General features: G+C 46.2%; 2 protein-coding genes across 2 annotated transcripts; one reads left to right on the forward strand and one right to left on the reverse strand.

The window, feature by feature from the left end:
* Positions 1–9,472: 9,472 nt before the first annotated feature.
* Positions 9,473–21,227, reverse strand: LOC139057877 (amine sulfotransferase-like). Its single transcript, XM_070536642.1, has 4 exons — positions 21,018–21,227; positions 18,888–19,300; positions 12,682–13,000; positions 9,473–9,841 (listed from the first exon to the last, which is right to left on the reverse strand). Exons 2-4 carry the CDS (start codon positions 19,265–19,267, stop codon positions 9,545–9,547), a joined length of 996 nt encoding a protein of 331 aa, XP_070392743.1. The 5' UTR covers positions 19,268–19,300; positions 21,018–21,227; the 3' UTR covers positions 9,473–9,544.
* A 13,921-nt stretch (positions 21,228–35,148) lies between these two features.
* On the forward strand, positions 35,149–81,274 carry LOC139057730 (acid-sensing ion channel 3-like). The gene is made up of 12 exons (XM_070536478.1): positions 35,149–35,262; positions 40,917–41,262; positions 43,095–43,249; positions 56,616–56,734; positions 61,938–62,098; positions 66,641–66,745; positions 68,386–68,497; positions 74,122–74,209; positions 76,364–76,409; positions 76,878–76,912; positions 79,252–79,324; positions 81,089–81,274. The coding sequence occupies exons 1-12, from the start codon at positions 35,258–35,260 to the stop codon at positions 81,272–81,274; spliced, it is 1,431 nt and encodes a 476-aa protein (XP_070392579.1). The 5' UTR covers positions 35,149–35,257.
* Positions 81,275–123,540: the final 42,266 nt, after the last annotated feature.

Here is a 123,540-nt window from a genome sequence, read left to right on the forward strand (position 1 = left end):
GTGTCAGCCTGCAACAAACGCTCAAGTAATCATGGCGCGAGTCTTCGCCGTCTTCTTCAACGTGCCTCGGAAGAGCACGGGAGCGCATCTGCTTCACTAAAACTCTTGCAGACGTTTCGTGAGCTTTGTTCTGGCGCGCGTCGACAGCACACACTTCCGGCGGCTCGTAGCAGTGCAAGGTCGAGGCCCGCACCTATCTGCTCGAGCGAGCTGATTGGAGGCGCAAAGGGAGATGGCGCACCAACGTGGCTGCATTTGCGGCTTCGAAAACGTGACGTCAGAGCCTGATTGTTCGTGCGTGATGGCGAAGCACTTTGGCACTACTCTTGTAGAGCTAAGGCCCTTCAATATTTTGCTTCGCACAGTCCCTACACCTCTTCAGTTATAAACAAATGCAATAATTTTGACTTTTATCGCGAATCACCAGCCCACAAAGTTGTCGCTAGCTTAGCGTGCTTTCGCACTAAGGCCGACAGGCGACTGCTAATGGGACCAACCGCTGCATCCAGCATTCAACTCGCTCCGCGATTAGTGCGCATGTGAGTGACGGGACATGTATCAGTGATAACGAATCTTAGATCACACGAAAAGCGTTGCTTGAATGCATAACATATTTCGTTAAAACGTTCTACAATATTCTTTTTCACGTTATTGGCCACATTGTCGGCAAACCTCGCCAACGGCATGCACCACGCAAATGATCACATACACTAAGTGGCGTGTTAAGGGTGACTCCAGCGAGGCCTGCTATACGCACGTTGTTCATTCGAGTTCTCCTAGGGCGTTCCAATTCTTACCAGCACCGGAGAGAGTTACGCAAGCAGTTGAGGAGGCAGCTTCAAGCACAAATAATGAAACGCGTTTAGAAGGACGGTTGTAAACTGTTCCAAAACGGAAGGTGGTTCCCGTTTCCCTGACGGGAAGGCGCCTCTGCGACGTAATGCGACCTCGCCGCGACAAGAAAAAGCTGAGCAAAGTGCCTAGTATTTCTGTTCGCGCGTGTGAACCTACGAAAAACACAACCTTAGTTGCATTAAGTGAACCAGAATTCGTGGTTGCGTTTTCTTGTGCGCAACTAATATCTTCCTGCCGAGTTTCCAGGATTCCTGCTCAGCCGCCATTTCTTTCGGACAGCGAAATAAGCTTCATTTTTTTTTTAAATTTCGATGCTGCCTTCGCGAACCTGTTTTCCTTGACGTCTTAGTCAGAACTGGAATGAAACTTGAAGTGGCCGCTGTCGGAATTGCCGTCTACTTTGCCGTCTACGACGTGCATTGGAACACAGCCCTAGTGATTGCACGGGCGATTCTAGCAGAGAACAGGAAAACGTTAAGCAATCACTTTGGCTCAAAGATTGTTGCGTCTATTCTGCGTGTTGGGTAGAACGAGGTGCATTCATTCGTGAACGGATGGCACCAGAAGCCGGGGACATGTATGTGCGCCGGTGCTCAATTTGACACATCAACATGTTTATTCTGTCCTGATAAGTGTATACCAAATGAGAAATGCCGTGGTACGGAGGCACAGCTATGCCACTTCTGCAGCCGAGAACGTCTCTTGCACCGACTTGTTTTCCAATGCCTAGACACATTCCATGTCAGTGCAGCTTAAGTCAGGTAGCTCGGTAAACCCGATCCTAAGAGAACACACTATGGGCTTAAGCGACGCAAAACCCAAATAAACAAGCGTCTATATTGAATTCGCACTGAACACCAATGCCGACATACGTCCTAACCGGTAGTGCCGATTAAAAAACTTACGTGCGAGTGCCAGCGACGTGAAGCTTTATGAAGTTCGCGCTTACACAAAATATCAGGCGACCCTAAAGCAACTCGTACAATAAATTTTTATGCGCTCGCGGTCTCTGAGGCGAAGACTCGCTGGCATCGCGAAGTGGCAGCTCTCGATTACCAAGTGCCTGAATATTACAGTAGACAACACTACGGTGTTATCGCTAACACACACACACACACACACACACACACACACACACACACACACACACACACACACACACACACACACACACACACACACACACACACACACACACACACACACACACACACACTCGTACACTCGGGAAAATAATATTGAAATAAATGAAATTTACAAGTACGCGCTTTCGCTGAATTCCTAGCGCGTCTAATGCAGTACTCGATTGGGTATATGCACTGAAAAGCAAACGACTTCGCGGTGAGTCGCATCAGTTGATTGCCTGCTTTGTGACACAAAACGACAAATTGAAGCATTCCTTACTGGTAGCGGCATATTAGCCTACCGGTGAGGTGCTTGTACTTTGATCTTTCCTCTGCGAAGACATTGAGCGTCACTGGCGCCGAACTCGGGGAAAACATCAAGGAAGCGAACGGAAACGTCATGTTGCTCCGTTTGCACGGCCGACATTTGCAGGCGTAGGCGGACGACTTCTATTGCGTGGTCTTTTCTTTCCCTTAGAGTAACAATCACAAAGCGCTTGGCCGACACAAGACGTTCGCCTTCAACAGGACACCGCGAGTTATTATCACAGTCGAACAAATATTTTATATAGCTCAAACTGAACATCGACGGAGACCTGGATCCAGACGCAATAATTGCTCGACAGTGGTCAAGATCGTGAAAATTGCCAATATCTTGAACAATAGACATTGTGAACTTTTTATTTCACCTTTCGTACCCTGCAAATGTCCCCAGATCTATGATGTGGTCCATTGTACATTGGCCTCTATGAAATTCAGACGAATTTTGGGGCAACAAACTGGATGGTTCATTTCACCGCGGCATATATTCATTGATCATTTATTCCACATTTTTGAAATGCAGTTTTTGAGGCTCATTGAGCGGAGTCATTCCATATCATGGGACATTTTCCTGGCGTTGGCTCATGGTCAATTCTTGATATCTTTCGGGAACTTGGTATCATTTCACTTCGTTGTAACGGCTAGCAAACGTTCTGTATATTGAGGACCAAGATTGGCTAAGGCCGCATAGATCACTCCGTCAAGGCTTGGGGCTGTTACTTTCATGCAGCGGAGAAATAATTAGACAACCGTCGGACAATTGGGTGAGAGAATAGGTACCAAGAGAAGGGAATCGGAGTAGAGGACGACAGAAGACTAGGTGGTGCGACGAAATTAGGAAACATGCGGGTGCTAGAATTGGAATCGGTTGGCACAGGACAGGGGTAATTGGAGATCGCAGGGAGAGGCCTTCTTCCTGCAGTGGACATAAAATAGGCTAATGATGATGATGATTATGATGATGAAATAAATAGCATAGCGTGTGTTGATAGTGGAGAAAAATTTATTATCTACCCTGATGATTTCACCACAATGATTTCTGATACTGATGCGTATGTATCAGCAACCTTTATCGCCAGTCCTGAAGAAACTGACTAAACTTAATCCCGCAAAAACAATTAGAATAATAGTATTTCGTGCAAGAAACGGAGTTGTGAAAATAGAACAGGGTATAAAGTGTGCTGATGAAGAAATAGATATAGTCTCCAAAACACACATTACTGGGCGTGCGGTTCTATCAGAAAGGAGACGCACATGTTATTATTCTATGTAAAATTTGGTGCCAACAACTCGTAAGATTTCACGTTGCCACGCACATCTTCTGTTAAAAGGGCCCTGAAACACCCCTCTGGCTTGGTGAACTAACATAATCCGCGGGTATACCATACGCTGCTGGGAACATCTCAGCCAAGTTTTGTTGTCGTGCACGCTGCGTTGAGCTTGCAAGCGGATCTCTTTCTCTCAAACGCTCTCTTTTCAGCCGAGGGCCCTGTCCTCACTCTCTTCTGGACGCTTTATTATGCAAAGCATACTAGCCGCACAACCACGCTCTTCCTTGCTGCGCCGCGCGCGGCCGCGTAGCTACCATATGACGTCATAACAGCTGCAAAAGCACAGGCTCAACTCGTGCGCTCGCTTGCGGCTGCGTAGCTACATAGCCGGATCTCAGCTCGTGCGCTCGCCTGCATGAGTTGTTTCTTCGTCTAGCCAAACCAAATATAGCTAAGCAACAGCAGTTCACCAGGCTAAACAGTGGTTCAACCACTAAAATAAAGGCTAGTGTGCTTCGCATCCTGGGCTTAACCTTAGCTAAGCCACAGCCATTTTTTCGTCATTCCCCTAGACGGCTGCTACTGGCCGGTAGTTGACACAAAGCTGCGGTCGGCTACAAGGCATAGATACCGGGGCCGCCGCGGGGTGCCGCCACATGTCCGCTGTCTAAGCGCAATGCGGCTCGCTGTGGACAGCCGCGTTTCGCTTGCGTTTAGCGCGTCGCAGGCACCAAAGGCGCAAGTCGCGGCGCCTACGCTAACATCCAAAATGAAACTTGAACTGCGCGACACGGTGACAATTAGAAGGCGGAGTGCTGTGGCCACGCCCCACTGCGCCGTAGCCTTCGTAGTGCAAGGCATTGAATAAGGAACGGGAGCACAGCGGAGGCCGGCCGATTTACGCTAGAGCCGCCCATCGCCGCAAGCCGCACCGCACGCGTGCGGTCGCGCGAAAGATTGCACGTATCAAACACTTGTGCACTAATTTCGGTTTACAATGTGTAAGGCATACACTGTGCACATAGTGTAAATGGTGATTTATGCACAAGTGCTGGATACGTGCAATTTTTCACGCGACCGCAAGCGTGCGGTCGAGCGAAAGATTGCACGTCTCAAACACTTGTGCACAAATTTCAGTTTACAATGTGTAAGGTATACACTGTGCACACAACGTGAATGGTAATTTGTGCACAAGTGCTGCATAAGTGCAATCTTTCGCGCTACCGCAAGCGTGCGGTGCGACTTGCGGTTGCGCGAAAAATTGCACGTATCCAGCACTTGTGCATAAATTACCGTGTACATTGTGTACACAATGTATACCTTGCGGCGATGGGCGGCTCGAGCGTAAATCGGCCCTAACGAAGTTTAAGGGGCTTTAGAGGCCGTGTTTGACTGCCAATAACTGCGCTTCTGCTTAACGCATTGAAGTACTTTTTGCGGCAAAGTATTTCTGAAATAGCCTATTTTCACTTCAAATGTCTTTCTCTACTTCGATGAGAAGTGGTTAATTAAGGGCCTCTTCAAAGGTAATGGTGGAAATATATTCTGCATTATTTGACTCTCGAATAAATTATTTTGGTTATTGAGGATTAACAACTTCTAAATCGTATATAGAAAGAAAAAATGCGCAAGATCGCAGAAGAAAGCCATTCGCCAAGTCTCCAAACCATGCTACGCTGCTTTCACCGTAAGTGACTTCAAAACATGTAATATAATTAGTGTTGAAAATATGTGGGATTATCACATTAAATCTGCTTTGGATTATTCTAATGTCTGTTTCAGGCATTTTAAAGACGGAACAGCATTCCTGTACGAATACGGGCCCCTCGTTAATACGCTGAAAATAGTCACGTGGTTTTTACACAGCTCTTCTACTATTTACAAGCTGCAGATGTGGGAATACAGTCTCCACTCAATTTTGGCTAAGTAAAAGTACATGGGCAACTTCACAAAATGTCCGCTACAACATCATTTTGTATATACATGACAGGCTGTGTTTCTTTTCATTCTTTCTCTGTTTTTGTAAAGTTTGACACAATGATATATATATATATATATATATATATATATATATATATATATATATATATATATCATTGCTGTGCCATGTACAGTCACTATACAAAAACTATATGACATAACCTAATGTCCATATATATATATATATATATATATATATATATATATATGTACATTATGTTATGTTATATAGTTTTTGTATAGTGACTGTACATGTCGCCACTCTTCTTCCTCAAGTTTGTTAAATGATTTTTCTCATTTTGAAGAGATGCGAACTGCTTTGCTTGTATTGAGATTTACATTGTTTTTCGGTATCGCCGAGGGGTCATTGGAGACCAGCGCAGACCAAGTGGCGCTCATTAAGTGCTTCAAGTCGACGTCAAAGAGGTTCTTTGAACAGCAGTACCTGCCCAGTCCCGCGTCGATACTGGCCCATGTCGGCGTGTAAAAGGTTCGTTGAAGAGCCGCACGCATGTAGACGTCACACACTCGGTGACCCAAGTTGGTCCGATAGTTGGTTTCAAACCACCCGCCGCGGTTGCTTAGCGGCCATGGGGTTGGGCTGTCAAGTGCGAGGTTGCGGGATCGAATCCCTGCCACGGCGGCCGCATTTCTATGGGGGCGAAATGCGAAACCACCCGTGTACTTAGATTCAGGTGCACGCTAAACAGCCCCAGGTGGTCCAATGTGCCAGAGTCCCCCACCCCTTACGAAAATTTTTGTAGACAGTGTATGGACTTATGGCCTTACAGTGCTTGTAGAATAGTTTATAAAATGTCTGAGTCTATAGACTGTCTATAGATTAATGAAAATTCCCATTTGAAGACAAATGTCTGCAGAATGTCTCTGGACAAAAGTGTATAGGCTTACCCACTTCTACTTTTGTTGACTGAAGTCTATGGAATGTCTATAGGCTGTCTATAAGCTATTCCTATAAACCATTCTATAGAATGTGTATATTTAAATGAAAATTCGTATGCAGACTAATTTGTCCAGAATGTCTATAGGCAAAAGTGTATAGGCTTATACAGTTATACCTTTGTGGACTAAAGTCTACGAAATGTCTAAAGGCAAGTGCCTATCGGCTGTCAATAGAGTATATTTGCAGACCAGTCTAGTCTATGGACTTGTGGCCTTACACTTTTTGTAGATACTGGTCTACAGACTTCCTATAGACAATTCCTTCAGACCAGTCTATAGCTAATCTGTAAAGGGCGTTTCAACTAACTTGAGCCAAGCATAAAAAAAAAAAAAACATAGGCGCTACGCGTGCCGAATTGGCGCAATATTGTTCTGAGCCACATGGAGTCCATCATATTTTTTTCCAATCCGTCCCGCTGGGTAATTAACAAATATTGCTTAATTAACTCTTTAAACAGTAACTCTAGGGAAAATCTTCAATACAGAAGTCGTAGCACTTGGGCAGAAACATCGGAATATTTCGTCTATGCTAAGATAACTGCCCTGTTTAATTTTTTTCCCAGCGTTTCTTTAAAGTGCGTGAAATTCAAAGGATACCGCGGGACTGCTGGCTAACGCGCCGCGCTGTTAGCGCCCTCAAATGTAAGTTAAAGGTATTAGAAAAGGCTGCTTCACGCACAGAGATCGACTGAACAGGCCGTCGGTGACTGCGATGGACGTTAAGTGACAAAAGGGGCGTGCCATTTAAAAAAAAAAAATTCTGCAACGAAAATGCGGCCGCCACGTGCGAATGCGATATGCCACCGGATGCAGCATGGTTTTCAACTCCGTCCTTCATCACCCTACCAGTCTCGCCCCCTTCAACGTGTTTCTCCATTAGTCCGAAAAGAAAAGAATGCCTGCGCTGCTTCAAATGCTGCTTCCGGTCGTATGTAGCATTCGCACGTGGCGGTCTTTATGTCTTTATGTGGATGTGCGTGTAAACAAACAAACACACACACACACACACACACACACACAGAGAGAGAGAGAGAGAGAGAGAGAGAGACGCACGCACGCATGCCCGCGCGCACACATACATACATACACACACACATGCATACATACATACATACATACATACATACATACATACATACATGCATACATACATACATACAAACAAACAAACACATACATACATACATACATACATACATACATACATACATACATACATACATACATACATACATACATACATACATACATACATACATACATACACTGCCTCCGAAAAGTTCGTACCCTAAGAATGCTAATTGCTTTAATGTGTGTGCTTTGGACACTTGTGGCCATGGAGAGTGCACCGAAAGCGTGGTCGCGCTTCCTGTCCAGGCTGCGACATTCAGCACCTTTCGGTAGACTGAAGGAGCAGAGTTACATTTACTGGTGATTGCACCCATTGCTACCTACGTCTATGTACTATGCCTGTGTAACAAATTATTTTCCACTCAGACTTGGGCCACAACTAGGCCTGCAGTATGTCGTAAATGTACTGATGAATAGGTGGAGTAGGCGTACAGCACGTTCAGAATGAGGATAGAACAGGTGACCGGACAGTCTGGACTCAAGAAATCACATTTGTTTTGAAGCCCGTGACCTTTCTTCCACCAGACATAGTACTGGTAGTGCCACTGTTTTTCATACGTCCTGACACTGGACACGCTAAGCAACAGCAATGCAAGCAACGTTAACAATCTATCAGTGCATCATCAGATGAACAGTAAGGGCACCCAGCCTTATCGCACACGTTTGTTACTACTAAAAAATAAAGACTTCCTGCAAAATCAATTTCATGTGACACGAATGCCCCAAGTCCAACATTATCGTGGGATTATATGGGAACATAATATAAAAGAGATGTCTTTATATTAGATAATGAATTGTATGTCAAAGAATTCGAAGTGTAATACATTCTTTGCATCGACGTATAATCTGCACAGGTACTTGGTTTCCGCTCGTTGCGATTTCAGTGCATTCATAAAATATGGGCTCACAGCTAAAATCCTTGCAGGCAATAGCAAGCCAACCTGTAGATATATATTTTGTTATATTCGTGCTGGCGCAGCCTATCGTAGGCAGCGGCCTGCCTTGCAGTGTACGTAAAACCGGTCAACCGATAGAGGTATGGTATAAATTGCACTGTCGACACAGTTTAAATACTTGGTACACGTCTTTTTGTCGCGGTGTTAACTGATACTTGCTTTTTATTAGGAATTTGTAGAGTTCGCCAAGCTTATCAGGGGCCGACAAAATCTCTTTCCCATAGGTACTTTGAACACTGTCTTTACTTGTCAGTTATACTGTGGACGTAGGGAATTACCGCTGTTTTCTTCTTTTCGTAGTTAGTTGCGGGAACTGCATGCTTCAGCCAACAGTGCCGTACAGCTGCAAGAACATCTTAATGGGGGCTGATCTTTGATTTTCATGCTTGAAAGATAGCAAAACGTTGGCGCAAAAAATGAGGAGAGGAGAGTCAGAGCACGCGCCCTGTTTGCCATCTCCTCAATTTCACGCGCCAGTTGTTTTTGCGCTGTTTCAAGCCTACACATCGTACATTGGTGATCGATCTCGATTTGTCTTGACCTGCTTTGTGTGCTTCTCGTGCTGAGAAAGCTGCTGTAGGACACCGTGCGCTAATGGCAGTGGTGATTAAGGTGATGTTGGGAAAAGTAGGAAGAGAAAAAGAGTTAAACTTGGTGTTTTCTGCAGCAGCTCATCACACTCTTGCGACCACCATAGCTAGCGCAATGGTAGTACCACTAAAGGTCCCAGATATTACATGATGTGTTGTCACGTATGTGTCTTTCATCTTTGTAACCCTACCCAGTTTTACATCACCCGACTCACTCTCCATTTGTCTATAGACGGACGCCATACACCTGAGAAAATAATTTATAAATGCATTCAACGTGGCACTGATTTATTCCGAAAACGGCTACTTGACGAATTCTTTGAATTCCTTTTTGCCACACCAGTTAAATCGGCTATCTAAGGCAGATTGGCGTCCTTCCACAAGGCCTCCAGATCGGCTAGAAAGCCGGCCGTCTTCGCTGCCATTTTGGATTTCATGCGTTCAATCTGTGAGGCTGAGAAATGGTTCTCCCAGTCGCCGACAATCGCTTTCCTCACGAGGTTGGCGCCTTTAATTCTCTGCTTGCTGGGCTCGTCAGACAAATTTTGGCCACTTGAAGCTCCTCTCGAGGGTCTGCGTTTGATCGAATCGTCCTGCTGTCTTCCCAAAGAGGCTTCTGCGAAGGCATTTTTCATGGCTTCAGGAGATACGGCCTAAAGAGGGGGAAATAAATAACGGAAGTTGTAAAAAATACTATACTGCTAAACTCTTACGTGAATAGATCGAGGGTAATAAATTAAATATTCAACCAATTATTGTAACGACCATGTACACAAAATTCATAAAACTGATTAATACAGCCATTTCTTTGGCATGAACATTGGCTCGAACAAGCTCCTGGAGGTTGTTTATGCCGGACCAAAAGGTAATGTAAGAGCAAACTTTCAGAAACACAATAAGGTGAGAGAAAAGTATTCTTAAAGCTAGAGAGTGATTCAATATTCAGCGTTGCACTCGACAATTTAGCTTAGCACCCAGGCTGAAAACTAAGCTGAGGCAGCGTTGTTTCTTCTTATCTTCGGGCTCTGTTCACACTTTTTGACCTGAAGACGATGATGACGATTATCGTGACAACACTAAATTCTATACCGTCATCATCAGTGTTTCGTGCCGATTCGGCCCTAAGAATCAGGTTAACGCTGTAGCATTCTACGTGTTGCTTCATATGTTGTGGACATGTAATGTAAATAATAATTAAGATTATGCTTAAGCAGGAATCTCGACGTATTCAAAGTGCACTACTCACGAGATAAAAACAATAGAGACTGTTCTTTAGTCGGTTCCCTCACAGTACAGCGAGAAAACATTACGTGCCTGAAGAAATGCATTTCAACTGCGCTTCTTGTCTTTCTTAAGATGAAATTGAGTACCGAGAGCTCCTCTCGTAATATTTCTGCTGATTCTATGCTCTCTCTAGGTGCGAGGAGAATGCACATAACCATGAATAGATACCGCAGTGAACTCTTCATAGCTGTTGTACGGCACCCAACTGAAATTAGCGTGTTTAGCTTCCCTGGAATTTCTCTGCCTGTTTCTCTCTCTCTCTCTCTCTCTCCGAATTAGAGGATAGTAAATTTGCTGTCCTATCCTACCCTGACGGACTTATGTAGGGACAAAAGAGAAAACACTTTCTAATTATTTGCGTTCTGTTTGACCTAACAAGAGTCAGTGCGCATCAGTCGGGCACGTGTTTGCTAATCGTTTCTTTTACGTACTTGTTCTATAACGCTAACATAATCCTAATCCATAAGAAAGGGGACGCCAAAGACATGAAACATTATAGACCGATCAGCTTACTCTCCGTTGCCTACATACTATTTACTAAGGTAATCGCAAATAGAATCAGGAACACCTTAGACTTCTTTCAAGCAAAGGACCAGGCAGGATTCCGTAAAGGCTTCTCAACAATAGATCATATTCACACTATCAATCAGGTGATGGAGAAATGTGCGGAATATAACCAACCCTTATATATAGCTTTCATTGATTACGAGAAAGCATTTGATTCTGTCGAAACCTCAGCAGTCATGGAGGCATTACGGAATCAGGGTGTAGACGAGCCATATGTAAAAATACTGAAAAATATCTATAGCGGCTCCACAGCCACCGTAGTCCTCCATAAAGAAAGCAACAAAATCCCAATAAAGAAAGGCGTCAGGCAGGGAGATACGATCTCTCCAATGCTATTCACAGCGTGTTTACAGGAGGTATTCAGAGACCTGGATTGGGAAGAAATGGGGATAAAAGTTAATGGCGAATACCTTAGTAACTTGCGATTCGCTGATGATATTGCCTTGCTTAGTAACTCAGGGGACCAACTGCAATGCATACTCACTGACCTGGAGAGGCAAAGCAGAAGAGTGGGTCTAAAAATTAATCTGCAGAAAACTAAAGTAATGTTTAAAGTCTCGGAAGAGAACAGCAGTTTACAATAGGCAGCGAGGCACTGAAATTCGTAAGGGAATACATCTACTTAGGGCAGGTAGCGACTGCGGATCCGGATCATGAGACGGAAATAATCAGGAGGATAAGAATGGGCTGGGGTGCGTTTGGCAGGCATTCTCAGATCATGAACAGCAGGTTACCATTATGCCTCAAGAGAAAAGTATATAATAGCTGTGTCTTACCAGTACTCACCTACGGGGCAGAAACCTGGAAGCTAACGAAAAGAGTTCTACTCAAATTGAGGACGACGCAACGAGCTACGCAAAGAAGAATGATGGGTGTAACGTTAAAGGATAAGAAAAGAGCAGATTGGGTGAGGGAACAAACGCAAGTTAATGACATCTTAGTTGAAATCAAGAAAAAGAAATGGGCATGGGCAGGACATGTAATGAGGAGGGAAGATAACCGATGGTCATTAAGGGTTACGGACTGGATTCCAAGGGAAGGGAAGCGTAGCAGGGGGCGGCAGAAAGTTAGGTGGGCGGATGAGATTAAGAAGTTTGCAGTGACGACATGGCCACAATTAGTACATCACCGGGGTAGTTGGAGTAGTATGGGAGAGGCCTTTGCCCTGCAGTGGGCGTAACCAGGCTGATGATGACCATAATGCGTATCATATGGGTCAGCCTCTGGACATTGGTACAGAGTCGGACCGATGCGAAAGGGCAAAGTGCCCTCGTATGAGTTCTTGTTGTTGCTTTGTTACTGGCCTCCTCCATCTCAGTTAACGTATTTATACGAACTTAGGTCGACACCTATTATGCTGCCTTCTCAATAAGCTACTCCAACTGAATTACTCGTTTTTTTCACCGGCCTTTCCCTACCTAACAAAGGTGACAAATATTAGCATTTGGAGTCGATGGTAAATTAGTTGCTAAGGCTCTTCTACGGCGCGGTGGAGTCGTGACTCCTGAGCAGGAGCGTGTACGGAATAGTGCAGTTCTATGGGACTCTTCCCAACCTCCGCCCTCAGACGCAGCCGAGGCAATAATGAATTTACTGGCCTTTTCCTGAACCTTTGCGTTCAACAGATAAATTTACGGCATACCTGTACAATCGCGTCCAGTGCTGCGGCGTCACTGATTTGCTTCTCCAATTCATTTCCAAGAAAGGCCGCGATCTTCAGCATGCCGGAATGAGGATCTCTCTTCATCTCCTCATACGTGATGCATAGAAAATTAGGCCTTGACCTCTGTGCGAACCAGGATGCTAGGTGATCAAAGTAGTCGTTGGGGTGAACCCATCCATCTATGAACTGCTCGAAGAAGTCATCGAAGCTGATGTCACTATAACCTGGAACTCCCCGTCGCACCTGGTGGTAATACGACACACAGGTGTCATATGGGTTCCGCAGTACGTAGATATACCTGTGAAAATGAGATTGGAACAGGCTGAGAGCATGCACCGCAAATATCACGTGTCTGGTACGCACTCTGACTCAAATGACCTAAACTAATCCCGAGCAATGCATCCTTTGACATATTAATGGTGATAAGATAATGCAAGATAATATAATATGGTTCCTCTCCTTATGAAGTCACGGCACCTTAGAACGCGAGTAGGCACGTTGGTAGAAGAACTACTACAAGAGGAGTGGTAAACTTTGATCGAGCGACAAATAAACGAAATCTTTTGATACAGTGTAAGCTGCCGATGTTGTAACTTATTAATTCCCTGAAACAAACTCTGAAAGCGCTTTTTTCTTAACATGCAATACTTGAAGAGTGGTAGGTATTGCACCATTATAACACTGATGACACCTCTACATGTCCCCCTGTCATATTAAAGCAAGACACTCACTACGCTGAGGGAGCCCATCATAAAAGTATATACACTGTTTGGTCGGAACCCTTCACTGCTATATTTAGGGGACCCCTGTTCATTCCAACGCATGTTATGTGCTCAAAGTTTCGCTAGTCAGTGGATGGGAGGGCCCATCTCGGTGTGGCGCACAGTAACAATGTACTAATGCGTGATTAGTCGTTGGTCTGCGGCCGCTAAAGCAGCACTTACCTATGCCCCCCCTCCCCCCTCCCTCCCTATGGTCTACGCGACGGTTCGGGCCGCTTCGCTTCATTGGGCAGGAGCCCTCTGTGTCAGGCATGGTGGTGAAGCGTGGGACAAGGGAACAAGTACAGTAGATGACAAACGAGAAAAAAATCATGCAGCAATTTAAAAAAAAGGAGGGAATTCTCACAATCAGATTGTTGGAACCCCCGACCCCACAATTACATGCACGATGCCTTTCCGGGGCGTAGTGAAACCTTTACTTTTATTACATGGGAGAAGAATCTTCAGCAAAATAAGAAAAACAGAGTGCCACAGAAATTTAAGGTGACTGAAAACACATTCAAAAGTCAGGCAAGCAGGTGCGAGCGTCCAATAAAGGCATCCAGTCCGGCGCTGTTTCGTGTGCAGCGTACACGCCGCGAACGTAGACAATAGATGCCTGAAAAAACCACCGAGTGCTTCGTGGTGGTTCAGCGTGCCTGTCACACATCCTACTGCGCCAAAGGCTGTGTAGGCCAATTAACATGAACATTCCCGGTCACAGCGGCCGCATTTCGATGGGGGCAAAATGTTAAAACACCTTTGTACTTAGATTTAAGTACACGTTAAAGAACCCCAGGTGGTAGAAATTTCCGGAGTCCTCCACTACAGCGTGCCTCATAATCAGAAAGTGGTTCTGGCACGTAAAAACCTATAATTTAGTTTTAACATGAAGATGTCACATGGTTGGTAACAGGAATCTTTAAAAGGTGGGAAACGAATTGTATATGGTGTGACATCTAAATCATTTTTAAGTGTTCTTTCGAGATTATCCCAGGAGAACATGGCAACCCTAAAATTTACAAAACAGTGATCAATAGCTTCAGCACGTGGACACAAGCGGCAGTTTTTCGACCACGGCACGAAACGACCCGTTTTTCTAGCTAGGTTTTGGCAGGAATGGTTGCCGCATTTAACTTAAAGAAAAAAAAAAACTCAGTGCCCTTCTACTCTGTGAAGAAGGATAACCAGCGAAGCTGTGTATGTGGGCCCCTTAATGGCGAACTGCACCTCCGTCGCGGGTCTGCCCGGCATTTCAATATCTTCGGGATCGTCCCATGTATAGGGAGTTCTTAACGCCTGCTTCAACGCCGCCGCCGGTCGGGTCTGTATTGCACTATCTTCGGGGTGGATCCACGTATAGGGAGTTTTTGCTTACGACACGAAAATTTCCTTGGACAGTAGAGCTATACAGCTTCGCTGTAAAGAGTTTTGATCCAATGATCATTCGACGGATACGCTTAAGTACATCTAGGTAACGACATTCCAAATAAGGCGCATGATAATGGGGAACAGGAAACAATGTGTCTCTGAGTGCAGCAGAAATTTCTTTTCGGGAGGCAGTGAAAATACAATCCATACTAAGGCGAGCTTTAAGAAAGTGATAGCTTTCCACGACCTCTTTCAAGAAGCAACAAGGAGCCCGTGGTGCATCTCTGACAGATGACGACATAACTATTTCTGGAAGGTAACTGAATAATCAAAGTTGTAACATCTCTCTTAGAAATCGACTGTTTACATGACGAAAGAAGGTTAACCGGGAGGCAACTTGCCAAACAAAAACGTGAACTAGGCCAAGACTCCCAGTCTCAAGATGAAAAAAGAGGTTACCAAGTCGCATGGCCTCAACACGTGAACTCCATACATACGTAGCAAGCACAACATGGAAAGCTTGCAACCTAAGCCGCGAGCAGTGTAATACCTGCGGCGCAGTGAAGCCAAGCGCGAGTGCTTGCTATTACAAAGGTTCTGCATCGGCTGCTGTTACCCGTCAATATAGTGCCATGGTTATAGCGAAGGGCCCACTCACTGTAGTCAGTGCTTTAACGCATTTGCCTAATCACCCCACCTTGAGGGTGCTGGCTGCTGCTGTCTTGCCGAGCTTAAAGGGGTGATGAACCACCCCTCAGAGTTGGTGAAACAACACAGTCCGCGGATAGCATACGCTGCTGTGAACATCTCAGCCAAGTATTGCAGTAGTGCGTGGTGCGTGGACCTCGCAAGCGGAGCGCGAAGTCACCTTTCTCTCAAACGCTCTCTTTTCAACAGTAGTCCGCTCCTCACTCTTTTCTCGACGCTTTATTTCGTAATGTAGCAAATTGCCATACGCGGCTGCTATTGCCAAAAGCTGACGTCAATCAAAAACGGTATTTGGATCTGTGCGCTTATTCCTGCTGTTACTGTGTGTGTTTATTGACGACGTATAATAAACAGGCTTAAGTAGGCGAAAATGTGCTTTCGAATTTTGATAATAATTATGTACTTCCGGAAGAAGCCGGCTATCGTCTGCTCACGCTCGGCAGCGGCCGCTCTCGTAGGCATTAAACTTTCGCTACCCTGCTCATCGCTGTCGTAGCCATTGGGTCTCGCTAATTTCGACAAGTTTTGAACGCTCAACTAGCCTGGAACCATGCGGAACTTAAGGTCAGACCACATGCACGCTTGCCAGCTCGCACTGACTCCTGGCCGCCCGTGGTTATACTAAAGCTTTAGGTTAGGCGCCGTGGCAGACTTATTGACAGCGCTTCAAAACGTGCAAGTTAAACGCATGGCTACTATCTGTCGGTAAAGCTGGTGGAGGACAAAGCCGGTCCGTACCGTGTAGCATGGTTAGACTGGACCATATGAGCACGAGCACGCATTCGAGCCCTGTTGTGCACAAGGCAAACTCTGCGCATACGCACTACAGTTGCATATAACTGCGGTCTGCCCCATAGCGTAGATACCGCGGCCGCCGCGCAGAGCCGAGACGCGTCCACTTGCTAAGGGCACTGCGGCTCGCTGAGGACAATCATGTTTGGCTGACGTTTGGCTACGTTTGGCTACGTTTGGGGCGTCGTAGGCGCTAAAATCGAAGGTAATGGCGGGTTTGATTTGCTGAGGAAGGGCGTGTTTGATGTTTGAAGGGCATGTTTGTTTGCGAATAATTCCGCTTCTGCTGAACGCAAACAACTTGCAAGATGGGCTGGGTGGGAATCGAACCAGGGTCTCCGGGGTGTGAGACGGAGACGCTACCACTGAGCCACGAGTTCGATGCTTCAAAGCGGTACAAAAGCGCCTCTAGTGAATGCGGTGTTGCCTTAGAAACGAGCTGTTTCTAAGGCTCAGGCGTGCGTCGCTTGCTCAGGCGCACATTTCGTTGCCGCGCCGAACGCTGCGTTGCTCGACGCTCACCGCGTCCGATGCGGGGCGCGTAGTCGCTGCGCCGTAGCCCATTGTCTTACACCCCTTGGCGGGTCGACGGGAACGCTGTCGTCTTCCACTCTTGAAGGCGAAGCTTAAGCGTCCTCCAATTTTTGTTCCACGCTATGCAACAAAATGACCCCCCCTCCCCCCCCTCGCGTTCGGCTTCGTCGGCTCTGCCGTAGCCAGGACAGCGTTCTGATATCTTCTTCTGTAGCTGCCATTAGCGTTGTGCACGTACACGTGAGCGTTCCTAATCGGAAGTGTGCTTACCCCACCGTGGTGAATATGCACTGGTCTGAGCGAAAAGAACAGCAAACTTTAGGCTAAATCTAGTGCCACCAAATGCCAAAAGGTTTGCCAGTTTTCCGTCGGTCTCATCTCGTGCGCCACAGAGGTGCGACGCCAGTAACAACAGCGTTGGCCCTATTCATGACACTACAGCGTAGTGACACGGCCAGGTATCTGTCAGGAAATATGTTCCAGCATTAGTCTTGTGTGCTGCGTCGAGCCAAGCCGCCTCCGCGTACTGTTGGAACAGCGTGCGGGGAGCTAGGGAAGGCTACACCTCGTTATCTGTGCCGATGCTTCGCCTTCCGGTGAAACAGTCACGTACTTTGTTAGCGTGCATAGCTCTTGCAGTTTTCAGCATAAAATGCTACTTTGTTACCGCTTTACCTCCCCCCCTCTCTCCCCAGCGTAGGGTAGCCAACCTGATCTTTTTCTCTGGTTAACCTCCCTACCTTTCCCCTTTCCCCTCTCTCTCTCTCTCTCACCATAAAATGTATACAAGAGTTCCGTAAACTTGTCTACAATAAAAATGCCTTGCTAGGCATTTTGGATCGAGGTTTTACTGACGTCACGTACTTTGTGGACAAAATTTGTTCACAATGTTTTATTGTCATTCTCTGTAGCTTTATTGTAACGCCTTAGAATACATCGCCGAGCCTTTTACACTTTTATAGGATGTATATACTGAGTTCTTCTAGGCTGCGCTGGCTCTATCTTGAAAGTGATCTGCGGTGGTTACAGAATCTAGACGCACCGAGCGCTGATGGCTTCGGGTGCGCTCTGTTCTCGCCGCTTAGTTCCCGTTGAAGCCAGAGGCGTAACAAAGCACAGTTCGCTCAGTGCTGCTACCGCTCTTCCTCACGCCAGCATTTTGACAGCGATGGTGAGCGCTAATCGAGTCAGACGTGTTCGTGTTTGCCTGCGCGCGCGTGACACCATGCTTGTTAATGCATTTAGTAAGCGAATGTTTATAAGTTGACACGGCCGATAAAACTACTGACCTTACATAGTATAACAGTCCAATATATTTGTTATCGCCATCAGTGATTCGCCTTTCGGGTGAAACTGCTACTTTTTTGTGTTCGTGTCGTTACCAAAAATGCCGAATTTTGTGAGTTTTTCGTGGCGTGCATCGACTCCTATCTCAAGCGCACAATTTTGCATGGAGGCGGCTCCATATCAGCAGGATTGAATCTAGGCTTTTTATCTGCCGCAATATTTTGTTGCAGATCGTATATAACTACGCGCATCCGGGCACAGCTGCAAGTCCGTGACCTGCCAAGTCGACCGGTTGCGCGCTGTTGAAGTATATAGGACACCAGCACATGTTCTATTCTAGGCGCCGTACTCACTCTAATTCTTCGGCCGGCTTTAGTTACCGTGAGTCATGCTTGTCCAACTATAGTAAAACAGCTACAATAGCGGCGTGGCGAGTCGGTTAACTTTGCACTAACTATAATGCTCTGCGTCGGCACTCAGACTGCAAAGAGTCACGTGAAATAGAAACTGCGCGGTGACGGTGTGGTAACCGATGAGAATGCTGGCTAATGCAACATCAGCACTTACACAATTTTCTCGCCCACTTGGGAGCCCTTCGTGTGCGTTCTCTGTTCATTGTGAGCCTGCGCAGCTTCCCTGATTATGCTGGCGTGAGACCTCTTACCACGAGCGGCACTGTTGCGAGCTGAGAACGAAAGCATTCCATCGACATTAAACGAGCTGTTTACATACCTGGCTTGCTCCGAGAAGCGCACATTCTCGAATGGCAAATGGGTCTTGATGACCGCCCGTGGCCTCGGCAGCGATTCAATCTTCTCACCGCCAGCGAATTCCAGGAAGGAAACGTTTGGTCCACATGCCGCGGCGCTTTGTGCCGGCGTTTCACTTGCGTGATTCATGAGGCGCTGCAGTACGAAGTGGAGCCATGTGGTGCCTGTCTTCGGGAAGCCCACTACGAAGACATCGTCGTCCCTGGGCTCATAGCGAAAGGCTGATCGCAGCCGTGACTCGTCGAACAAGTCTCCGATCAGGATGCCTTCGAAGTGACGAAGGTATTTTGGTTTATCGGCGATTGGCTCCAAGCTGACCTCCTTGGTATCGGCCATGGGCATGTCTTGATGATACTCGCACGAGACGCGTGCCAACTGCACAGCAAAATGCGTGTTTGTGTTTATAGAGGTGCCTGCTCGAGGATCGTACACGGGGTTTATGGTGTTGTGAATTGTCAGATGAGCGTAATGCATATCGTAAAGTGACGAACTTTCAAAGTGAGTGATTATACCGCGATTTTACTAGTTGCTTTTAGTGAAGGCACACAGAGTGAAATTGTAGCGAAACTTTGCTGTAGCCTATCCTATATTACTGTACGAGAAAGCCTGCTTGCGTGGATGATTGGTGTTCTAAGGACTCACTACTAAATTTGGGCTACTGGTTCAGGAAGTTTTCGATGCGTTTTCAATCTTAAAGTACTTCACACCCTTTCCTGGATCTATCTATCTATCTATCTATCTATCTATCTATCTATCTATCTATCTATCTATCTATCTATCTATCTATCTATCTATCTATCTATCTATCTATCTATCTATCTATCTATCTATCTATCTATCTATCTATCTATCTATCTATCTATCTATCTATCTATCTATCTATCTATCTATCTATCTATCTATCTATCTATCTATCTATCTATCTATCTATCTATCTATCTATCTATCTATCTATCTATCTATCTATCTATCTATCTATCTATCTATCTATCTATCTATCTATCTATCTATCTATCTATCTATCTATCTATCTATCTATCTATCTATCTATCTATCTATCTATCTATCTATCTATCTATCTATCTATCTATCTATCTATCTATCTATCTATCTATCTATCTATCTATCTATCTATCTATCTATCTATCTATCTATCTATCTATCTATCTATCTATCTATCTATCTATCTATCTATCTATCTATCTATCCGTTTTCCCGCCTACATGGATCACTGGGTAGTCCTACGACGAATGGGTAGCTGTGCTAAGGTAACAGGTTTCCAAACCAACCACTGAGAAAAACTTGGCTCACTGATTATGTGGCAATGTGTACGTACGGGGCGTTCTGCAACGAACGTCTTCAACAAAGGCGTTTCAACGAACGTCGACATGGGTCGCTGTAATGTACGGGACTGGGTGGGTACCATGTTTAGAAAAAAAAAAACACTATTTGGTTACAACTTAGAGCCCCGGGCGTCTGCGACTCGGCCTGAGCTGCTTTTTAATGAACCTCTTTGATGCCAACTTGGATCACTGGGTAATGTCCAGTAGGTACGCGCCCCTGTTCAGTGAACTTCTTTGATGCCAACTTGGGTATAACTAGCTATGTGCCACTGAGTATCTGCCAGTAGGTGTGCGGCAAGCGAGGGAACAATTCTGAGCGTTTGCAGACACCGGCGCGCCACGCTTCTCATCTCGGAGGCCATGCGTGAACTTCTAGGCAGCCTATACGATAGGTTGGCTGTACCTGTAGACGTTTGCTGGTGTGTATACATCACTTTTGACACCCTGTTGGTAACAGCCGAATAAAATCCTGAAGGCGTACGTCAGAATACAGTGATGAAACGGTTAATAACAATACGTTGACTATTGCACTGTATGGACTTTGTGCGCAGACACACAGTTTATACAGTTTATACAGTTTATACAGTTTATATAGACACGACAACCAGTTTTCTTAAGGTCACTTCAACCCTTACACTGTACTAACATGCGACATGTAGAATGCTCTTAAAAAGGGGGAAATATACATTCGCTAATATTTCTGATAAAACATAATGCTGCAGCGTAAGAAGGTGTAATATTGCCCTCACCTGTAGTGTAGGTTCCGCAGGTTACACTTGAACAATGGCTCTGATATGATACGCGTTACTGTAAGTATTCGGTCCTGCAAGCCAGCTACAGGAGGTCTCCCGCTTCTGTATGTGCGCGGGAATTAATGAAGCCACAGAAGAGCGACAAAATGGCAGCCTAAATGTGTTGGTCATGTGTTCCGCGTTCGCACATGTAAGTGCTTAGTAACCGCGGCACCACGTCTGCTCTCCTTTGCACCTGGGAACGAACCTAAATATACTGGGGCACATGTGTTGGCGCTCCCCGGTGCATTCACGGAAAGCAGCTTAGGAAACAGTTGTTACGCCGCCGTGCTTTTAAAACAACTACACCGCAGGCCGCGAAGTCTCACTGGGCTACATGTTATGGCTGAAAGGATTTCGCCGATAAGTTGAAGTACACCATGTTTAAGAATTTACTGAAACGTCAAGGCCTTGTGGACGCTGAGCGTAGTGGGAAGACAGGCGGGAGGCGGCGATAAGAGTGATGCGTTCCTTGCAAACAAAAAATAATGGTCCACGTGTGGCCCCATTCGTAGAGTTCCACGCGATGTCACGGCAAAATGGTGCTGATGGGGGCTTGTTAAAAAAAAAAGAACGCAGAGATATGATGGAGTTACATTATAACCTACATTAGGCAAAATGTTTTGCACCCTTTGGAGTTTTGTTTTGCCCTACGGCTTACCTTTCACACCTGGCTATAAAAGATTATTGTATAACACAGCCAGCTCAAACTACTGCTGCTGTGGGGAAAGCCGTAGTTGAAAATTGTGAATTAATTCTGACCACCTGGTGCACACCGACATGTCTAACTGGAACGTTTGGCAGCCATAGCTGTGGAAGGTAATATCTTGCGGTTTTCGTGTCGTCTGCAGCACCTACCATGTTTTTCCCGAGCCATGAATAGTTGCCAAAAAAAGAAAACGTCATTTGCTCCTACGAAGAGTTCAATCTTACCCATTGTTAGCGGTGGGACAGACCTCGTTGTACAGCCAGGTTAGGTTAGGTTCAGGCGTTTCCTTATCTGCGAAGGAAGTGCGCCAGTTATGGATGGCCTTTCCATGGACCGTTTCTGTGCCCATGTTAGCCAGCGTGCCTATCAAAATCTCGATCACTGCTTTTCGCCACTGGCGCTGGTGGTATGGCATGCTGACGTTGAGATCCGCTTCCGCAATATATGCTCGGCATCCACTAACACTCTTCCACTGCGATTCAGCAGTCGCAATATAAAGCTGCATTTGCGGGTCTTCGCACCAGGCTTCTCGGTGCAGCTCGGCAAGTGCTCAGTGCAAGTAACTCAGTAACTCAGTGCAACTGCAAGTACCAAACCATCATGTTTAGATCAGACTTACGCAAGACATTTCAGCAGGCACAATACCAGAGAACAGCGTTAGTTGGCAAATGTTCAATGTCGATAGCGCAATTATAACAAGTGAGAAGAAAAGCGCAACCTTCGACTTCATTTATCGTTTTTTTCGCTCTACCCGATATTAATATTGAAATGCTGCTTTTACATGACATGACATTGCGTACCTTCCCAGTCACTCAGGTAGCCAGGAAAGTAGTTAAATACAAACAAACTTACATAGATACAGACAGAGATCGATAGGTACATACATAGATACATAGACCCCGAAAAGTACCTGAAAGACCCTAAGAATGCTAACACAATAAAAAAATTACAGAAGGCAGCTTCAGACGACTGTCGACGGCTATGCATTTAGCATTGATTCAATATAGTGACACAACGCATTGCTGCCGTCCAAAAGAGTTGTGTATGAGGCGTGCACTGCAGCGGGACTCCTCGTTCGCGCTTTCCTAAAACCACCGGACGCCGTCCAGTGCTGCCGTTGTGAAGCCCGCTCTTGGCCACAGAAATGCACGGTGCATCGATGCGCCATGCGGCAACCCCGATCCTCCCACGCGCTTCTTTCTGCACAAATTGCGCCATCTAGAGGCGCCGAAGAGAAGTCCGCGCGTAGCCTCAGAGACGAAAAAACGGGGCGCGCCGGTGCCTTCGAAGACTGAGAATTGTTCTGTCTTACTGAGGGGTTAATTGAAGAGCGGCACATAACCCAGTGCATTCGTGGCGCAGCCTGCTAAAGCGTCGGGGGGTTGTCCTTGAAAAACTCCCTCTGACGTAGGCTCGATTTCGCTCAGCATTAGGTAAATTTCAGGTACCTTTTCGTAATTTGAGAGCGGTACATTCCTAATGGCCCATGCCTAGACATCCAAGTTGGTGTCAATGACTTTCATTGAAGAGTGGCATACACCCACCGGCACGTCTGCAGTGACTCAAGTTGGCCCTAAGAGAGGTTTATTGAAGACGAGCACAGACCGAGTGGCACGTACCCAGTGCTCCAAGTCAGCGTCGAAGAGTTTCAATGAACGTACGTACGTAGGCAGTCCTGCATATTCAGCGCCCCATGTCGGCGTGAAAGAGAGCCACATATGTACACATTGCCACATACTGTAAAGAACGGCGGGTTGCACAACAAGACTGCCACCTTGCCACCTGATTACGACAAGGGGTGCAAGACGCGCACCTGCACCTCTCCGTGCTGCAGCTGCGAGGCGTTCAAAGAAGCGACCTTTGCGCTGGAACCCGCCGCCTTCCTCCAGCCCCTTCGACATGGTGACGGGACGAATTCGGTGTGTGGACAATGATTCCAGAGTTCCTCAACGCGGGGCTGATTTGACACGCCTGGAGAAGCTACCGCGGGAAGACTTATTTTTGTGCTTCTCAAGGTTTGGAGTGGCTCGGAACAATGAGCGACGCGCGATCGACAACGTCGATTTTCCGGAACGGCACCACCTTCAACACCGTCGCTTGGGCTTCGGAATGTGTGTGCCTTTGTGTCTGTAAACTGGTCTTCAGAGCAGCTGCGAGTTGGTGATGTGTAAACGAACAGCCGCCGCGTCGTGGACGGGCGGATCGAGTGTATAAAAACTGTGGTTGTGCGATTGTTGGACGCACTTCTCTTGAGCAGTCATGTTAGACTGGTTCACTTCTTTCATGCAGTCCTGTTGGACTAATACTCTTTTTCTCAAGCAGCCATGTTAGACTGAGTTAATTTCTGTAAATAAACCCCTTTTCCCTCGTTCTCGATGAGAAGCAGTTCTTCACTTCATCAACGATCTCAGCGTAAATAAGTTGGACGACGGCATGGGCCAGCTACCTTTGAATTCATGCCGTACTCCAATCTTGGCAAAGGACCACGGACGAAGGGATTGAGCCCCCAATCCTGACAACTGGCTGACAGCGGTAGGATGGACTTTGCGATATGGTGCTGTATCTGTGGTGAGTGCTTGGTTTTTGCTTTGACTCTCTAGGCTTCATTTTGTGGTTGTTCTGTTTAGAACAGTAGGGAAGCTAGATTGTTGTGTGTTAGCTAGGTTGTGTTTTCCTAGCTAGATTTAGAGAGCAGAATCAAGGCAGTAAAGCAGCAGTCATGGAGTTAAGGACATTGCTGAGAGACGAGTTGTTGATTGTTGGTGAGGAACTGGGCCTAAATGTACGCAAGGAAATGCTCAAATCGGAATTATTGGAGCTAATTTCCAATCAGGCCAGTGAGCAAGATATTGAAATGGGATTGGAACTTCTCAAAAAGAGAGAGAAACGGGAAAAAGAAAGAGAAGAACGGGACAGAGAAAAACGAGAGAGAGAGGAACGGGATAGAGAGAGAGAGGAACGCGATAAAGATCGCGAGATAACAAAAATGCAACTTGAACTTGAAAACAGACGTTTGGAGTTGTCTCAAGGAAGTGAAGGAGCTCTGGGTCGATCAAGTGAGGCAGAATCGTACCGCATGGACAGGCTATTAAAGCCATATGAGGTCGGGACCGACATAGGCTTGTTCCTAAGCAATTTTGAAAGGACTTGCGAAAAGATGAACTTCGGTCCGAGTACATGGCCACAGCGGTTGCTGTCTATGTTGCCGTGTGAGGCGGCGGAAGTAATCGCCAGATTGAGTGTGCAGGATGCATATGATTATGCGAAAGTTAAGGCTAGTCTCCTGAAGAAATACCGCCTTTCAGCCGAAGCTTTTCGGCAAAGGTTTAGGAGCACAGGCAAGAAAGATAGCGAGGGCTATCCGGAGTTTGCATATAGCTTAAAGGCCAACCTAGTCGAGTGGCTTAAAAGCGCGGAAGCGTACGACAGCAGAGACATGATCATTGAATGCATGTGTCTAGAGCAGTTTTACAAAACCATTCCCCAAGCTGTGAAACTGTGGGTGCAAGATAGAGGTAATGTAAACACTGTGGAAAGGGCGGCTGAATTAGCCGAAGAGTACGCAACCCGTAGAAAGTTGAACGCCGAGGAGGGAAACTGGGACGGTCGAAATGGACCGCGGAAGCCATTTCCGTTCAAAAAGGGTGCGCAAGCTAGACGATCCGAGCCTGTAGACATGGCGGAAAAGCCCGCAGAAAAGAGCGAGGAGAAAGTTAACGGAGAAACCGCACAAAAAGAACAGAAAAGAAAATTCGAATCTGTCAGACCAATTCGCTGTTACAAATGCCACAAACTGGGACATATAGCTGTAAACTGCGAGAAGCCAAGCGTAGTTTTTTCCTACGTGGAGGAAAAGGATGAGAATATGGAACTTTTAAGTCCATATCTCCACGACCTGCAAGTTAATGGAAAACCATGCCGAGTGCTAAGAGACAGTGCCGCCACGCTGGACATTGTCCATCCGTCTTACGTGATGGTAGAGGACTTCACCGGAGAAGTAGCATGGATAAAACAGGTTGTAGAAGAACACAGCGTGTGTCTGCCCATGGCCAAAGTCAAAATCAGTGTACCATTCGGGGAGCTAGAGACTGAGGCTGCAGTTTCCAAATTTTTGTCACTGCAGTATCCCTACATCTTTTCGAATCGTTCGAATCAGTTACTGCGTGACAGAGGGCTCAAACTGGGAGAGGGCATAGTACAGGCATTGACCCGAGGCCAAGCTCGTAAGATCGCGGCGCTTTCGGCTGAAAATGCTCAAGCTCCTCCAGCTGAAGCAGAAAAGGGGATAGCTTCAATACCCGAATCCGAGCTAGGCCCGAGGGACAAAAGAACAGTTGAGGAGAGCCTGCCAGTCGACCAGCTCAATGAGAGCGTAGCACTAGAGTGTCAGAGTTCTAGCCTGCAGGAAGAGCATGCAGACGCGCTCCCAAGCGAGACAGGGTCGTTGTTATCACCGGCCTCAAAGAACTTTGATCAACTCTTACGCGTGGATAGAGAGTCACTGGCAGCTGAGCAAAAGAATGATGAGAGCTTAGCTAAATTACGTGACACGGCTAAAGAAGGCATTGCTAGGCGCAACGTAACGATACATGAGAGAGGAGGATTGTTGTATCGGCATTACAGAGATCGAAAGGGTAAGATTTTAGATCAGTTAGTCATACCTACTAAGTATAGGGAGGACCTTTTGAGTCTTTGTCATGGAAATGGGTGGTCCGGCCACCTAGGCATAAACAAATCAAAGGAAAGATTGCTTATGGAATACTACTGGCCTGGCTGTTTCAAAGATGTAGAAAACTTTGTAAGATCATGCGACGCCTGCCAGCGTTCTGGTAAACCAGGAGAGACTTGGAAAGCTCCACTGAAGGTAGTGCCCTTAATAACAGAGCCTTTCAGACGACTTGTAATAGACACGGTAGGGCCTCTTCCAAAAACAAAATCAGGCTACAGGTACTTGTTTACCATGCTGTGTCCGGCCACCAAGTTTCCAGAAGCAATCCCTTTGAAAGAGCTCAGCTCCACTGAAGTAGTAGACGCGCTTTTGACAGTGTTTGCACGAGTTGGGTTTCCAGCCGAAATTCAGGCAGATCAAGGGTCAGTATTCACGAGCGCACTGACTTCCACATTCCTGCAAAAGTGCGGGGTGAAGTTAATTCACAGTTCTGTCTATCACCCTCAGTCAAACAGTGTAGAGAGGTGGCATTCGGTGCTTAAGCGAGTTTTGCGTGCGCTCTGTTACGAGCACAAGGAGGACTGGGAGAACTGTCTGCCGGCAACTTTGTTTGCTTTGCGAACGGTTCCACATGAAGCGACAGGGTTCTCACCAGCAGAACTAGTGTATGGGAGGACACTCCGGTCTCCACTGAGAATGTTAAGAGAGATGTGGGAGGAAAGAGGGGAGAGTCCAACCGTGGTTGAATACGTGCTAAATTTACTGGAGCGGCTAAGCGCAACCCAAGAACTAGTCGGAAAGAACATGGCACTAGCTCAAAAGAACGCCAAATTCTATTATGACAAGAATGCGAGGCTTCGTACGTTTAACGCCGGAGACCAGGTAATGATCCTCAAACCTTCAAGAAAGAACAAGCTTGAAGTTCACTGGGACGGGCCCGTTAAAGTGTTGCACAAACTTTCAGAAACTAACTATGCTTTGAGAATGCCCGGTCGCAGGAAGGAAGTGAGGATATATCACTGTAATTTGATGAAGCCGTATGTAGAGCGGAGCGGAGTCGTTAACTATACTGTCAAAGAGCCGGATGACATCGGTACCAAGTTTAAGGAGTATAGGGCAACCTCCAACTCTGAAATCGGCCTAGAAGAAGTAGTAGAACACTCGGTAAGCTCGCATGCTCTAAGACCCGAGCAGCTAGATGAGCTAAAAGGGGTGTTAGGGGAATATCTCGACAGATTCAGCGATCGGCCGGGTAGAACCGAACTGATAACGCATGAAATTGAGCTGACCTCTACCGAACCAGTAAGATCAAAACCTTACAGGGTGTCTCCAAGACAGAGAGAGATTATGGAGGCAGAGATACAGCGCATGCTAGAGTTGGGAGTTATTGAGCCCGCTGAGAGTGACTACACGTCACCGCTAATACTCGTAGAAACCCCTAACAAGGACCCTCGTCCGTGTGTTGACTACAGGAAGTTAAATGCGATCACTAGGGATCAGCTGTACCCGATACCCAACATTGAGGAACGAATTGAAAGAGTTAGCGCTGCTAAATACATTTCAACTATAGATCTCGTGCGGGGGTACTGGCAAGTTCCCCTTTCAGAAAGTGCCAGCCGCTATGCTGCATTCATCTCGCCTGTGGGCACTTTTCGCCCTCTCGCACTCAGCTTCGGGCTGAAGAACGCGCCGTTTAGCTTCTCTAAGTTAATGGATATTGTCCTAAAAGACTTGCAGGAGTTCGCCTTACCTTATCTTGATGATGTAGCCATTTTTTCGGACAGCTGGGAACAACACGTATCGCACCTCAAACAGGTGTTCTCACGGTTGAGGGAAGCCGGCTTAACGATGAAAGCGGAAAAGTGTAGGTTTGGTTGTTCGCAGGTTACTTATCTGGGCCATGTTGTTGGTCAGGGCATGAGACGGCCGGCTGAGCTGAAAATAGCTACGATTAGAGATTTTTCTCAGCCGCGCACGAAAACGGACGTTCGTTCATTTTTGGGACTTGTGGGGTACTATCAACGGTACATTCCGAATTACTCGCAATTGGCAAGTCCATTAACAGACGCCCTCCGAAAGGGAGCACCGAGTACCGTACTCTGGGATAAGGACAAAGAGAACGCTTTCCAAAGTTTGAAAACGCTATTGGTTTCTCGCCCTGTGCTTCGCGCGCCAGACTACACTAAGGAATTCATAGTTCAATGCGACGCAAGCGACAGAGGTATGGGCGTGGTACTTAGTCAAGTCGGCGACGATAACGAGGAGCATCCTATCCTCTACGCCAGCCGTAAACTAAATGTAAGAGAGGAAGCCTACAGCGCTTCAGAGAAGGAATGCGCTTGTTTGGTTTGGGCCGCCCAGAAGTTGTCGTGTTATTTGTACGGAGCGAAGTTCATCTTCGAGACCGACCACTGTCCTCTGACGTGGCTCAATCAAATGTCACACAAAAACGGCCGCTTGCTCCGATGGAGCCTCACTCTCCAAGAGTACAACTTCTCCGTTAGATATAAGAAGGGAAAGTTGCATAGCAATGCGGATGGTTTGAGCAGGCTAATTTGAATTCTGCGTTTGGGGGTCCCGCCTAAATTTTAGGGTTACTAGTGTTAATTTTATTAAGCGAATAAGATCCCCTCTCTTTTAGCAGGATTCCCTCCATGATTGCTGAATTTGTCAGCAGGATTTTGCTTCAGAAATTGGCATAGTGAAATGCAGCATTTTTTTGTTTCTGCACTTATGTTGTTGTTTTTTTTGAAGCCTAGCGAGTCTAAAGTGGGAGCCAATGCACGTCATCTCGGCGCAGAGCCGTGTTGTGGGGTTCATTTTGCAGTTGCCTGTCCTTGTTGGATGTTTTGGGGCGGTGACATCAATGCACAAGTGGTCGCTGCGAGCCAAGACATCAATCCCCCCCTGACCAGCAGCCGTTCTCTTCCTGCCTAGCGGTTGTCAGCGCTAGACAGTCGAGACTTTTGGGGCCATGGAGGCGCTGTAAAGAACGGCGGGTTGCACAACAAGACTGCCACCTTGCCACCTGATTACGACAAGGGGTGCAAGACGCGCACCTGCACCTCTCCGTGCTGCAGCTGCGAGGCGTTCAAAGAAGCGACCTTTGCGCTGGAACCCGCCGCCTTCCTCCAGCCCCTTCGACATGGTGACGGGACGAATTCGGTGTGTGGACAATGATTCCAGAGTTCCTCAACGCGGGGCTGATTTGACACGCCTGGAGAAGCTACCGCGGGAAGACTTATTTTTGTGCTTCTCAAGGTTTGGAGTGGCTCGGAACAATGAGCGACGCGCGATCGACAACGTCGATTTTCCGGAACGGCACCACCTTCAACACCGTCGCTTGGGCTTCGGAATGTGTGTGCCTTTGTGTCTGTAAACTGGTCTTCAGAGCAGCTGCGAGTTGGTGATGTGTAAACGAACAGCCGCCGCGTCGTGGACGGGCGGATCGAGTGTATAAAAACTGTGGTTGTGCGATTGTTGGACGCACTTCTCTTGAGCAGTCATGTTAGACTGGTTCACTTCTTTCATGCAGTCCTGTTGGACTAATACTCTTTTTCTCAAGCAGCCATGTTAGACTGAGTTAATTTCTGTAAATAAACCCCTTTTCCCTCGTTCTCGATGAGAAGCAGTTCTTCACTTCATCAACGATCTCAGCGTAAATAAGTTGGACGACGGCATGGGCCAGCTACCTTTGAATTCATGCCGTACTCCAATCTTGGCAAAGGACCACGGACGAAGGGATTGAGCCCCCAATCCTGACAATACTCAGTCACCATGTTGGTCGGATGGTTGGTTTCGAACCTTGTTCCATGAGAACAGCAGAACGATGCGATACAGGTAAGAGGAAATAAGGTTATATACAAACATTCAAACATAGCTAGACCCTAAAAGTGTGTGGGATACCCTAAGAACGCTAAGGCATTAAAAGAAATTATGCACTTGGAGGCTTATATTTCTTGTATTAAAGCTATTTAGGCACCATTTGTTGTTTCACTGTCTAATTATGCAGAGAATAAGGTCGACCAGCAGAACATGTAGGAGTAGTACAGATGAGGCTATACAGTATACATAAGACGATTCGTTTTATGTGCGTTGTATGGTGTGTAGCCTATTCGGCAAGGCGGTGGCGGAAGCAGGAGCAGCCACTGTTAGCAATGTGTGGGAAGGTTCCCCTAGAAAGTTTGGCTTGAAAGGATTCGGCAAAAACCGTCTTATGACGATCGCGTAGCCTTCGCAATGCACGGTAACTTGTTCCTAGTCGCAATGCACGGTAGCTAGCTTGTTGCACACCCAGCGGCACATACTCCGTGACACAAGTTGCCGAGAGGTTCATTGAAGAGTGGCACGTACGCAGTGAATTTGTGGTGAAAATCTCTAAAATGTCAGCGCGAAATACGTTCGTTGAAGAGAGCACATCCCCAGTGTGTTTGTGGCGCAGCCTGCTCAATCGTAGGGTTGCTATTCTTGAGGAACCCTTGTGAGGTTGGTTTTATTCTGCCCAGCATCACAGAAACGTAAGGCATATCTCACAGCGAAGCTGTTTATGCAGGTCTTGTGCCGTCGTTGGGCTTCGCTAAAAAGGGGCCACATGACCTAACGGGAGAGGAAAAGAAGAGATGTACGAGGGGAAAGGGGCTGGAGTGACCCCTTTCCCCCTGTGAGAATGCTATCTTATACCCGAATCTTATACGGTTGTCACCTTCGGGAGGCCCTTCTGGAGTGGGCTGAGAGGATAGAGGAGGCCTACTTCAAGTAGTTCCCCCCCCCCCATCCTCTATTCCGTTGCCCCTTTTCCTTTAAAGAGGGATAAAGGAAGTTTTTCGTCATCATCATCATCCCACGGTGCATTTTCGGCGATCGAGATAGATCGGCATCGAATTTATGGACGATTAATTCCACCCTGCCGGAAAGAGAAGCTGGTGGTTTGCGGCCAACGAACAGCGCCCAGCAATTGAAGCGCAATACTAGGAGCGCGTGACTGCCGGCCCACATTTCAAGAAAATGGCGACTCGTTGCGACCGTCACCTAATCGGTTAGTGTACAAGTGTACAAGTGTAGTACAAGGTTAGTGTATCTCGCGGTTAGTGTACAACTAACCGCAAGATAAAAATAAACAATAAAGGGTGGTGTCACAACCGGAACTGGCAGCGACGTCAAGATCTTATATTGACTGGCGCAAATGTCTAAATTTCTTTAGTGTCCGGCATTTTGAGCGCTATGCCAGCACTTACCTTTTTTTTTGAGGCTGAGGTGATATTGCAACTCACCTTAGCTGATGCGCCAGCGTGTCATTAAACTAAAGGAGTAGCGTATGTCTTAATGTGAACACAATTGGGCTGTTATTGGCGGCAATCGCTCCAGTAGGTTCCTTAGGAAGGTGAGTTAGTAGAGTGGGAATAAATGATAGTGCCACTGAGCCTTCAAAAGCAACTTCACTTTTATTCGTCTAGAATAAGGCCACCAATATTGAAGAACAAACATAACATGTTTCAATGGATGAAAAGTACTATGGCCACCACACAGTCGTAATGTGTAGTAACATATACGTAACCAAAAGGATAGACAGTTGGGCGAGTTGGTACGGCAACATGATCTTGGCTTCTAGCGCGAAGTAACGTTTTCACAGAATCATTCGCAATTCTGTGCGACAACACGCATGCATATCCAATAACTGTTCGATATATATATATATATATGTATTGTAAATAAAACTTATTGGTTGACTTGTTGATTCTTTAACAACACCACATAAACAATGACGGAATATGCTCTGAGGAACAGGTGGCTACACCTCATTATTCTCACCAGGGTATTCTCCAGGACTCTCACATCAATCAGCAAATATTTATTAGTGACAGGCATAGACAGCTTGGCAGGAAAAGAACAAGCTGATTTCAGTCTGCTTGAAGAAATTGGGTCGCAACAAGACCGCGTCTTATTAAGACACGGTATCGTTACGACCCGATACCCAATTACAGTAAATGTCATCTTAGCAGGAGTCGTGACGAAATCTTTTGCGTGAGCTTGAAATTAAAATATCTGGTTATCGCATACGCTCGCTTATGGCTGCCCTTCTACATCCTAGCTGTCATGTAAAAGACATTGACCACCGCGTCACTTGGTAGATTTCCCTCAATTTGAACATTAGTTGAAAACATTTTTCAAGGGACAGAATTGTCCTACTTGCTTTTCGTTCCTTAATATCGTCGCTGAATATTCCCGATCAATGGAATGTTAGCACCGCTAAGTTTAGGAAGACAGATAAAAGTATGCAAGGCAACACACAAGGTAACAGTCACATAGGGCTGTCCTCCTGATTTAATGTACAAGAATGCACCTCACGCACCCCGAAAGCAGGGGAAACCGGTGTAGGAGACTAAAAGTTGCCGTAAAGAAAAAAGGCGCGGAGGTCCGAAGGAATCGGCTCTCCGCTCATCAGCTTTTTTAAAGGCGAAAGCTTTACTGGCCGCGAACTTGCGATTTCGCCATGGTGGTGCTCCGACGAGGCACATGACGTCACACCGCGTTCCTCGTCGCTGCGTTCGCCTCGGCTCGCTTCGCCAGCTGCGTCGCATGCCTGTTAACATGTCGGAGGATTGAAAAGGAGAGCTCGCGTGCGCCGCAAACACAGTTGAGGCGGCAGTACGGACGGCGACAATTCTGATAAGCAGGAGGAGGCCTGGAATCGACATCGGAACGAGATGAAGAGGAAACGAATCGCCCAAGAAACAGACGAACAGCGCGCCGAACGACTGGCTAGACGCCGCAACATAGCTAGACAACCAGACTAACCTGGACTTACAATCAAGATTAATCAAGGCTAACCATGCTATGCCTTAGCTTTCGCTACGTCTGTCCTGGAATAGCCGAGCCAAGCCACTGCCAATTTTTTTCACTAGAACGATATTTAATGATCGGTTTCGCCGAAATAGTTTCATTGAACAGCTCAGGGGCTTGTCGCATATGTCCAGAGATACACATGTATAAAAACATGCGAAAGATGCGCGATAGACTGTCATGATTTAATGCGAATGGTGGCACGATTCCTGCGCCCCATATAAGTAATACCCTTCTCATCGGCTACGCAATTACATGCTCCATTACCACCAGCCCATATTCTTATATAAACTGAGCTCGCAGCAACGCTTGTCCCTCCGGTATCGGTCTGTATGTATACCTCGTGTTGCGCTGGGTATGCCGTAGTAATAATGTTGAAAAATGAAGAAAGATAAATGCCATCCAAGTTGCATGCTGAAGGTGAAATGTTGAAGGTACAGATTTTTTTTACTTTGATAATCCATTTGCAAAATTTTCGCTGGTGTGAGTTTGACTTTATTATTCATAAACTTTTAGGAACGTGCAGATGGCGTAGCATATATGAAGGCAGAGGTCCCTTGGTGAAAACACTGCAATTGGACGTATTGCTATAGTAATCATAACAGAAGGCTACAGCGGAACATATGAAAAATGCCTCTGTTGTTTTGGGGTATTTTAATTTAGCATGCGAGCGAGGATCCCAACTATTTAAAAGAAAGAAAGAAAGATGAATAAATGGGTAAAAGAGTATGATATATCTATCACTCGAGGAAAAAAGAAAGAAGAGGGACAGGATATTCAAATACATAACGAAGTACCTGCTATTATCAAAACTTAATTACTAGATGACGTGCGTTAGAGGTACGCTTGACGTATAGCTAAAATTGCACAACTTGATAGCCATACATGATGGCCTACAAAGGAACCCATACGGATTCCTTTGTAGCAATCGCTACGAACGGGTCGATCTCTGATTCTCCCTTTAATAATTACTTTTCTCCACCTTGCGAACTATTGCGCCAAATTCTTGCCTTTGCTTCCAGTTATCCACAAATTCGACTTCGCCCTGCCATCGGCTAGCCGCCTGGTTAGCTCAAATGGTACTGCGGCTACCCCGGAAAGGCGGGTGGTCCCGGGTTCGAGTCCCGGACCAGGACGAATTTTTCTGCAACTGCGAAGCGTTTCTTTCGAGGAACCCTTATGGGTTTCCTTTGCAGCAATCGCTACGAAAGGGTGCATGTCTGATTTTCCCTTTATATATTAATATATTTTGTCATTGTATTTTAGTGCTCAACTAAGAAACTTTTTTTAACTACGCGGTACTAACTTTATCGACTAGCAAACCAATAAGTACAGGGCTGAGACGACGTGGTCCAGCCCTTGGGATCGCGCAACCTGTCGCCTTTCCTTCGCCTTTTGAAATGGCTTCACAACGCATCGACGAATGCTCTCGGAGTGAATGGGGAAGAAGGGAAGAAGTGCAGCACAGAAAAAACACCAACATCAAAGAGGTCGAGGTATTCACGCTGGCTGCTTGTAGAAATCCGATCGAAAATACATTAGCAGCAACATTGAAGGACGCCCTAAAGGTTGCATCTCGTGCGATGCATTTTACGCAAAAGTCAGAGCCGGCGTTAATAGAAGTCAGCTCCGTGGCAGCGCGTCTGTCTCCAAATTGAATAGTGGTGGCCTGTTGAAGTGGGTGCCATGGTCGGATGCAGTTGAAAAGTGAAAGCAGCATTTCTATCAGCATCGGTAATCCTCGGGGGGCAAAAATGTTTACGTTTGATGTTCGGAGAGATGACTGTGTAGTAGGCAAGTGGTAGGAATGATTACTTTTGGTGAGCTATGGAGGAATGGTATGTTGGTTTGCGACGAACGAGTTGAAACAAGGGTAATGTAGGTAGGCATGAATTGTCGCCCAAGGAGTGATTGATTAAGCATCATCAAGTACAGCAGTGCTGTCCAGCCAGCGATTGTACTACTTCCACGAGCTATAGGATGATGTAAGTCACATTATTCATACTTACTTCGAGAATATGTGCAGCTGCATGCCCTTATGTTATGCGAACATTTCATAATGAAGTGTAAGCGTGATACTGCGCTTAAGAATAGTTAACTTGCATAATTTATTGACACATGTGTCGCACTTGTGTTTTTGGAAACGCTAAGGCTAATGCGTCATTTAAGCAATCCCTTAATACATCTCAGAACTGAAGAAAACTGCCGGTCGATCAGTAAGGATCCACGTCTCAAAGAGTAAGGATTCGTGTTATGACAGCCCGCGTTCGTGCTGTCCTTTTCGTTTGTCTTGTGTCCGTGTTTTCTGGACCATAATTTTCAAACAATAAACCTAGCCTGCTTCTTCAAAACGGCAAAAAGGCTAAGAGATCGCCTGTCGTGAATTACATTGCCAAATGAAGACAACTATTGCGGCATATGTTAATTTACTTTTAAACTAGGTATGTTCAAGTAGGAGGACGAGTTACTGCACGGAGCTGAGAACACTCCTACGAGCAGCCCAGGTCGCTTAACCTATATTTTAATATCCATGCCGTAGGACATTGCGCGACGTACGTGCATTGCAGGGATCTCAATCCCTCCTTAGCAAATGGCTCCTCGCCAGGCTGAGCAATGCCTGAGCAACTCTGTGCCCCTCACTTACTGCGCAACGAAGCCGGAAGCCTTGGACCAGCTTAGAATAGGTGATGTCAGCACATGACGTCCTTAATGGCTAATGATGCTTTTTCAGGGAGTCTCTTACTTCCAGATGTGCATAGCGTTGCATTTGTGTGCAGATGTGCCATTAGGCGTTTGATGTTTTCACTGTCCCCTAGCGTCAACTCTAGTGAGTTGAATTTATATTGCAGGACGCAGCCTTCTCAGGTGAAATACATATAAGCTCGTAAACGAGGCGTTTTATTATTTTGACGGCAAGCGGTGGCCGGCGCAGTAAGCCAACCTATGGCTTTAGGGTCTCATTGTGCGAACTACCAAGAAAGAACTTTGTGGGTCCCACGCACTGTGGAAATCGAGATAAGCGATGCTTTGTACGCTCATTGCTTTGGTTGACGGTAATTAGCAGTGACGATGACGGCGAATGTGTAACTTATTCAGCGTTTGGTGGAATACGAGAGTGGCGAGTTGATGTTAGACGCTACCTTGCGTGCACCACTACTGGTTGTTTGAGTAGCCCGCAGAGCACACAGGTAGACATGTATGCTTGAGGCGTTCTTTTGCGTCATTGTTCGTAATCTCTGAGAGTTTAGCATTATCGTTACCTCACATGGCGCTTCGCATCACTGCAGAAGTGTTAAACTTTAATTGAATTATCAGTACGTACGTAATTCAACTCACTATGATAAAACTGTATATGTACACGTTTTATACATACATTTGCGGTCTACTCCACGTTTCGCTGCGCACCGAAAACGCTGTTCCGCGCGACGCTTTTTTCGGGCCTGGGTGTCCTCGAAGCTGAGTGCACGGTTTGGAGCCATTTTTATTTATGCGATATTGATGCGATAACAATAATGGGGATAGCCCAGGCACATTTTTGTAGTCGCTGTCACCGGTGGCGTCACCGGGATGTTCCGTATAAAGTCCAAGGACGATAACAGCGCCACCGGGTGCCGTATGCCGTATGTGCGAGTGAATGCACGCGACGGGAGCCGACGACAGCGGCTCAGTCTGCCGCACGCGAGAAAGGAAGGCGAAGAGCAAACGCGCCGTCTTCCGTCGCGCGAAAGGCCGTGGGAGGATGAGAGGTAAGGAGGGGGGTGGTGGTGTTGGGCTCCATAGCAACTGCGTATTTCGCGATTGGGCGCAAGGGCAACTGACGATCGCGACTCAATCTCGCGCGCGAAACGGAGGAGAGCGGGGAAGCAATATGGAAGGGAAGGGGCGGTGGCGACTTCTACTCTGTCATAAACTGCATATATTGCGCGGCGGCACGCGGCATCTTGAAAGCGATCGGCAGGCTGCTCATACCTTTGTGGGCGCTGTTTTCTCGCCTCTGTTTGCGTCGAAGCGACAGACAGTGCGAAGGTCACTTCGCTCGCTGCTGCTGCCGCAGTTTCTCACGCATTTGACAGCGAGTGTGCGCAGTCATTGATTCGGATGCATTCATCTTGACCTGTGCGCGCTGACACCATGCTTGTTCATTCAGTTAGTAAGCGAATGTTTCAGAATTTATACGGCCGATAAAACTACTATTCTTACTTCGTATAACTGTCCACTAATTTGCTATTGCAATCGATGCATCGGATTTCGGGCACATCTACGACTTTTTCCTGTGCGTGTTTACGTGCTCCTTCTGCATACGTGACCAGCACGCTGTTGAGACGCGAGCTCCAAGCGCTGTCTTCAGGCTATGGACGATTGTAATGTTTAGGCTATCACAGCCCAGCACGGGACCTCCACCGCCCAGCACCTGCATTTTCATCGCATAGGCAAGCAAGCTCAGCATGTGTCATACGAGCAAACTACGCATCTCGGACCACTGTGGCACCGACCGGGATGCATGGAGGCGTGCGCCATCTGTTGGCGTTGCAAGAAACCCAGCGGTACGCGCGGCGAGACCATCGTAGCGCCCGGATAGTCGGGAGAAGAGGCAAAGGAAGCTTCGCATTAATAAGCGGAGCCTTGCCTCGAATAGAGTGCTACTAACAGAAAGTGCTTTTTGAGCGTGTGCGCGTTGCAGCCTTATACGTCGTGCTTCCATGAGCACACCGATCCACAGGTGACAGCCTACATTTTCATTGTGTTCACTACATGTGCAATCAATTCGCGTAATTTAAGTAAGCTTAAGTCGATAAGCGCGCTTTGGAACTGATCGATGTCAGTTATCCGCCCCTTTCATGGACAGGCAGTACAAGCGCATCAATCCTAACTGGGAGCTATACAATCGTTCTAGCAGATGTATTGTGCTCGCCACACGGGCTGCCATGCGCGAGGGGCTATATAGTCAGAAAGACAGCATTTTCTTAATCAAGGACGTCGCGACGGATTATTTTGGTGTGCATGCAGAGTGGATGGGGGCCCAAGAAATGCGAAAAAGTTTAAAGGTGCGGATGTTACATCAGGTAATGCGGCGCTTCCTCACTGCGCATGTATCTATCCACCCGCGTGTCACTCGATTGGCACTGCGCCTGTAGGGACATCACAATGCGCGAAGCTGCATTCCTACTGAAAGCACTACCCTTCCATGGTTGTTGAGAATTTTTCTTCTTTCTTTTTTCTTACTTTGAGGCAGTGCATGTGCTACTTAACCAGGCTTCGACATCCGGAATCCATCTGATGGGGGAAAAACTATAAATAAAGTTATAACATAAAACGAGAAGGAGAGCGACAAGCTTATACTGAGCTTTGGCGCAGCCGCCGATCGAATGTCCATTACCGTTCATCACGGTAACCTAAAGGGCACATTTTTTTTTAATGACAGGTGCAACGTAATGCAAGAAAGAGTCCTCACAATTCAGCTTTATTTTGCGATTCCAAAGTGCAACCGAAAAGCATTTCGCTATACTAGAAATAGCGGAAAAGCGCCATTAGCATTGCTTTAACGCAGACTGCAGCTCAAGGTTAAAAACATAGGAAGTTCCCTGCTGCGGTGTCTTTTAGGTTGCACTTTATGGCCGCTTGATTGAGCGGTTTTAGTTCGTAGCTCCAGCTTGCTATTCGATCAAAAAGATCTCCTGTGTGGCAATAATGAAGCCCCGTATGGATATTGCTGTTTTTTATTAAGAGTTCAAAACATTGGAAACAAATGAAATGCGGAAAGCATTACGAGTATCGATGTTGGGGAGAGAATACGTTCGCTACGCCGCTCACTTCGACTTCTGCCAAGAAGGACCTCCTTGGAAGAAGTCGAAGCGAGCGGTGTGGCGATCATTATAATTTCTAAGGAAGAAATGCAGAAGCACAAATGCTGCGAAAAAAATTACACATGCCGTTAGAACGGAGAGGAGAATATTATACGGGGTGTAGATGAGAGTAAACTTCTGCTAGATCCGCGGCACGTCTGCGAGCTGTATTTCGGTGCAGAAGTTGAGAATGTAAGTCACTGCTTGCTCGAACTCACTTTTCCAGACAACGGTCAGCTGCGTTCGTTATATCAACACTCCGCACTTACCATATACATGATCATGGGGAACGCGTTTCGTGTGTGAGGTTCTTAAACTCTTTAAAAAAAATTGCTCATTTCGTCAGGTACAATGAAAACCGTTTATTGTGATCCCGAGTCTACCCATGTACTAGTTTGTAACGTTATTTCATTGGTCATGTTTCCTTTATAAATATTACAGCACGCGGTTATCAGCACACAACGTAGCTGGCTGTTGAACCAGTTGATACACGAGTAGAATGTTGTTGTGTGTGTTCCCTATTTTGTGTGCCTGCGACGTGCCTGCGACGTGCACTAGCACTGTGGGTGTCCTTTCTTTCGCATCACTCTCACCTGGAGTGGCGCGCTGTGGGAGTCGACAGGAAAATCTGCTGAGGAATTAAGAGCCTCCCTCTACGAATATATCGTAGAATACACGCTGGCGAATGGAATGTGACGTCACCCTGGATTGTATATAGTGGACTTGGCAGACATTAGCCGAGCGTCGACGTGCATTTTAAGTGCCACTGTATACGTTAAAAATGACGCAATCCAAAGGCAAATTGAAGCACGTTTATTTGAAACGAACATATCGATACGTGTGGTTCATACCTATATGAAGAAGAAAAAAAAAAGTCCTGGAAACCGTTACGGCTGCCAAAAAAAAAAACATCTGTTTTACTGACCATCTGCAACATAAGACCTAAAGTTTAATATCCATAAAGTGTGTTAGAGGCGAATACTCAAGCAATGTGTGCTAATACGCTTGTAATTTCCCTCTACAATTTCCTCACTCACAATCATCTCTAACACACTGTAATTTCTGTGGGATAGACATCAATTTGCCCAAATCGATTTATTTGCCTCACTTATGCGTGCTATATATGCGGTAAAGGTAATCCGCATACAAAAATTTTCAGGCATTTCTGGGAAAATTCCGAGCGTTTTATTCACATTTGATAGGACATTGTTGATGCATTCCCGAATATTACGGCGCTTTATTTGGCTCTTTCCCTCCACTTTTGGTGCACAGCCGTCTTCTCTTTAGTAAACTGATCCCATCCCGGAGACAGGGTAATCGAGGGGGGGGGAGGGGGTTGTCTTTATGGGCTGGCCCTCATAGAAGTGCACGATATGTCTCCTCGGAAGGGCTTTAATATAGTTTCTAACGGAGGCCGATACATCACGCGTCCAGCGTCTGGCGTCGTCTGGCGTCTAGACGCCAGACGCGCGCTACAGACCGGTCGTGGTGCGCCGCATTCAGCAAGTGTTCGTAGCAGCATATCCCCGAAAGTCTATCGGAAAGCTACCACTACGATTGTGGCAGTCATTCTCCAGTTTCAGGACAGCATTCAATGCATACTTGGTGCATACATGAATTAGGAAAGAACAGCGCCAACTAAGATGATCACGAGAAGGAGAACGACACAGGACAAGCGACAAGCCAGTTTCCATCCAATCTTTCTCGTCTAGTTGGCGACTCCAATGGCAATTTACCGCTGACTTCGTCATCAGGATCGAATTGCCACGTGGAAGCGCGCGTTACCGCGATCGCAGGTACCGCGAGGAGGTGGCCTCGGCGGGAACATCCGGGTGCGACATTCTCCTGGGACTGAGGGGTGGCGTGTTTCGGCGCCTCTGCTGGCTCCTAGTCGTCGGGCTCCTGGTGGGCCTGACGCTGCGCGAGTGGGTTCGGGTGTTCGGCGAGTACGACCAGTACAGGGTCTTCACCAGCGTCCATTACGACACGAAGGCGTCGCTACCGTTTCCCGACGTGACCGTGTGCAACGTGAACCCCCTCCGGAGGTCCGCGCTCTGCAAGGACCGGCGGCTGGCGCGACGCGAGGCTCTGCCCGACAGAGTGTGGAGGCGGGAGTGTGAGGAGCCGGCCACCTACTACGAGGTTAGTCCACGCAGGTTGTCTGCGACACAATAAAGAAACACTCAGTGAGTCTAGATTGTAAAAATATTGTTTCGGTAAGTTTACTTCGAGACATTGATTACAACAATAGAAACTTAAAAGCATCGTTCCGGTTAAAAAAAAAATCTTTGTGCCTAAATGTCAGCCCCGGTACCTCAGTAGGACGTGACGCTTTCCAATGTTTTCTCGTATTTGCGGTGTTGTGGCGCAGTAAAAATTCTCGAAGGTTCCCAAGTTCAGTCTTTTGGCTCCTTCAGAATGCAACGCTGTCAATCTCTGACGATGAACAATTGACTAGGCCCAAGGAAACGCAGCCGAGACCCATGAGGTAACCGCGAGCTGCTGCGAGAACTTGAAAGGCGGTGTCGCCAGTCCTGTTTTGGTCTTGTCTATTTTCGGATTTACGAAGCTGTGTCTCCTGGCAAGGATTTTCTTTTTGTATTTTAGAATATCGGTCATTTACTAATACAGCTCGACTTTTTGACCGCTTTAGTGTCTCTGCAGTAGGAGTGTACTTAAGAAGGGGAAGGGGGTGCACTTTCACTACCTTTAGCGGTGGAATGCGAACACATGCTGGGCTTCTTTAAAGGCTAGGTGATATTAGCTGGGCAGGATTGGTGTTGATGATTAACAGGGAACACTTCTGCAATCTGCAGTCTGCCGATGACACTATTCTATTCAGCAGTGATGAAGGTAACTTTCTACAAACGATCGAGAACCTTAGCCGACAAAGTTCATTCGCACGCCTGAAGATTAGTCTGCAGAAGACTGAGGTAATGTTCAATATCCTAGAAGAGAACGAGAATTCGTGTTTGGCAGTCTGCCTCGGAAGTCGATGACAGAGCGCGTATACTTCGGAAAATTAGTCGTAGGTGGCCCTGATCATGAGAAGGAAATTTAGAGATGAATGAAGATGGGTTTAAACCCATGCACGTGCAGGCATTACCAAGCCATGACCCATCGCTTATCACTAACCTTCAAATGAAAAGTGCAGAACGATCGCATTCTACCGGTTTTGCCATATAGGGCAGAAACTTCGTGTTTGATAAAGAAGCCAGAGAAGGACCGAGCGACGAGCGATGGAACAAAAAAATGTTAGGCGTAAGGAAGAGGTGGGACGACGTACAGCAGCGTAAACTGGAGAGTAAGTGGGCTTAGACGATATTCTAGTTGAAATTGAGAAGACAAATGGGGCCGGGCCGGCCACTTAATGTGTTGGACGGATGTCAGAGTCAGGGATTGGATTCCAAGGCAAGAAAAACACTAAGAGCGGTAAAGAGCTAGGTGGTGTATGGAATTAGGTAATTTGGAGGCGTAAGATGGCATGAGTTGGCGCAAGACTGATGTATTTGGGGATCTCTGAGACGTGCTTGTCCTGCAGGGGACACAAAAGAGGCTGCTGCTGCTGCTGCTGATACTTGTTGGTGCAGAGCGTTGAGAGATAGCTAATCGCGTTAATCTCGGCCATCATCTCACGATGACGTCGACGTTAAAGCGATTATTGCGCAAACAATGCAGCGATACATCATACGGACACCGCTGAACGGCGTCATGTATGAATTGCGTACGGCTTCCGGGCTTCTCTCTAATGGTTCCCTAAGATCTTGCCCTAAGCGTTTATTACAGCACGAGACATCGCCTGCTTGCGACCACCATCGATCGCAGTAAGCCGATAGGACTACGTGAGACTAAGTGTATAATACGAAAGCAAATATGATAGGATAACCACGTGTATTCATTTGATGTGAAGTGTTTATGCCGTTCAATTTGAGTTGCTCTATTTGAGTCGCGGCCGAAACTCTCGGGGCGCGCAGCCCAACCTGGAGGACGCGGCGCTGCAGTCGGAACTGTGGCTGTGGATGGCGCGCAAGAGGCGCCTCAACCGGAGCACGGTGCGAACCATGGGGCATCAGCTGCGCCACATGCTTGTCGGGTGCCGCCTGGGGAACAGCGACTGCATGCAGGCACGGTGAGTGGCCCACCTGGCGTATATATAAACTTCGAAAGCGAGCACCTGTCCACTACCAACAAACTTGCACGCAAGCGCATGTATACACGCGCGACAGTTGCGGCAACGAAGAGTGAACCGGGAGCGTGGTCCCGATTCCTGTCTCCGCTGCGACATTCAGTGCCTTTCACTGCAGGCTGAGTGATGGGCTAGCACATTTTCTCGCGATTGCACGCATTGATATGCGTCTATGTACTGCGTCTACGGACTAAACGATTCTCCACTCCTGTTTGGGCCACACATTGGCCTGCGGTATTTAGTGAATGAATGAACAAACTGCTGCAGTAGGCGCACAGCGCGCTGTTAACGAGGCCAAAAAAAAGCGATAGGACACTTTCTTTTTTTACGTGCTAATTCGCACTTTTCTTCAAAGCTCGTGAGGCTTCTTGTACCAGACAGAGCACTTGTATCACGGGTACCGCTCCCAGCTCTGATTCTTATACCAGTCTTGACACTGCGCAATGCCAAGCAGGAACAGCAACAGAAGCAACTTTAGGAACTTTTCAACGCATTGACAGATTAACAATCAGAGCACCCAACTTCATCCCGCACGAGTGTAACTATGCTGAAATATACGAACAGCCCTTTTAAAAAAATCTCACGTGGCTCATATCTATCATATCTAATGGTCGCATATGATTATGTAAGAACATGACATGAAACTTCTGTGCTCGTGTAAAACTTCGGATTCGTGCAAAAATAAAACAATAAAATCAATGCTGCGCTGGCAAACCTTTCTTTCAAGTACATATAATGCAATACTTTACACCTTATGCGCATAATCTGCCCATTTACCTGTTTTCCTTTTGTTGCAGTTTCCGTGCACTCGTAAAGCATGAGCTCTTAGCCACAATCCTTGCGGTGTATAACCAAGCCAAAGCTCAGTTTTATTTGCCATTTTATACGCATGAACTACGGCGTCGTAGCAGTTAACATACTTTGTGCGGTGCTTGTTATTCTGCTGTTTACGGCGCACTTCGATGTGCATAGTAATTTTGTACAGTTTACCAAGCTTTTCAGTGGCCGACAAAATCACTTTAAGATTGGCGCATTCGTCAATGTTGTCTTTAAATTGTGCGATGCTCTATGGAGGTAGGAGATTACCGCTGTTTTCTTCTTTTCTTAGTTGCTGGAACTTCACCACTGCCAGTATATGCTATCTGAAGAACTTCAGCTACGGAAGTCAGTATATGCTTTCGGAGAGCAAGCCTCTAAACGGTGAACACCCTGTTGGCACTTCTGACGTACTAGATGCAAGCTTCAAGCAACAGTGCTCTATAGCTTCGTCCACGTTGTGGTCTAGCCTAGTTGGCGTATGCTTGATATTTATGCTTGAAAAATAGCTATAAGTTGGCGTAAAAAATGACGAGCCGACAGACAGACTGTTCACTCTCTGCTCATTTGTTCGCGGTAGTTTCTCGCACTGTGTTTAGCGTAAACATTGAATAGTTGCGATTGTTTTCGATTTGTGCTCACACGCCTTGTGTGCCTCTCGCGACTTGCATTTACATATACACTCATTATTAATTAGCTAATTAACTAATTGCAAGGTGCTGTAGCGCCTGAAGGCATTATTGTAGGGGGCGATGACAAATAACCTTTCCTTGTTATGCCAACAAGCTTAACATGATGAGAAAGCGGTTTTAGGACACCTCTGCCCTATTAGCGGTGGTGGTAAAGGTGGTGAAGAGGACAGTAGGATGAGAGAGGAGTTCAGGTTGGTTTTTCCGGAGGCAGCACCTCACACAAAGTTACAAAAAAATGAAGTCCTACGTGCCAAAACGAAGATATTATTATGAGACACGCTGGTAGTGGGGGACTACGGGTTAATTTCACCACCTGGGTCTCTTTAACATGCACCAAATGCACGGTATACGGGCTTAAAAATAGTTTTGACCACCGTAACGAAGGTAATATTACCGTGACTAACTGTCCCAGATATTCCATCGTGTATTGTCACACATCTGTCTTGCATCCTTCTAACGCTTTTCAGTTTTACATCACATCATCCACTCACCATTTGATCGTCCTCTCGAGGGCCTGCATTTGATCTGATCATCCTTCTGTCTTACCAAAGAGGTTTCTGCGAAGGCCTTTTTCATTGCTTCAGGAGATACGCTCTAAAAAGTGGAAAATAAATAACATAAGTTGTAAAAATGCTTGTGGTGAAGCTCATATATGAATAGAACTAAGCTAATCCATCTTCAACGAATCATTGCAAAGACCACATCCACAAAATCCATGAAACGGATTAGACCAGCCAAATATTGCTTGAACAAGCTCACGCAGTTTGTTCCTGCCAGACCAAACGGTAATATTAGAACTAACTTTCATAAACACAATAAATTGCGTGAAAATATTCTTAAGGCTGTGCGCGGTGGTTCGATATTCAGCGTTGCAGTCGACAATTATGCTCAACTGTCAGGCTGAAAACTAACTGCAGACAGTGTTGTTTCTTATTACTTTTAAGCGGTCCTGAAGGACACCCGACTGTTCGTCAAGGCTCTTTTGACATTTCAGTACCTGATAATCATGATCATAATCATCATGACAACAACAAACTCTACACTGTTGTTGATCGGGCACTAAGAATTAGGTTAAGGCTGGAGCCTTCCACCTGTTGCTTCATATGTTGTGGAAATCCAAAGTAAATAATAAATAAGGTTGTGTTACAGCAGGAATCTCGAAGTATTCACATTGCATGGCTTAAGTAAGAAAAAAAAAAACAGACTGCGTTTTATTCACTACACAGGACGGCGACAAAACATTACTTTTCTGAAGTGCATTTCCACTTCTCTCTTAAAATGAAATTGAGTACAGGGAGCTCGGCTCGTAACCTTTCTGCTGCTTATATGGTCTCTCAAGTTACCAGGAGAATGAACATAACCAGGGATTGATATCGCAGCGAATTTATCATAACTGTTACTGGGCAGCCAACAGGAATTAGCCTTGTTTAGCCTCCTTGCACTTCTCTTGTACGACTTTCTCCCTCCCTCTCTCTCTCTCTCTCTCTCTCCTCGAATTAGATGAGAATCGTCTTCCTCTGACCTATTTGCTGAGCATCTTGGGGAGACCTCAGGCAAAGCTTCTCTAATTACTCTCTGAAACTGGTTTACCCCAGTTCTTCCCGCATAGAAAATTGGAGATCTGCGCAATGACAATAGAATAATTAAGCTTACGGCATACCTGCCCAAGTGCATCCAGTGCTGAGGTGTCAATGATTGCCTTCTCTGGCTTGTCGTCAGGAAAGCCGTGATATTCAGGATGCCGGAATGAGGATCTATGGTCATCTCCTCTTTCCTGATGCATAGAAAACTAAGCCTCAAGCTCTGTGCGAACCAGGATGCTAGGGGGTGAAAATAATAATTGGGGTGAACGCATCCACCCGTGAACTGTTCAAAGAAGTTATCGAAGCTGAGGTTGCTACAACCTGGCGTTCCCCGTCACAACTGGCAGTAAAACGATACAAAAGCGTCATATTAATTTCGCAGCACGTAGATTATTTTACATGTAAAAAATGAAACTCCAACAGGCTGAGAGCCTACACGAACAATATCATGGTTGTGGGACGCATCCTGTCTCAACTTTAACGGGCCTGTGGTCGAGAGAGAGAGAGAGAAACAACTTTACTGAGCCGAGCTCGACATCTTCTTAGACGCCGTCGATGGGAGTGGTTCCCTCTTCACGAGACCCATATGCTTCCCTAGCCGCCTGGCCCCTGGAGATCAGGACGAGCTGGTCTTCCATGGCGGTGCTGGTTAGCAAGGTCTCCCAACGCTCGGTAACGGTGGATGAGGGATGGGGTAGGGTAGCGGGGCAGGTAAGAGGTGGGGGATCGTCTGGATGAAATCGCATACTCCAATGACGTGTTGGAGCGTGCCTAATTGAGTTTTGCAGAAGTTACAATCCTCCTCGTACCTTTCCGGATACATCTTGTTTTGAAGGTAAGGGTGCTGGAAGGATCCTGCCTGTATTTGCCGGTAGATCGCTTGCTGTTCTCTGCTATGCGATTTGTGAGGATCGGGGTAGCGGTGCCTCTCCGTCTTATAATGGTTCGTAATGTCTCGAAACTGATGCTGAGCCATGCCTTGTTTGACGTATCCATAGTTTACAGCTCTGTAGGGTAAAGTAATTTTTTAATCATTGCTAGACTACAGACTTTCCGGGGGCTATGTATGTATGTATGTATGTATGTATGTATGTATGTATGTATGTATGTATGTATGTATGTATGTATGTATGTATGTATGTATGTATGTATGTATGTATGTATGTATGTATGTATGTATGTATGTATGTATGTATGTATGTATGTATGTATGTATGTATGTATGTATGTATGTATGTATGTATGTATGTATGTATGTATGTATGTATGTATGTATGTATGCATGCATGCATGCATGCATGCATGCATGTATGTATGTATGTATGTATGTATGTATGTATGTATGTATGTATGTATGTATGTATGTATGTATGTATGTATGTATGTATGTATGTATGTATGTATGTATGTATGTATGTATGTATGTGTGTATGTATGCATGCATGTATGTATGTATGTATGTATGTATGTATGTATGTATGTATGTATGTATGTATGTATGTATGTATGTATGTATGTATGTATGTATGTATGTATGTATGTATGTATGTATGTATGTATGTATGTATGTATGTATGTATGTATGTATGTATGTATGTATGTATGTATGTATGTATGTATGTATGTATGTATGTATGTATGTATGTCTCAAACCATTTTCCCGCCTATTTCGGTCACTGGGCAGTCCATAGTCGAATACGTAGCCCATAGGCGTCTGTGCAGAAGGAACAGGGTTCTAAACGAACCGTCAGACTTGCCTGGGCCACTGAGTACATGGCAACGAATAAAAATGTGCCGCTCTTCAAAGAACCTCTTTGCCGTCAACATGGGTAACTGTAGAGGCAAGATTGGGTAAAAACCGCTGTGCAATGAAACTATTTGACTGTGACTTGGTGATCTGGGTCTGTGCCACTCCGTCTGCAGTGGCGCCATCTGGCGGTGCCACCGCGAAGCCTGCTTACGGCCTCAGAAGTGCATGAGGTCACAGTACGTGCGAACACTCAGAAACCCATCATGCGGCAACAGTGCCCTTCTCTCGTGCTTATTTCTGCACAGGTTGCGTCATATATTGGCGCTGCGGAGAAATTCGCACTCGGCCCTCGAGATGGGAAGCGCGTCAGGCCGGTAACTGCAAACGCTGTGAATTGTTCCCTCACTTGGCGCACACTGAGTGGAACATAGCGCGACCCATGGCGAGAGGTTCATTGAAGAGCAGCCATACCCTGTGCCTTCGTGGCACAGCTGACTAAAGTGTTGGCGTGAAAGGCGTCCAATGAAAGTGAGGCATACCATTTGCACTTGTGGCGAAGCCCGCCGATACGTCGGACTGCTATCCTTGATGAACCCTTGTGAAATGGTATCGATTTCGCTCAGCACAGGAGAAATTTAGGATATATTTTTTGTCATTGTAGACCGACACATTCCGAGTAGCACATAAGTTACCCAAGTTGGCGTGAAAGACGATCACGGAAGCTAGGCCCACACCTAATGGCACATACCCAGTGACTCAAGCTGGCACCAAAGAGGTTTATTGAAAACCAGCACAGACAGAGTAGCCCACACCCTGTGCTCCAAATACCTGATCAATCTCGCATCTACAGTGACCCATGCCGGCACGAATGAGATTTCCTGAAGAGTGGCACGTACGAAGTTCTGGGGGGCAATACAGATGTTTTTTTTAAATAAGAAAGTAAGAAGCGCAGTGAACATGACCTTTGTGCAGATGAGTTCCTAGGCGAGGCGCACATGCTTTGTTTCTAATAACTTAGGCTCAAGAAGAATAACAACAAACCATCTTCTTTTAAGGCGACAGCCTTAAGCGCCTCATGAGTCGAAAAATCGATTGTCCGGCGTTATCGAAAAATTGACTCTCCGGCGTAATGGCACCGAATTTGATGGTGCTATCCACGACCGTTTGTGAGACTCGAACCCAAGACCACTGGTGGAAGTGGAACGCACGAGGTTTGGTGTTAAGACACTCGAACCCACGACCTCTGGCGTTGATGAATTAAGGCACAGTTAATTAAATTATAGTTAAGGTGCTCAAACTCATGACCTGTGGTGTTAGTTAAGATGATTAAGGCAGAATTAATTAAGATAGTTTTATTTAAGACACTTGAACGCACGACCTCTGGTGTTAAGGCAAATTAGGGCATGGGTAAATTAGGGCAGTTAATTAGGAGAGTTATTTAGCCACTCGAACCCACGGCCTTGGTAGGTGTGGAACCCTTCACCTTTAGTGGGACCGAAATTCAATGGCACCAAAATCTATGGCGCCACCAATGATGGTTGAACGCACGATCACTAGTGGGAGTCGAACCTACGCCCTTTGGTGTTAATTAAGGCACAACTTAGACAGAATTTACGAAGGCACACGAACCAACCACCTTCGGTGGGCGAAAACAAGTAAGAGGAAGTAACAACGCATTTGTTATTAATTGAATGAATGCCTGCTGAGCGCGCAAGCTTTCGCCTTTGGCGTATGCCAAAGTGGCTATCAACTCCGTAAAAATGCCTTAGGGGCAGTGTTTAAATGGCGAAATTACAGGCAGTCATATTTTAATGCACCCCCATTCTTTACAAACCTTGAAAGTCGCGCCTGATTCGAGATATTTATTATTGCATTTCAAGGTAACTCCCGACACGATCGAAACAGAGCACCGCATCAGCGCATAAAGGGGGTCCAGCTATCATATCGAACAGAAACGCCCCGTGACGACTAGCGCTAAGAAGTGGGAAACGGAATGTATCGCCTAGTCGGGCGGCAGCCAATGATACGGCATGCTTTGGTCGGCAAGTGTGTGCGGCTGCGTGCTTGTTCAGAATTTGGTACGGAATGCCGCCATTTAAACTTAGTCCCGCACATCTTTACGTGTACGTGACGCTGAAGCGTAGCGGCACGCGCTCAGACGAGATATTTTCAATATATAGGGGTGGATGAAAATGTTACTGCCTTCGAATTAGTCATGCATTCAACTACCCACAAGGCATTACAAAAAATCTAATAAATAATTTTTTGTCATTTAGTCTACCGGACTTGACTTTATTCGCTGCAATGTACGTCTGCCTCGCCTAGGGACACGCCTGCAAGAACGCCGTGTTCGCTGCGCTCATAACATTTTTTAAAAATAAAATACATGTATAGTCTGAAAAACGCCTTGTATATACACGTTGGCCCGTTCTCGGCGAAAAAAAAAAGTTGGTCCAACGGTTGGTTTCGAGCGTCATTTCCTCAGCAGAGCAGCCCGACGGGCTACCCATTCGAGCGTGACCTACACAGTGACCAAGGAAGACGGGAATACGATTTGAGACAAACATGCATAGCTAGATGAACAGTTAGTCTCCGGAAAGTGCGCGCAAGAATGGGAACGCATTGAAACGCCAGCTGTCGTGAGTTTTTCGTGACACGCATTCACTCATACTTGCTAAAGGTGAAATTTTGCTCGGATGCGGCTATATATCTGCAAAACCGGAAACTAGGCTCTCTGTTTGCTGCAAAATTTTGTTACTGTGAATATTTGACGGTGCGCACGTGGGCACAGCTGTTAGTCCGCGACCTCTCGAATAAATCGGATGCGCGCTGTAAATGTAGGACACCGGATGTGCGTGTCCTACGTGCTCAAACTGTGGCGCCGGGCTTGGCTTTTCGCGAGCTATCGTTGTTCAGTCAGGGCCAAACAGCACTGGCGAAATGCCATTGAATGCAAACTTTTCACCTACGTTGTTTTCACGCTCACTTTCGAGCCCGTCATGCGCATTTCATATTCACCGTGGGCCTGAGCAGCTTCCCTGAATAAGCTTGCGTCTAGTCGCTTGCCACGAAAGGCAATGTCGCGAGAAGGAAATTATTAGATCGACATTGAACGAGATGGGATGTTTGAATACCTGATTTCCTCCGAGAAGCGCACTTTCTCGGTAGACAGATGCGTCTTGATGACTGCACTGACCCTCTCAGCGGGTAAATCTTGTCACGGCCAGCATAATATTCCAGAAAGGAAACATTTGCCCCACACGCCGCGGCGCTCTGTGAAGCTGTTTCTCTAACGTGCTCCTTGAGGCGCCGCAGCACGAAATGTAGCCACGTCTTTGGGAAGTCCACAACAAAGACACTGTCATCCTTGGGCTCACCGCGTAAGGCTGATTGCTGCCGTGACTCATCGAAGAAGTAGCCGGACAGGATGCCTTCGAATCGACGGTGGTAGTTAGCTTTAAAGGGGCTCGGATCCAAGCTGTAGTATCGGCCATGGGTACGCCTTGAGACTGGCGCCAGGCGCACGTCAACTGCATAGGAGGAGTACTTGTTTCTCATTGGAGTGATACCTGCACGATGAACATACTCGGGGTTTGTGGCGTTGTGAATTGTTCGATGGGTATAATGATCAGCTTTAAGTTACAAGCAAGTGTGAGATTGTGATACACATCGCTTTTACTCGTCACTCTGAATGAAGACACACAGGGTGATCTTGAAGCTCAACTCTTTTCTGACAACAACCTATATGCCTGTACATGAACGAATACTTGCGTGGACGGTAGCGCTTCTGCTGTGGACGCATTTCAAGATTTTCATATAAAGGTGCGGACAGTTTTTTGGTTGCTGAGTTGTAAGCTGTATTATCGATATCAAATAGAATTGAAGACACGATGCAAAAAGAAACAAAATACGTAGTGCTTTGTGCATGCCGTCTCTTCCTTTGTCGCGGGTTCTTAGGCTGTTTAATCATGCACTGCTACAAAATTCATCAACAAGGTGCACTAGGGCACACGTTGAGATTAGAAAAGAAATAAATCACTTGACGGCCACAGGATTAAAACAAAGCGCTGTGTTGATAACACAAATAATCACTTCACTCCACCACACGAACTACGTAAGCTCCCCAGCATTGCAAATACCAGACTTTCGCAGGCCGTAAAACGGCACTGGTGGGTCTACTTTGTAATTCTTAGCGTCTGTTGCACACGTTTGGTTGTTACATGAGTAAAGGGTTGCATAAGAAAAGAAATTCATTGATAGGTGACAACGAAAGGAGAAGACCGCAGGTGTACTCAACCTACGTACACATACACATAGCGGCGCGAAAGACGAAAGAGCAAACACCGACCGCAGCGGCGGATGAAAAATGCGAGGAGCAAAGAGGAGGAGGAGGATGCAGCGGAACCATGAGGCGGAAAGTGAGGAGAGAGGTATGGTGAAAGCGTGAAAAGAAAAGCGTAGGGTGGCGACGATGGCTGTGAGATGGCGCCAGGTTAGTGCGCGTCGTCTGGTAAGTCTGTCGATGGCGGCTGCTGTGAATCGCGCCCGCGGGTTACCCACGCGCAACGTCCCGCGACCGCTAGATTAACGTGGCAGTCGCTCTGCGTTTCACTTCACTCCGTTTGCAACGTGCCGTACGAGACAGTTTGTCCGAGCCAGCCAAAATATCGCGAAATGAAAACACGAACGAGATACGCTCAAACTTCGCATTAGGGAGTACCGTAATCGTCGTTGAACTTTCTATTCCATAATAACGATTTAGCAAAGAGTGTTTGTTCGAAAATTCGATTTTTTGCGACAATTGCGTAATACGCCATATAGTTTCATGCGACATTGACGGCCCTGTTATTCAACCGGACATTGAAACAAATAAGGTGTGGTGCTCAAGATGGCTAATGCTGCTTAATCTTTCTAGGACTAAATTAACGTTTCTACCAGTAACCGTTCCAGTACACGTCTTTATATATACGTGCTCGATTAAGAAAAAAGATAATAGAGCATGCGCCTTCCCACAAATAGCTTCGTGTTCATTTAACTTAAGATTTAGCATGTAATGCACACATTGAGCACACTCTAGCTTGAGCAAACCGTTCACTCGTCTTGCTGCAGCTGAACATGAAACGCGCTCGTTCACACTTGCGTAGACCAGCATATGTCACCCTAGTAGGCCCAAAAATCAAATATGCGTCAGCCATTCGGAACCCTGAGCATAAGTGACGACATCGAATCCTTGCAAAACCGTGCTGTTCGGTTACCTTATTTTGATTTTTCACGATACTCAAGCGTAACGGTACTAAAAAGGCGTGCTAAACTGGACAATTTTTCACGCCGCTGACAAATCACTCGGCTTTGGCTTGTTCATAAACTTTAGTATCACAACTTGCTTCATGAATGTTTTTATTAAAATGCCTTCTGTAATTTTTACTCTAGGCGATCATGCTTCAAACGCGTCATTTCACCCAGTCTTTCATATCTAGAACAATAATCGATTGGAATAATTAAATATGTCCGCCCAGCCTAGTCATTGTTCGAAAGCTCATATTCCATGAGCTTGTCGACAACACCTGTTACAGTGTGTGAGGCGTTTCTTGCTCTGTTGTTCTTTTTTACAAATTTTACGGCTTTATAATGCATGATCATTGTATATATTTGTATTTCTGTGCCTGCAGCTTGTAAATACACTTCAATCAGACATTTGCTGTCGCTTAACTTGTAATCTCTTGTTCACTTGTTTGTGCAGTATGATGTATTGCATTGCCTGCGTATGTAATTGTGTTTATGTATTACCCAATTTCGTGACCCCCCTTCCCTATGGATTACCCTGGGAAAAAGGAACTTAAGACGACGGTAATTAAGAAATTGTTAATAAAAATCTCCAAGTTGGATTCCAATTGACATCTTGAAGGTCGAGAATCAGACCCACTACCCTTGGTGTTAATTAAGGCGAAGTTAATTAAGACACCGGAAATAAAAAAATACTTAATTGAGGAGTTAGAACTCACGACATTTGGTGGAAGGCCAACTCGCAATTTTTGGTGCGAATTAGGGCAGAGTTAATTAAGGTAGAGTTCATTTGGGCTCTAGAACCCACGACTTTTGGTGGGAGAAATCAATAGGAATTAACAACGCATTCGAATGAAAATGGCAAGTTATGTAATGAATGTATTGTGAACGAGAACACTTTCGCGTCCCTGCTCTTTAGCGCATGCTGAAGTGACTGTCAACTTTATTAACACTAGGGCAGTGAATTATTCTAAGATAGATATGTTAAAACTTTATCAGCCTTCTGCACGAGCTTTAAATTGTTCCAGAAATAATGAACAGCAACGTGAAAAAAAATTCTGCAGACGTAGCACCCATTCTACAATCTATGTAACGCGAACCTTTCATGAAGCGGTTAACTAAACGTTATAATACTGTTCATCCTCTGCAACACGTTTTGGAGCATAGCGATCTAGCGCCTTGTCCGGCAAATCAGCAAGACTCGCAAATCTCCCTCCGCGAGATCCACGTGACCCACACTACTGCAGATTACACTATTTTCGGAATTGGCCCACTTTTCACCTTGAAATTTCTGGGATCGGCCCGGTTTGCCATTGCATGGTCTTCAGGGCCGGCCCACCTTATCCGGCTGTAAGCCGACTGTGCATACGCGCCGGACCCTAGCTAAGAAGGCATAAAAAGCTTGTCTTTACTGAAGGGGTTCCGCACTTGAAGGTTTATATTTGTTGAATGGAGAAGGTTATGGTGCCGTTTGTTGTTCCACTGTGTAATTTCGTAGAGAATGGAGCATACAACAAACACCTCTGTAGGGCTTATGCCGTTTGGTACATACATGCCCGGTAATATATAACGATGCCCGTCCGGCTATTTGTCGAACTTCACCGCGGTTCACCAGTGGGCTGCCGGATTGTGGGCCGCATTGTGAACAAGATAGTCTCGCCGTCCCGGCCCTGCAAAATTGGATGTCCAGCGAAGCTGTTAAAAACCGCCACTACAACTGCTTAAAGGTGTATGTAATTCTGTATTGTGGAATGGTAATGGTAAGTTACAGTAACTGGAGTGGTTGGAGTAGAGGTAAATTTGACAGCACGCCACTGCCCATAGCGGTGCCGCAACAACATTGAAATCAATTGCTCGACTGGTTCTCTCACATACGAGAGACTAGGGAAGTCATTCCCCATGTCGCAAGCTGCTGTCGGCGTGGCAGCTTGTACAACAGTAATTTTCACCGGGAAATGCATGCTGGTAGGAACACGTGCTTCGCATTGTTACCAGGAGCGCCTTATCATCAATTATGGGGTTCGGACGCTTGTTTTATGTTTGTTCTTTATTGAAACGTATGTTGTTCCGCATGTTGTATGCGTGATTTGAGAGAATGTATGCACTGTTCGCTTCACTCTGCCGACTGCTTGAAGCCTCTGCCTTACGGGGGCACGAACCGCTGCTCCTGGCCCTTCACTGCAGCCGGGATCGGCCCACATTTTTGCTGACGGGCGCGGACGCGGAAAGTCAAGTTTAACCAACTAGAGGCTACCGTTTCGTTGTAAAAATTGGCGTTTCAGAAGGTCACTCGAATTTCAACAACTTTCAGGTAGCAGCGTCAAGAGCGTACGCCCTTTTAATGACGTGCGTGTTTACGGTACTTAATTCTAACATGTTTGCTGCATTACAACATATTTTTGGTCAGCATTGAAACATTCCTATAATGCACCATGAAATTTACAAATAAGCGCCCTAAATACACATGTTATTAGAAGGGCGTTCCCTCTCGACATCACTAACTAAAGGTTCCTGAAATTTGAGCGCCTTTTCTGAACAACATTTTTAAAACAGCTGCCCTGAGTTTCTCACGCTGCATTGCAGTGCAGTTTGGCAGGCCAAAATTCCGGAGTATGAAGTTCTGTGTGATGTGTAACCTGTTAGGCAAGGGAGAAAGCAACCTGCATAAGCAGCAATAATATAGTTGTCACGAACACGCGCGGACAGACACTTGACTTGAAAGCGCTGCAACTCTGGGATTTTTGGTGTCATCATGTAGAGCATACCCCACATGATATATGAGACAGACCTCTTTATCATAAATGGGAACATGCAGGTATTTGTATTAAAATATCCTATGCTCATATATGTGGTTATGGGGCGCATGAGATTTCTTGACAGGATATCCCATGTAATAATATGAGAGCATACGAGTTTTTACATGGTGTACCCATATGTGGATACGATATTTCTAAGTACGGGACATATGCTTTTTTATTGTCCTGCATAAAATATTACTACCATGCTGTGGATAATATTATTTCTGGCAAAACTACATACATCATTCGCGGTTTTGCATGAAGTAGTATCGCGTACTCTTTACACAAAGCACATTTCTCCACTTGGCCGTCTTGAATCATTTAACTTTACTTCAACGTGATGCAGAAATAACTGTATGGACATTCTCATTGTCGCTGGGCGTCTAGGTTGTTCCGAAGGCGCCTGGACTCCCGGTACGGCAACTGCTTCTGCCTCAACTGTCATGGGCAGGAGCAACACAATGCCTCCATCTTCAACTACCACACCGTCTCGGCGCCGAATGCTGGTGAGGGCAGTTATTCAGTAAGTTGCGCAGCGTATCGAAAGGCAGCCATACTCCCATCTTGATCAAATCAATTTGGAAGTTTCATCGATTTGTCCAAGGCTGCCCAAAATTTCTGCTCGGTTCAGAAGAACCAAGAAGTACTCAAGGGCTCAGCTGAGGCTTTCGTTGCTGTTATGTCGCCATGCTGAGAGAAATTCCATTACATTCTATTTCGAAAATGAGCATGCACCTGTACGTTCACTGTTGTAATGCGATCCGCCTGTCTATTCAGTGCGCCTATGGCTTGTACGTTGCTGCTTTTATGCACCGGAATGCATGCGTGATATAAGACACGAGGACGTCGAACTAAATTGCGTTTATCTACACACACACAAAAAAAGAACTAGAAAATACGAACTTTTTTTGACTTCCCAGAACGCTTCCAGACATACCCATACCCAAAAGCACACTACGCTGACACATCCTATGGTGAGCAAAAATAATCATTAGTTTTTCATCTACAACAACGGGCGGAGTAGTTCACGTCTCTCGATGAACGATATTAGTGGTTGTGTTGTTGATGCGTGGTTCTCTTTCGGCGATGCCTGCTTCGGGCCGTACAAGGCACTCGGACGTCTTGGTGCTCTGCAATACCCTACCCTGCCTGGGGGAATTACTAGGGCGTAGGGAGACAAAAAGAGAAAGAGTGCACATAGAGAGACAGAGATGGAGAAAAAGAGGGACATGTACAAACAACACACGTACATTCTATCCAATATCCACGTACAGCAGTAGCGGATGGCGTTCCTAAAGTCTATTAAGAACACCCGTAGATCGCAGAAACCTTAGTAGCCTGAGTAAAGCTTCTGCCCGGAGTTCCTTTCAGAGCACTTCCTCGTAGATTTTAGTTCAGATAGTGGGCTTTTCTCTAGTTGGCCCAGCACTCTGCACGCCATTTACCTCTCGGGACTATAGCGTGGACAGACACAAATAATGTGCATGAGCGCCTCATTACAGCTGAATCACCAACGATGGGACTGTCGGCCATTCCATTCAGGAAGGAATAACAGAATGTAAATGCGACGCCTTGCCCCAAACGGTACAGCATCATCTGTTCACGTCGTGCTAACCCCGGCGGTAGGCGCATCTGTATATTCGGAGATAACGAAGGTAAACGACACATGGTGAAATCGTTCGAGTCCCACAGGGGTCGCGCGACGTACATTCACAGGATATCAATTGCAGCAAAGGCGGAACGCAGCGTCTGTTCGCCAAAGTAAAATCAAAGCACATTCACCACTTTAATGCGCAGATCAGATGACTTCACCGGCGTTGTCATTCCCGATGATGTTGCAGTGTCCCGAAAACCATTGAAAAGTTATGTTATGTCCCTTGTCATAGCTGCGATATGTTGGTCGAACTTCTGAGCGCCATTGTTCGTTGTGTCCACGGCGCATTAGACTTTGTATGCACTGAAAGGGAGCTATGTTGTATTGTTCTATAGTTAGTATTGTTTCCATCTATGTGTTACCCAAGAACCTTGATTTTTTCAACTAGACTGATTGCGGATCCTTCATGAGTGTATAAGCACACTCTTGGCTCATCTTCCGGAATGTAACCTCTTGGTTTACGACCTTTTCTGCAATGTTTATTGACTAAGAGTTCTGATTTGGCTGCCGAGCATTTCAAACCCATGTCTTTCAGTGTGTTCTCTACAACGTATAAACTTTCCTGTAATCTAGTCTCTGTCTGGCCTACATTGCCCTTGGCACGCCATATGGTTATGTCGTCGGCATATATCACATAATGCATACATATCTCGAATAAAACAGATGAAGTCATTAGGTTATTAAGGAGAATTACCAATAGACACAGATGCCTAGGAGAAGACAGCGCTTTGAGGCTAATAGATGCCTTTGCTCTCTGTCACTTCACTTATGTGGCTGGATTATTCAAATGGAAGCCGGCAGAAGTTAACAAACCTAATGTGATGCTCAGGAAGCTCGTTAAAGTCGCCCTAGGGATACCCAGTAACGCTGCAACCGACAAACTCATGAGTCTAGGGGTGCACAATACAATGGAAGAAATTGCGGAGGCCCAACAGCTAGCGCAACACGAAAGCTTGACAAAGTCATGAGCTGGCAGGAACATATTACAGGCAATAGGTGCAGAACTGAATACATCAAAGAGCCCAATAGAGGCTGAAGTAGAATTAAGGACTGAAGTTAGGAGCAAGATCAGTACCAACCCTCTCCCCAGAAACATGCATCCAGAATATAATGTCGAAAGGAGAAAGGCAAGAGCTAAATCACTCTTGAAGGAAATAGAGCAGCAGAACCAACTGGCAGCTATAGTTGATGCTGCCTGGGTGAAAGGTAAAGAAGCCTATACGGCCATTGTATAAAAGTATCAAGGGAAGGTGCAAGACGCTCTCACCATTTTTACCAAGGACCCCATGGTGGCGGAACAAGCGGCAATTGCTCTAGCCATCAGGAGTAATAAGTGGGCCTTCATTTACAGTGATTCGAAATCCACTGTAACGTGTTTTCATAAAGGCTACGTAGCTGGAGTTGCAGCTAAACGTTTTGAAAACATTGTGATTATGACAACTGAAATCCGATGGTTTCCTGCGCATATGGGGAAAGTGGACGAGACTCGGGTAAACCTCAATGAGGTTGCTCGTGACTTGGCACGAGGACTTGCTAACCGTGACAGTCACAACCGAGCCGTTCACCATCAAGCCAGGGAATCTAGAGATCAATTAATAACATACAATGATGCTACCAAACATTACTGTTTAGGACGCAGACAATTCCCATTGCCACATTCAAAACTGAACAGGGCTCAGGCAGTCTCACTGCGCTTATCGCAAACGGGTACATATCCCACACCGTACACCATTAATAAAATATATCCAGAGAGGGAGATTAAGATGGACTGCAATGACTGTAATGGCATCATTGGAATCAGACATATGCTGGCGGGGTGTCCCGCGACTCTCCCCAACCTCGTTGAAGAATGGATACAGTGGGAGAAAAGGATTCAAAGCCCATTGTTTCAGGACCAACTAAGGGCAGTCCAGAGGGCCCATGATGTCGCTGAAAGGCTTGGCCTGACAGTGCCAACGTGGGAGCGGCCCGCCTTGGCTTGAGAAGTCGAGCCTCCGGACCTTATTACAATAAAAGTTTTCACACACACACACACACACTGAAAGGGAGCTGCCTTGGAATCACAGATAACTGTCCATTGTTGCGCTGTTCCCTGATTAATTATTTAAGTGGAGCACGCAGTGTAGTAAGCTCGGCTCCCGTCGATGTGGTCGCACATGATGTTTTCAACTTGATTTCTTTAGGTTTTGCCACGATAACGACTGCAGGAGCAGAGATGTTGAATTTTACCGAACCATCTGTATAGACATGCTGCCGAACCTGCGCACGTTGTAAAAAGTGTCCCAGAGTTGCTTGCTTTAAAGCTTGCAACAGCGCTACAGCTTTCTTTTTGATGCCCAGAATTGTCATTTGTACTTGCGGCCACTACAGACATCACAATAGTGTTCACATTTGTGTAACAGGTGTGAATTGTGTTGGCACGCAGGTTTGATGTTACTTACAATTATTTTGGCAAATAGTTAAAGTGGCCTCTTTGCTGACAAGGAAGCAAGGTGCTGTGAGGAAATCCGAGTGAGGTGTCGGATGATTGCTCTCGGGACAGCCGTAGCAATGTAAACTGTGATATGAGAATACCATGCAACGGCCACTGTCGCGATCGATGATGTATTTTTTGGGAGACCAAGACACGTTATGAGTGCTTGGGCTTGCACGCATTCAAGGCACGAGTATTTGTCGTGAAAACATTTCATAGTAAATGTAAGCTGTACCACAGAGAGCCCAAAAATAACGCTTTATATAATTGAACCATTCGTACGGTACTGCAGCGCCCCAGGACGCCCCATCGGAAAGCTCGATATGGTTCACAATAGCGGCGAAATGGTTTGTCAGGTACGAAATATGAGGGCTCCAAGACAAGTGTCTGCCAACGATGACACCCAGAAGTTGGTGCGCTCGTATTTTTCGTAGAATTTGGTATTCATCCACAAAGCATTCATCCAGATTACGGGCAAAAGTAACGAGTGTACACTTCTCAGGGGAAAACTTCAGTCCTTGCCATCTTAGTTGTTGTTCTTAGTTCTTAGATGTGTTGCCACTGCCTTTGAAGCCTTCTGAAGTCGTGCGCTGATTATACACTTGTCACTGCTGAAGCCTATATGCAATTGTAGTTCGCATATATGGAGAGCTGTACGCTTTGCGGCAATGAATCAGTAAGACCCAGGAGCAGTAGGTTGAACGTAGTAGGGCTAGGTCTTGCGGTGCACCACAACTGGCATAACTAGACAGCGTTTGTCCGTGTTCAGCCAACACAGAGAAATTTATTCCATTCAAATAGCTGCGTATCCAGCGACAGACGTGCCAACCAGCCTATACAGCTACTGAGGTGCCCAGAATTTCACGAGGAGCTATATTGTCATAGATACCATTAATTAAAATAGCAAGATCGCAATGTTTCGTGTCATGTGTTTCCGGCGCTGTACAAACATCACAAGGTCAATAGCGCTACCTATGCACAAGCATTCGCGTCGAAAGCCAGCCGTTACCTCTGTATAGACGTTGTAAAGTTCAAAGTACCATTATAACCCTGTGAGGATAATTCTTTCCAGTAGCTTGCCGACGCAGCTGGCTAGTGCTTTGGGACAGTAAGATGACAATTTCAAGGGATATTTCCCAGGCTTCAGGAGTGTGGCAAGATGACTGGATTTCCAGGTGGTAAAGACCAACCCGCCACATCATGATGTGTTCTATAGGCTAAGACGTGCATTTCTGGTCTATTCTCCAAAGTTTGCAAGCGCGGAGTATGTGCCGTCGGGTCCTGGTGATAAATAGTGCCTGCTCGCAGCGAATGTGGCCTTCAGTTCTTCAATGTGGCAGCAGGGTGAAGGCGCTTGCCAATTACCGCATGCCAAGCTAGGTAGTCCGGTTTTTCTAGGCCAATAACGCGCGTTATTCAACCTCCGTTCTTACCTCGCGCCCACCATCTGCTCCACCAACACATTGTGTGGCCCTCTGGCCTGTTACTTTATTACGGATTGTGCCTGTTTTGCAGCGGGATATGAGTTCGGCCAAGTGATGTACACGATTGCAAGTGAGGCGATGTGATTACGATGACGCAGGAATGACGCTCACGCTGGACGTACAGCCACAAGAATACCTGCCTACCAGTACTGCGATGGGTTTCTTGGTCATGGTGCACGGGCGCGGCTTCAGGGCGGACGCATGCGGAGACTCAGTCTTCGCCCAGCCTGGTTACATCACATACATCGGCCTAAGACAGGTATTTAGTGGCGTTCACTCACGAGATTACAATTTACATTTAATTCCAGATTAATTACTTGTAAGTGTTTTTTATTTTTATTTTGCAAGGACGCTTGTGTGAGCAAGTCGCCTATACACAGCGCGGCAGCTGGCGTCCGCTCGTGGATAGGACAGGTTTTTTGAAGTGGGTGGCTGAATTCAACCAATAGTCATAACTTTCATCACTTCTATCTTAACGCGTAGGTCAAGAGTTGACATGAGTTCCGTAGTGAAGAAAAAAATGTTTCTGTTCTAAGATATGCTGGCATTACAGGAAACAATTTCGCGAACTTTCATAAAAAAGTTGGTTGTGGTTAGTCGGAATCTCATCCGATTCCGTGTGATATGCAGGGCATCTAAGGTACTGGAGTGTGGGTGCGTCAGTATATGAACTCGGTTCGTGGAAAGGTCAAGGAACGTATGCTTTAAGAGACGAACCAGCTTCCTGAAAACAACTGGATATTCCTTTTGTAATGAAGACCGACAATGTTCCGCATTGAGCACGACTAGGAAAGCATTCTCCAAACATTTCCTGCAGTGTACAAAACGTGTGTCGCGGAAAAAAAAGCAAAGGAAGAAATTCCTTCATTTTGTCTGAAATAACATGTGCTAAGCGCGGTGTGCAATTAGCTCTTATAAATATGTCTTAAACATTGTGTAGGTGCCCTTTGCGTAAAAATGCACTATACATTGCGCTTGATAACAAGTACAAGTAGTTTGATGAGTATGGTTAGTGTAGAGTGTCCTTGATTGCGATCTGTACCCGGTTCTCACAAAAAAGTACTGGCATCCGCCAAATGACCAGACACCGTTATTATAGTGAACTTTTTCAACTGTGCGTTTACCAGTGGGTGTTTGTCCGCCAGCCGGCTTAGCGACACATACCTTCCTTACTGATTACGGTTGGCGTCTCTTGAAACGCGAGCACCCGTGTGAGGTACAATTTTATCTTATACCGTGAGCGCGACAGACGCGAAAGGGCAAACCTTCAGCGTAGCCCCAAATGCAAAACATGGTCGAATGTAAACGTGAACGTATGAATACCCATTGTAAAGACGCTGTTCCACCTTGCGAGCGCGTGGTGCTTTCATTTGTTCTGCGTTTTGATTATTGTTTGTTCCTCTTGCAATGCGCAGCCTCTCGCGTTGAGGCTCGTATTTCAAGGTCAGGTTTTTGTATTTTATCGAGATGACAATTTTATGGACACTCCAAGCACATTTTTGTCGTCGCTGTCACCATGATGTGACGTGTAAAGTTCAAGAGCAATAACACCATCGCCACGGGTCGCATGCTGTATGCGCGAGTGAAAGCACGCGACGGAAGCCGACGATTGCGGCCTAATCTGGCGCGCGCGAACGAGGAAAGCGGAGAGCAAGCGCGCCGTTTTCCGTCGCGCTGAAGACCGTGGGTGAATGGAGGGAGAGAGGTAGAGGGCGGTGTTGGGCTCCGGCAGCAAGTGCGCATTTCGCGACCTGGCGCAAGGAGAACAGGCTGATGATCGCGGCTCAATCTGGCCCGCCATGCTGGAGGCAAGCGGGGAGGCAGCGCGGAAGGGAGGGGAATGGCTTCGACTCCGTCCACAAATTTGTTGACGGAGTCAACACGCTTGTTTTTAATCCTTTTGGACCAACAGTGTTCTTCAACTGACAACGATGAAATCAGCATGGTTTTAAGCCTTTTTAAACTTCACGGCAATGGCGTATACTTTACCCACGAGATTCCGGTTGCCAACGTGCTGTAGTTTTTAGATTTAAATGTGGCGTTTTTAAAACACTACGTTTGTTGGTGCTACTCCCCACGTGCTAAAAAATGAGCTGTTACCATCCGATTGCCCCCACTCGTAAATTATAAAACGAGACATTGAACCACTTGCCTGGTGTTTGCGCTTAAAAAATCGTGTGATCATAGGATCAAGATGAGTTTTGACAGTCATGTTGAGCGGCTTTTAAAAGCCGGCTACCTTCACTCGGTGTTGACGACAGTGGGGGAAACTTTGCTCCAGAAGCTGAAAGGCGACAAAAAGCCTAAGGCGGATGATGTCGAGCGCAAAGCTAGAAAAAAAGGCACAACTGGTCACGTACCTTCACAGTGCTAGCCACAACCTTAAGAAGGTGGCGAAAAGGTATGGAGTACCTGTGGTCTTCTCTGCCGCGAACAAGCTGGCCCGTCTCTGTCCCCGAAGCATGGGTGGCGCTAGGAACGGGTGTAAAGTACAGCACGTTATGTGCATTGCTCCACTAGAGTAGTTTATCTGATTCAGCTCAGCAGTGGCAAGTGCTAGATTGGGCAAACTGGGCTCCGCGTCAACGATCGAATGAAAGAGCACACAAATATTTTAAAGAAGGATACGACTGCGCCCTTGTCTGCGAATTGTAGGTCTTGTCTCGACTGTGAACCACTGTTTCTTTAATATCAGGATCCTAGGCAGAAGCAGGAACAAAACCGCACGTGAACTGTTAGAGGCCTACAATATCCAAACCACTGGTCTAGCATGCGTGAGTGAAACTACTGTTACGCTTTATGATTGGGAACTGAGATTGCTAAGCATTAAAAAAATAAGTGCAATGCCTTTGGCTGACTGGCGTTGTTTGCGTATTTTATGAATTTTCGCATGTGTATGTTTGTGTATATATAGGATGCTCTGTTTTTGGAATAAACAGTTCTAACTGTAGCACTCGTCTTTCCTTTCCTTTTGCCTCTCTCGATCTTCATTCTTTTTTTCGAGTTTTTGCACTAAACAGCCTCATGTTAAAGTTGGAAATATATGATTTCTTGAAAATATTGAAAAATAAAGCTTAATAACACCCCAAGCATGAAACTGAAATAAATCCATGTCCTATGCACCAGTTCCATAGTTTCTCAACGATGGCAGTCCCAGAGTTCCTTTTACTACTTCTACTAAATTTTGTAGTAAGTTTGGTGCCTAGACGGTCTAAGTTGGGAGAGGTGAATTCGCGCCTTGGGTACCTACATCGTGCTTGCCCTCTTACCTGCAGCAGAACTGTAGTTCAGACGTCTACTTCTTTCTCTTGATGAAACAGCGTTTGCGGGAAAGCTACGTTAGTGTCGTTTTAAAGCAGCTGTACACCCTTCAAACGTGATTTATTATTTGCTTCTGGTGCTTCTCTACATTATATTTTCATTTATACTGTTTGTGCAATATTGCGAAGGATAGAGATTACACAATAACTTGAGTTGATAGATTTCGCATATACACGAGAAGCTCTCTCGTTTTGATATGGTCGTGTATGTTGTTTGGAGAGAGATGTCGTTGCTTTGTAGAACTACAGAAAAATGTAATTCAAATGCACAAATTGCGTACAATATAATGGGAAGAGACAAAGCAACAGACTTAGATAAAAAAGGAACCGATTAAGCGCATAAGTATATAGTAATGAATTGCGAGTTATCAAACATCTCGTATTAATCTAGCACGCACCGAAAAAGAAAGGCATGTGGTAGCAAATATGTAATACACATAGGGCACATAACGTACCCATCCGGAAATAAAGATTATAACATGCTTCTGTCAGTAAACTCTCCAATGTAATGCGATATTCAAGACAAAGGAATGCTACAACAGAATGTTTGTTTAAGAAATGGCACGCAGGCCAGCCCGTGGTACAAATATAGTCCTTGATACCTGCAGGCCAATTCGTCACTCGCAAGTGAGCCTGCAAGTCTGCAAGTGCGCCATTGGGACTGCATAGAGTGAGTGCGCTTTTTGACTAACAAAATGCAGCAAATTCGTACTAAGGAATTAAAGCAACGGCTTGACACGTTGTTCTTCGTCTGAGAAGACAAAAAATAAAAGAAAGGAACGGAGGTGAGAAAAGCGTCCATAGCTCGTGTCATCGCCAAACTCCCCTCCTCTGCGCATGCGCATACACATCCACACATCAACACGTTGAACGTTTACCAACTCTGATTCAATTCAATGGCGAGACAAGTGAAAATCACTGCATTGGTTCTTTCGCGTTTCCATTCCCATGAAACTTGTCAAGCAACCACGGTAATTTGCTTTTATCAAACGCAAAACTTGAATTCTATTCCACGTTTTCCTCAATCTCTAATCCTCTTCCGCGAGTGTCAGAGATGACCAAGAGAACTTACTTCACGTGTCAGTGTTCATGAGAAGGCAGCGGAAGCATACTTCATAGCATGAGCAATGGCACCGAAGGTACCACTGCCCAACTTCGGCGATACGCTCGGCGTACCGCTCGGCGTTTGAAGGAATGAGCGCTCTAAGTGAAAAAAGTTGCCGTGGCCCTCGAAGCATCACTCTTGCATACACGTGGCTCCAACAACCTATTGCTCTTCTTGAAGGCGACTGGACTGTAGCCCACCTGTGGCTGCCAGGGAACATTCATCTGCGTGTGGGTTCACACTGGCTGCATCTTCCATTCTTGTCTTTCTTTTTCATTATCCATGTTTCCCCCCTTTTCTTCTCTGAGTGCATGGTTAGATAACCAGGCACTGCATAGGCTAACCTCAAGGCCTCTTCTTTTTCACTCTCTTGCAGGGGAAGCGCACAGCACTCCCAGAGCCGTATCAACCTCCATGCAGAGACACCTGGCCCAGCAGGCTCAAGCACTACCTTCAGAACACCACACGGTACACTCGCGAGGTAGTAGCCACTATTTACTTCGTAAACACGCAGGCACTCCATCGCGTGCCCTTGCCCATGTTGTCTTTGCTTGCTCGCCGCAATAGTTTCATAAATCATCCGTAATTCAAGAAATTCAAGTCGATTACCGCTGTGGTGGCTGAATGGCTATGGCAGTCTGCCATAGCCATTCCATAGCCAAAGCCATAGCGCAAGAGGTCGCAGGTTCAATTTTGTGGCCATGTCAGGCGCATTACGATAGGGGACGAAATGCAACATCGCTTGAATACCCAGCTTTTGGTGAGCGTTAGAGAACCCCGGGTCGTTACAAGAAATGCAAAGCTCTGTTACGAACAACTGTGTCGACTTAAGAGGCTGCCAATTGTCGATAGATGATCAAATGAATTTGTAATGGCGACGCATAGCGAAGGGCGACGCGAGCCCGTGATAACGCAGTGGATGTGAAAATGCATTATTGCGCGCGTCAAACGCTCGAGCCACGAGACAACGCTTTGGGATTCACTTCCGCCCTCGTTGGTCTTCCGTTTAGTGAAACTCCTTCACAATATCTCCGCATTTTTTCCTGCTATTGCTACGAATGCAGAACAACACAGCAGAATAGCGCAAGAAAAGGAAATGCCGTGCGAGGCATACGTGTTTTGGAAGGAAGGTTTGTACCGGTTAGAGACATGCGTACATACGATTTATTTATTTATTTATAAAGAGCAAAATAGCTTAATGAAAAGAGCAAGAAGGTTTTCTAGCACAAAATTGAGATCACTTTCAAATAACGATCTGAAAACACTTGCGCGTAAAGCAAAGCAAAGATTATATAACTGTACAATAGATAAAAAAGAATGGACATAAACTTGTGGACAACGAGTGTACTGAAATAAAGAAATGGTTACGACAGTAGCAATACCACATAGTGTGCGCCGCTTATAGCCACAAAGAAAATTGATGTAGCAAATCTGATAGCTTACACATGGTCAGGAAGGGCAGGTAAAAATTATTCAACGCTAGCTAAATTTGTTACTTCTTACGGCAGGGAATTCCTCTCCGCAATTGTTCGTGGGAAAAACGAAAAGCGGTAGGCCGAATTTCGTGATTGTGGTATTACAATACTTGTTTTATGCTTATGTCTCGTGTGTCTTGATTTGTTTGACTCGATGTATCTATCAAATTCCAGTTTTGTCTGATTGTTGACAATGGTATACATAATTTTTAATCGATGCCATTTACGGCTTGAGTCAGGTGTTGGAAGGCGTCATCGAATTCAGAGTTCTCTAACAGATGTATTTTGGTTGTAGGCCTCATAAATAAAACGAAGTGCTTTTCTCTGTACACTTTTGACAAGGACATTTCGTATACGTTCAAGAACAATGCCTCAAACGAAGAAGGATGTGGCGTACCCTCGGCTTTTATAATGTCTTTGCCAACTGTTCTCTTCAGTTGAGGCTTCAATGAAACTGGCTCTAAATGTCAGCAAAACAAAAATGCTGCTACATTGTTTTAAAGGGCTAACTGAAAGGTCTGGCTGTTCTAAAACATCAGGCTCTAACAACAAGTTAGTAAATGCCTCCATGCTGCATATAAATGCGTGCTACATGCCTTTATTGTTCGGCGCACATAGTTTTGTTTCCTTATCTCTTTGAATACAGGACTGCATGAAGATCTGCCACCAAGAGATGATTCGGTACAGATGCAAGTGCGAATCCCAGAACTTGCCCTTCTCTTCCCGCGATGACCGTCTGAAGACGCCCGTCTGTGGAGGTTAGCTTGCGTCACATTTTAATGAAAATACGCACTGGATGCCACACTGTGCGGGATCATCTTGGGGACGAGAGTTACTGTGCTTAAGCCTTGCTTTTGAGAGTTGCATGCTGCAGGTTATTCTGAAACTGAGGAAAGGATATATATATATATATATATATATATATTGACAGGTGTACTTGTCTTTATCGGGGGACACGTTTCGCCGCCTAGCAAATCTTATCGCACAGCGCGGGACGTGCCTGCATGTATCCGAAGTTTCTGGAAAGTTATCGCTGCTTCTATCCGCTATCTGTTGTCGCCGAACCTTATGTTATCTGATTTCATCGCGTGACGCGAATGAGGTAGAACTTTGTGGAAGACACCCGGTTCCAAGCGATTAGTCTGGAACATTCGAGGACTGCTGTAGGAAAGCCGACGCGCTCGACCCGCTGATCAGATTTTCGACGATCGCCGACCGTGTTCGCCGCTCTCGTCGTGCTACAAGTCTAGCCTGTTTTTATGGGCACAGGTTCGCCCAATAAAACTTTTTTGTCTTTCACAGTATTGCTACTGTGTTCTTCAACGTCACCACCACGTGACAATATCTATCTATCTATCTATCTATCTATCTATCTATCTATCTATCTATCTATCTATCTATCTATCTATCTATCTATCTATCTATCTATCTATCTATCTATCTATCTATCTATCTATCTATCTATCTATCTATCTATCTATCTATCTATCTATCTATCTATCTATCTATCTATCTATCTATCTATCTATCTATCTATCTATCTATCTATCTATCTATCTATCTATCTATCTATCTATCTATCTATCTATCTATCTATCTATCTATCTATCTATCTATCTATCTATCTATCTATCTATCTATCTATCTATCTATCCATCCATCCATCCATCCATCCATCCATCCATCCATCCATCCATCCATCCATCCATCCATCTATCTATCTATCTATCTATCTATCTATCTATCTATCTATCTATCTATCTATCTATCCATCCATCCATCCATCCATCCATCCATCCATCCATCCATCCATCCATCCATCCATCCATCCATCCATCCATCCATCCATCCATCCATCCATCCATCCATCTATCTATCTATCTATCTATCTATCTATCTATCTATCTATCTATCTATCTATCTATCTATCTATCTATCTATCTATCTATCTATCTATCTATCTATCTATCTATCTATCTATCTACGTTATGTGTATGTGTGCTTGCTTGTGTCAAAGCGTCGCCCGTAGAAACATTAGAAAAAAGAACACCCTCTCCAAACATCAGTACCAGCCTTCCCAAATATCAACCTCGCTGAAATAGTGTACACTGCCTGGAGTACAAAAAATAAAGATGGACGTCTGGAAAACTCTGTTTACTTTAAAAGAACTGAAAAACTAAGTCATCATCATCATCATCAGCCTAGTTACGCCCACTGCAGGGCAAAGGCCTCTCCCATACTTCTCCAACTACCCCGGTCATGTACTAATTGTGGCCATGTTGTCCCTGCAAACGTCTTAATGTCATCCGCCCACCTAACTTTCTGCCGCCCCTGCTACGCTTCCCTTCCATTGGAATCCAGTCCGTAACCCTTAATGACCATCGGTTATCTCCCCTCCTCATTACATGTCCGGCCCATGTCCATTTCTTTTTCTTTATTTCAACTAAGATGTCATTTACCCGCGTTTGTTGCCTCACCCAATCTGCTCTTTTCTTATCCCTTAACGTTACACCGATCATTCTTCTTTCCATAGCTCGTTGCGTCGTCCTCAATTTCAGCAGAACCCTTTTCGTAAGCCTCCAGGTTTCTGCCCCATATGTGAGTACTGGTAACACACAGCTGTTATACACTTTCCTTTTGAGGGATTGTGGCAACCTGCTGTTCATGATTTGAGAATGCCTGCCAAACGCACTCCAGCCCATTCTTATTCTTCTGGTTATTTCAGTCTCATGATCCGGATCCGTGGTCACTACCTGCCCTAAGTAGATGTATTCCCTTACCACTTCCAGTGCCTCGCTACCTATCGTAAACTGCTGTTCTCTTCCGAGACTGTTAAACATTACTTTAGTTTTCTGCAGATTAATTTTCAGACCCACCCTTCTCCTTTGCCTCTCCAGGTCAGTGAGCATGCATTGCAATTGGTCTCCTGAGTTACTAAGCAAGGCAATATCATCAGCGAATCGCAAGTTGCTAAGGTATTCTCCATCAACTTTTATCCCCCATTCTTCCCACTCCAGGTCTCTGAATACCTCCTGTAAACATGCGGTGAATAGCATTGGAGAGATCGTATCTCCCTGTCTGACGCCTTTCTTTATTGGGATTTTGTTGCTTTGTTTGTGGAGGACTACGGTGGCTGTCGAGCCGCTATAAATATCTTCCAGTATTTTTACGTATGGCTCATCTACACCCTGATTCCGTAATGCCTCCATGACTGCTGAGGTTTCGACTGAATCAAACGCTTTCTCGTAATCAATGAAAGCTATATATAAGGGTTGGTTAAATTCTGCACATTTTTCTATCACCTGATTGATAGTGTGAATATGGTCTATTGTTGAGTAGCCTTTACGGAATGCTGCCTGGTCCTTTGGTTGACAGAAGTCTAAGGTGTTCCTGATTCTATTTGCGATTACCTTAGTAAATACTTTGTAGGCGACGGACAGTAAGCTGATCGGTCTATAATTTTTCAAGTCTTTGGCGTCCCCTTTCTTATGGATTAGTATCGCCCACCAAATGTTTTGCGTTCAAACAGAGTAGTTAGCTTTTATGCAAAACGCGAGTCGTTGCGCGGTTGCCAAAGTGTAGCGCTAAGGAGCGCTAAAATAGCTGCTTCAACACCTTCGCAACAATCTTGACGATGCTCTAGAGCCGAAAGCCAGAGTCGAATGGATCAATCCAAATTTACGCTTCTGATTGGTCACAGTCGCGGTGATCGTTTCTTTACACGTCGATCACTATCTTGAGCGGTAAGCAATGAGCAAATTCCCTCACGAAAAAAAAGCGTTTTCAACACGAGTCTAGAACAATGACGCAAGTGAATACTCGCTTACGCAGTTACGACTGTTATTCGGCTAAAAACGATAGCCATCACAAAAAAATAGTCTAAATGAAAAGTGACTATATCTATGAGAGTATACCCTCCTCGTAGAATAGTATAGGATAGCTAAAAAGGAAAACAACATTTACAGTCAAGGGCATTTGTAGAAAGAAAAGAAGAAAAGAAAGGCCTATTTAGCCGTTAGCACGCTAACACTTTTCCCCTTACGTACTTCATCCAACAGACGGAAATGTTTAATTTTACTCGTATTCCAGTAAATGAATTCTTAAGACTGCGATCGAGCTTCTAGCATGTCCGCGCTGGAATTATGTCTAAACTGGCCTTCCCGTGTCGGCGTGTAGGGTAGCAAAGCAGGTTTTCTGTTCTGGTGAAGCTCCTTGTGTTTTTTGTTTCTTTTGAGGAGCTAGTCTTGTCGCATAAATCTCTATTTAAATAAACACGTGGGGGCCCTCTTAATTCCTGTTTCTCTCTCCCTCTCTTCCTTAGACCTTGACAAACAAAAGGAATTTGGAGGATTTTCTCGTAGATGCGTTTTTTGTTTGGCAAGTGTGGATTCCAAGTATTTAGTTGTGGCTCAGGATGTGTGTGTTCTTGAAAGTGTATTCTCGCTGTCTGCCATTGGCCACTGATCTCACAGTGCTTACTCTGCGCGTGTGCTGCCAGATGCGCTGGCTCACACCACTCTTGCTTATTGTTAGCCGGCTATGACAGTTTCTTTTTCCTTAACGACTACGTTCCATGTCAGACAGCGCTTGCTCTCTCTCTATCTTCACGTTAATCGAGAACCTGCATTCGTACAGTTGCAAAAGGATGGAGTGCTTCATTGCTCCTTCGATTTCTCACGTAGGAGAAAATTTTCTCGGTGTAGGGGCATGGAGGATTGTACCAACATGCCAATTTAGCCTAGAAATTGAGGCCAGCAATCATTCTGGGTGAGTTGAATAATGTTTCTTAACAGGTTTCTTAGGCCTAACTCGGCTTTCTGCGCCTTAAAACTTCCACATCTCCCCCCACGGCCGCTCGCCCACACACACTTGCCCACACCGCAGACGGATGTCATCCCCGCCCGCGTCTTCCACCACCTTGCCCAGAGGGCGCCACCACATACTCCCCTCTTTTTGGCAGGATGTCCTCACGGTCTCTACTTAACAGTCTCCTGTGGATGCTGGCGCAAATACACTCTGCCCCGTAGCGTCGCCATCCTTAAGACAAGTGCAGTGGGAGTTAAATAACTAATGCTTGCGTTTGGCTGCTTTTTTACATGCGTTATTGAATCTTCCAGATGCGCTCGGGAGGACGACGTAAATTCTAGAACGCGCCACATAATCTATTAGTGCACCTGCAAAATTATCCGCGACCGGACCATCTTTGTGGAAAGCACTGCAGCGTTAAAAATCACGCGTTAGTGACATTGCAAACGCCTGTTCGCTCGAAGCTCGCGGGGAAATATGTAGTATGTGTTACTTACAAGACACAGTACCCCGTTTTGTGCGCCAGGCGATAATTTTTTATTAGAAGGGACACTGATCGGATAAAAACGTTGCGAAGTGTTGGTGTAAAGGCATTCATAATGAGAAAAAATGTGAGTTTCACCAGGCTATGTACATTGCAGGTCCTTAGCGCTCGAAAGCAAAACTCTGGAATTTCGTACAGTTGTTTCCTATATTAGAAAAAAGCAAAGTAAAAAGTCATGCAGATCCCACTAACTGAAGGGATCGAAGTTATGCGAAGCATGTTGCAGGTAGCTGTATACGGCATCAACCTTGCGGCGGAGCAGATCGACCGGCTCTTTGACTCTCTCGATCACTTCGAGCAGGCACTCATTTTGGAGCTGGGACATGCTGACGGCCAGAAAGAACGGGGGCTTGCCTAGCGGCTCGGTCAGTGCGAACACGCTTTCCTTCCTCTGCGCCAAGTAATACCCCAGAAGTACACCATTCGCGAGGTGCTCAAGTAAACCTCTGAGGAACGCAATGTCGCAGTTGACGTATTTCTCGACGAAGCTGTGGTTTTCCAAGAGCTTCTTTGTCAGCATCAGGAGACGTTTGCTGCGCACTGGGTGAGAAACTAGCTTTTGACTCTCTCTTCGGGGAGAAGGCAACCCCTCATTCGGCATACCCCAGCCTACATACCCGGATCTTTGTACGCCCACCAGCTGGCTCGGCGCAGGTAGTACGAGATAATCAGAGGCGTCAGTCGGATGGTCGAGCTCAAAGGGCGAGTGAGTGATAACAACTTTATTAATCGAAGAGGTGAGGGGTAAGGGAGGCTAAGTTACGTAGGCTGGCGATGACGATGACGATGCCGCGACCATGCCGGCAACGAGAACATGACCATATAAGCAGCAGCTCAAATCGGTAGGCATCGCCAGCCCCTACAGCGTTGGAGGCTAAATACATATATGTAGACACACGCGAAACGCCTGAAGTTTGTAAAGAATACTTCGAAATAAAATTCGAAGCCGATTTCCATTTTCCCCTCCTTTCCCACGGTGATGACATATGAGCCACCCTACATGCCAGTTGTACGTATCGCATTTTAACGCAGAAAAACACTGGGACTGCGTTCGCCAAGTCCGTGCAGTCATGGACCTGCCGTATGTGCAACGATACTGCCGATGTTTTCGGTCCTGCATGTGAGTATGTGAGGCTGTACTCTGTAGTGGTTCATTTCAGAAAAGATGGCTCCATGGCATGCGACATCCGGTTTTGCCATCCGGAAATTCCAGGTGATTTTAGGCAGCTGCTTGATGGCATCAGAAGTAAGTACGAAAACATATAAGACATACACGAACTGTCGACGTTATGTCTGGTGAAAGGTGCAAGCATTAAGCTCCTCTTGTTGTACCGTGAAAGTGCCCTGTTGATCCTTTCACCCTCGTTCAGGACTTTCTCACTGTGATGGACTATTTAACGACATCATCGCCTCGGTTCACCAACCAGCGTGCCTACCTGCCTGCCTCGCTATTTGGCTGGTCACCTGACTGACTGGCTAGTTGGTTGTTCCGCTGACTGAATAAACTATTCATGGCTTAAGACTGACTAACATATTAATGAATGAATCAAATTGAATGACTGAATAAATAATCAATCTGTTGTTTGACTGACAGATTTTAATGGTGTTGCTGGCAATAGCTAATGTCGACAACATTTTCCGCCGGGTTTTCCACGACAATACAATGAGGTTTGCTCAAAATGTGAGATAACGCGGATGACAAAAAAAGTAAGACTAGTAGCACCATTTTGACACATGCTACAATAACTTGCCCAAAATGCGTTCACTTACAACAAATCGTGTAGTCTTACTCGATTTGTTACAGGAAAAAAAAAGAAGCTTCAAGGGAAACTAAAGGCAAATACTAAGTCGAAGTGGACTCTTTAAATACCATTACAGAAACCTCGCAACCCTTGTTTCACGTAAAGGAAATACTTAGTTTAACGAGAAAATTGCATCTGAAGGGTCCGAATACATTTTACGAAATTCCAATCCCCACCATCACCCAACCGGGCGGTGGGGAAGGGAGTGATACGGCGCCCAACAGATGGCGGTACCGAACCCAGACAGAGCGGTGAATTCGCCGCTGCAGGTGCTTTAAGGTGAAGTGGCGTAGACCGTTCGGGCATCCCGCGACATCACATGGAAGCTGAATTCTCTGCTACTTGCAGTTTGTACGAGTTTCGCGAGCCAGCAAAAACCTGCGTAGCACTACGCAATAACTAAACTACTGAAACATGAAAGCCTCTGTCAAGGTTAATGCCAATGAGTCATTTTTTCTAAAAAGCAAACAGAACTGGACAAGCAGCATCTTATTTTGTCTTATAGTACACTACAAGGATCTTTCTTGCAACGAGTGGTTGAGTACTATTGACAAAATTTAACTGAGGAGTGCTTTCGTCATCGGGCAAGTACTTGAATGTCCCGGGAGAGTCTCTAATCAGGGCGTGCATTTACCTCAGTTTCCCGGTTATTAAGGCTCTGTTCGCGATAATAATGTTACGAAGCCAACTAATTCCGAAAGGGGCATTCTGGTTGGAGCAGAAGATGAAGAAGACTTGGCTCTGGGTGGCGTGCAGGCTTGGTTGCCGCTGCGTACCTCGTTGTGAATACACTGTAAATAGTCACGCCTCGTGTCGTTTCACGTAACATCTTTTTGGTGGAGGGGGTGGTTGTTTCCTGTACCCACCAGGGAGCTCCGCAAAGACCGCCTCTTCAAGGTTCCGACCATGTCACTCGCCCTGAAAGATTCTCGAGCACTAATCTATCGCTTTAGCCTGACTTAATATTTGCCTTTAGTGTCTCTTTAAGCATGCTGAACTCCAATTGAAGCCAATAGACGACGAGAAGTTGAATGCCAAGGGAAGCCAAATTAAAAAAAAAGAACAATGACCAAGCGTAGTCCACGAGATACAGCTGATCGCTAATTCGCGCTCATTTGTAGTCTCGGACTGTAGTCTCAACATTGTTTGGATTTTTCATTCCTTTTGCCACTTGTAATTGGCTAGCACCTAGCTATGCCCTACACTTTGACATGCAGCTCCACAACGACATCCTGGCGCATCGTTGTAGAGCAGCCATTCTGGTTTTGGTGAAGAAACAGCATGAAATGGCATGCTTAAATTAACCTGACAAAGTGGGAACTGACATTTCTTATTAACCGGCCTCTTCTTTGTTTAGCCTTGGATCATTTACGTTAAAAATTAAGACTTATTGGACTTATCGGATCGAAGATCTGTACAGATCACGTAATCTGAATATTGAGCACTCAATCATACGTTTACTTTCCATGCAGTGATATCGACCACTACAAAGAAATATCTTTCGCTGCCATGCCTGAGGTAAGCATGTAATAAAACTTGACTCCAAAAAGTGTTTTTGATTGGCATGCTTACTTATCTTTGGTCGCATGTGTGATTGAGCTCATGTATCATTTATGGAGCGAAGTGGTCAAAGCTGGGCCAGTATTCAAAGAAAAGTTCTAGAACTAAAGCTTTTCGTAAAGGCAGGTGACGGTAAGTCTTGGTTTCGGATATATTCGGCAAATACGAATCCAAAAAGTTTGTCTTTCGCAGGTGGTTTCTACTATTGGCTGGTGGCAAGCGGTAATATGTCCATAATTAGGGTTGCGTTGTACTTGCTCTTACAAAAAATTCTAGCGTATAAGACCTTTTTGCTCCAGGCCCCTGTTTCTAGCCCTTAATGCTGTCCCAAATACAATACCTGGCCTCACGTATTTTTCGAGGCATCTTAATTTTATCTAGTATTGATTGTTCCATTGGTCTTGTTTTGTTTTATTTCCTCTGCAGGAATTTCATAGCAACCAAACAACCGTACCGAAACGGTGAGCAGCTTCATCTCGGCTGGACGCCCATGTTACTCATACTTTCTAATTTTTCTTGTATGAGAAGAAGAAAGGGGTCGACGCCAGTGTTCTCAAAAACACTTCTTACGCTAGAACTTATGCACTTATGCTACATGCCGACCAGTTCTCACATTCGATAGGTCATTAGTGAAGGGGGCCGCCACAAGGCAAACAGCTTAAGAATTAAAAATTTGTGAATTCGACTCTGCACCCATATTCACCAGAAAAGTTATGCCAGAGCTGTTCGTAACAGCACATTCCAGCCGTTCATGACGTTAGACCTATTAGAAGCGAAACTACACGATTAATGACAGCAGTAGAAGCAAAAAAGTGTTTTGTGAATTCAGCCACGATTTCATCTGCACGAATGGAATCGCGTTAATCCCTCCCTTAACATGATGAATTTTGTTAAGCATGTTTTTGGAGGGAAAGTCCGCGATCAGATGAAAGTCGTATGGAATTAAACAAATGTCGCTCCGCATTAACAAAAAATATAGAAAGGAAAACTGATCCAGCAAAGTCCTCAATGAAAGCATATGTACTTGGCGTGCTTGGGCATGTTTACAACTGCCGGCTAGCCCATCGTAAAAATAATAGATAGCAGGAAGACAGAGAGCAGCAGCCAAGGAGTGTTACAATGCTTTGGCAGAAACACAATCGACGGCATCTGTCCGTGCCATGTTCATCGAACACAGTGCTCGTAGGTCCGTCACCAACACAAGTAAAAATGCTGGGTGGCCAGAAAAATAAAACATAAATTTTAAATGGAACGAAACAAAAATGGTCCACTGCTGAAGAAATAACAGCCGCAATGGCATTCCTTTAAAACAGTCATAACAAAAACAAAAGACACAGACTGGAGGAGCTTTCATAGCGTTCATTGTACTGTCTACAAACGCCGAATGAACGAAGGGCCTATAAATATAAACCATTTAGACCACATTTGGGAAATACGATGAACACATGCTATTCACATTCACATGCTATTCACACATGCTATAATTGCAGCTTGTCTTTGAAGAACTAAAAGAAAACAAAAGAAAAGAAACTGCGATGGATGCGACGGCTGCAGACCTTCGCGTTTACAACCTTTGTGCCTGGACACTGTCGACCTAATTGGAAGAACTCACTGCTTAGAACACGGTTTATTTTCTGATTGCAGTGGTTAGAAAATATAATTGCCTCATCAATGATGGTTGCCACGCCGTTCATGGCGAAGTAGAGCGGGTAGTTGCGGCTTTAGTCGGTTTTAGTCAGTTTTTTTCCTCAAAGAAGGAACTATAGAAATAAAGATATTATGCATAGCTTCAGCACCCCGCAATATTATACAGTGCATTTTCCCTGTTTCAATATGTGTTTCTTTAACATTAGATTGCCATTTCTTGATCAGAATGTTAAGCATCTTAAGATAATTAATAATCTGAAACCTACGTACTCTCAGATATGCGGGAGGTGGGGCTGCTAATTTGCATTTGAAATATATCTGACGAACACTCCTGAAAATATATATGGCAGAAAATCGTGATTTTGAGTCAACTATCGGTCGGGACAGAAAATGCCAAGGAAACAGCGTTTTCAACACCCAATAATGCGCGCCACATATCTTATGACAATAAATGGCGAAGATATTATACACTGCTCCGATCGGTTAGATTGAGAAAATTGAGGCCCTACGGAAGCCATGGCACGTCAGTATTTTGTTCACTTGGATTAAGCTGGCGTAGTTATTGAGCGAATCTTCTTGGCGAGGCTTCTGAGGAGTACCATAATGTATTTGCCTCTTCTGGCCTGTTTTCTTGATTTCGTGACGTGTCACTTCTCAGCTCCTGAATCAAAACACGGTGTTTAAGCCAGGAATAGCCGGACTCTAACTTCACGTGCGGTTGTTTTACCAAAAGCTTGTCATTGTTTTACCACCTGTCACTTGCAAAAAACTTTGCTAGGACACAGTACTCGTAGGTGTGAACTGGTTGCGCGGCTGCAACCGTTCAGACCCGTTTTAGTTTTCTACAACAGGCCCACAAATATTACTCTCGTTTAGTAAATGGGTTAAAAGTAATTTTGGGTATTCGGTCCTCGCATACAAGATCAAGGGAGTGAAATTTTTTTTCCAGCGGAGATTTTCCAGGCGCTGAACTTATGGACTTCAGCTACGCTTTGCGTTTGCTCTTCTTTTCTCTTCTGCTTCCATCTTTTCCCTTATTAATTCTGTAGCACGTACATACATTTCATGTAGAGTAATTTGTTCAGAACCACACTTTTTTCCACAGAAAAAACGATAGCTTATTTGCGTTCTGCCACTTTGTGTTTGCTTGCAGCTTTTTAGCCCAGGTGGTGGTCTACTACAAGACGCTGACGTTTGAGAGCGTAGCCTCGGTTCCGAAGTATGACGTAAGTAGCCTCCCCTGCTCTTGCAGCCATCTGTGGTTACAAAAGGAATGATATGGCCACCACTTTATTGAACTCAAGGCTGGTAAAACGGAAGTTCAGTAGGACGCTCAAAAAGCAGCACGAAGTAGCAAGATAATACGCATGAAAGCAGCGACTAACAGCAGTAATTTTGTTTCTATCAACAAGAGTGTATATAGGGTGCCCCAGCTAATCTTCACCAAGCTGTTCAAGAAAAGGAAATGGTTGAAAGAACACAGCGCAACATACGACTTTTAGATCTAGGGTGTGCTGTCGCCAAAGGCGTGATGACTGAACAGCATAGGTCTTAAAATCGTATCTTGCAGTGCGTTGTTGCAATAATTTTTTTTTCCTTGAAGAGCTTGGCTAACGTTAGCTGCGACGCGCGGTATAAAGGGACGACAACGGATTGCGCTTGCACCACATTCCAGAAAAATTGAAAATAAAAGATAAAAGGTTTGATCAAGTTTGACAGTGACAAGAGATTGTATGTGGACTGTGACTTTAATATTGTCTCTTTATGAAATGAAACAACCGGACAACTTTTGCAGGGATTCGAAAAACATAAATTTTCGTTCTATGCATCCCAAATTTGTCATTTCGGATTAGTGTTTTCATTGACGTCGGTACTGTAGGGGGTACTGCAATGTCGACCAATCTGATAGAACAGTTTATCGGCTATAGGTAGGTGAACTATATGAAAGAATCAACGAGGAAAGGTTGGCGTAGGAAAGTGACGGGGTTGGGGGAAGAAGTGTGGAGAAAGGGTAATTGCAAGAGACAAATAGAAAGAAGAGGGAAGAGGGTGCACAGATATAGTGGGACCTTTTGTAGAGTCCATGTCTAACCATGAACTAAGTTACGTAAGTTACTTTTAAGGGCTCTCTAGACATTTCCGTAGTGGTCACAAAGTTTCCGCGGCAACCTGTAATCTGCCTGACAGGCGTCCGGACGGTCAGCTAATAAATAAACTGTCACTCCTGAGTTAGAGAATAGTGTTATTAGCGAATACGCACCAATCTGAGAAGAGCCTTGGTTTTGTTACTGCATGCGCCACTACTAAATAAGGTAGTTTGATTGTAGCGTTATATTTTGTCTAATTATCTGGCAAACAGACTTTTTATTGTCTCTTAATGTTTATCTCTTCGGGCGGCACACATTTTCCCATGTCATCGCATACCATAAGATATACAGCACATCCTCATGCCACTTTCACTAATGCTCTGCATACTACCTGCTTCCTGCAAGTCAATGCTGTGATTTGACTATAAGAATACAGTCTAGTAATAAGCTGTAGCCGCAGGCTACAAGCTAGGAATTGGAAAGGCATGAACCATGCTATCATGTAACCATTCTTGGTTCATGTAGAAGATATTTTACAACTCGCTTTTGCAGCACTTGCCTGATGCGGGCCCTCATGCTTATGTATGCGAGTGACTTCCCGACATTATGCCGCGTAGCTGCCCAGGCGAATAAGACAACAAAAGTTTATTTTTATTTTCTCTTTTTCTGCCCTTCGTTATTGGCTCGCATTGTGCCACGCCTACGTTTTCCCCGGTATTGGCAACTCGACGCGATGGGGGATAACAAAAGAACAGAATAGGTGGAGAAGAGTTCCTACATAATACAGCCCCAAGAGCACTGACGCAAGTCCTGCCCATTATGTCAGCCATGTTCTCTCTTTAATTTCGACGCCGCTCCACGGACGAGCTTGCTTTCCCTAATGCTCTCTCTTTGAATCCGCAGTTGAACCGAGTGCTGAACAGCTTCTGCGGCATCAATGGAATGTGCCTGGGCGTCTCCTTCTTCATGTTCTTCAGCATGCTGGAGGCGATCCTCCAGTCACTGTGGTCGTGCTGCAGATCGCGCTGTGATCTTCGCCGAAGCCATCAGACGAGCGCGGCGTCGAGATTCACGCCCTACCAGAGATAATAAGAACTTTGTAAATTCAAATCAGGATTGTAAGTCGACCGCACCCGAGCCAGACAAATGACTCCAGGTGTAGCCATGACTCTGTAGACAGACAATAGAAGCACTAGCGTTCCAAGAACATGAAAACCTGCGCAGAGACAAAAAGAATGATAGAATAATATTTGTTTTTTCTTTGGCAAACCTACTTCCACCTTCTGAATTACCCGCAGAGATGGTGCCAAGCCCTTATGGCTTCTGGGCACATATTCACAAAAACTGTCTGACACTAAAACTGTTCTTAAGAGTGGATGACAGCCAGACTTAATTAATTAATTAATCTCAAGTAATTAATTACTTGTAATCAATTATCTTTTTTCGTAATGTGAATTAACGATCACTTTGTTTGCTAGGTATTTTTCACAGTAATCTAATTACTTTCTTCAATAACCAATTACATCTAACCAGTTATATTTTTAGCAATAACAGCCCTAACAGGCGACGCGGCTTTGAGTACTTAAATTATGCGGGAACTACAGAACCCAAAATGATGAAAATATGTAAATTTTAAAAATATGTAAATATGTAAAAACACCTCACTTACTTTTTTTTGTTCGTAAAAATTTTGAGTGTCCTGCAGAATTAACCAATTTTGATAAAAAGGCATACGAAGGACTGGTCATCACGCACGTATGTCGACTCAGAAACAGCTGTTGCGTGAAGATAGTGTTCAAGAGTGACTCCATCCCTTCGCATGTAAAGGTCAGTCATTTCCGACATGTCGTACGGTAGTTTGTCCCAAAGCTGCTTCAATGTCATAAGTGCTTCTGGATCGGGCATGTTAGCTCCTGCGCACACTTCACTCTGTGCCCCCGGTGCGCGGAGTCACACACGGTAGATGTCTGCTGTCCAATAAACTTTAGGTGTGCGAACTGCGAAGGCATCCATGAAGCGACATCTAAAGAATGCCCAAGAATCAAAACAGAATTTGAAGTTCTGAAGGACAGGGATAACTTTACCCATAGAGAAGCCTCAGAAAAGATCCGGCGTCCACATCGTCGTCGACGGATACGTACAAGACAGGGTGGAGTACGTGCACCGCTTGTGCCAACGCCATCATGGCCAAATAGAACGGCCGAGAGCACAAGGAGGCCTCAAACGGAAAAGGCTCCCCCTGTGGAAGAGTCGCCGGCGCTCGGAAGCTCTGTCTCGTAAAGAGCCTCCGCGCTTCATGCTCTCATCGAAGCCCGTTTCTGTTGGTGAGGCTTTCACAGTGGGAAGCCAAATGATTACGGTGCTGCAATTCATTGCGAATGTCATCAGGGCTATTCTGACAAGCATTGACACCCCATCTGCTCAAAGTGGGCCACAACTGCTGGACGAGCTGAACCCGGCCTTAGTAAGCCTTGAGTGAAGCCTTGGCTGACAGTCACCAGTCATCTCGTAAGGAGGTCAGAGAAGCGTCGATTCTTCAGCGGAATGTGAGAAGCCTAATATATGGCATCACCGATTTTCGTCAGTTTGTTCTCACTAACCGATTTCCAATCACTGTCATCTGTGAACCAAGATTATCACATTCAATAAGCCTATCCGGCTACGAGACAGTGTTCTCATCAAGAGACGGCAAAAGTAGCACGTTCGTCGTGTTTATTCGCCATGAGCTCATTTACGTCGTCCAGCCTGCGCAACCTCATGACGACAATCAGTATTTGCTCATGACTGTTAAAAATGGAAAAGTCACCTTTGCACTCTTGGGGTTGTATCTGTCCCCATCAAGTCGATTTGACACCGAAAGACTAGAAGACATCTGAAAAACACAACTTCGTCCGTGGATTATTACCGGGGACTTCAACGCACACCTTACCATTTGGGGAAGCTCACAGGTTAACGCAACGGGACGGTGTCTAGCTTCATTAGTTTCCCATAATGGTCTCTACGTGCTGAATGACGCAAGTCCAATGTTTCTGCGGAGAATAACGTGCAGCAGCTGCCTCGATTTGATTTTCGTCTCCCACCGCCTCGACGCACAAGTACAGTGATTTTTGGACATCGGAACGCATGGAAGCGACAACATCCCCACTTACCTCAAGATCAAGGGGATGTCTAACACGTATACGTCCACCACGATACGAAAAATAGATTAAACTATCTTGAAATCCCAGATTGAGGATGCTTGTCACAATGGCCTCACTTCTGGACTTCAACAAGCTATCAAGAAAATGGCACAGACGGCCACGCGCACATTCACGTGTTCTCCAAGGTACTCTGAATTCTACGTGGAATTCGAGCGGCTTCGTGCGATTTGCCGTCTTGCTGAATGAAGATACTGACGCACTAAGTCAATTCAAGAACTAAGGACAGCCCACTGAGTGCAAAAGAAGATTCAACGCCGCATGGATAAACTAGAGGCACAGCGGTGATCGAAATTTTCTGCGTTGCTGGATCGCCGCAAACCGCTGTCAAATAGGGAGAACTGTGGGTAATCTACGTTCTGTTTCGGAACAACGCTTTCCGTTTAATGCCCTAACCCTACTACAGCGCCAACAAGACATCGATGTGGCGGAAGAATACTGTGCTATCATTGCGGGCCAGCCAACTTGCACAGGTTCGCTTACATTGAACCGCATTCCAGATTCACGCAAAAGCTTGACGCGGCGCTCGCCCTATGTAATCGGTCCTCGTCGCCTGGTCCTCATGACATATCTTACCATATACTATGCCACCTTGGGGAACGGGCATGAAGGGCGCTTCTTAATATCTATAATGAGTCCTGGTAGGACGTCCAAGTTTCTCATGATGGAAGATTAGCCCCAGGGTATCGCTTCTTATGCCTGGCGAGTCTCCCGTAGAGATTACTACATACTGACCAATTGCGCTGGCAAGTTGCGTTGGGAAGTTAATGGAGCAAATGATCGTCGCCGGACATGAGTCGTACCTGGAAAATTACGAAATCTACCCTGACGCCATGGCTGGATTTTGACGTCACCGATGTTCTACCTACAACATAGTCGATCTGGTAACCTATGCTCAACACCAAAAGACGTGTAAGAGATTACCTGTCGCAATGTTCTTGGATATAAACGGAGCCTATGAAAACATTCTTCATGACGCCATACTTGAAGCATTGGAACGGATGGCCCTAGGCGGTCAACTATATCATTGGGCACGCCGTTATTTACATAGGCGGACTCTATTTGTTAACGCTAAAGCTGGCCAAACCTCGCAATATTACACGCACCAGGGAGATCGGCAAGACGGTGACTTGAGTACCACGCTTTTAAACGTTGTATCCATTGGTCTCGTGGAATGACTTCCGAACACGGTTGAAGTATCAATGTATGCCGACCGCATCTGCGTCTGGGCATCTGGTGTGACACGGCCACAGGTACGCGTAAGGCTTCAAAAAGCTGCGACGTTAACATCGACGTACCTAAATAAACAAGGCCTCAAGATCTCGCCAGAAAAATGCACATTAGTCGCGTTTAGCCGAAAGCCAATGATATCATATAACTTCTCTATCGTAGGTCAAAGCATACCTTGTGTCAGGACGCACCGATTCTAAGGCGTAATCATTGATCGTGACCTGGGCTGGAGTCCTCATGTGACCTACCTAAAGAAGCGCCTGACGGATGTTATTAATGTTTTCAACTTTCTTGGAGAAAAGAAGCTTCTGCGTGGCCTGAGGTACGTCAGAACATGCAATAATGCCACTATAGAGGACGCTCCTTGCTTAGGTACTTGCAATGCAGCTTGCCTGTGCTGATCAACACCCGCAGAAGTCATATCCATACACTCGAAAGCGTCCAGGCCCAGGGAGTTAGAGTGTGTCTTGGATTGCGGCGGTGCTCGTCAACACCTGAAGCAATTGCGATTGCACACGATTTCCCAGCAAAGACCCATATAGTCATAGAAGCGCTCAGACGACACGTAAGGCCCATTGCTCGAGCCCCTGCCCATCATCTAGCCTCACTGCCACAGGATCGACCACGTGCCTGCTTTTGTCAGACAGTCCTGCCCTATCGTGTATACATTCCAACAGGTTACACAGCTCCAGCGAGAGTTCCGTTTCCCCCATGGTGTTTGGCTTAAGCAAAAGTTCAACTAATTGTACCAGCAATACCAGGAACGCTCGTCTCCAGAACTCAAGCAGCTTCCACTGCTCTTGCTGTACGAGACATACAACGAACATCATTATATATATGCTGACGCATCAACCACAGTGAATGGGACTGCAGGATCTGCGATCTTTCCTGAAAAACCTGCACCATAAAGATTCGACTGTCTCACTAGACTACAACGAATACCGCGGAACTCGCTGCTATTCGTTGTGCAATTGGCGTAATTTCTGATGAACTGCCCAAGAAATGGAGCGTGTTCAGTGACTCCAAGGCTGTTCTTCATTGCTTGGTTTCTGCCTTACGCCGTGGACACCACGAACAACTAGTTCTGGAAACCAGACTGCTGCTTCACCACCTCGTTGAGCAAGAACATGACATCACGTTACAGTGGATTTCAAGCCACTGTGACATAACGGGCAATGAACATGCCGATGCAGCAGCACGACCTGCACATGAGAAGGGCTTGCAAGACTCCATTTCATTCTCAAGAACAGACGCAGGACTGGAAATTGGCGTGCTTGCAAATGAAGCCATAAGATATTTATGGATCACCCAAAGCTTGAAGCTCACAGGTCTGCACCAACTGGACATGTGCCTTCTACTTTGACCCCCATCTGGACTCTCCCGACTCAAGACAACGGTACTTTGCCGACCACGGCTTGGTGTCGCTTTCACAAGATCTTTTGCCGTCTGAGTCGGTATGAACGAGAGCGTGGCTTGCAGTTACTGCGGCGTCGTGGAGACTAGAGAACGCATGCTTTGCCACTCTCCTCGATACAGCGTGCACTACCTGTCACTAGCGGCCATGTTGGCACGCCTTGAGACGAAAGGCCACTTTGAGAACAGATGGTCTTGGAATGCCAACATGAACTGTCATTGCACCGAAAGTCGGTCAAGGCTTCGTTGACCTTTCTGTGGGGCAGTGGCCTATTAGAAAATCTATAATGATCTGATTCCGTCCTTTTTTTCACGCCTTTCTTTTTGTGCCCGCTCTTCTTTCCGTTTTTACTTCCCCTTTCCCTAGTGCAGGTTAGCAAACCGGAGGCTTTAACTCTGGCTAACCTCCCTGCCTTTCTCTCATTTGCATCTCTCTCTCTCTCTCATGATTAGTAAGCCAGTGTTTGCAAGTCTATACAGCCGATTAAGCTAGTATCCTTACTTATAATGATTGTCTACCAATTTCCTACCTCAATCGAAGCTTCGCCTTTCAGGCAAAATTGCAACTCTCTTGTTGCGTCATTTGGCGAAACTGTCTTACACGCGTGGCCCAGAAACGGGGTTATCGACTCATCATAAGGATTTTGCGCGGAATTCGAAATGTTTATAGCTCCTAAGTTCCTTTTACATTGGCGAGCCACCTTCGCCGATATCATGTCCAGCATCAGGATTGTTTGGAATTTTCTTTTTCGAACAATTTTACCGTAAGGGCACACGCACCTCATTATTGTAATTGTTATTCTGAAAGGTAATGTGGTGCAACAACATATATATTATCGAAGATACTGTGCCAAATTAGATATAACCTGAATATGACACTCAATTTGCTTCTATTGAAATCACTGTTGCCAGCTAGCATTAATAAAGAGCATAGACAACATATATTGCTCACTATCATGCTGTGTTCCCAAATTTTTTCCTTCTCTGCATTCTGTTTTTCATAACTTATTCATAAACAACAGGAACACCGTGATCGCAGCCTACACAAAGACCTAATTCCTCGATTCTCCACTTACACAAAGTGCTGTCTTTTTACAATGTTGATACGAGCCATGAAGTACTCACACCCATTTATACGTGTAGCTATTGGTACGCATATGCTAATAATTTGGTCACACTTTAGCCAACTTTATCCTGTCATGCTGTTGTGTTGACCTGGAAGCCGATATACACTGATCAATGGCATGTCTTGTGCCCGTACAAAAGTGACATGTCATGATCATTGCATTCATTTCAGAAAGCTATATTGGACGAACGGCATACTGTGAAGCGTGTTGAAATCATTGACAGATAATTCACCAAGTTACTCAGAGACCAAGCATTTGCATTTAACCGCTTTTCATCTTTCGTGGAAACATCTATAAACGATTGCATACCATCGTTAAATGTCACAAGAAATGTTTAGCCTAGTGGAATTCATGGCTTTCAGCAATAGATTAATTAAGCGCCTGCGAAAAAGGGTAGTTTGTAGAAAAAGGACCGAAAGGAGTCGTTTTAGTGTTATTTTATCCTTCAATCTCGCCACATAAATAAAAAGTACCGCAAAACTAAGCAAATTCAATAATTGAGGAAGGTTCTGCAGCCTCCTAAGCACGTGGTCTTTCGCTGCCGCTCTACGAGTCTGTATCGCGCACACTATGTACCCGTCGCAAACGGCCATGCTCGTCAGCTGTCATAAATGCTAACGAACACAACTCCCAGTTGTTTTTGCAGCAGTGGCAAAAATCTGATTTCCGCTGGGGGCGGGCAAAGTTTTTCTTCATTTTCCTTTCCGAATCACGCGCACTTGTTACCAATCACGCCATTCAGATACTTCTAGACTGAGATATGCGAGACGCGGGCAGCCGCAACAAAAAGGCGGCCCACGCATTGGTTAGCCCAGTGAAACCGCATCCACGCATCGCTAGATTTCCCACGTATTCCCGATGCCATCGCGGATCAACGTCGACCCCGCGAGCGTCTTAAGGTAGGAGAGGCAGGCAAGCAGACACGCCCTAAAGAAGACGATACACGAGAGCACTCATTCTTGAAAGGCCAGCGGAGAGGGGAGCGCACGTAGTCGTACATAACGGCCGCATCGTGCAGAACCGCTCTGAGTTTCGATGAACTGTAGAGATGGCGTTAGAACGGTGCGCTAGCTTTAGCGTCTCAACGATGGCAAGAGAGATGGCACCTCTGCATGCACCGACTTCCCGCACCGACACCTACCGCACTATACAACGGCGTCATCAAGGGCATCCGCCTACTCCGAGACAAACATCGCATGAGACGTGGATGAAGTCCGCAGGCCACAGACGCGCCCGACGAGGATCAGCGACTCTCGCATGTCCAACAAAGTTTAACAGAAACATCGATAAGCCTTCCGCCGCCTTTCCACCTCCGCTAAAGGGCCCCTTCCGCGCTTAGGCCATAGATTAGTCTATACTTGCAAGCAAGATTCATTCATTTATTCATTCACCCTTTCATTAGCCCTTCCTCCATAACATCAGCTCCGAGTGACCGAACATCAGAGGGGCACGACCAAATAATCCTCTCGGTCTTTCCGGTCCTGTCACCACCGAAAGCTCTCTGTTTGGCGCGGAAAACAGGACACTTTACCCTGAAAGTTAGGAAACAAACCTCGTGCAGTCCGCCACAAGGCACCACGCTAATGCAGATTATAAACGCGGTCAATTTACGAAAAAACTGCCAGTATTTGCAACCTTGCAAAATCACAATCGAAGTTATTTCGCTCACCACTGCCTCTTGTGCGAATACGACGAGCTCTCCTGAGCCCACTCGTGCTGCTGAAGTCGGCAGACCTTGGTCCGACGCCGTATCATTGCACCCAAAAACAATGCACTTGAGATTGTTTTTTCAAAAGAATATATTTTCCACAACAGCGTGTATATAATTGCAAACTTAAAGGCGTTTGGAGTTAAAAACGATCGGTTTCACTAGATCGGTGCCGCTTTCTGCGATGTCACCACGGGGCCCTCCACCCTCAGTTTTCTTCGTCCATCCAAGCCTGCCCCTATGCGCGTTAAAATAGCGTTCACATTAAGCCTGCCATGAAGAAAGCATGGCCTTCTGCTAGGGCTGCAGTCTCGCTAGTTATTGTCACTGCCCGCGCGGAGGGCATAAAAGTCCTAGTCTCCTAAAATGCCACGTAAAAGGCGCGGGGGAACTTCTGTCGTGAGCCGTGTTCCCCTCTGTACTTCCTCTTGCCTCGCTTCGGCTCTCTGGGCCCAGTGGCATCCAGCAGGCTTTACAACCATAATTTCTTTTGGTGATACAATCTGAGACAAAGCAACCGTGGCGCGCAACGCCCTCCTTGTTAGCTTCGGAGTGCTTTTCCGACAAACGGATCTATAGAGTGAGAAAATGGTGCGCAAGGTGCATAATATCAACTCCTCACAGTCAATAATAAAATATTATAGCTGTAATATTTAGACCAGACAAGCAGGTGTCGTGCATGCGCGCTCTCGCACGAGGAAGAAGACAAAGACGATTATAGCCGTGGCGACGAATTCTCGTCTACGGCATCAACTTCTACAGCCAGTCAACCCTCCCCGCCGCTGTCACCAGTGGGAACGTTTGGTAGGCGAGTACTCAACCAGGCTGCACTATGGCTGCGAGCACCCTCCCGCAAAATGGCCCGAAGCAGTCGTTACCACCGACGTCCCAACCGCAGCAGAAGCCCCACTTAAATTTCACCAACCTCGACACACTCTTCGACGACGAGGGCCCCAAAGCGCCACCTGTAGAGCAGCGCATTTCGGCAAGCAAAGGACAGCCGTCGACGCTCAAGAGCGAAGCGGGCAATCCGGGCCGCGAGAAAGCCTTCCGGCTCGCCCAGGACAGGGCCGTGGAGCAGCGTTTGAAATTTGAAGCCGAACGCAGACGACAGCGGTTTGCAAACCTTCTCTGCGGTGCGGCTGTCATCCTAGTGGTCGTCTCCTTCATTGCCACAGTGGGTACGTCCTTGTTCTCGAGGCACCCGCACAGAGTGATCGTGACCCCCGAGGAACCAGCCTACAATTCCAGCTCCGAGGACGTGGAGTACGATGCTTTTAACGGCGATGACGCACGTGTGACGCGTGAAACGACCGATGGAGACTCTTTCAGAGCGATGGCGGAGGAAGACATGACAAGTACTGGCACCAATCCGGACACCGAGATTGTTCAGGCAGCGGTCGATCCTGTAGGTTTCTCAAAGCGCTCACACCAGGTGCTCTAAGCAGCCACAACCGCCACAGCTGCAGGCATGACCTTTGATACCAGCAAGGAGGCGGCATCTGGTGAAAATTCTGCGTGGCAGTAAAGGAACTAGAGAATTCCAAATAAATTAATCTTTGGTGAAAAGCGCAAATGAGTACTCGAATGTAAATAAAAAAAAATGCAGTAACAAACTCTGAACACGTCGAGGAACTTTTGTTGCAAAGGTGACGTGTGTGCATGGTATGGCGATGTCTTTAGTCAAACACGAAATTATACAAATTCGGTGCCCCGAGTTTCACACAGAAAGCCTTCGCCTTCAACACACGTCGCGAGCTTGGAGAAAATCCGGTTCCTTGCCTTTTTATTTTTTATTGTTCATCCTGTGCTGTAGTCAGTATAATACTCTCATCGTATTCCTAATGAACTAGTTACCACTGCAGCGAAATGACCGCGTTAACGCGCAAAATATATGTTATCCTCAATTATCATGAAGGAAACGAAAGGTAATACAGTCAATAATTGGGTGCTTTATCGCACTGCACATTGTATGGCCGCAGGTCACGGTAATTCCCGGTACACATAATGAACGCAATTCTCAACTAATCCGCTTTCCGAAACTACTTGCCAATAACTGGAAAAATGAATGCAGCTCTGGTACAATAAGCAAAATCTCGGAATATCTTGGCAGCGGGCTAGTTCGTATTGCATAGCTAAAATAACCTTGAAGCGCAAAGAAGCAAACACGGAGAGGACAGCACTACCTTGTGTACAGGAGTGATAGAAACAGATGAACACTGCTTATTTTAGGCGTTTCATTTGTTTAATAATAATATTTGGGGTTTTACGTGCCAAAACCACTTTCTGATTATGAGGCACGCCGTAGTGGAGGACTCTGGAAATTTTGACCACCTGGGGTTCTTTAACGTGCACCTAAATCTAAGCACGCGGGTGTTTTCGCATTTCGCCCCCATCGAAATGCGGCCGCCGTGGCCGGGATTCGATCCCGCGACCTCGTGCTCAGCAACCCAACACCATAGCCACTGAGCAACCACGGCGGGTCAATTTGTATATTCGAGGGGGCGTTTGCTCACGACGAATTCATTGCGGCCAGATTCGCTGATCCTTTGAGTATTGACGGTGAATTAACTCTTCCTTGCGCCAGGCGCGGGCGCGTCGAAACAGCCACAACTTCATCCACTGCAGGCGAGGTTTCGCTGTAGAGGGTGTCAGCGGTCGTCGCCTCCTCCCCGACATACAATTGGGAGGAGTCTTCGTGTATCGACTGCAGCTTCGTGCGAGCGTCGTTAACGGGGTACGGGACGTTGTCGTGGTGAGCGAAAGTGCGATTTCTACCTCCGTAAGGCGTATCCTCGCAGACCGTAGACGTAGGAAGCCTGCTGGGCTACTTCACCAACAAAGATGCGCTCACAATCACCATGGTATATGTGATCAATGGTAAGGTGACTCCGCCGCGGCGCAGGTTGAAGCGCTGCTGCTGCGTCTGTTTGACGCCATGCTTCGAATGCTTGTCTTCAGCGCCTTGGTAATCTTCAGCGCTTTGGCAAACTCTAATTGGTCGATCACGACCGGATTGCCCACGGCGCTCTTGAGCATCTGCGGCTGTGCCGTGGTGACTGAGACACGCTGCTGTGCTGGCGGTGCATTGGGGAAGGCGTCTACCAGAAGTCTGTCAAGGTTGGTGATAAGCTTGCAAGTTTGTTACCGCAGTGACGGCGTCGTCGGCAGTGGCTGCAGAGAAGGCGGCAGTGGTGGCGGCGGATTCAACCTCGGTGTTGTGGGATGCCGCTTGTCCGGCTGCGTGACGTTTCTTGCGGTCATAGTGGAAGCGCCAACCAAACGTTCCGGCTTATGGCGGTGGTTGGGAGGCCGCTTGGTTTGGTTTGGTGCCGTTCGCAATGATGATGATGATGAGGTTTTGGCGCTTACCCACTCGCGGGGATTGGAAGAAGCAAAAACGCGTTTCTTATTCTTCTTATCAAGCAATGGCACTTACCCTCTGCGGGATATCAGACAAAGAGCGGGAAATAAAATATCAAAGCTACAAGTAAGCCGTTACGGCAATATGTTTTATATTGCAGACATTACAACGTTAATGAGACAATTATAGCCTTATAAATATATATTACTATTATTATCTTAATTTGTTTTTCTTGTCCTTCACTGTCAGCTGGGTCAGCTGCCATGTACGTGTTCTGCGTTACTCAACCAAGACAAAGAAAGGATTTACGTGAAGGTGGACTAGAAGTGATGAATTGCCTGATTGCGCAAAGTCTCAGCTTGAAGCGCGCGTGTTTTGATAAGCGGACTCGACCCCATCAGGGCAATCGGTATTATTCACACCAGCCTGACGAAGACAAGTCCTCTAGTCGATAGACAGGGAGAGAAATACTTTATTGGTACAAAACGAAAAAGTTAAGCAGAATTTACATTTAGAGACCAAGTATACGAAAGGGAGTCTACAAGATTATTTTTCTCGATATACTGAAAGCGACCGGAATTGCTCTATATCCCCGCACTTTTTGCATTATGCATTTTCATTCTCTAGATTTTGTTAAATGTACCCAACCTTGCTGAATATTATTCGTAAGCTTCCTCTGAGTTTCCTATGCAGCTATCTTCTGTTTTAATATTTTATTATTCGTCGCACTTTTAAAATCATATCTACTTGCAGATGTCGGTGTATTTGCATGCCTTCATCCAGGTGAGTACGTGTTTTGGTTTGTATTTTTCTTGTTTTTTCTACCTTTAGTTTCACTGGACATACTAAAGATAGTTTTGTGATTGTGTAGGCTATTAGGGCTAGTGAACTCGTTATTGCTTGATTTTACAGTGAAGCTCTTATTACAAGCGCAAGAAAACGCTATATGCCAATTTTCACAGTGTCCTGAATAAATTAGATTGTTCACCAAATTTTCACTAGAGAAAACAGGGCGTTACATACGGGTGATATGCGGGCCAAATTTAGCACTCTGTGAGACAATAAGAAGTTAAAGTCAAACAGTTCAGCGTTTGTAGGCATGTTTGTAGGTGGTGTATAAGAACGCTTACAAAGTTCTTTTAGTGCCCTGAGAGAAAAGAACGTGGTAGGAATACTGTATTTGTATGGAATGGGAGCCGTCTTATGGACGACGTATATTCAAATATTCAAGTGCGTAGGATAATTACAGCATTTGTAAATATTTACTTATACAACCGTTCCAGGCCTTTACAAAGAGGTATCACAAACCGCATAGGAAGTTTGCTCCGTCGTTCTCAAATAGCTCAGCGTGGTACAAAGCTTAAATCTTGAGGGAACGGCGAGCATTTTACGCGTGATGCTTGGTGCATGCGCCAAGAGCCAAGCGTGTCACTAAATACAAGTAAGTGCCAGAAAAAATATAGTGAGCAGCAGGGTGGCACCCGATGCAGGTACTTCACCACACAGGAATAAACCAATAACAAGTCTTAGGGTGTGCGTTGGCATCCATGCATCTTTGAATTACTGCCTTTTGAGAGTATGCCCGTGTCACTGCCTCTATATTGAATATGCGTGCATGGAAATCTACAAATACTCCAGAGCTGGGATTGCTGCATCAGAACATTTGGGAGAAGTTACGGCCAGAACTCACTTCACGATGACTCTCGGCGGTAATGCGAATGTCTTTCGAGCAATGTGGTGAAAAATCATATTCCTTAGGTCCAGTTTGACGCTTTTAGTGGTAATCATGAGACATTGTTTGCTTTGCCCATATGCCACATATTCCGACATTGTGTCACTTTGCTATGGCACTCGGTTATCAAGGTCGCCCACGAGCATGTAAGCATGGCGGCGACTGTATAACGCCGACGTATTGACGATGGAAGGACGAAGGAATGGTACTGACAGAATGATATTGGATCATAAATACGACGGTATGAAGACCACGAGGTACCAATTCGCTGCCCAGCTAGAAGACAACTCGCTGAAGGAGGCACGACAGGCAGCGAAAGACGCCGCGGAGACGGGGCGCTATGCTCAGCTTGAAGAAGAGCGCCTTAAGAAGGCGCGATCAAACATGTAACATGTGACCAAACATGTCGGCGAATCTCGATTTCTGCTCCGTGATATAAATGCAAGAAGTCACGTGTTGGAATATCACTGAGCAAAGGGGTGCCTTCGCGGAACGTTCGCTTGCCAAGGCGGGCCGCGTGACGTAATGCTCTCTCCTAACTCTTACTACAAAAATTTTCATGGCTAGGATCTGGAAAGTAATGTGTCCTAGATGTTGACAAGCACAATACACCGGAGCGATGAACGCTGCTGGCCAAACGCTAGTCTATGGCGATACGTGTCGAAAAGTCAGTGTAAATGTATAAAATAACATAAATAAAAAGTAAAAAAAAACACAAACAGAAAAATAAAAATAAAATAAAAATAAATACGAAACAAACAACGAAGAAGTGTTTATGCCTTGACTCCACCAATATAGCACGACCACCATACAGAAGTTAATATACTATTGAGCAATACAGCTTCGCGAGTCTTCCATCTTGACATGGTGGAAGGACTGAATCTCTTCCTCCATGATCACAAAGCAGCGCATCAGATGCTTCAGGCGCCTTGCCACGCAGCAGCTCGGCGAACACCCTAGATCCGTAGCAAATTCCATTTCGCAGAATTGAAATGTATGGTGCCATGTGTGTGCCTATTGAACGTCGCTATTGGAAATAACAAAAAGAACTTCAGTGTACAGGAAGTTACAGCTTGAGTGATATTTTGAAGAACCATTAGGAAAAACTCGGAAGCAATATTTTTTGTAACTTATTTAGGAGTAATCATCGCATGTTATGCGATCCTGTATAAAAGGTGGGGGGGATCTCATTTTGTTCTCGCAACTTAACCGGATGTTCTCCTTTGAGTGCCCGGATAACGGACCTGGCTTTAGGATCAAGGTCACTTGAATTTCGTGGAGAACGGAAGCTAAAAGCATTTCATGCTTAAAACCAAGTGAGTGACATTGGAATAATAAGAAATCGCATAGAGAGGCTGCGAAAATATCTGTTTTTTCATGTAGGCTCCATAATATCGTTATCTTATATTCGACGCGTATCACGTACATTAAAATTAAATTTTTATACAGAAATCAGCTTTCTCCGTCTCTTTAATCAATATCAAAATTACAGTGTGTGAGACTACCAATTACGACATTGCGATAAAACTGTTTGTCGCGCTTTGCCGTGAAGACAGACAAACGTGAATTGCTCGTTGCCACGTACAATTGTACAATGCAGGTCCGGGAGCCCACATCAGGTACTGTGCGCCATCAGCTCCACTACGTTTTTGTTACGTACACGTATCAAGAAGAAATGGATAAAAAATTCAGAATGCAAATATTGTGTTACTTCATGCGTCTATCTCCATGGACAATGTCTACTTTATATCCGTGTCTCCTTTATAGATGTCTATTTAGACGGCTGTTGCTCAGACGCCACTTCGTTCTGCTGCTGAGTACACAGGGTCACGGGTCACGCATATCCTAGGAGGATGACCGGGGACGCTCATGTCGCGTACTTTAGACTCACGTTAGAGGAACCACAGCTGGTCACACTAAACCGCGGATCTTGATAGCCCGTCATGTGTTGCCATTGGGATGATGAACCGCACAGGTAAACGAAGAAAAACAAACTATTTACTGGCCATAGCCATTAATAAGTCTCACTCCGCGGGCTCATAGCGAGTAAATAAAAAAAAACACACTAGAATGGGTCTGAGATATCTTTCGGAAAATAGGGCAACGTCATAGGTTCACACGTCTTATATGTATATATCAACAAACAGGTTAGGCATTATACATATATCGTCTGTAAAATACGCAGCATCGCTGCGGGGGTCACCTTGTTCGGCTATCTCGCATAGCACTTTGAATGACGATGCACTGAATGACACACCTACAGGTTTAAGGTTTCGTAAATTGCGCGGAAAGTCGGCGCTGGGACGCAGCAATTGCTGGCAATTTGAGCAAGCCTAGATCAACCTGCAGCAAACATCTTCCCTCTCCTTAAAAACCCGTTGCTGCAGGTGTTCTTTAGAACGTTTGAAGCTATTCTGAAGGCTGGCCTTCGTTGATGTCCCCGGATGTGATGATTTCTGGAAATGTGGCCTCTATGAAGCGTCGTGTTTCCTCATTATCGCCGAAAAACTCTGGCCACCTGATCCCCGGTTTTTCGGTGAAGTTCACCACGTAAGGAAGCGACAGCAGTTCTCGATCAAATTTACGCACAAAATAGATCCACGCTTTGAACTTGCCGCCGGCCTCCGAAAGCAACTCGACGTCTTCCTGCGACCTAACGTATACGTGGGGGTGCCACTCAAGGTGGTCGAGGACCTCCAACATCCGCTCATCCACTTGGTAGACTTCGCCGTACACTTCCTGCACGTACAATGGGAATGGTTACAAAGCAGAACCGGATCCACTAATATAGCAAAATGTGTTTCATTGAGTCGAGCCTTCTGTAACACTGCTTTCCGTCTCAGAATTGAACCAGTTTTGTCTGTCTGTCTGTCTGTCTGTCTGTCTGTCTGTCTGTCTGTCTGTCTGTCTGTCTGTCTGTCTGTCTGTCTGTCTGTCTGTCTGTCTGTCTGTCTGTCCGTCCGTCCGTCCGTCCGTCCGTCCGTCCGTCCGTCCGTCCGTCCGTCCGTCCGTCCGTCCGTGGTGGCTGCGCACCTCGACGACAGGGTCTCCGGAGTAACTGCCATCCCTCCTATAACTACATTGCACTCCCACAGCATGTGTTTAAGTGTTGCTGGTCCTTCCTGGCACAATTTGCACATGTCGACCTGATGCTTATCTGGGAAGATACGTTTCAGACGGAATTGATTAGGGAAGGTGTTAGTCTGGAGTTGTCGCCAGCCGACGGCCTGCCTCCTGTTCAATTTGGGACTCGGCGGTGAGTGTATCCTTCTGGCGTTCAAATGTGCACTGGTTATGTCGTTGCATCTGGTGAGCCTGTCCCGTTCTGCTGGAGAAGCGTTCGCTATCGTGTGAGAGGCGTTGCCCTGTTCGGCGGGGCGGGTCATGTCTCGCGCCCCCCGGTGCGCCGTCTCGTTTAGGTTAGGGAGCGCGTTTGAAGTACGAATTATTTGCAGCCTCGCGGAGGAACAGTGGCTGGCGGTTATGAGGACGCGCGCGGGGCTTCACTGCAGGCTTTAGTTGTATCCCATTATAGCAGCGACTTTTTTTTATTAGCTCTGGAAGAATTATAGAGAAATATATATTTGCGGAACAATCACAGGTTCTTTTGCATCCCTTGTTTACTGCTCTGCCAAGTGAAGTGCCAAAACCAACTCGTATAGTTATTTGGGAAGTTGCGTAATGATGCATGGCCACCAGTCCCATGCTACCGTGTAGTGCGCAGGACGCTGCGGTCATAAGCGTACTGCGGCCACCTCGGAAGGTTAAAAGCCTACTTAAGCACATCAGAGAAGTGGCCGCGTCATGCGGCTCGACTGATAACTGTAGAAGTGTCATTCAATATACATAGAACTGTTCTCCACTTCTGGCAGCGTTCTTTCCACTTCGTCTTTAAATAAAAAGATGCTGATCCATAAATATTTTCATTAACAATGGTTAAATTTGTTAATTTTCGCTTTTCCTTCCTGTTTGGTTGTTGTCTTGGCTTAATTTCTCAACTCCTTGGCGACTCTTGTTTCCAAATGGCAATTTTGCACAAAAAGTGCTGTACAGTTAGGGAAAAACCAGACGAGGTAACGGGTGACAGTCATATAGCTTATGGGTTTAAGGGTTATTGCAGGCTTTGATGGTGGACGCTGTGTCGGATTATTTTAATTTGCACTTTATTAACCCATATCGCGGGTATATGGTTCACGATCTGTCAGTGGTGCGGCGAGCCACCATTCGAGGTAATAATTTAGCAAAATGAAAAGTTAAAATCATTTGGCGTTTTCTCCGGCTGCAACTCATTCCTAAAGCATACAGACCAGCTGACCACGAACCAAATCCCTTTCCTGGTCCCTGGATCAGTCTAAACAAAGAAGGTTGAACTATAGAAGCAGCAGCCATGCGCGTGGCCATTGAATAGATGGTGACAACTGAACGCATCTCGAGTTGTACGCGCGGGCACCGAATCAATGAGAAAACTGGCCTTCACACATCAGGAGATGCCGATAAATACCGTCATCCAAAAGGAGTGAAAAAGGCAGCAAAACCTTGACTACCGAAGAGCTGTGAAGTCTCAACATTGATTTCACGGCGCTTTAGGAATGTGTGTGAGGATTGGTGGCGTGGGCGGGAAGGGGGGGGGGGTCTATGCCGCTTAATTTCGGAGTGGGGGGGGTGGGCTCCCCTCGCCCTCCCCCTGGGTATGTGCCTGATATATATATGTGTGTGTGTGTATGCGTGTGTGTGTGCGTGTGTGTGCGTGTGTGTGTGTGTGTGCGTGTGTGTGTTTGTGTGTCTGTGTGAGCAAAGCAAAAATTTCTCGTAAGCACTTACGTGGCCCACACCTTCGCAAGGCAAGAGACACGGTAACTCAAACGTGGACAGGAGAACCAGCGGCCATTTCTTGAGCGTCCTGGCTTGGCCAACTAGCGTAGAGCAACCATTGTTGGCGTCATTCAGGATGTCGTGGGTCCTCTCTCCACTCTTAAGAGTTCCATAGACGAACACAAGGTGCCACATCGCTGATGCCACTCCGGTGGCTTCCATGTTGACGTACGACTTTTCTTTCGTTTCGCCTATTTGTGGAACCTGCATCATAAGCCATTGACGCTTTATTGTAGCTTAGGGACACCTTCTAAAACGATATGAATGAAGTTGGACGAAAATAAGGGAATAAATGCGGGAAACGAAATGAAAATATCAGTTCCACAACGACGACAAAAAAAAAAAACAGAAGCTGTGCTCTAAACGATGGCCTGTAACGCGTACACTGCCAGACGGCTACTTTACGCCAATTGCTCTTGCGGAAAGCGCGAAATACCAGGTCTGCAGATTATGTCATGGTCTCAATTCACAATATCCTGGCACAATATCGGCACAATAACGTGCCGCGGAAACAAAGCGAGAGAGAGAGAGAGAGAGAGAGAGAGAGAGATAAAGAGAAGGCAGGGATATCAACCGGTTGGCCACCCTACGCTGAAGGATGGCAAGGAAGAATAGAATGAAGGGAGAGAGTGAGAGTGAGAGAGACATGCACAGACGGCACTAAGGCGTCAAAGGTATTCGCGCATGCCCGACGTTATCAGAAACAAAAAGTTAAAGAATGAGGGAGTAGGAAGGAACAGAGCAGCCGACCTTTTCCTTCCTAACCCCTTATTCTTAAACTTTTCTTTCCTCATCGCACTAATTACACCACTTAGTCTCAAACCAACTCGCGCAGCAACATATTATACTATTTACGGACGCTGCTACTACGAGAAAGAAATACCGGTGTTAATTACAGAACTATGCAATGCATATTACTAAGCCGACAATTCTCCTCTAGTCTTCCCTTTAGGGACAGCTGTTTGTTCCATGGTCACTCTATGCCATATTGCAAGGTTTCGGGCATTCAAATATCGGCAATGAGAGAAAGTGATTGTATTATTAAGCGGGCCCTTCATAAGCGTAAATTTAACAATGATGAGAATGGGTGAGCAATTATTACGCCGCATGATATAGCAACCAAATTCTTTTTAACTTTCTAGAAGAGAGAGAAAGGAGAGAAAGATGAAAGACTAAGAAAAGCAGACTCACTAAGGGAAATCACTCTGACCGAAAATTTTCAAAATGACGTTTTCTTCTTTCCCAAGTGACGGAGAACGCACAGAGCAGGCTCCGCACAGGTCTGTCACTCTGCTTATGTCGACGCGAATTTTACTCCGGCCACAGAATAAATCGGTACGCTAAACCACCGATCCGGTCCGCAAACGATCTTGCTCGGTTGAACGGACAGTTTTTTGCTCTAAGCGAAGTTATGCGCGGCCAACTGACCCCCGAGCAACCAGGTGCACATTCCGTTACGTCGTCAGGTGAAAACCTAATCCCCGACATCAGCGTGGGGATCTCAGCTGCAAAAAACGCAGCACACATGCACGGTTTACGCACTACAATCCATGCGTATTACATGCAGATAAACGTGCGCAGCCGTTTTGCTCGCTGTAGCCACTAGCACAACTCGACGAAAGCACTCGTTGAGCAGATACATGGTGTGACAATAGCGTCGAGGAGTACTTCGCATTACACTTTTAAAGAAAGTTGGTGAATAGCTGGTAAATGTATGCGTTTACTAGCTTAGTGTATTATTTTACTATAACCGTTGGCAGACCAAAAATAAACGCTTGTTTGCGTGCTCTCCAACTCCAACACAATTTGCATAGGCCTATATTGAAAGGATGTGATTCTGTTTTTATCATAAGTATTTTTTACTTGTCACACGGCAAATCTAATGACATCTCCAAGGAATAACATTTGTTGAGGTTAAGATCATTATCACCGCGCGCTGTTACACGGCGAAAACTCACGCCATTTCGAAGCAATGACAATCACGATAATAAAAGAAAAATGTCAAATATCGGGTAAGCAACATGGTGAGAATGCACGATGGGCGCGTCCGCTACATCAGCTGAAGAGGACCGAGAACGGCAGTGGCGTGTCATCGCTGCTCTGACGTACATGCGGGCTCCCGATATCCACATCGTCTTCGCGTGGCGTAGGAAAATGGCTGTTTGCATTTACGTCCAAGTCAATGGAAGTGGCAGCGGCAACTTCGCTTGCGAACACGACTGTGACATACAAAGCCAAACACGCCCGTCTCGTCACTGGATTAAGAGTAGCTTTCCGTAAATATGCACTGTAATGTACTCAAAAATCATTGAAGTACTAGTTAATCTATAAAATCAACAGAACAGTGGCTATTTCTTGTTAAACAGAATTTAGAAGCATGCACTGCTTGCTATGTTAAACTGTGGGCTCCTCGTGTCGGGGACACATAATAGGTTTCAAAACGAATGCGAATATGTTTGGCGATCTCATTCACTTGGAAATGTCGTTTTCAACGAATGCCATTACGTTTTACCGTGTAACAGCAAACAAACAAAATTTTGACCAAATGTATTTTGTTGTAAATACGATTACATTTGCCCTGTGACAGGAGTATTAAATCTTGTCGCCTGTTTTGTACCTTAATAGACGTCTAATCAGATTGCGTATGCGACCTGAATTTTGTTGCTCTACATTTCTCGAATGTACGCGAGCGGCAGCTGGCTGTGGAATGCTGCGCGATATAAAGCTTCGCAATTTTCTAAACAACAAGCGGCAACTGCCGGCAGCGCCTCGTGGTTTGCCCCAAAGAACAAGGATTGAAATAGCGCACGCCCTGATGCAGCGCCTTGCATTAAGCAGATTCACGCTATCTGTCGGCTGCGTTAGGGGAGAACAAGCGGAAGTAATTTCATTTGTGGATGCTATTAGTTGAGGGGACTCAATCAATACAGGGAACTCTGGCGCTGCGATAGTTCAGCCAGCAACAGAATGACGGATGGTTCATGGATTTGTCTTATCTTCGAGCTTGCGTCTTCATACATAATTGTGGTTTCGTTTATTACGCTTCATCTGGGCCAAAATTTCAAAGCAATTTACACGTTTTTTTAAGTGCAAAGGGTAATAAGACAGACTACGCACACATAATCGATACTAATTGCAGCCGTTCTTCTTGTCCATGTGTCTGCGCTTCAATGGTTTCAACATCGGGCTGCTGTGCTAGAGGTCCTGTCTTCGAATCCTGCCATCGGACAATCTTATTAGTGTTTAGTTAATTACTTACATCACAATATTTTCTTTAATATGATCACTTTGCAAGGTAAGTAAGCCATTGAAAGCCACAAGGACAAAGTTTAGGCAAATTCATGTACCACTCGTCTTTCCCATGCTGGATGAACGGCCCTGCTAGCAGCTCCTTTATACACTAGTGCCACAGTTCCTTCTATGAATTGCACGACACTCCATGTTTATATGAGGGCAAGTGGAGACAGTGTCCAGTTGGCGGCGAAGCTCGACTCCATAAATCATGGGGTCGCCGCACTTCAGATATTTATATCTGCCCTATTATTGAACTTATTTGGAAAATTCTTGTGGTAGAACGCTCCTTATAGCGTAGAGGGAAGGTAACAACTTCCTGCGTATAACTCAAATTTGCTTCGGGACCAACTTCGGGACCAACTGCGTATGGCGCGGCTGCTCCGTCGTGTGTGCTTTTCCTTGAAAGTGATCTGCTTTGGGGAGCACAGTCTAGGTGGACCAACAACTCGTAGCTTTAGGTGTACTGTCTTCTCGCCGCTCAGTTTGCGTTGAAGGGATAGAAACCACGAAGGTAACTTCGCTCCCTGCTGCCATCGCGCTTCCTCACGCCAGCGTTTTGACAGCGAGTGTTACCGCTCTTCGAGTATGATGTGTGCATGTTTGCTTGCGCTCGCTGAAACAATGCCTGTTAATTTTATTAGTAAGTAATTATTAGTAATTAGCTGTCGACACAACGCGTGGAAGTACGCTGCAGAAGCTACGAGAGATAACAGATTTGGGCTACATAGAAGTACGCCTGGTCATACCCATGGATCGGGCTTGCACTGCAGGTGCAATCTGCGATATTGATGTGGCAATTTCAAACTCGGACATGCCAATTCTGATGAAACCGGCCTACGAAGGAGTGGCATCACGCGCGCATGCTGACTCGGAAACAGCTATTGCGTGAAGATAATGTTCAAGAGTGATTCCAACCCTTCGCAGGTAAGATCGGTATTTTCCGACGCGTCGTACGGCAGTTTGTCCCAAAGCCTCTTCAATGTCATAAGTGCTTCAGGATCGGGCATGTTAAGGGTGTCTGCGCAAACTCCACAATGTGCCCCCGGTGCACGGAGTCGCACACTGTAGATGTCTGCCCTGCAACAAACTTTAGGTGTTGCAACTGCCAAGGCATCCGTGAAGCGGCATCTAAACAATGCCCAAGAATCCAAGAATTGAAAGAGAGTTCGAAGTCCTGAAGCAAACGGCCAGGGATAACTCAACCCATAGAGAAGCCTCAAGAAAGATCCGGCGTCGACGTCGGCATCCATGGAAACGCTCAAGATAGGGTGGAGTTCGTGCACCGCTTGCGCCACCACCACCATCGTCAAATAGAACGGCCGAGAGCACGGGGAGGCCTCAAACGGAAAAGGCTCTCCCTGTGGAAGAGTGGCCAGCGCTGGCAAGCTTTCAGTCTTCTAATGAGCCTCCGCGCCTGGTGCTCCCATGGAAGCCCGTTTCTGTTGGTGAAGCTTCCACAGTGGACTGCCATATGATTGCGGTGCTGCGATCCATTGTCATTGTCATCAGGGCTATGCTGACAAGCATTCACACCACATCTGCTCAAAGTAGGCTACAACTGATGGACGGGCTGAGCCCCATCCTAGCAAGCCTTGAGAGAAGCCATGGCTGATAATCAACAGTCAAGTCGTAAGGAGGTCAGAGAAGCGTCGGTCCTTCAGTTGAACGCGACAGGCCTAAGATATGGCATCGCCGATATTTGTCAGGTTGTTCTCACTAACCGATTTCCAATCATTGCCATCTGTGAACCAAGATTATCACATCAAATATGGCTATCCGGCTACGAAACAGTATGCTCATAAATCTAGAGGAAAAGTAGCAAGGTCGCCGTGTTTATTCGCCGTGACCTCACTTACATCTTCCAGTCTCTGCAACATCATGACGACAATCAGTATGTGCGCATGACGGTTAAAAGTGGAAAAGTCACCTTTGCACTCTTGGGGTGTATCTGTCCCCATGGAGTCGATTTGACATCAAAAGCCTAGAAGACATCTTAGAAACACAACTTGGTGCCTCGGTTATCAATGGGGATTTCAACGCACTCCATACCATTTGGGGAAGCTCAAAGGTTAACGCGACGGCATGACGACTAGCTTCGTTTCCAGCAATGGTCGCTACCTGCTGAATGACGCGAGTCCAACGCTTCTGCGTAGAATAATGTGGAGCAGCTGCCTGGGTTTGACTTTCGTCTCCAACCACCTCCCCGTACATGTACAGTGATTTTTGGACATCGAAACGCATAGGAGGGACCACATCTCCACTTACCTCAATATCAAGGGGATGTCTAACACGTACACGTCCACCATGACACGAAGAATAGATTGGACTGTCTTTAAATCCCAGATTGAGGATACTTGTCACAAAGGCCTCTCTTGTGGACTTCAACAAGCTATGAAGAAAACTGCACAGACGGCCACGCGCACGCTCACGTGTTCTGCGAGGTACTCTGAATTCGACCTGGAATTGGAACGGCTTCGCGTGATTTGCCATCGTGCTGAAAGAAGATGCCGACGCACTAAATCAATGCAGGATCTAAGGACAGGCCGGCGAATGTAAAAGAAGATACAGCGCCGCATGGATAAATTATATATAGAGACACAGCGGTGGTCGAAATTTTGTGCATCGCTAGATTCCCGAGACCCCTGTTTCACATATGGAGAACTGTGCGAGGTCTAAATTCTGTTCCGGAACAGCGCCTTCCGTTTAAAGCCTTAGCACTATTCCAGCGCCGACAAGGCATTGATGCAGCGGAAGACTTCTGCGGTATAATTGCCGGCCAGCCAACTTGCACAGGTTCGCTTGCATTGAACAATATTCCAGATTCACGAGATTCACGCAAGTGTTTGGCGCGGCGCTCGCCCTATGTAATCGGTTGTCGTCGCCTGGTCCGGATGACATATCTTACCGTATGGTATGTCACCTTTGTGAACGGGCATGAACTGCGCTCCTTAATATCTCTAACAAGTCCTGGCAGGACGGCAAAGTTCCTCAAGATTGGAAGATCAGCTGCCTTGTACCGCTTCCTATGCCTGCCAAGTCTCCATAAGAGATTACTTCATACCAACCAATTGCGCTGGCAAGTTGCGTTGGGAAGGTAATGGAGCGAATGTTCCTTGCCTGACTTGAGTGGTACCTGGAAAATTGCGAAATCTACGCAGACACCATGGCTGGCTTTCGACATCGCCGATGTTCTATCGACAACGTATTCGATCTGGTAACCTATGTGCAACACCAAAAGACATGTAAGAGATTATCTGTCGCAGTGTTCTTAGATAAAAGAGAGACTACGACAACGTTCTTCATGACGCCATACTTGAAGCATTGGAATCGGTGGGCCAAGGCGGTCAATTATATCCTTAGACATGGTGTTATTTACATAGGCGGACTCTATTTGTTAACAATGAAGCTGGCCCAACCTCGCAATATTACACGCACCATGGAGTTCCGTAAGGCGGTGTCTTGGGTCACACGCTTTTCAATCTTGTAATCACTGCTCTCGTGGAACGACTTCCGAACATGGTTAAAGTATCAATGTATGTCGACGACATCTGCGCCTGGGCATCTAGTGTGACGCGGCCGCATGTAGGCGTAAGGCTTCAAAAAGCTGCGACGTCATCATCCACGTACCTAAATAAACAAGGCCTCTAGATCTCGCCAGAAAAATGCGCAATTGGTCGCGTTTAGCTGAAAGCCAATGAGATCATATGAGTTCTCTAACGACGGTCAAAGCTAAAGACCTCATGTGACCAACCTAAAGAAGCGCCTGGCGGATGTTTTTAATTTGTTCAAGTTTCTTGGAGGAAAAGCCTGGAGTACGTCAGTACATGCAATGGTGGAACAATACAGGACGCTGTTTCTTGCGTATTTGCGATAGAGCTTGCCTATGCTGACCAACACCTGCAGAACTAATATCCGTACACTTGAAAGCGTCCAAGCCCAGGCACTTTCAGGGTGCATTGGATTGCCGTGGTGCTCGTCAACAGCTTAACCAGTTGCGACTGCACGCGATTTCCCGGCCATTACCCATATAGTCATGGAAGCGCTCAGAGCACACGTAAGAAACTTTGCTCGAGCCCCTGCCCATGATCTAGCCTCAATGACATAGGATCAACCATGTGCCTTCTTTTGTCAGACAGTTCTTCCCTATCGTGCATGCGTTCTAACAGGTTATACTGCTCCAGCGAGAGTTCCGTTTCTCCCAAGGTGCTCGGCTCAAGCAAAAGTTCGACTAATGGCACCAGGAATACGAACAAAAGTAGAACGCTCGTCTCCAGCACTCAAGCAGCGTCCACTGCTCTTGCTGTACGAGACATACAACGAGCATCATCATCTATATACTGACGCTGCAACCACGGTGAATGACTCTGTAGGATAAGTGATCGTTCCTGCAAAAGCCTCCACCGTGAAGATTCGGTGGAGGCTTCGGTGGAGGCACCAAACTACATCGAGTGCCGCGGAACTCGCTGCTATTCGCATTTCGCCCCCATCGAAATGCGACCGCCGTGGCCGGGATTCAATCCCGCGACCTCGTGCTCAGCAGCCCAACACCATAGCCACTGAGCAACCACGGCGGGTTAAGAAGCAGAATCGTCAATCATTAGTAGCATGGGACATCTCGAAGATATCATAAAACCCCGATGAAGGGTTAAAAATTAAGTGGAATATCTAACGCTTGTGGTGTCTTCCTTATGAAGGTTTGCGAGGTTCTCTTTTATGTACCGACGAAGCAAATATTTCTCCGTTTGTATAATTAAACAACGCTCGATAAAGATATGGTGAGGCGGAACGTGCTTGAATTTTCCTTTTCTAGGCAGCCTAAGCTGCGGTGTAGTACCTCGTTACTTTAGACATTGAAATTGGCGCTTTAAAATACTGCTTCATGGTTTCAATTCAAAGTTGTAGTTAACTGATAGGTTTCGCGAGCAATGCGTGCCTCACAATAGCGACAGTCAGTTTATACTGTTGAGTAAGGGGTGTGCCATATAGTCGCGAAAGGCTACTGATGGGCAACGTGAAATGTTTCATCGCTTGAAATTATTGATTACCTCTCCATTTTATCCGCAAATATTTTTTTTCAGGGGATTGCTATTATGGTATATGGGAATGAACTATTTAGATACTCTACATGACGCGCCGCCGTGTTAGCACCCACCAGCAAAATTTTCCATGCGAATAGCGCGCCGAACTTTCTTATACGCCTCAATAAAGTGGCCGCATTTGATTAGAACAAATTAGCAGAGTAATAAGAATCATGATGACAACTTCGTTGGGTAGTGTCTTTCTAACACGGATAACACGTTGACGCCAAATACCGAAATTTGTCTTCCGTGTAAATAGTAATCTTTCTCATAGCTAAGTACTAAGTGAATGTTAAGCGCACACAATTTTGCGTTTTGAACCTAAAGACATTCTTTTTACACAACATTTATGGACAGACACGGCGCACAGTGGTGGCAGCGGATGCTGCACAGTGAAGTGCTGTCGTACCAACTCAGGGCCCGTGTGACGGCAGAGGGGCTCGGCCTCTCTGTACCGACGTGGGAGCGGCCCGCATCAGTCCTAGACTGATCCCTCAGGACCTAAATAAAGTTCTTGATACCTTACCATACGGCAAATATATGTACTGCAAAACCAGTAGACCCCTTCAACGCTGCATAGCTTGCGATATACTCGATTCACGCGCTTTGGAATACGAAACAGTGGTACAGGCATGGCAGCAGAAAGACGCCGACACATATTGCAATAAGTACGGCTCGAGCCACCCATACCCGAAGCATACAGGAAGGGAAAGAGCGCGCGCGGCAGCCGAGCGAGCCGTAGCAAGCGGCGTCCTGGCTGCGACGTAACTCACGGGAGGGCGCCACTGCAAATTCTCGCCGCTAGTACAACGACGCCACCAAGGGCATCCGCCTGCTCTGACACAAACATAGCATGAGACATGGATGGCGCCCTGAGTTCGCAGACGCGCCCGAGGATGCCAGTGACTATCGCATGTCCAACAAAGTTTAACAGTAACATCGATAAGCCTTCCGCCACCTTTCCACCTACGCTAAACGGCCCCTTCCGCACTTAGGCCATATATTAGTCCGTACTTGCAAACAAGATTCATTCATTCATTCATTCATTCATTAGCCCTTCCTCCATAACATCAGCACTGAGTGACCGAACGTCAGAGGGGCGCGACGAACTAATACTCCCGGACCTTCCGGTCATGTCCGCAACGAAAGTTCTCTGTTTTGCGCGGTAAAGAGGACACTTTACGCTAAAAGGTAGAAAACAAAGCTCGTGAAGCCCGGCACAAGATACCGCGTTCATGTAGACTATAAACGCGGTAAATGCACGAAAAAAGCTGACAGCATTTGCAACCTTCCAAAATCACAAGCGAAGTTCTTTCGCTCACCACTGCCTCTGCGAATACGACGAGCTCTCTTGAGCCAGCTCGCTGCTGATGAAGTCGGCAGACCTTGGTCGGACGCCGTATCATTGAATCCAAAAACAATGCACTTGAGATTTCTTTTACAAAATAATACATTTTCCACAATAATGTCTACATAAAATGCAAATTTAAGGCCGTTAGAGTTACAAACGGTCGGTCTCACTAGATCAAAGCCGCTTTCTGCGTTTTCACCACGGTGCCCTCCAGCCTCGATTTTATTCATCCAGACAAGCCTGCTCCTAGGCGACGAACGCGTTAAAAATTACTTAAGTTAAGCCTATCCTGCTAAGATGTTCTGCAATGAAGAAAGAATGGCCTCCTGCTCGGGTTGCAGTCTCGGTCGTTTCTGTCACTGTCCGCGCGGAGTGCGTAAGAGTCTTCGCCTCGCAAAGTGCCACGTAAGGGCTCGGGTGCAGTTCTGTGGTGAGCCGTGCCGCCCTCTCTACTTCCTCCTCCCTCCTTTGGACCCCCGGGGCCCAGTGGCACCCAGCAGGCTTTACAACCATAATTTCTTAGGAGGTTACAGTCAGAGACAAAGAAAGCGTGGCGCACAACGCCCTCCTTGTTTTCTTCAGAGTGCTTTTCCAACAAGCGGACGCATAGAGTCAGAAGGCAGTGTGCAATGTGCATAATATCAACTCCTCACAGTCAATAATAAAATATAAGAGCTGTAAACTGGACGCCATACCAGCAGGTGTCGCGCGTGCGCGCTTTCGCACGAGAAAGAAGACAAAGACCATTATAGCCGTGCCACGGGATTCCGACGGATTCGATTCTTGGCCAATCCCGCACTGTGGGTATGTGCCACGGCCACTCAGGACAACGACAACAACAACTTCTCGTCTTCGGCATCAACTTCTACCGCGAGTCATCCCTGTCACGCTGTCACGACGGATCCACGATGACGCCATAAGGCTCGGCCTGGCGGTGCCGACGTGGACGCGGCCCGCCTCGGTCTGAAAAGACCGGGCTTCAGGACACTAATAAAGTTTTGTGAATGAATGAATCCCTCCCCGCCCCTGTCGCCAGCGGGAATGTTTGGTGGGCGAGTACTCAACCAGGCTGCACTATGGCTGCGAGCACCCCCCCCCCCCCTCCTCCGCAACATGGCCCCAAGCAGTCGGTACCGCCGATGTCACAACTACAGCCAGAGCCGATGGCATCGGAGGAGCCACCGCAGCAGAAGCCCCACTTAAATTTCACCAACCTCGACACACTTTTCGACGACGAGGGCCCCAAAGCGCCACCTGTAGAGCAGCGCATCTCAGCATGCAAAGGACAGGCGTCGACGCTCAATAGCGAAGCGGGCAATCCGGTCCGCGAGAACCCCTTCCAGCTCGCCCAGGACATGGCCGTGGATCGGCAGCGTTTGAAACTTGAAGCCGAACGCAGACGCCAGTGGTTTGCCAACCTTCTCTGCGGTGCGGCTGTCGTCCTATAGTGGTCGTCTCCTTCATTGCCACAGTGGGTGCGTCCTTGTCTTCGAGGCACCCACACAGAGGGATCGTGGGCCCCGATGAATTAGCCTACAATTCTAGCTCCGAGGACTAGGAGTCCGGCGCTTCCGACGGTGATTACGCACGTGTGAGGCGGGAAACAACCGATGGAGAATCTTTCAGAGCGGTGGACGAGAAAGACGTGACAAGTACTGGCACATTTCCGGACAGCGAGATCGTTCAGGCAGCGGTCGATCCTGTAGGTTTCTCAAAGCGCTCACAGCAGGTGCTGCAAGCAGCCGAAACCGCCACAGCTGCAGGCGGGACCTTTGATACCAGAAAAGAGTTGGCATCTGGTGGAAATTTTACGTGGCAGTAAACGACCGAGATAATGCCAGGTAAATTAATATTTGTTTGGAGGGAACTGGAAATGAATACTATAATATAAATTACAGAAAACTGCGGTAACAAACTCTGAACACGTCGAGGAACATTTGTTGCAAATGTGACGTGTGTGCATGGTAAGGCTATGTTTTTCGCCAAGCACGAAAATGTAGAATTTCTGTGCCTTGAGCTTCACACGGAAAGCCTTCGCCTGTAATTTAAAACGTTGCGCGTGCTGTGAGAAAATCCGGTTCCTTGCCTTTTTATTTTTTTTGTTCATCCTGTGCTGTAGGCACTGTATTACTCACTGATCGTATTCTTAATGAACTAGTTACCACTGCAGCAAAATGACTGCTTTAACACGTAAAATGTATCCTATCCTCAAAAATCATGAAGTAAACGAACGATAATGGAATCAATGATTGGGTGCTTTATCGCGCTGCGCATTGTATCGCCCAAGGCCACGGTAATTCTCGGCATACATAATGAACGCAATTCCCATCTAATCCGCTTTCCGAAACTATTTGCAAATAACTAGGAAAATAATGGAGCTTGTAGCGTACTCCAGGGTAGCGTACCATACTGCTGCCGAGAAGTCGCGGCGCCTGCCTATCGGAGCTCGACCGACATTACTTATTGGGTAGCGTGGCGTTGTCGGCGGGCTGCAGGCATCCGGTAGACCATGGCGACCGAGCAAGGGCGAGACGATTTGCTAGTGCGAAACTTGCACGGTTTATTCAAAGGTTTATTCAAAAGCATGAAGTATATAAAAGTACATTTCGGAGCCCCTTAAATAGGCTCTCTACAAGTGTGGGCGGGATCTTGCTTCCGTCGATGTCACGTGACAGGCACAGAGAAAGGGCCCCTCCTCCTCTGGCATTACTGAGCAAGGAAAGGAAAAGTCATGCCTCATTTCGACGAAGCCTGGCAGAAGGCCGGTAGGTAGAAGGCCGGGTGGTAGAAGGTCGGGTGGTAGAAGGTACTTTGTGCGCAAGGTGCGTGACGTTAACCATCGCAGGAGAAGTCAAGCCTCATTTCGACGAAGCCTGGTAGAAGGTCGGGTGAAATTCCTATCGCCACGTGCTGTCAGACGCCAACCCTAATAAGCTCTGCAACAATAAGCAAAATATACTAATACTTGGTAGCGTGCAAGTTTGTATTACATAACTAAAATAAACTTCAAGTGCGAAGAAGCAAACAGTGAGGACAGGGCGCACAATGACAAGCATCGTAACGATTTTCTCCTTTCTCCTTGAAGTTTATAAGTAATATCTTCCATGTATTACTCTAAGCTTATCTCTTCCGTTTCCTTGATGGCGGGAAGGGGTACATAGATACACTGCGAAGCAGACACATTCTCCTGTCGGCCTTCTTGTACGGTCTTTTATCTCATTCGTCCCATTCCCTGCCGAGTACCATGTGGGCAAAAATACGCGGCCTAATCACCTTGCTTTTTTTCAAGAGCTTTCCCTATATGTCTCCTAACAGCAGACAAGGCCTGCCTTCTCTGCTAAGGTAGACAGAAAACAAACAGGGATTCTTGGCAGTGCTCCCGCTTTCTTTGCTCTTTATTCGTTTGTTGTCTTTGATCGTCGTTATGGCTATGTGCCCGAGGGTGCCTGAGGCATCACCGGGTCACTCGGTGTGCCTCTCTAGTAACCTTCTGTCTCTTTTGTCGCAAGTAGCTCATCCCCATCTTTCATTTTGCATCTGCTTTCCTCGTGCTCGTAAGCTCTTGCTTTCTCCAAATACCGTGAGAGCGATTACCCCTTACTGTCTGGCGCCACTCTCCATTATCACGAGCTCGCAAGGCGGTAACCGGACTCGGGGAGTTGTCTGCGAGGCGCATGGACTGCATGACGCTCTTGTCTCTGCACAGGCCTCGCATGCTTTGGCCTATCTTCTGCACCTTGGTTGAAGCTTTGGTGTCTAACAAAAGTATACTGCCATCTGGCCCTTGCGCAGTCGTCTGGAAATCAGAGGTTTTTTGTGTTACACGGAGAGAACAGCAGGACCTTGTGTGCAAAAGTGATAGAAACAGATGAGCACTATTTATGTTTGCATTTCATTCGTTTATTCGAGTGGGCGTTTGCTCACGATGAATTCATCGCGGCGAGATTCGCTGATCCTTTGTGTATCGGCGGTGAATTCGGCTGCTTCGTGCGCCTAGCGCGGGCTCGTCGAACCTGCCACACCTTCATTCATTGTAGGCGGGGTTTCGCTGTAGAAGGCGTCAGCGATCGTCGCGTCATCCCCGACATACGATTCGGAGTCTTCGTCTATCGACTCCAGTTTCGAGCGAGCGTCGTTAACGGGGTAGGTGACGTTGTCGTGGTGAGCGAAAGTGCCATTTCTACCTCTGTCATCCGTATCCTCGCTGAGCGTAGGCGGAGGCAGCCTGCTGGGTTTCTTCACGATCAAAGATGCACTCAAAATCACCATGGTACATGCGATCAATAGGAATGTGGCCCCGCCGCAGAACAGGCTGAAGCACTGCTGGTGCGTCTGTTTGACGTCACGCTTCGAAGGCTTCTCGTCTATCTTTAACGCCTTGATAAACTCTAAATGGTCGACCTCGACCGGATTGCCCACGGCGCTCTTGAGCGTCTGCGGCTGTCCTGTGGTGACGGAGACGCTCCGCTGCCCTGGCGCTGCATTGGGGAAGGCGTCGACGAGAAGTGTGTCAAGGTTGGTGATTGGCTTGCCAGTTTGTGACCGCAACGATGGCGGTGGTGGCAGTGGCTGCAGTAAAGGCAGTGGTGGCGGCGGTGGCAGTGGAGGCGGTGGCGGCGGATTCGAGCGCGGTGGTGTGGGCTGCCGCTTGGCCAGCTGCGTGATGCTTCTTGCTGTCATAGTGGAAGCGCCAACGAAACGTTCCGGGTAATGGTGGTGGTGGAGAGGCCGCTTGGTTTGGTTTGGTGGCGCTCGCAATGGAAGGAGCAGAAACGAGCTTCTTATTCTTATCAAGCGATTACACTTACCCACTACGGGATATTGGCCAAAGAGCTGGCAATAAATTATCAAAGCTATGTGTACACCATTAAGGCAATATGTTTTATATTGCAGACATTACAACGTTCATAACATAATTATACATTTATAAATATTTTAGTACAATTATTACCTTAATTTGTTTTTCTTGTCCTTCACTATCAGCTGGGTCAGCTGCCATGTACGTGTTCTACGTTACTCAACTAAGACAAAGAAAGGATTTACGTGAAGGTGGACTAGAAGTATTGAAGTGCCTGATTGCGCAAAGCGTCAGCTTGGAAGCGCACATGTTTTGATAAGCGGATTCAACCCCGTCAGGGCAATCGGTATGATTCACAATAGCCTGACGAAGACAAGTCTTCTAGTGGGTAGACAGGGAGAGAAATAGTTTATTGGTACAAAACGAAAAGATAAGCAGACTTGACATTTAGAGCCCAAGTATACGAAATGGAATCTACAAGACTAGGGTGTTTTAGTTGAGCGTGCTTACGCTCCGCTAAGCAGCTAAGCGGAGCGGAAGCGTGAATGCACATGCGCCGTCCGCTTAGCCGTAAGCGGGCTAGCGGAGCGACGAACACGGTCCGCTTAGAAGCTACCTGAACGGAGCGTGCCGCGTAGCGCTTTGCCTAGCGTTGGCCTCAGAAAGGATTGGATTGGATGCAGAAAGCAAGCGCGCTGGCTATCAGTTGGCATACCCCAAGACGGCGCTTTATTTTCCAATGAATAAAATGGACCGGTAACGCATTATAAGCCGCACGTCTAGATACTTTTTGGAGAAATAAGTTATATATATACATATATACGTTTTACTGTATAAGAGTGATCAATAGGTGGTCTTTATTTCCTTTCATTACCCTGAATTTGACCAGGGGGCGCTGCAACTAAGAAAGGTCCGCTCCGCTACGCTAAACGTATAACTAAAACGTGAAAATCGCTCGCCGCTCCGCTGTGGCTTAGCGGGGCAGCTCGGAGCGGAGCGTACCAAGGACGCTCAACTAAAACACACTAATATATTTCTCAATATACTGAAAGTGATAGCAATCGCTCCATGTCCAGCCGCACTTCTTCCATTGCTCACTTTCATTCTCTAGATTTTGTTAGATGTACCAAATCTTGCTGAATATTATTCATAAGCTTCCTAAGAGTTTCGTATGCAACAATCTTCCGTTTTAATATGCTGTTATTAGTGTCCCTTTTTAAATTGTACCTGATTGCAGATCTCACCGTATTTGCATGTGTTCATCCAGGTGAGCGCTTTTCTTGCTCTGTATTTCTCTTTTTTTCTTTCTTTAGTTTCATTGGACATATTAAACATGGCTTTTTGATTGTGTTGGCTATTAGGGCTAGTGAAGTGGTTATTGCTTGATTTTACAGTGAAGGTCTCAGTGCTATTACAAGCGGAAGAGAACGCTTTACGCCAGTTTTCGCAGTGTATTGAAGAAATGATATTATTCATCACATTTTTACTAGAGGAAACAGGGGACATTATGCAAGGGTGATATTCTGGCCAAATTTAGAAACTATTCGGCTCAATAAGATTTAAAGAAAAACAGTTGAAGGTGTGGCCTGTTTCTACTCGGTATGTGAGAACGCTTACAAAGGTTTTTCAGTGCCCTTAGAGAAAATTCTAACTCTGTACGGAATCTGGGCCATCTTATGGACGACGCGTATTGAAATTTTGAAGTGTGCAGGATAATTATACCATTTCTAGATAATTACTAATACAAGCGTTCCAGAGCTTTGCAAGCGCATATTACCGACTGCATAGAAAGGTTGCTCCGTCGTTCTCAAGTAATTCAACCTGGTACAAAGTTTTGAGGGAATGGTGAGCATTTTACACGTGATGTGCATGCGCGAAGAGCCAAGCGTGTCACTTAATACAAGTGAGGGCCAGAAAAAAGAAAGTGGACAGCAGCACGGTACCCCGCAGGCGGTAACTGACAACACAGGAATAAAAATATTACAAATCTTAGCATGTGCGGTGGCATCAATGCATATTTGAATTACTGCCTTTTGACAATGCACGGGTATCACTGCCTCTGTATCGAACATGTATGCATAGAAATTACGTTTGACACATTTAGTGGTATTTACGGGACGTTGTTTGCTTTCACTACATGCCACATATTCCGGCATTGTGTCATTTCCCTATGGCACTCGCTTATCAGGGTCACCTATGGGCATAGAGGCATGGTGTCGACTGTATGACGCCGACGCATTGACGATGGAATGACGAAGGAATGATACTGCCAGAATGACAAAGGAGTATAACGACGACGGTATGAAGACAATGAGGTACCGAATCATAATTTATGACAATGGTGCAAAGACGGCAGCCTGACGTCAACGATATGAGGATAATAAGATAACGGCAACGGTATGGCGACAATCGGATAAAGAAGTGGGAATTCCGATGACGGCAGGATCAAGACGGGGTGACGACGGATGCGTGATAGCGTCTGGGTGACAAACTCGCAATGACGTCGATGGCAGCAAAACGGCGGCATTATCAGGATGGAATGAAGAGAGCGTGATTACGAAAAAATGGTGAATAAAAATGATGCTCATGGATTGGCTAAGCTGGCACGACAACAACAGCATGACGAGAATGTGATGATGCTGAAGTGATAACCGTCACGAAACAGCGGCACGGCGATAATGGCCTTACGGCAACGCTATGATGATGATGGCATGACGAGAGTCGGATATCGAAGTTTTCATTTCATTTCATTTATTATACCCCTCAGGGCCAAGGGCATTACAGAGGGGGAGTGGTAAATACAAAAAGAGGACAAAGATAGTTGGTTACATGAGCGTTTAAATGGCACCTGTATATAGAATATTAGCTAAGGCTTCACGGAACTGTTCATAATTAATAAGGCCTACAACTTCGGCGGGAAGATGGTTCCAGTCACGCGAGGTTCGCGGCAGGAATGATTGTGAAAAACTTTTAGTGTTGCATGACAAAATACCAACTTTGTACTGATGATCAATGCGACGGGATACATAAATTGGATGGGGGATGAGGTGATCTCGTAGAGTATGGTGATGGTACAACTTGTGGAAGAGGGCAATACGAGACACTTTTCTGCGAGATGCCAGCGATGGGAAGCAAAGATTAGATTTCATGTTAGTTATACTCGCTGTGCGGTTGTAGTTAGCAAGAATAAAACGTACAGAGTTATTTTGAACCATCTCGAGGTCAGTGATTAGGTTTTCATGAGCAGGGTCCCATACCGGAGTCGCGTATTCGAGTTTGGGTCGTATTAATGTTTTATATAACAAAAGTTTCAAATTAGTAGGTACGTTGAAAAAGTTGCGACGTAGGTAGCCAAGCATGCGATTAGCGTTTTTGATTATGTTTTCAGTATGAAGAGACCAGTTTAGGTTAGAAGTGATGTAAACACCAAGATATTTATATGAAGAAACTGATTCCAACGACATGTTGTTAATGTAGTATGATGGTATTGTAGATGTTTTCCGAGAAACACGCATGACTTTGCATTTGTTAATATTGAGCTCCATTAACCATTAATTGCACCAGTTCCCTATCGTGGTAAGGTCTGCCTGAAGTAATTCAATATCGTTAGCATTGGTAATTTCTCTGAAGATGACGCAATCATCAGCGAATAGATTGATATGGGAGTTGATAAGCGAGGGAAGATCATTAATGTAAATTAGGAACAGTAGGGGTCCAAGGACGGAACCCTGTGGAACACCTGAACGGACCTCTGTAAAACCGGAGGTAATGTCGTTAGCACAAACAAATTGCGAGCGGTTGAGCAGAAAACATTCAATCCATTTCAAAAGGTTATCGTATATGTTAAGTTCTTTTAGTTTATGAAGTAATAGTTTGTGACACACCTTGTCGAATGCTTTTGAAAAATCTAAGAATATACAATCAGCTAGTGATGATTTGTCAAGAATGTGGTGTAGTGCATGTGTAAATGATATTAATTGGGTTTCACAGGAGTAAGATTTCCGAAAACCGTGCTGTGCTGTCGTAAAAAATGAGTTCATTTCAAGGAAATTAATGAGGTTAGCATTTTACAGCATGTACTGGTGAGAGAAATGGGACGATAATTATTAAGGGATGCTTTTCTGCCGGATTTATACACTGGAATCACTTTGCCTATTTTCCATTCATTAGGTAGCGTACAATGGTCAAGGGATTGCTGGAAAAGTTTGGATAGTATGATGGAAGAATAATATGAAGTGTTTTTTAAGAATTTCGAGCTAATACAGTCGTATCCGGGAGCAGAATGAATGCTGCTACTAAAGTGATGACGATCGATGCACCGTGAGAGCATCACGACGATGGTACGACAGCGAATGCAAGACAATAACTGCGTGACAAAGATGCAATGATGATGATGGCATGAGGAATGCGTGAGGCCAATGGGATGACGACGAGTGTACGATGACAAGGTCATAACGATGACTGCATCGCGAAACTTGTATGTGGGTGATCTCGGGACAATGGCGGCATAATAAGGGGGACATAATCACGATTGAATGACGACAGTATGATTACAATACAATCAAGAAGGAAGATTGACGTCGACGGAAAGACGAATGAGGTATGACAATGACGGCATGTCAACAGCGGAACGACGACGATGGCGTGATGACGATGGCACGGACAGGCTCGGGTGACAAAGCTGAACTGGCAACGATGCAACGCCTACTGTGGTATCAGCAGCGCGAACACATGCTTTGCGACATACACCAAGCTATTCCACAGCTTCAACCACTGGATAGGAGTAGAAGGCGGGTGATCACACGCAACACAAGGTTCAGCTCATGAAGCTGCAATGACGACGATCGAACAAACACGACGGCATCACTATCGTGGCGTGACAAAGACTGCATGACGACTGCATGACGACAATGACGTGACCACGACGGCATGACGAGTGCCGAATAACAAAGCTGAAATGTCGGTGATGCAACGACTACGATGGCATCACGACCACGAGCCCTTACCATGAGACCCAAGCTATCACGACCACGAGCCCTTACCAAGTGGCCCAAGCTATCACACAACTTGAGCCACTGTGAGTGCGTAGGAGGATAGATAGATAGATAGATAGATAGATAGATAGATAGATAGATAGATAGATAGATAGATAGATAGATAGATAGATAGATAGATAGATAGATGGATTCAAGGAGCAAAAGCCGCCACATTTTCTCTCTTGCACACGCTCTTAATCGCGCACGCGCGCAAACGTCCGGCGCCTCCGCAAGTGCCACGCCCCGCTGTACTTACTAGCAATCGGAGAGTTTTGGCAGTGCCCTATTACGGTACGGTAAGTGCGGTATACGGTACGGTATTACCGTTCCGTACCAACCTACCGCGATGACCTAAGACGTTTTAACTGCGTGTGCTGCTTGATGCGTACGGTAATGTCATAATGATGATAGTGGCTAACATTGGTGCCTTGCAGAATCTAATACCTATGTGCTATGTAACTATTTTTCAAAATATTCATTTCGGCAAATACTAGAAAGGTTTAGCTTGTCCACACACACATTATTCTTTACGGAAGTGCAGGTTTATGGCAAACGTAGACGCCAGTCTCAAGGCCGGTAGCGACCTCTTGTGACAGTTTGTCATGCAACACATGAAACATATTTTTGTTACATAGGTGTTTTTGTGTAAGCAGCATATAAAGATAGGAGTGTTTGTTGTCAATTGCACCGCGGCGGGCACTTTACACCAGCAGACAAGTAGTATATAGTTAGTTACTGCTATAAAAACTCCGAGTCCCCTAGCTCTAAGTAGGCTCTGCGTCACTAGTTGGCTCCACCAACCAGAAGTGCGTTTTATGCCACTTTTTAGTTTCTTTTTTTCTTTCACATAATTTTTGCTTTTCTTGATATTCTTTTTTTCTCATTCCACCAGAGTATACTCAAAGCTTGTTAGAAGGGTACCACCACAAATTCAGTTCAGCCGAAGTTTCCGCCCGGTTAGAAGGGCTGTCTTGCAGCTACTTCGTCATGTCGCAGCAGGTGAATTGATGTTAACTCGTGCTTTGGTCCTATCATCGTGAAAAAGGCAGACGAGACTTGAACATGCGCAGCGTGGACTCTGTGGCCACCACCAGCTTCTCACTGTTTTGCCTTGGTGCAGCTCGGCTCGCGAAACACGGTACCAGAAGAGCCTCACCCACTCCTTACCGTGTAGTATGCCGTACGGAAAGTCATTCCGTACGGTAAAGTTCGCGCATGTGCAGTCCTCGACCAGTGCAGTATTACCGCACTTACCGTACGGTAACTTGGCACTACTACGACTCTCTAAAGTGTAAAGACGTGCCCGGGCGGGGTGCGCCGCTCCGAGTAAAATGCCCCCCCTCCCTCCCCCACGCCCTCCCTACCCACGGCGGACATTGCCCCCATCGCAGAGGGTTGTCCCCGGAGACTTACGCGTTACGGAAGACGGCCCGAGTCCTTTCTCCGCGCTTCCTTTCATTTGTGCGCGAGCTAAGCCGCGATCGCCGGCTAACCCCTACCACGCTTTCACTCGCACATACAGCGTACGATGCGCGGCGCGCGGTGACAATTTTATCGTCCTTGGACTTTAAACGGAACCTCACGGCGACGGCGACGCCGACTGATGGATTGCGCTTGGAATGTCCATATAGTTGCTGGCGTAGCAAAATGCGCACGCCTCCTGTGGGGGTACGTATATGTCTAGTAATGCGGGTCGATTCTGAAGATAGCATCGTAAAAAAAAGTCGCAGTTTCGTCTAAAAGGGGAAGCATCGATTGGGGTAACAGATTAGTAGGCAGCTATACGAAGCAAGAATAGTAAGATCTTGATGAGGGCTAGCTGGTTCATATTTAGAACTGCGGTTCAACAGCGCGAATAAAACAAGGACACGTGGAAGCAAGTACCACAGACAAGCGCTCGTCTGTGGTATTTGTTTTCCCGTATCCTTGTTTTATTCGCGCTGTTCAGTCTCAGTTCTAAACAAGGATAGTAGTTTCACAGGCCGTGTGAACATGGAAACATTCGCTTACTCACTGAATTAACAAGCATGGTGTCTGTGCGCAAAAGCAAATATGAACATATACCACTCGATGAGCGCGGACACTCGCTGTCAAAGCACTGGTTTGAGCAAGTGCGGCAGCAGCAGCGAGCGAAGTGACCTTCGTGCCGTCTATCACTTCAGTGCAAGTGCGGCTAGAACACAGCGCGCACAAAGGTACGAGCCACTGCAGATCCCTTTCAAGATGCGGCACGCGCGACCCTGCAAAGTACGCAGTTGTGGGTGGAGTCAACCCCGTCCCTGCCGCGCGGCTTCCCCGCTTTGCACTATATATGGCACGCGAGATACAGTCGCGATCGTCAGTTTTCCTTGCGTGCGGTCGCGAAATGCGCAGTTGCTGTCGCAGAACAACGCCGCCCACTGCCCCTCTCCCATCCCCACACCACGATTCGCGCGTTGAAAGTCCGTTGAAATAACGCATCTTGTGACTCCGCAGCCAGTAGCTTTGAGGCACGTGCTTCGAATGTAACGCGAATGAGCAATATCACATCTCCTGTGGTACTCTGAATCGGAACAAAAACGTTCCCACACAGACCAGAGTATCGCGGCTCCCCGGCATTCAAGCGGAAATCTTCAGGCGAGTGAATTCTTCCTAAAGCAAGGCGATATGCGACCCTCTTTCTCGCTGTAGGCCGCATGTCATTTTTGCAAAGAGGAAAAGCGAAGTGTGTAGTCGCTTACGATTTGATTACCGTAAGTTTACTGCCGTCTCTGGGCCTGAATGCCAGCTTATTCAGTGTATCTACGTATCTATGTATCTATCTATGTATCTGTGTGCTAGACTACCCCGAGAACATTGAAATATTTTTTTAAATTAAGCACTATACCAGGCTACTAGCACGTCAAAATGCCATCAGACGACATTCTGAAAACAGCTTTTGTCACGCCGAACGGTCATTGCGAGTGGTTGCCCCAGCTAAATTTGGAAGAGCTGTCAAGTCAGTGGTAAGAAAACATAAATTGAACAATGTCGTTAACTACTTGGATGATGTCGTAGTTTCCACCGTCATAATTTCTGAGCGCGTAAAGCACCTCCAATCTTTATATCGAGCCCCCAGAACTGAATCGATGAAAATAAAGCTGAAAATATGCCACCTTGGCTAAGATTCTAGTTGCTATCTGGGTAACATAGTCTCTCACAGCACCGTGTCGCCGAAACTAAGCAATGTAGAAGTGGTATTGCAATCCTCAAAACCAAGGCGTCCGAAAGAGTAGCAGCGTTTTCTTTGTGTCATAAATATTAACCGACAATATATTCCTAACTTCAGCGACATAGTTATCCCACTTAGTAAAAACTTATGACAGACACACATGGGAATCTTTTGTTCAGTGCGAACAAGCTTTTAGGGAAATGAGGAAACGTCTGACTGAATAACCGATCTTGAAAATATATCCTTGCGAGATATCTCGCATACGTTATCGCGGCGCGCCGAACGTAGGCATCGGTGCAGTCCTCAAACAACGAAATCATGAAGGCAAATAAAATCCGGTCACTTATCACTCGCGCAAACTGCTGCAGCCGAATTAAACTATGCCATATAACTGAGATTTCTTGCCTAGCCGTAGCCCATGCTTTTTACAAGTGGCACTGCTACCTCCACGGCGAACCATTCACCGATCAAGCTGCCGTAAACAAAGGCTGAAAAATGTCAAACACTCACAGGGTCGCCTGTTTCGATAGTCCTTGAAGCTTTACATGTATAACTCAACATTCGACACTAAAAGGGCAGCGACAACATCGAAGCGTACGCATCTTTACGGAATCCACTGGTTCAACGCCTTTCTTTACCAGAACTTCGAGGTCAACAGATGCAAGCACACTACTTAAATCGGGGTCATCATTGTTACACGGAAAGGAATTCGCAAACTTCAGGTACCTTCACAAACTTCGACTGGACCTTTTGCAGAAAGCACAGCACCACTTCGAAAATGTACCGGTAACGAAACCTCTGTGGTTCTTGTCACCTCATTTTTATTCGTCAGAATTCGTGCCCGAAATCCATCTTGCGTCCGACATTGTGACATATGTCAAAGGTGCAGTAAACCTAAAACCAAGAGATTTGGTTCACTGGAAACGCTACCACCCGCAGAGCAAGCCTTCGGCCTTCGAGCAATGATCACTATAGTTGGCTTTTCTGCGTACGGTTTCCCAAAGAGGTTTACTCAGTTCGAAACAGATCACGCTACGCGTTATGTACGGGCCTTCAAACAAAACAAAATTTCTCACGCGTACACCTCTTGCCTCACTGCCATCTATGCTGCAGGGAAGCCACATAACTTCCTCTCTGATCATGTGCCAGCGCTCACTGCAGGAAAGTTCAAGCAGTTCCTAAAACGCCACAATATCGACCATCCGTTCACACCCACAGAACACCCCCAAAGTGATTGCATGAATGAACGTATGAATCAAACTATTACGATCTGACTCAAGTGGAAAATGAATGAGCAACCGCAGAAGTCCTGGGTGAAACATCTTTCGGATATTGCTCCCGTGTACAACAGAGCCCCGTACGACGCAACGACATTTCCACTATCATATCTAACATATGGGATACTTTCTTACACACCATTGTTCATACCACTCTGCAAAGCGTGGAAACAGCAAGGAATATTGAAATTTGAAACATGATCGCCTATTATGAGAAGATTAGGGTAATTTAGGACAATAACTTCCTTCTCCAAGATGGTCAAGTTGGCGAGCTGGTCCTCTACCAAAAACGTTGGCTCCCAAAGAAAGGAATACTGACTTCAGTAATGGGAGGACTCCATACATTCCTTCGCAGAGTGTCTCTACACTCTAAAAACAAGCCATTATCTGCTTGTCCCACATTTCGGTACCTTTTGGAGAGTAGATCGACCCCCTTCGAGAGTAGAATAACTCCCTCTGACAGAGTTTAATACTCTGCCCACATGGACAATTGTACTCTCCCAGAGCGAGTGCTTCTACTCCGCCAAACTGAGTGTTTCTACTTTCCCAGAGTACTTGTACTCCGCCTAACAGACAGACTGTACTCCTTCGCAACAGGGTGCTAGCACTCTTCCGAATAGTGTGAAAGCGCTCACCATGTAGAGCCATGGTCATGTGAGAAGGGATTGGCAATACTTACATTTGGGGA

Source organism: Dermacentor albipictus, chromosome 3 (genome assembly GCF_038994185.2).
Source record: "Dermacentor albipictus isolate Rhodes 1998 colony chromosome 3, USDA_Dalb.pri_finalv2, whole genome shotgun sequence".
Taxonomy (NCBI): Eukaryota; Metazoa; Arthropoda; class Arachnida; order Ixodida; family Ixodidae; genus Dermacentor; species Dermacentor albipictus.

Excerpts from the sequence above, each read along its gene's own strand:
- LOC139057877 (XM_070536642.1), bottom strand. The coding sequence starts at position 19,267 with ATGCCCATGGCCGATACCAAGGAGGTCAGCTTGGAGCCAATCGCCGAT. Across the intron at positions 13,001-18,887 it reads CGCTTCTCGGAGCAAGCCAG|GTATATCTACGTACTGCGGA; the intron begins GTATGTAAACAG and ends TCATTTTCACAG. Across the intron at positions 9,842-12,681 it reads CACTGGACGCGATTGTACAG|GCCGTATCTCCTGAAGCCAT; the intron begins GTATGCCGTAAA and ends CCCCCTCTTTAG.
- LOC139057730 (XM_070536478.1), top strand. Across the intron at positions 62,099-66,640 it reads CATACATCGGCCTAAGACAG|GGGAAGCGCACAGCACTCCC; the intron begins GTATTTAGTGGC and ends ACTCTCTTGCAG. Across the intron at positions 68,498-74,121 it reads GAAGACGCCCGTCTGTGGAG|AAAAACACTGGGACTGCGTT; the intron begins GTTAGCTTGCGT and ends ATTTTAACGCAG.